Source organism: Amblyomma maculatum, chromosome 1 (genome assembly GCF_055883805.1).
Source record: "Amblyomma maculatum isolate TAMU_Amacu chromosome 1, ASM5588380v1, whole genome shotgun sequence".
NCBI classification, from domain to species: Eukaryota; Metazoa; Arthropoda; class Arachnida; order Ixodida; family Ixodidae; genus Amblyomma; species Amblyomma maculatum.
In genome coordinates, this window is record NC_139344.1 from 391,037,652 (window position 1) to 391,174,005 (window position 136,354).

General features: G+C 44.9%; 4 protein-coding genes across 5 annotated transcripts; 2 read left to right on the top strand and 2 right to left on the bottom strand.

Annotated features, from left to right (window-relative positions):
* Window positions 1-12,309: 12,309 nt before the first annotated feature.
* On the bottom strand, window positions 12,310-36,068 carry LOC146208534 (uncharacterized). 2 transcript variants are annotated; one of them, XM_084594512.1, is made up of 9 exons: window positions 35,752-36,068; window positions 35,376-35,508; window positions 34,596-34,665; window positions 34,343-34,413; window positions 33,029-33,492; window positions 32,331-32,444; window positions 31,514-31,602; window positions 28,926-29,127; window positions 12,310-17,546 (listed from the first exon to the last, which is right to left on the bottom strand). In XM_084594512.1, the coding sequence occupies exons 2-9, from the start codon at window positions 35,483-35,485 to the stop codon at window positions 15,922-15,924; spliced, it is 2,745 nt and encodes a 914-aa protein (XP_084450638.1). In that variant the 5' UTR covers window positions 35,486-35,508; window positions 35,752-36,068; the 3' UTR covers window positions 12,310-15,921. The 2 variants fall into 2 exon arrangements, with proteins under 2 accessions (XP_084450638.1, XP_084450628.1); XM_084594502.1 differs by having other exon boundaries at window positions 33,029-33,495; window positions 35,752-36,067.
* Window positions 36,069-36,277: 209 nt separating this feature from the next.
* On the top strand, window positions 36,278-37,493 carry LOC146208535 (Golgi SNAP receptor complex member 2-like). Its single transcript, XM_084594535.1, has one exon. It carries the CDS (start codon window positions 36,588-36,590, stop codon window positions 37,227-37,229), a length of 642 nt encoding a protein of 213 aa, XP_084450661.1. The 5' UTR covers window positions 36,278-36,587; the 3' UTR covers window positions 37,230-37,493.
* LOC146208536 (isocitrate dehydrogenase [NADP], mitochondrial-like) lies at window positions 37,298-75,984 on the bottom strand. The gene is made up of 10 exons (XM_084594522.1): window positions 75,803-75,984; window positions 50,216-50,310; window positions 48,342-48,507; window positions 46,947-47,107; window positions 45,012-45,295; window positions 42,736-42,887; window positions 41,975-42,087; window positions 39,873-39,970; window positions 38,038-38,130; window positions 37,298-37,466 (listed from the first exon to the last, which is right to left on the bottom strand). The coding sequence occupies exons 1-10, from the start codon at window positions 75,894-75,896 to the stop codon at window positions 37,385-37,387; spliced, it is 1,338 nt and encodes a 445-aa protein (XP_084450648.1). The 5' UTR covers window positions 75,897-75,984; the 3' UTR covers window positions 37,298-37,384.
* Window positions 75,985-76,261: 277 nt separating this feature from the next.
* LOC146208537 (NAD(P) transhydrogenase, mitochondrial-like) lies at window positions 76,262-109,616 on the top strand. Its single transcript, XM_084594543.1, has 16 exons — window positions 76,262-76,421; window positions 78,479-78,771; window positions 79,893-80,229; window positions 81,528-81,715; window positions 84,446-84,601; window positions 86,464-86,668; window positions 90,034-90,267; window positions 91,568-91,657; window positions 95,185-95,454; window positions 96,925-97,170; window positions 98,374-98,619; window positions 98,764-98,952; window positions 100,799-100,950; window positions 104,986-105,250; window positions 107,327-107,538; window positions 109,056-109,616. The coding sequence occupies exons 2-16, from the start codon at window positions 78,484-78,486 to the stop codon at window positions 109,203-109,205; spliced, it is 3,228 nt and encodes a 1,075-aa protein (XP_084450669.1). The 5' UTR covers window positions 76,262-76,421; window positions 78,479-78,483; the 3' UTR covers window positions 109,206-109,616.
* Window positions 109,617-136,354: the final 26,738 nt, after the last annotated feature.

Sequence of the window (136,354 nt, forward strand, 5' to 3'; positions counted from 1 at the left end):
GCACTTATATCTATAGGAAAAATATGACCGCATATGACAGAGTTGCGACGCCGCCAGGTTTATAAGCATGTTCCAGGTAACATGTTTAGTTTAAATGTGCTAACAATATATGTACGGAACTATTTGGTGTTTAAGGATTTGGTGAGTGCACAAAGATTGCAACCAAGTGTGGATCTACGGTTCTCATTATAATGCTGCTCTGTCGTTTTCTTTTCCAGTTTGAGACTCTCGGGGCGCTTGCTGGCTACAGCAGGCGTATGATCCGGAGGGAGTACGTCATTTGAAATATAATTTGATGTTTAGGAAATTTATTTGTCATCAGTCTGATTTCCTCATTCTCAAATTCGCTTCTGCATCGCCACTGAATAGATGAGTTCGCTTATAGCATTGTTAGCAAATCCTTCGTCAGTCTAGTCAACGCTCTGTCACATCGCATCACTGTTTTCTTCCTCACTTAGCAGTGCGTATGCTGTTTGTCGTGTGCTGGTCTATCGTGTCCACATCATACCATACATACTCATAACCATAAAGTCATAAGATACCACATTATGTGTATTGAGCAAATATATGACAGCGCAAAGAGACGGACAAGACGAGACGACAAAGACCTTGTCCTTGTCTCTTTGCGCTGCCATGTATACATTCAAGGCATGTACCAACACGCCCAATTTAATACGTTAATCACCTGACATTAATTTTATTTATAGATATATATCAATTTATTTATTTATAAATAAATAAAAAATAAAACATCATCGCTTTAACCCGGCCGTACGAATGCATTTGCGTGGCCATGAGTGTCCCAGGTGGCACAAACCCTCGGCACAATAATTGGTACTGCTGACAACGCACTGGTCCTTTATTGGGTCGCTCATTGCCATCACAATACCCACCTTCATTTGCACGGCTCAAAAACATTTTGCACTGCTTCAGGAGCAAAATAAACGCGTGCAATTGGTCTTCTTCGATCGATTATTCCATTCCACCACGCGAAAGCTTGGCGGAATTGAGAAAAACAATGCAAACTGCCGCCACACGAGACCGAGTCCTCTGCACCACACCACCAGAAGCGGAATGATTTGCCCACCAATCAGGCCAAACCACACGCACGGCAGCCACACCCTTCACCCCTTTTGCGCTACGTCATGTAAAGTAGGCCAGGAGAGGCATATAGCGCTCCTGAGATTTTGGAGTACCTATTTCCGGATTCTAGCCCTGTCCAGGAGCAACTGTGTCCCCTGAGAACGCCAAGTGCTTGTGGCGATGGTGCTCTAGAGCCCGACAGGGCCACCAGTTGGCGACAGGCTCTGCGATATTCGCTCCTGCCCGCGGGACGCTGTAGTTGCATGCCGCCTCTTTCCATTTCTTATGTAATCATATTCCCTCCACCGAGCATCGCCCGGCGCAGTGACATAAACGGACACGGTCCGAATCAGTCAACCAACAGATCAATTAAAGTGTGAAATATTTTTAGCTTCTCTTGTGGCGACCTTGAGATGACGTCGAGACAAACGAAAAGCCAACGTCCGGGCACCGATTTCCAGTCATCTGGGCACCTAAACAGGAACACCTGGGCCCGATAAGAAATTTAACGAGTTCTCCGCGCTCTCTAAGCCTTCGTGCAGGACTGGCATACAAACATTATAGGTGCTGCCCAAACGAGTAAAGGCCATTTTTAGCCTATACTAGCTTCACCAGTATAGCAAACCTCATATGGTGTTTTGCTGCACTAGTGCAGCTGGTGTAAGTGAAAAAGCGGCCCTAGTAAATGCATTCTGGCACGGTCGCTCAATAGCGACTCCATTGAGCGGACGTGGGTCCCAATGTATTATTACATTCAAGAAAATTACTACAGATTATAAGGACAGCCACCGCCGCTATTATGAACCCTGTAAAGGTCTCCGGAGAGTGGACGAAAGGCTCCTTCTCAAAAATTTTTACAAACTTAGCGCTGTGCCCGGCAGTCTTGAAGCACTTCAATACAGACTTTGATGGGGGCTGCAGCCTGTGTGGAGCGACCTTCTCAGACGTTTTCCACGTGATCTGGGCCTGTCCATCCAATCCCCACCGTTCCCAATTCTTCGTTACCTACCCTTCTAGGGAGGCCTGGGAGACGGCGCTGCTTAGCTGCCATGACCTAGCCTAGGGGCCAGGGCGCAAGGGCGTTAGACGCCATTGAAGCTCCGGAATAGGAGCTCCACCTAGATTTGTGAGGGCCTGGGCCAATAGGACTTCGGTCCAAACACCTCATTGTGCAAAGAGTAAATAAATGTTTGTCACCACACCCGTGGTTCTGATTTCGAGGCGAAACCTGAAAGGCGCAAACTCTCCTCTCTATAAAAAATGGAAAATGCAAACTACTCTTCGATAACAAGGAACTAAACATAAGTTAAAGACAGTGGCGTCGCGAGGAGGGTGCGATCCGCGCTGGGTGCAGCGCTCAGTGGCGTGCAGCTGGGCAGTGAGAGGGAGGAAGGGGCGGGGCTGCAAAATGAATTATTGTGCGAGAACGCGAAAAGGCACGCATGGGGGCCACTGGCTGGCAAGTGTGATTTCGTACGTAGAACGAATTATACTGTTGTGAAAAGTGCTTGAAACACATGCATTAACTTATGCAAGAAACTCCATGCCATTTTAACGTTGGACCGGGCCTGTGTACGTGCGTGTACCCTGGATACACCAGCATTAACCCGATGCCCATCGGGAACCCGTGCGCCGGACCCACGAAGAAAGATGCTCCGTGGCCGGACCTAGACGACACCCGTCGGCGGCTTCGCCGCCGCATCGCCTCTTTTTGTGTATGTGCAGTTCAATCTCCTTTCCCTAGCACGGACCGCTGGCAGTATCTCGCCGGCAGTCTTTTGCCTTGTTCATTTATCTTCTGTGTCTTTCTGGCTCCTTGGACCATGCACTCACACATCCCCTCACACTTTCAAAACGCCGAAAGGCACGCAATGCCTGTTCCCCTGTGGAATGGCAAGTCTGATCACTACGCGTTAACTAGAAAAAAATCAATAATGGAAGGAGGGCACATTTAGCAAGCTCCAAAAGGCCGCTTCGCGCTTAATATCTTCTCTTGGTACGGCATCAATGCGCGTTGGTAACTTTGCAGTCTGGATGCGGAAGTCGACTTGTATGTTTTGGAGGAAAGCAGAGGAGAAAAGTTAAATGTAGAGAATGCTTAGTAAAAGGCTTTCACCTATACATGTGACACGTGAAAGGCTCTGCTTGCGATCTAACTACAACGCGTGACATTGAAAGTTTTGAGGAATGGGTTCGGTTAGAGAGTGAGCTGGAAGTGTTTCTCTGCATGTGAACTCCAATTATGCGACCTCGCTGACAACCACCGCCCTCTTGGTACTAACCTATGCAGCCGAACACCCCAAGACAGCTGCAGCACCCCGCCGGGGTGGCGCAGTGGTTACGGCGCTCGACTACTGTTCCCAAGGACGCGGGATCGAATCCCGGCCTCGGCGGCTGCTTCTCGATGGAGGCGAAAAGCAAGGCGCCCGTGTGCTGTGCGATGTCAGTGCACGTTAAAGAACGTGGTTACGGCGCTCGACTACTGTTCCCAAGGACGCGGGATCGAATCCCGGCCTCGGCGGCTGCTTTTCGATGGAGGCGAAAAGCAAGGCGCCCGTGTGCTGTGCGATGTCAGTGCACGTTAAAGAACCTCGGGTGGTCTAAATTTCCGGAGTCCTCCACTACGGCGTCTCTCATAGCCTGAGTTGCTTTGGGACGTTAAACCCCACGAACCACAAACCACCACAGCTGCAGCATGACGAAGACTTCCGCTTGCAACATTTCAGAAACGCCTTCATTTTTGGAACGTGCCTGAAACAGCTGCAGCGCTGATCAAAGGATTGTTGTTCTTTTTCAAAAGCTGTGACTGAGCACACGTGATGGTTATTACAGGCTTTGTAGAAAATGATAGAGAGCCCCTGCGGACGACGACGAGTACGCACGGTGCTAGCGAGTATGTGATACCCAGCCGCGAAGCATGGGAAAACAACGCTGGCCGCCCGCCTTCAGTTCGTGGTGCGTCTGGGCTAGTTTTCGGACCGAGTTCCGCATCGTCGCCAGTTATTCAATAATTCGAGCCGTGCTGCTTTTTTCTTTCTCCTGCCTGCTGGTTCAGCTTTGCCTGCTGGTTCAGCTTCGTCCCGCCGTCTTAGCAAAGTCTAGACCTGTTGTCCGTGACAATACATTGTTGAAGCAGAACAGCTCGATCGTATGCTTTTCGCACTCGGTCGCCGGCGCACCGCAGACACGCATGCATTCGCCAAGCTCGGTACGCGATAGCAGCGGTTAGCAACGATACCGCGGTGAACGCTGCCCGTGCCTTTAATGCGAAATGAAAGCAGCGCAACATCGAATATAAATATGCACTGTCGAGAGGAAATACACGACATGAAATGGGTTGTCGCACTTTACGTTAAATCAATGCGGCGATGACTGGGAGGCATCTAGTAGTATTTGTATATTCCGCTTTCGGTAGCTGCCTGCACGATTCGCTGTGTGTGTGCACAGTTACCATTGCGATTATAAAATATATTTGAAAATACATCTACCATGAAAGATACAACAGATACATCCTCACAGTTAACTCTGACGAGTTCGGCCTGCGGAATCGGAGCGCAGTCCTTCACAGTTGCCCTGGCTGCTGCTGTTTCCAACAGCTGCCGTCATGCTTCAAACGGATGGTATACGGTTTGCTGGCGCGCTCAAACAAATCACAAAATAGCACCAAGGTGTCGGATAGCTTTTACAAGCACCGCGAAACAGCACTTTTACGCTGCCGCATCGCAGCATCAACACGCACAGCACAGCCCAAGATGGCGTCGAGGGGAGCCGGAGCGGACTTTCCCAGTTCAGTTCAGTCCACGACCGGCTTTATTGGTTCAGTCGTTCAGTCGTGTCCGACTCTTCGTGACCCTATGGACCATGTCACGCCACGCTTTCCAATCTCTCACTATCTTCCTAACATCACATAACTTCATTTGCAGTGCCTTGAGGATGCCATCTAACCATCGCGTTCGCTGCCTCCGGCGACCCTCAACCTTTCCCAACATAAAATCTTTCTCCAGCGACTCATCTCTTCTCATCAGATGACCAAATTAGCTGAGCTTTAACTTTGACCCTCCAATGAGCAGTCAGGGTTTATGGTCGACAATATCGACTGATTTGATCTTCTGGCAGTCCAAGGAACTCTCAAGAGTCTTCGCCAGCACCACAATTCAAACGCGTCAATTCTTCGGCGGTCAGCCTTTTCACAGTCCAACTCTCGCATCCATACATCACAACTGCAAAGACCATAGCACGAGTTATACGGATCTTGGTTGGCAGACTAAAGTCTCTGCTCTTTACTAGGCGGTCAAGACTAACCATATCTCTCTTTCCCAGAAGCAGGTGTCTCCTAATTTGATGGCTGCAGTCTCCTTCCGAGGTAATCTTGGAGCCCAAGAACAGAAAATCTGTCACAGCTTCCACTTCTTGTCCATTGATGCTCCAGGACTTGATAGGGCAAGACGCCATGATCTTTGTCTTTTTAATGTTCAGTTTAAGCCCAAACTTCTCACTCTCTTCTTGTACGCGCATCAGAAGTCTCTTGAGTTCAACTTCACTTTCTGCCATTAAAGTGGTATCATCCGCATATCTAAGGTTGTTGATACGTTTTCCAGCAATCTTCACTCCAGCTGAAGACTCGCCCAGACCGGCCTTCCTCATGATGCACTCTGCATATAGGTTAAATAGGCAGGGCGACAGTATGCAGCCTTGCCTCACTCCTTTCTTGATCGGAAACCAATCAGTAAGACCATGCCCAGTTCTGACTGTGGCCTCTTGCCATTCATACAGGTTCCTGAGGAGACAGATGAGGTGAGTTGGAACTCCCATCCCTTGGAGAGCTTGCCACAATCTGCTGTGATCTACGCAGTCAAACGCTTTCGCATAATCAATAAAGCAGAAGTAGATGGGTTTCTGGAACTCTCTTGCTTTTTCAAAAAGATCCAGCGAAGGTTGGCAATTTGGTCTCTAGTTCCTCTGCCCTTGCGAAACCCAGCTTGCACGTCCGGAAGCTCCCGGTCCACATACTGCTGCAGCCTACCTTGGAGGATTTTCAACATCACCTTGCTAGCATGCGAAATAAGCGCGATCGTGCGGTAGTTGGAACAATCTTTGGCACTGCCTTTCTTTGGAATGGGGATGTAAACTGACCTCCTTCAATCCTGTGGCCACTGCAGGGTTGTCCAAATCTTCTGACATAATGTATGCAGAATGTTAACAGCGTCATGGTTGAGGTTTTGAAGCAACTCAGCTGGAATGCCATCAATTCCGCCAGCTTTGTTCTTAGCAAGGCTGGCTAAGGCCCATTCAACTTCACTCTTCAGGATGCCCGGCTCGAGATCAGTAATCACATCCGTCTTATGTTGGGTTTGCACATTCGGGTCCTTCTTGTACAGTTCTTCTGTGTATTTCTGCCACCTCTTCTTTATCTCTGAGGCTTCAGTGAGGTCCTTGCCTCGTTTGTCCTTTATCACGCCCAGCTTAGCACAGAAGCTTCCTTTGATATCTTTGTCTTATACAGAGCTCTTGTGTTCCTTAATTGGCTGTTGTCCTCAACTGCTTGGCACTGTATGTTCAGGAAGGCATTCTTATCTCTCCTTGCTATTTTCTGAAAATCCGCATTGAGAACCTTGTATCTTTCTCTTTCCCCCATAACTTTTGCCATCCTCCTTTCCTCAGCTATTTGCAAAGCCTCTTCGGATAACCAGTTTGCTTTCTTGCATTTCTTTTGCTTTGGAACTACCTTAGTAGCAACTTCTTGTATTATATCACGAACATCAGTCCACATCTCTTCAGGCTCTCTTGTCTTCTAGATCTAATTCTTGAAATCAATTCCTCACTTCCACAGCATATTCTAATGGACTTTCCCAGCTTGGCTCATATGGGGCGTCACCATCAAACTAAGATGGCTGCGCCCAGGCATCAAAACTAAAATGGTCTTATGGAAGAGTTAAATATAGACATTATGACGACCTGATTAGAGAAATATATTGAAAAAATACAGACTATGGCGGCATCTGCAATCGCCTCGTTGTAAAGGGGACTCGTACGCCCGCCCGCCAGTCCGTCCAATTGTACACAGAAATACGCAATGCCTAAGTAGTTTGTCTGGAGCGTCATGCATCAGCCTATCGCGATGCCCGACATGGCGCGCTACGAATTTGATCCGATCCCACACAATTTAGCTAATTAACGTTAGCGCAGACGTTTTGTTTGTTTATTGTGCTTTAGACAAAAACCCCATTCTCTTTAAAGAAAAAAATGTGTGGTTTATTTCTGGTTAACCCTAGTTGAATTGCAAAAGCGACGGCGGAAGCTTCTTTTGCCTCCTACAACTTGTCTGCGTGTCATAGGGGTAACGGAATGCAAACGGTTCTGGCAGGCTGATTCTGATATCACCCTCCTGTATAAAAGAAGCGACCCGAATTGGCAGCTGCTGCCCGGGCATATGGGTAACGTGAATTCAGACGTCATGAGGGACCACGGGCATGGCCACGGCACACAACGACGAGCGGTTATACCTGGCGTAGTATTGCTTTCGCAATAAAAGAATAGATCGAAAGGGTCACAAAAACAAATTCCTCATTGGTCTACCGGGTCCTGATGATATGAACCTGAAACTGATTGCAGCTAAAAATAAATTGATTATAAGGTCGTAATGAACGTCATCTTAGAAATGTAAATTGCCTGGAAACAAAATAGGCTAAGATGGGAAAAAAAGTATGGACACTTGGGTAGGAAGTTAAACATTCCCTATGCCATCCAGGCACGTACGTTTGCTAGACTTAGTAAATGGAGGCGGTTAAAAAAGTGCCAGTGTCAGCGATGGGATATGCAGAGGGCCCCGAGCTCCTGAAAGGATTGTGTAATACCCGTTAGGCGGAACTTGTATCCCTCGAATTTCTTGTACATGCTCCTACTTAAGCGGCGCCTTTGGCGTAAACCAACAGATACAATACCGATTGGCCTGAATAAATATGTCACACATCATGCCATGAAAATGGAGGCGCTGATCTGTAGGACTGTGACGCTATGCATGGCAGTCTGCTACGCCGATTGGCCAGGAACAATCGATGGTTCCAACATTCTGACTTCACTTACGAAAGCCTAAGAGCATAAACGCAGCAGGCATCCTACAACCGCCCTGTAGTAATGTGCGCCATTTTAACATGGATCCTACACCCGTGCCCAGAAGTAACTCTTATCAGCATAGTCACCCCGCTGCGGTGGTGTAGTGGGTATGAAGCCCGCCTACAGTGTCGGTGTTCCTGGGTTCGATTCCGACCGCCGGTGGCTGCATTCCGATAGAGAGGCTAAACGGGGAGGCGTCAGTGTGTTGTGCGATGTAGTGCATGTTAAAGACCCCCAGGTGATGGAAATTACTTCGAAGTCTCCACTACAGCTCCTTTTTCTCTTTTCACTTTCACTCCCACCTTCCTCCTTTCCCTTACGGCGCGGTTCAGGTGACCACTGAACAAGTGTGACAAATACTGCACCTTCACTTCCTGTGAACCAATTAATATTATTAGCATAGTCATATTGCACCTCCTCACTGCATTTGGTTTGATTCGGTTATAGGGTTTGATGCAAAGCGACCCAGACCATGAGGGACACCGTAGTGGAGGGCCCCAAAAATTGTGGTCGCCTTGGGTTCTGTAGGGCGTGCCGACAACCCACAGTACACGGGAGCTATTAAAAAGCAGCTAAGGTCGAAACTGCACCCTTGGGATCAGTAACCGAACGCCCTAACGGAGCCACCGAGGCAGGATCAGCACAAAGCAAACGTCCTGTAATGTTTTAGTGTGCCGAGTCACAAGGCCAGATGGAATGAGCTGCCAGCCTGGGCACCCCCTTCCATTAGGAAAGGTAAGATGAGCACACACCATCGAACATTGTGTGCTGTTGGTCTAATTGTCTAAGCTGTTTCGTGACCTCACAGCCAGGTGACCTTGCATGAGAAATCCAAAACAAGGCTAGTATAGCTTAGCCTATCACTGACCACGACCTGACCTTTGATTTAACCTTGACCTAAACCATAAGCCAAATTAGTACTCCACAGCAAACTGCCATTGGCATAATCAGGCTGTCTCATATTTTGACACTGCAAGTAAGAAACTGTAATCCACAGAGAACAAGGCAAAGAGCCGTGATGCCAGTCTGTAGATCAGAAAAATATGCATTTCTTTATTGTAGCTCTCAGGAAGCAGGTCTCACAATGCTTTGTACATGTGTCAGATGAGAAACTCAAAGCGAGAAAAAGTCAAGGGCGATATGGCTACGTCTTTCATTTCCCGTACTCTTACCATACACTGCAAATTGCACCAATACTGACAACACAGACATACGCACAGCAGCACACACTGTGAATTATTTGTTCGATTCATAATCCAAACACTTCCTCCCCATAGCCGCCAGCACAGGCATGCTCACTGATGTCATCTGGCACACAGGAATGTGCTGCACGCTCAGACTGTGCTCCTGACACCATGTATACTCGGAGTGCCAACTAGTATAAGCTCAATTTGTGCACCAAGCAGCCAATATATCTCAAATTTTCTTCTAGCAGGCTTAATAAGGCTCTCTGCAGAGACCTGCACACGTGCAGAAGGTTCAATCATCAGCAAGGCGCTTCTTTTCTACGCTAAAACTGCATGAAAATTGTATTATATCAGGGTAAGCGAAAAAGACAAGAGGCAACATTACCAATCATTTTTGCACCCCTAACCAAAACAGTTCAAAATATTTAAACCCGCATTGCACCCAAGAGGACAAGTGAGGAACACATTTTTTGCTGGTGCACTTAATAAGCCAAGAGCAGCACACTCCACCACACATGTTCGCACTATTCCTGCAACCACAACCACTTTGACTGCTTCTCATTGTATATTAACATAAAAATAGTATTTATCATGACAGACAAAAAAAAAAGTAATCAAGAAAGGATGGCAGTGTCCCAAGTGTAACACTTACAGAGGGCTAGGGAAATAAAAGACAAGTAATGACTGCCCCATCACGCACACAAGATGGAACTTGTTCAGGAGTGCTCAGACAGTACAGGGTCTGCTTTGAGCAGCAAGGACTAGAGTGCACAGTGGTGCATGCACAAGTGGACAACACAAACACCTCAAACCTGTTCGATAGCTTCAGAAAAGTGAAGAAATCATCTGCTAAAAATAGCACACCAAAAAATTACTTATGGAATCTGATGTGCATAAAAGACTCGACACAAAGTATAAAGTGGCTTACAATGCCTTGAATTCCAACAAAACAAGCACAATAATTCAAGCTCTCCATGGGATGAAAAAAAAATAGCACACCTTGTCTGCCATTTATCGTGCATCCTGATAGCAGACACAAAACAAAACTGTTCCCTGCAAAGACGCCAGCAATACAAAATTCTTCACAATTTTGCCAACATGTTACCGCTGCATAGCAATGCCCCCCACATATACATGTATAACTAAATAAAAGTTGTAAACAAGTTTTGGCTCACATAAGGGACATACTAGGAGAACAAGCATGATCAACTACAATCTTCCTGTATGCATGTGCCGAGTCATTCACAATCGTTGCTCAGCTCACACACTAAATAATGTAATATTGTGCACCTTGCAAGACGACTTCAGTAATCATAAGCAACATATGTTATCTTATTACAGATAATATGAGAGTGTAACAAGAAAGAATAATCGTTCGGAAGGCCTTAGAGTCTGCCACTTAACTGCCATTTCTTAAAGCACCTTGGCAGGCAGTTTATGCTACTTCTCTCCTCTCCTAAAGCACCTGGCAGAATGTAGAACAGAATTCATTTACCATCGTTGACTTGGCTAGGTTTGTACTTCAACTTTTGAGATTGCAAACAGGCAGACGATCACCACAGCACAAGCAATTGGGTTGATTCTTGGCCCTAGTTATGATGCACTCATTCTTTCTACGACTATGTAAAATTTGTGGCAGGAACATTTTCAATAAAGTTAAGCTACAAGGATGTTATTTGGCTATAAAATGAAGGAAAAACGGTATTTGATACAGAAATGCTTTCAAAAACACATTTTTCAGCAGATGCTCCTACATTGATGTCAGCAGCTGGGGAAATATGTGATGCAGCTGCAAGTTTGACATCCAGTTATGACTACTGATATATGGGGAAGACTATGATGAGGATGCTGGCTATATGATGGTACAAGCATATATGCAGCTCAAAGGCCGCTCTTGGATGAAATTTGCATCTAGGGGGCATTAACCGAACAAGACGCCGACTATAATATACAGTAGCTGTGTGATAGCACAGTGTCTCGCAAACACCTCCGAGCATGAAAATTAAAATCTCTATGTACACAACAATCTGGTTGCACAGTTCCATAGCTGACCAAAGAAAGAAGGGGAATTCATGTGATTAAGAGCTATCACGAGCATGCATGATGGCTCGCACTGGAATAACTCCCGCGATAGAGCCACTATTCTACAGTGCCTGACAATCACGGTATGGTTTACCCTGAATCTAAGATATGACTTCGCACAAAGCACCTGCCGTTCCCTTGTTCGATGAAATCCAAAGAGACGCATTCAAACTGCCATTTTTGCTCCAGGAGACATTCAGGTGGGACCTCACAGTAATACATCCAAGCACTTGGCGTGGTTGGAAAGCATTGCCCAGTACATTCCTTGCATAAAGTAATGCTCCGGTGCATCAGAAATCAGGCATTGCAGCCTTTATCATTATGTTGACGAAACTTATCTCGACAGTGACTGACCATAATCCGCAAGGAGAGGGTGTTGAAATTCCAAATCACACAATTAATGCTGTTAGGCATAATGCTGAATGTGTTCAAGCCTGTACTGTAACTTTTGCAAGCATAGGAGCACAACTTAAAGAGTTCTGATACTCATTTCTACACAAAGGCTTGACAACAAAATGTGCGAAGTCCAGACAGCAGGAAATGTAAGATAGGCTTGCGAAAAATAAACTAGCACAAGAATCAAGTTCTTCTTAACAAAGGCTTGGAATGTTGACAAAAAGAGATGGAGGAAGCAGCTGCTACATTTACCATAAGGTATATGCACACCTTAGATTCTATGTTTCCAATAACTAAACTAGTCTGTAAAGTTGACAAAAAAATGATAGCACACTTGGAAGCAAACACACCAGAGATGGCAGTAGTATATGCGCACATAAGCACATACCGCACACATACATAATCACTGTTGATAAATGTGCATCACCTGAAGTATGAACAACTGATCTAGTATTATTTGCAACCGAGCAGCACTCACAAACTCATACACATTATCGTGTCCAAAAGTGTCCAACTTTTTTTTTAGCCTAGCAGAAGCTCTAAACATGCGCAGGACAGGAATTTAAAATCTCCAATTGTTTTTTCCATGTACAATATTGTATTATACTCCTTTCCCTTTTAACCTAAACTGTCCTTCTCCCTGTCGCTCACCTCTTTGGTTTCTCCTACCTGTCTCCTTACTATCCCATTATTTCCGTCGCCCCAGTTCCAAGTGCTTCAGCTCATTTCGATAGCAGATACCGGGGCAGGCAAAAATCTTTTCCTTCCTTTATTATTTTTATTTTATTCTATCATAATAAAGAACTACTTACTACTACTACTACTACTACTTGTTTTTTTTAGCCCTGCACTTCTAATACAAGAATGCCTCTAAATTTACAGAATACATGCGACCATGTTTGGCTGTACACAGGCCAAAGGTAGAAGAATCATATACAGTATATAATTACGTCAATTAGATTTCGCTATGCTTTATAGAATGCAACTTTGTTACTGCAGCAGCGCATCAATTTACAACAAAGAGTGCCAGTATTACTTTAAGGAAGTGTCATTACATTTTTTCGTTTCTTTTTTTTTTTTTTTGGATTGTCTTAACGGAGGCGAACTAGCTGCGTGTTTACAAAGCCTCCCAAACTACTAATAAAGCTGCACAGCTTATGGAAACATTTTTTTTAGCATTACGATTCTGCAATTTGACACATGCAACATTACCATGGCTTAGAGGAACTGTATAAAAGAAGTAACATTACTGGAAGACCAGTGTTGCTGTCTTTGGCGCACTGCTAGCATGTGCAGCAAATGTTAGCGCCAGCCAAATACTCAGAAAACAAAAAAACCTGCAAGCTGATTAAGCACAAAGACAGCGAATGGAGTACATTATCACCATACATGAATTAAACAGGTTGTTTCGGAAAAACATGACAGTGAAGAACAAGGGGTTGATAGGATGACAGGTGTCTCGCACTCTTTTAAAGACTGACAGACCAAGATGCAAGAAATGATGGTTGTCAGCCTGTGATCAAATTAAAAATGTGCTCCGCTTAACATAATTTTCTAATGCATCCTTAAAACACATCCAGAAACAGTGCTTGGCTTGCAGGTGTTGAAAACCTTGCCTGGATGCGACTTATGGAGATATCTTGCTGAATTACAGTGCCAGCAATAAAAGCATATCATTTCCTTCGGAACCGCTCATAATTTCCTTCTTTTAATTCCAAGTTTTCACTTGTGCTTTCAGTTTAGATCAGTAGTTTAACAATCCACATTATGCAAAGCGCAATAGGAAATGAAAAGCTCCTCGGCAAATATGAAAAATAAACAAATAAAATAGCAGAATAAAGATGCTGCAATGCAGAGCTAACGCCAATACACTGAAAACTTGGTCAGGACAACACAAATGGGATAGATGCCTCAAGTGTGCCAGAGCTGCTCTTCAATCCGCACATGTTTTGGACCATCCCTTAACATAGTCTGTTACTGCGATCACTAAGTCGACAATGAGGACAATGCAAAGACCCCCCGATTAGCTTTGCAACTTTTGGATGCTCTAAAGGAAAAGTAATGCTCATAACCTGACAAGCTAACAGTACACGAAACTACAAACTAATAGTATACGAAACAACAAACCGGTATGAGCAAACAAAGGAATTCTCACAATTTTGTCTTTCTCTTGTGCTCATACTGCCTCCATAACCACAAAGTATCAGGCGCAGAATATAAGGAGAAGATCGAAAATAAGGAAACTAACAGCAAATCACGATCAAATTAAATCCACCTGATAGCAGTCGCAGGGTAGCAGAGGGCAGCTACTGTTTAGCTTGAATAGCACTCACCTATACCAATATTTACAAGCTGCTTGCAGCACTTTGAAAGGTAAGGGTGACCTAAGTCAGTCAGGATGGTGTGCACTACATAACTGTGTTCCTATCACATTGTTACACTGTAGTCAACAGATGCATAGGAACACAATCGTGTAGAGCGTGCCCTACTAATTTGTCCCAGGTCACCAAAATGTTTAGTTTAATAGCGCAAACAGCTTCTAATACTCAATATAGGGCAGTGCTTTGGAGCATATTCATTTCCTTTGTTTCCTTTATTAAAATTTGTCACTACGGAGTGCTCTTCTAAACATTTAAAATAAGGTTGCTACAATACAATCAAGGCACTAAAATCCAAGAGGCTGTAAGTCATTCCAAAATATTAGTAGAAATATTGCCAATGGCTAAAATAAACAAATACGATCATTTAGCTAAAACGTGTTAGCCAATGAACTGTTGAAATAAAAAAAAAAATTAAAAGGGCACCTATTTTAGTTGTAAAATGCAAACCAAATGTCCTCAATCATTTCTCCCTTGAATGCTTAGAAATAGGTCACTCACCAGTGATAAAAAAAGTCATAAAAAATAAGGCAGACACACCAATTCCAAGCAAACTAGGAAAAGCTAAGAAGCATTAAATTAGAGTGAGAAAGCCAGCCACACATTTACAATCAGGCTCGCTACGGACATATAATGAATGAAACTATATGGCAGTAATGATGCAGCAGTTATTGCACAAGTATCAAAGCATGGCTTAGTCTCTTGTGCCATGCAGAACCGGATTTGCATCCTGACTGAATCGCTTTTGAACTCGTTCCTTCCACTGCAATGCTACTGGGTGAGCCAGCATAACTGATTGACTGTAAATTTGCCATCTAGCGCAATTCCAGTGTTTGCATAGTTAATTAACATCCCCATGTGCCTAGTGCGATAGGTCTTTGGAGGTCTGTTTTGATACATTCGGACAGCAATATTCCTGCAAATAAGCATTCGTACCTTGGTGATCCTATTAGAAAGATTTATTTAGGTCTTCTTGTCTATATTCACACCTTTTATATGCCACAGATATGTTCCAGTTGTGCGTCTGTGGTCAAATGCATACTCTAAAAATGCTGAGCGCGTTGCTCGCAGTTTAATGTGGCAGAAAAATAACTGCTCAAGGTTACATCTAGACAACGGTGTTGCGTCATGATGGTCAAGGTACCACCGAAATAAACTGCAGCAACTGTATGAGAAAGAAACTGATATAATATGACAATGAGGGCAAATGGAATGATATAATGAACCCTGTTTTGATTTTAATGAAAAAATAAACTTAAGGAGCACGTGGTGACAAACGTAGGCACAGTAACTAAGAGGTTTTAATGGGAACTGTGTGACGTTTGTATAAAAATAATAACAATAATAAACAAGCATCTCAAAGTATACATAAGGTCACCCTGTTTACTGCAGAACATATCAAAACATTCTTCTGAAACGTTTCCGCAAGCAGAAGAATCTAAGTGATCTCGTAACTTATTTGCAATTACCTTCGCACAGCTGCTACACAACACAAGCTGATGTGATCATGATGTAAGAGGTTTCCAGAAGAAAGCTGTAAAAACATTGATGCACCAACTAACAAAATTCTCACCGGCAATGACATTTGATGCTAACATGCGCTCTGCACCAAAGCGAGCACCCAACCACGCAGATTTCATTGCACTGAAGGAGTGGAGGTTCCCTTACATTTGGCAAGCCACTTAGAAGATGTACTCCCTTTCCTTGTGCTCCGACGAACGGCCTGTTGACTGGCGCGCCCACGTGATGGGCACAGGTTCGTTGTCTGTCACACGCTCAAGGGCAGCTGCAAGGTCAGTGGATGAACCTCGGACGACTTCGTAGTGTACAGTTTCACCACTCATGCTGTTCACGGGCTCACTAATACCATCGTCGAGGTTTGCGTTGAGGCTGTATGTGCTCGTAGCGCGCTCAGCAGTTTCGACGCCAGAGGTCAGGTTGCTGTCACTGCACCTCCAAATTCTAGCCTGCACGCCGAGGCACCTGCCAGTGGAAGATGATGGCCTTCCGATGGACGTGTCATCAGTGTCGTCGTCTCTGTGCCGCACTCTCTCGTACCCAGGCTCCTCTGAACTGCTGTCTTCAGCGCCCCGCTCTGATGCGGAGCTGCTGTCCGACACCTGCTTCCAAACAGGGCTGGGTGCCGGAGATTCCGTGCTGCTTCCCGTGCCTTTCATGAGGCTGTAACCAAGTTTCCTCACCATGTCATCCTGTACACTCTCGTATGTTTCGTCGCTTGACCCGTTATTGTCTTGCTTGGCAGCGCTGACAGCGGCTGTGGCTAGACGCACCCCTGTCATTTTCCGGTAGCCAAAGTCTCCGCTGCTCTTGCCCCGACTATGCCATGCTCGGCCCGTGGCACTACTCCGGTCTCTGATTCTCTCGTACCCCGGGTCACTATCGGCCTGGCTGCATGCATCACTGTGGGTCCTGTGGATTCGCTCGTAGCCAGGGTCACTTGTGTCGTCCTCTCCTCGTCGGCAAATCTGCTCGTAACCAGGATCACTCCCTTCGTCATCAGGCTGACCCCGCCGGCCCTTGATCCTCTCATACCCATAGTCGGCTGTTGAGCCGCTGTCCTGCTGAGTCAATCCACAGGCTGCTCCAGCAGCCATATCCTCATCTTCATGGGCGGCTGATGCCTTGTCACTCTTCCGGATTTGTTCGTAGTGCGGGTCCGAGCCTCTCTCGGAATACTCAGTGGCAGCATCCTTGCGAAGTGTTTCATAATCTGGTTCCCTGCCAAACCTCTTCGCAACCTTCTCATAGCCAGGGTCTGAGACTCCGTCGCTTCCATGTCCGTTGGCAACTCTCTCGTAGCATGGATCCGTGTCACTCGAGTCCTGGTGGTAGACCCTCTCATACGCAGGATCTGCATATTCCTCTGGTGGCGGAGGAAGTGCCTCGACTAGCTCTTTTTTCTCTTCATACTCTCGCACCAGTGTGACGTTGGTGCAAGAAACAACAGACTCGATATTCGGAGGCATCGACCGTGGTCGGTCATGCACCAGAAAGGCCTCGTGCAGAGATGCTGCCGGAGGAGGAGGGGGAGGCTTCTTAGCATCAGCGCCTTCTTCCTGTGCTGTGGTTGCTGCTGCTGCCACTGCCGCGACTGGCTGACGGTGGGGTTTGTGAACTTTGGCATACAGCTCGTCGAGGTTGGTTGGAGCATCAGTGGCAGATGCCAGGCCTTCCGATATGTGGATGGTTTGCCTCTGCTTGCTGCACTTGTCGACAGCCGTGTACAAGTTTCCAATGTCAACATCGGGGCTAGGCGCGCCCAATGATGACGCAGATGTGACAGATGCTGGACAAAATAAACAAAAAGCAGAGACTGTAGCCAAGCCTCATAGGAAAGCCAAACAGCCGACACATTGCCAAAAGCAGGTTTACTTTTCAACACTTACTCCGTTAAAGGACTATAGACACCTCATTTTTGGGTTCGTGTTTTATCATTTGTAATGATGCCTAGGACATTACTGTACACGGATCACCACGTCACATTCGCCTACGATTTTTGAATAATTTATAACCGAATTTCGTTTCTCACCTGTTTCGGTTTCAACAGCTGAGCGATGGCTGTGACGTCACAGTCAAGTCTAGGTAACGCGAGGGATGAAAATACAGTGATATAATCATTGCTGTGTCATTTGAATTCACAACAATGATAAAGCCAGACTGCCTCAAGAACAGGAATCATTACAAGTTAAGAATGACCGATTATATTGCTGTTGTTTCATGCCGCGCATCAAGACACGATTCTGACGTCACAGCCATATCTCGGATAACGAAACCGAAACTGGCGAGAAAAGAAAATTCAGTTATAAATTACTTCGCGGTCGTAAGCGAAAACTGCGTGCGGATTGATATACAGTAATGAATTATGCATCATTAACAAAAAAAAAAAAAAAAAAAAAACATGCCACCAAAATTTGGTGTCTATAGTCCTTTAACCAAAACAAGTAGGCATCAATAGAATGTGGTTGCAACATGTGGTAATGAACACGTGGCATCTAAGACAGGAGGCAGCTTCTATATGGTTTACCTAATCAAATGGCATGTTAATTAAAAGGAAATATCGCTAGATCATGAATAGAACAAAAAGATACATATATTCACGGGCTGTCGCTAAACCTAGCATAACCTGCAAAAGCACATTATACTATGTTTATCATGGTACGGTAGATGTACTTGATGTTGCCACCGCCTTTTTGCCATCACCTGCCACAGGCACACTAATGAGGACGACCGCGATGTATAGATATAAAAGCCCCATAAATCGTACAAATATATCTGTGTGGCCTAGGGGCAACTTGTCTAACTTGGGACCCAAGGGCCCTGGAAGCCTGGATTTTGGTCTCACCCTCCGACTTGTACATGCAGGTGCCTGCAGTGTCTTGATTTGAGACTGACTTGTGCTTGGCTTGATTAGAAGTTGACACTACACTGATATTCGGTGATACTCTGAAGTGTACTTCTTGCAGAAAGTATCTTACAGCAATGACAGTTAATCTACATGTACGTTCAGACCAAAGCTTTTGGATCATACCAGTTGCAAAACTCAGTTTCAAAAAGTGACTGGTTTTAATATGCACTTTTCGGGTGCTTATGAATTGTCACATCATCTAGAAGCAGTCAACAGAAGCTTTTTGTTATTGCCGTCATTGCCTTTTGACAATCATTTTTTTCTTTCTTTTCCATCTTAATTAACTCTACAACTGTTATCCTTCAGAATGTTTGTTACTGCAAGTCTTCAACAAATTTATTTTCCATAGTGGCCGTGTATTTTTCAACAACCTGAAAGTTTACAACTTAGACGTGGTTTCCTTTTGTGGCCGCAGGCGCCACCCCTATTCGTATAAACACGAATTTTGACCAATCAAAACCGCCGTTTTTTAATACATGGGCTCTATGGGAAGTTTTGCAACTGGTAGTAGTCAAGAGCACTGTGTTTAGACAAGGTGGTTACACACCCGTAAACTTGAACCTGAACTCCTGTGTGAACGGTTAACCAGATAACCTTGAAAAGTTTGAAACTGGGTTTGGCCTCAAAAAGGTGCTGCAGGGTTCACAATGCCTCTTCCATGCACACACCACTGAGAAAGCTGGGCTGGGGAATGCTTGTACCCACCTTTCTCTAAATGTGTTTCGAACCAATCACCCCCCTCCCATTCCTCTTTTCCCTATTCCCGAAATGCGGACAGGGGGATTTCATTCTCCCTACTCTGCCAGGTGGTACCTGAAAGATGGTGCTGCAGGCACCAACGAGGAACTCGGAAATGAACTAATGAGAAAGAACACTCTAAAGAGTTGTAGGAGCAACATCGCTGAAGTAAAACTTCAGCTTCGGAGACAGCTGGTGAAATTATGTGCGTGAAAGATAAAGCACTGAAAGTTGCACTGGCATTCTTCACATTAATAAGGCATTTCGTACCAAAACTAAACAGTGTTAGCCCTGCAATGGCTTTGATCTTCAACTGCACACAGCCCGACATTGACAACTCCTGCATTCTGCTGGATTAGTGCAAAGGGCTTTATGGCAGCCTTCTCTTCGTTGCATGCCTTCGCATTTCTTAAGAATACGCTGGCATTTTCACCGAGCACATATTGTTTTACTTCCAAGTGTTCATCTCAACGGTGTCTCGCCTGTAATTACAGAAATATGAAATCCAGGCAAAAGAATAAACATCTGGCCCTGCAGTATACAAAGCATTTAACAGCAAACCCACGACAGGCATTACAGTAAAGAAGAGGAAAAAGAAAATTGAAGTGATTTACTGACAAAAGAGGAGAAGGCATGGCATGTCGAGTCTGTACCTGGAAACCAACTAAAATGGAACACAGACCTCAACTTCTAACTCCAATTACAGTTGAACCTCGATGCAACGAACCTCAATATAACAAAGTTCGCAATGCAACAAACTTTTTTCGTTTCAGTTTCTAGCTTCCACTGAAATGCATGTATTTCTCTCTCAATTTAATGAACATGTTTTGCGTCACAGTTTGGTATGCAATGAAGCTTTTGAAAACACAGAAAGCAAATTTTGGCGAACTCTATAACCTAGAAACACCCAAAATTTTTGCTTATCACAAAAATGTGAAGCGTATTTGTAATGCAACACACATTTAAAAAAAAAAGAAAAGGAAGGATTTTTCCCCTTCCAAACCTCCTGGTACATGGATATTCAATAGCACATGTGACGCTTCGACGTTCAAAGTGGCGTTCTGAACTCTAGAACAACACTGTTTAGAGCACCTGTTTTATTACCTGGCATGCACAGTCACATTTGGACAGTCAGTTCATTATCTTATAACCTTGGTTATCATACTTATGTGCTTCAGATAACAGCCCGCCGGGGTGGCGCAGTGGTTCCGGAGCTCGAATACTGTTCCCAAGGATGCGGGATCGAATCCCGGCCTCGGCGGCCGCTTTTCGATGGAGGCGAAAAGCAAGGCGCCTGTGTACTGTACGATGTCAGTGCACGATAAAGGACCGCAGGTGGACGAAATTTCCCGAGTCCTCCACTACGCCATCTCTCATAGCCTGAGTCGCTTTGGGACGTTAAACCTCACAAACCAACTAACAAACCTGCTTCAGATAACTCAAGCTCATCCGTAAAGAAGTGAAAGTTAGTACACTGACTTGCAATAGCATAATAGTCAGACATAGTTTCACGGTGATATCTTCAGTACTTTTTGTTTTATCATTGTTTACATGTTCACATGTTGCCTACTTGTGGAAAGCTTAGCATGACAACAGACTGGGCTACAGGACAACGGAATGAGCTAATGGTTTTAATACTACTTACTAAGAAGTATAGTCTAAATCAAGATGTTCTTAATTTCTTTCAATTTCTTTGCTCTTTTCATAAACTACATAGTATGTACCTTATTCAAATGTTTCGAATGCTATTATGACCTAATTACTGCATAATATAAAAGAAATGAGAACTAGGCGGTAAATTTGAGACTGTCTCGATAAAAGGCATATGTCAGCGAAAACAACGAAGCAAACATAATTGAAATCCGTGCATTCATCGCTGTGCTATGCTTTCCACTAGCAAGGTGATAAGCTCAAAATGAATTTTTGAAAAAACAAGCCTGAAATTTCTAAGATAGCATACATTGCTTATCTACATTATGCGTCTATATATTTATTTACAACACTTAGAACTTTTTTTGTGTGTGAAATAGTTTAGTACAACACAAAATGAGTGTTGTAGATACTGAAAATCCATATTTTCTAAAATCAACTCATTTAAGGACTGATCCCCAGTTCCCCCTTAAAATACATAAGCAAACTAAACCACCATGACCATCTGATTGCGGCGCGATCGGTCCCGTGAAGTGAGACAGTCGACGACAGTTAAAAACCGTTCAGTGCACGTGCTTGTGGTCAACATTTCTAAAAACGTTGCCCATGATGTAAAAAGCAAACCAAACTATTTTGCGGCAGCTTGCTGATAGCGTATCTCGTTCCCATCAACCCGCAAGAACTGGTAGATGGGTGGCAGGGCTGCTTGATGCCATTAATGGACTTCCGCAGTGGCGCTTGGTTTCGTAATCAACAAAACCGCTCGTGCCATGGCAGTCGCAGCAGCGTGCGAAGCTCATGATAATTTTCGGTGACAGCGCTGTACCTCTAGCCACCAATCAAGATTTCGAGATCTCATCAATTTGACCAGAAAATACTTCTAGGATTATATAAAATGCACAGTGCCAGAGGGGAGCTGCCTGGCTCTGAAAAGAACCTGGACTGTAGGCAAAATAACGTCGAAAAGCTAGACTTCAGGGATGTGTGATATCATTTGTGCCATTGAAAGACAAAAAAGCCTGATGCAACACGTTCGCGGTATAAAGAAGCTTTTTCCGGAAAGCACGACTTCATTACGTCAAGGTTTAACTGAGAACTGAGGGTTGAACATGAATAGACTGGTCATTTTGGCATTGTGTTTCTTCATGTGTTCGTGACACCATCCACAATGTGTAGTTTTGTGCTCCTGACCTTCAAAATGAGGATGGGCGCAACAAAGCTTGCACAGATGTGGTGAGCCGCATTCCCCACACACTTTCTCGGGCGACGCCGGTCATTTCGGCGCCTTGGATCACGAATTATAACATCCCCTTCCAGGCGCTGTGTCCCTGCATGGGGATGCGAATTTTGTGCGGCCTGCTGCACAAAAAGGTAATGAAAAACGCTGTTTTTTAATGTTTCAAAACATGTGCTCTGAGCCAGTTTATTGGAACTGGCACCATCTTAAGCGAAGCAAAAAAAATCCTGCCTGAAAAGCAGAGCAAAAAAGGACACGGCTACATTCTACAGAGCTAACAAGAATTGCTTCATGCTTTTGTCATTTTGGACTGTTAAGAATCTGCGCTGACCAAAATATTAGCATTTATTTATTGCAGGAAGGGCCCATGACTGTGAAATAATGGCTGTCATCCTTGTTACGAGTGTATTCAACCTTGCATGCACTTCTGAATGTTAGCGTCCCTGTTTGGGAACAGAGAACCTCAAAACCGCCTCTGCTGGCACACTTGAGTGTTTGGCATCACTTTCTTACTTTGTGTGCCCTACTGTGCAAAAAGGCAATAAAAGCACCATTTTGAATGTTTTAAAATAGGACAAACTCAACTTCCTTAAGTCACTGTACCCTCTTAGGTCAAGAACCAGAAAGTGGCCAGTGAGGGTAATTTCTCACTTTCTATCTTTTGCACTATGCAACAGCTAGATAGAGTACCTGTGAGACGCAAGTGCTAAGAAGCTTGCACAGAAAAGTATTTTGGGCATGACGGCCTTCCAAAGTGACGTTGCAAACAGTGTAATCGCGTGCAGCGAAACGCCTCAAAAATAGTGCAGTCGGCCAAGTAGTGGGTACCCAGAGCCTTTTGCGATGAAGGCTAGACTGCATTTGCAACTAACAGCTACCATTGGGTACGACAGCTACAACCACTGGCCGGAACATGTCAACACACCAAACTCACAGTGCTGCCGCCGTGAAGGATGCACAGCGAAGTGTCGGATTCGCTGCCAAAAGTGCCACATCTTTTTGTGTATGTCTGCTCAGAAACAATAGCGTTTACCTTTTTTACAATAAGTATACTCTGAAGTGATTGAATTAAGAAATCAAGCAATAACCGGTTAACCATCTTTTGTGCCCGATATCTTTTTAAGAACACTATTGTACTTTCTGCTAGTAGCATGCATTACTTTTTCTGTATTGAGGCGCCCTGTTCCCACATGGGGACATTGCAAAAGACAATAAAAAAATAAATATTTTCTTTCAGTTTCTACAGGACACGTGATTTGAAACGTGGAGAACTGAAAATAGCCCTCAGATATTTTTTGTACTGCAAAGATTTTTTTTGCGCCTGAAGGGGATATAGTCACTGCCACTGACAAAGCAGTCAACATGTTTTCCCTGCACAAAATTTGGCGCATAGTGAGAATTATGTGACTGCACATTAACCGGATTCTATCGGGGTCGCATATGTTCATGAGAAATAAGAAATGTCTTATGATAGTGCATAGTTTGTTCTCACGCATTTACTCAAATACCAAACAATTTTTGCAATTAACTTCGATTTTTAGACCGTGCATTTTTATTGCATGCACTAAGTATGCATGGAATGATACTGTGTGTGTTGCATGAACTCCGGATGAGCGGAATGATGTATTTAGGCTTGTGCGAATAGCGGTTTCTTGGTTCAAAGCAAATTCAAAGTGAATGGTAATTCCTCTCGAACAATTTCAAAGCAAATACTTTGAATAGTAGCAAGTAAAGCAAAAAACTGACGGAAGCCTACAGTCTGGAATTTATTCAAGAAAACTTGATTACTTATGAAAATCTACAAATTTTCCTGCAAACACACTAGCTGTTCCACATGCTAGGGTTTCAGGTGTTCCCTTCTGCAGTCGAAAAAAAGCCTTTCACTTCTTGTCTGGGCGGCTGGTATCGAAAGATACCTATGGGCAGCTGCAACCAAGGTTGGGTAAGGTGGCTGCCCTTGCTTTTCCACCACACAAGGGAGTCTTCGAACCGGGAAAGAAGAGGGGCCTTCAAGTACCCAGCAACCACATCAGAGATTGTACGGCTTGGCTTATGATGTGCATGCAAACTGAAGTGTGTAAAAGCGCTTCACAGAGAGTCCTCAGATGGGTCTGCAGAGCAGGTGCTGTTCCCACTTGTTGCTGTACCATATTGATCAACTGGCACAGTGTCTTCTGCTGCCGTTGTGAGCAGACTCAACTGCTTTGCGGGTCAATCAGCATATCAGACTTCTATGTATCTACGATCAACCAACATTGCCAATGCAGGAAGGCGCGACATCTTAATATCGGAGAACCTCGTCTTGATGCTACACAAAAGGCTTGAGGCAAGCAATGCTGCTTCATCACCTTAGGAAACATGTTCAGCTGGAACCACCTTGATACACTGCAACAGGGGAATGACTTGCGACAGCATGGAATAGCTGTCCCCAGACAGTTCAGTTGTGGCATGGTCAAGTGGCTTCAAGACTTGCACTGCTGCATTCATAAGCTTCCACTCACTTGCGTTCAAGTTTAGGACTGCTTCAGATTCTGAAAGTTCTACAGTGATGACCGCACGGAGCTTCACGAGCCTGGCCATCATGGCATGCTTACTCTTCCATCGCATCGGGACGTCTTGTATGACCTCGAGAGGGTCCAGCTGCATGTTTTTCTGAATTTCCTGAAACCGTCCTCATGCCTTGACAATTCATTTGTATCTAGCCACAATCACTCTGGCCTTAACGCAGAGCAGCGAAAACCCTAACAATTCTTTTTTGGCATCACTGATACACAATTGAAGGGTGTGTCCGAAACAATGCACACCACTCCAGCACCGCTGCGCAACTGCTGAAGTTCCTTCCATTACCTGTAACGACGAAGATCAGCACAGTACCATGGGCTGTTCAGGTTTTCTGCAGTGTGAGAGTTTGTCATCTTTGTGCAAGCCAATGAATGCATGTGTCGCACGAAGTCCCTGTCCATGGCATGGCAAGTTACACAAACGAAGCTGTCATTTGCCTGCGACGTCCAACCATCAGTTGGTGATTGAGAGACTCCACTCCACTTGCAAAAATGTCCTCGAGCTTCTTTTTCACTTTCTCTTTGCTTGATGCGCAGAGGTCTGGAACAATGGCACTCGAGAATGTTATCCGAGACGGCACAACATAATCCGGCATAGCGAACTTCATCATGTTGAGGAAACCCGGTTTTTCAACAATGCTGCAGGGGGTCAACAATGCTGCAGGGGGTGCACACCACGAGATACGAAGCGAGCTACCATTTTCGTCATCTGTTGGGCTTTTGGGGCCTTTGCCTTCATTTTCGGCTTGAAACTGTCAGCTATGAATGGCATCCAGTCTCTCTTGGTAGTCCTCGTGCAAGTCAGGATGTCTCTTTAAATGCATTGCTAGGGTTGTTGTCATACCTGTCGGAGTCTTCAAGACTTCCTTGCATTTAAGGCATCAAGCTTCAGTTCCCGGTGGAATCTAAAAAATGTTCTAAGTTGGATTGCTGGCTGCAGGCACGTCCCCCATGGTTCTCTGGAATGGTCTAAAGCGGCTGGAAATGGTCAAATGCCACTGCGGCCGAGACAGAGTCGCCAACTATACGCAATCAACCGGCGACGAGATGTGTTTGTTTTGAGCTTTCCTGGCTTGGTTTGGACTGGACTGGGAAAAGTATGCACTGGACTGGGAAAAGTATGACTGAATTCAAAAACCAAAACGTCCGAGAATGCCTTCTCCCTGTTGCACAAGGCTATTCGTTCGAGCCGGATACAGACGTCGACCGATATTTCGAATGCCCAATTTTTCGGCGGGCCTGCCTGAAAACCCAGACCTTGCCATGGCACCGCCATGTACTCTATAGAGTCAATGTATAACACCGACCAAAATTTTGGACGCTTGAAATCCTTCTCATCCGATTTTTCTTTTGATTCGCGACTCAAGAGCTACCGAAAACGCAAACAACGCCAGTGCCATCTTGCTTTTCTGACTGCTGCCAGTTTGATTTTCTGCAACCTCGAACCCACGTGTCATATCGTCCGCTGATCATGCCATCGGAACCTCGCATACCCGATATAGTCTCGATAGCAGGCACCGCTTGCTGCACCGTCCCACTGCCAGCTCTGCCGTGCTGGCATCGTGCAGTCGTCAGTCGCCGCGGTCGCCATTCACGTGTTGTGTGTTGTGCTGTTTACATCACTGCGTCAACTACCGGACACTTAAGCACTTCTATCGGTCACGGGCGCTTAGTCGCATTTATGCGTGGACAGCGGCAAAACCTACAGTGAGGACTTGTTACCTGCACTAGGCATGCTTTCCGATGCATGGAAGGCGGTGATTAAGGAGACCCTGAGGAAGTGCTTCCACCACGCTGGTTTCGCGATCAGGGATGAAGTGCCGTTGTCATCCGATGATAGCGCCAGTGAATCCCATCAGCCGACTTCATCTGCTGACCTCATCGAGCACTTGAGCGCTGAAGGAGCCGTTCCTATGGAAGTGACACTGGAGCACTTTGCTAACGCTGACAGCAAGATCGAGCTCTGCACTGAACTCACTGACAGCGAAATTGTTCACAAGGTGCTTGAAAGTGACGACTCGGGCTCCGACAGTGAGGAGTCAGAGGCTGTACTGCCAATTAGCAGTGAACTAACCTGAGCTCTGATGGTGCTTTCGGCTGTGTACAGCGAGAACGTCACCCTTGCCGACGTGCAAGCAGACTTACTTGTATGGCAACGTAGCACCCCGCAGAGGCATATTGGCTAGTTTTTCAAGCCGCTCTCTAAATAAAGTGACTTTTTCTGCGTGAAATCATTTTTTAGAACTGCCTGATTTTCCAAACGCTATCTCGGCCCCTTGAGGGTTTGAAAATCGGTCAGCGACTGTACTTCAAAATTTCCAAACAAAATTCGAATTTAAGCGAATATTGAATAGCTCCTTATTCGTTCAACTATTGGAAAATATCAAATATTCGCACAAGCCTAGACATATTAAAAATGTAGGCTGCACCATATAAGCTAGGTTTAACAACTCTGATACATCAACACAATATTAAATTTGCATTGCACATAGGTAATGCTCTAACATATGCACGCAGTAATTTTACTAAACAATACCTCTGTTTTGGATGAAAGAATCTTTGACACGGACGGCAAGGATGTCAATAAAAATGTGCAAAATATGTTTTCCGTTTTTCCTACCTTGGCTCAGTGCTGCGTTTGACTAGCAGTGTATGACCAATATAAATATGTCTCAACGGCAAAGAAAAGTCGAGAAAACCTAAGTAAAATGTGGTGAGAAGCTGTGCATAAAGCAGGCTGAAAACGGTCCATCTGGCCACCAACCCTAATGAGCCCGTTTTTTGCGCTACTCCGCCATGATACAGACACCCGATGCACCTCAATATTTTGGCAAGGATATCTGTGAGGAATTCAACTATGAGGAACTCAACTCTGGGCTCGTAGCAGGTTTAAAGGAAAAAATACAGGGGTTTTGCAGGACTTCACGCAATGTTGTGTTTAGTGCCTTAGACAGAAAATAAAGCCTTCAACACACCTTCAAAAACAGAACTACTCAAGTTTACTGAAAAGGAAAAAATATAAAAGCCATACACTGCTTTTCCAAACACATCGGTATTTCACACATTAAATACTTCAGCTTCTTTGGTACTTTTTCCCAGCCCTGCTCAGTATCCCAATATGAGCAATTATGTTTGGTTTGTGCTAGTACTAAACCGCAGACTCAACTACTGGCTGCCAAAGAAGCACATTAGGAAGGCTTTTGAAGTTTTTCTGCTACTGTACACTGAATTGCTTAAAGCTCCAGTTGCAGCAATTGCTTCCCTAGTATGGACGAAACGTGGTTCAGGGATTGCCCTCCAGCCTTGCTGGCCGCCAAATTTTGCTAGAAAGAAACGCTAAAGCAAAAATCCAAGACATTAAAAGCAAAGCCCTTGTAATTAGGTGATGGAATCACCCAAGGTATTTGTGGCGTCTTTTATGACAGGATAACTGTATTTCTGCATTTCGTTGGTGTGCAGCTCCATAGATAATGCATCGATGGGCAATCTCAATTCCCAAGTCCATTAATTTAAGCACCTTCCATTGCCAAAGTTTGCTTTCAAGTTTTCAGTGCCCCCCCAAGAAAGCTTCGGTGGTTAAACCAAAACCAGTTCAAGACACTGCAGATTAGAAATGTTGCTAAGCCTTCCTTGTGCTCACTTCGTAACTGACAAAAAAATAAGACGAATAAAAGGGTAACAGGAAGAACGGTAACTTGTACCGTTCCCACCACTACTCCCGAGTCGTTCCCCTAGAAGCAATCCTAATTTTGAATGGCGCTAAATTAAAATGAGCAGTCTCTACTAATGGCATCACACATTTCAACCCATCCCATCCCATCAGAACACCAAATCAAGGTGACCTTGAAATCAAGGTGACCTTGAAACTTAGAACATACACACATGCACGCACATGCAAACCAACAGAGCGCTACAACACTTATTCTCAACTAACAGCTTTGAAAATCACACATACAAAGCGATCAGTTGAAAGTTAATGCCATGCCTCCTTACCATTTCATGTTTCTTTTCCCCCAAATTTTAACATGAACCTGAGCCAATTAGCTTTGCACTGCATGGTGGTAATAAACTAACCTTGTCTGGAATGAGCTTGGGCCACAGACTTGAGGCTTTCCACAGTGGGTGGAGCTGGCGGATGGGACTCTGCTGTTCTTGGCTCAATGCGGGCATAAGTGACAGACGAGCCAGCTGAGTTGTGGCCGGATTCAATCTCTGCATACATTTGTTCTTCTTCCGGGACCTCCGTGTAGTACGCCTCTTGGGTCACAGTCGAAGCCTGTTAGTTACGGTAAGAACAGTGCGATATTACGGCGGACAGCGGCAGCACTGTTGCCCAAATTTCCACTGCAACACAATTTAAAATCCAAAGACCGCAAAGTGAAGTTAAGGTTCAGTTTGTAACACTGCACGATATCCAGCCAATGGTCCTAATAGTCAGCAGTCTTAATACAGGTTCTCAGAACTACATGTTGAGGCTGAACTACAAGTTTCCACGCATCAGTGACATGTTCTTAAGTGACTGACCTTTAAGTCAAAATGTGACTTACAAAGAATGACTGCCATGCACTAACACACAAGATCGAGTTCATAAAAATTTGACAGCAATATGAAGAGATAAAAAAAAAAGGTAAAGCAAGTGAAATGGCAAAGCCTGATACTATTTAGCAACAAATCAAAATGAACAATGAACTGTAAGATTTTAGCACTGACTAGAATTCGTAAAAATACATGCAAAAGCCAGCTACACACAGCCTCCCCTTGAGGAGGAGATGCCCCCCTTCCCAAGAGTAGCGTGGCCGCTCAGCCGCTTCTTTCATGTATGTAGCTTTGTTAAGCTTTCTACCATGACAAACTTTGAACTAGTGATGCATTTCGTCTGATGCTTAAGCTCCAATCATCTAGGAGAAGCCTTCAACATATATCAAATCATGACGGCAGGTGGCCTTTCCCCCCATAATCTGCAGTCATATGCCGTTTGGACGCTGGGACCACACCCTTCATCCATCATAACATTCTTTTTATGCCCCGAGGCAATAAACTTCACATACACACAAAAAAAAAGAAATCATGACTGCTGCCAGCCATTGTCAATTTTGTAAAACCTTTTCCGGCATTTAGAATTTGGATAAGATAACATTTGCAAATAACACTTAATAAGCTCCACTAAATGTCTGTCAGAATAGTCCTATGATTCCAATACAAGGGTTCTACTTCAGCAAGAAGATGTGCTGTTCATAGTCAAATTTCATTACTATGAACCCCACATTAACCAAATTTTTCAAACTAACTAACTTTCTAACTTTTTGAAAATTCCCAACTGATTTGCAATGTTTTCAAGGCAAAATATTTCAGAACTACCAATTTCAATATAGCGCTCATTTCAGAACAACATATATTATATATTTTTTCTTCTATAATCAAGGAACATCAGTATTACAAATTCGCCTAAAATTAATGGTGCCGCAACTCTCATGTGAAACAAAAACCACCATTTCTGTGTTTATGCCGCGGGCTATAGCTATCATCGTCATCATCACCATATCTCGTGCCAACATCCAGCACCACCATAAAGCTATGGTTTTATATGCAGTAGCCAGCAGGCCTAGCCACCTGCATTTTTTTCTCTGTGTTGTGTGTTGTTCGCTGGTCGGTCGTTCATGCCATTCACGCATGTGGGTAAAATTTTTGTTGTGAATAATTTTATCGCGAAGTTCATGCGAGATCCGACGAATGCAGCCAGCGATGGCGCCAAGAAGCTAAAGCATTTTTGCTGTAGGAAAGAGTAGCCATATTGCAAGAAATCGACACAGAGAAAAAGCAAATCGACCTCTGCAGAGAGCTTGGCATTGCCCCATCGACCGCCGCGATCATTTTGAAAGACCGCGACAGGATTGTCAAACTTCACTGAACGCTAAAAAAGAGGTCATATTGAACTCTGTGTTTTATTGTGGATGAATGAAATCCACACTTTTATCACTCGGTGCACTGGTGTACATGATGAGGGGTTGCGCAAAGTGAAAGGTGTGGAGAGTCTTTAATCGGTGCTGTGCGCTGCACACGTCAGCAGAAAATTATTTCTTCAAATAAAGCAGATTTGAAGTTAGTGCAACATTTTCATTTGCACTTTTGCTTGTCTGCATGTGTCTATCACAAGATATGTCATTTCATACCTAATATTGACTACTGCCTTATAACTGGAAGTTTTTCATTACAACGACATTTCAAAATAACCAACGCTTTTAAGCGGTCCCCTGCGATTTGTTATATTGAGATTTGACTGCATTTCCTACCAATGAACTGCTGGTGTAAGCTATAAAATTTGAATAAATAATGCCTGAAATCATATTAGTTAGGCAAACTTTAACATTAAAGACAGAATTTTTCTTGAGAATCAGCTAGGAATGTAGAAAATCTAGGAAGTGGCTACTACAGAAAAAAATATATGATTAAAGGAAACAGTTACGATATGCACATGTAATTCATAAGCCCAAGTATGTGCTTTGCTAAAAGAAATATGCATGGTATGCTGAAATAATTTCAGAAAGTTCTACATTCTCATGAAGTCCTGCCCTACTGTTCACTCTATTCTGACAGTCATGGGACTACTGGTTAAACAGTGTTTGCCAGTAAACTGCAATTGACAGAATAACACTGATACAGACCTGCGGAGGCTTTTGCCTCATGGTCTCTTCGCGAACTTTTGCCAGTGGTTCACGGACAGATATCACCGTGTATGAAAGGTCCGACTTCCCTGCAGACGAAGCATAGAAAATCAGTGTTTTAGTTCTGGAATGGACGTGTAAGGATAATAAGACTAGGAGAGCAGTAAACGTTTGTTTACCTAAAATCACTAGTATGGTCAAGCGGTGTGACCTTTGGGTGATCTCTGGACATTTTACATCTAAACTTCGTCTTGAAGCATGAAATGCGAACATTCCACAGTCTTTTTTTAAAATGACTTACGAAGTTGAAACAAGCTTTCTTCTATATCCGGAACAAACTTCTCTCTAAACCCAAGGGCTTATGTTTATCCTAACAGATCGTCAGCAGGAATGAATGCCAGTATTCAAGCTAATTGCCTGCCAAGTAAAAATGCAATAGTTTAGATGGCTTAGTCCCATAGATGCATATCAGACAGAGCATTACCTAATTTCAAGACAAACCTTAAATAAGATTCTAGGTAATAAAAGTAGCTCAAAAACACTAACTGGGGAAAACGACCGAGATGAATGGGGACCTACATAGTTGAAGGTAGCCAAAGACAAGAATTTTTTCACAAAACAAGCCATTTTTCATCCTTTTACAGCTAAAACACTGCTCACGCACATATTTCTCGTATCTTGCGTTCGCAGTTAAACAAATAGAAAAAATTAAATTCTTGTTGTAGCTGGACTTACGACTGTGGTAATCAGTAACCTGTTCCCCCCCCCTCCCCCCCCCCCCCTTTCCCTCCTCTAAGCCACAGCTATGAGTGCTTACCCGTAGCCTGCGTAGAACTTCCGGGCAACTCCGCCATGGCTGGCACAGGAAAGGAAATCTCAGCCGCATGAGAAGACGCCCCAGGTCCCGGAGGAACCAAAGAGTTCGCTTGCCCTAGAAATGGCAGTTCACAGGTACAAAATGCATGGTTCAACAGAACAGTCAAATCCAACACACCTTGGACCACAACTTAAATATTGCCATTGCAGAAAATGCACTCTAAGAAATGAAATGCCTTCTCGCTGCACTCCCAAATACACTGCATAGGTGCGCGTCTCCCACCAGTGAGCTTCACAGCAGTCGGTTATATTTCGTGCCAAGGCACCTAAGTAATCGAGGCTGTCATGGACCAAATTTAGGCTTAAAAGGTATGTGTTTCTAGTTAGAACATGCTCGAACGGGAACCTTCCCGCAATGGGCAGCGGTGGTTTCACTGTCCCCGAGCCCACCTGGCCGCTTGTGCTTAGGATTCCCACCCGCCATCTGCCAACCACTGGATTAGGTCATAAAATAGGGTGCCTACAACACGTGGGATTGTCTCAGCTATCGGACTCTCTCCCATGATGGTCGAAAAACTGCTAGACGACTGCCACCAAGCCAGCTATGGCATGCACAGATTTGAGTGTTTAGGGAGTCTAAAATGCCCTTCAAGAAACCCAACTCGAGAACCCCCTAGTTTGAAGAATTTAACAACTTACGAAATGAAGCGGGCCCCTCTTCCAGCATGGGTGGCTGTGCACTCTCATCCACTGCATCAACAACGTCAAACCTCTTTTCAGGCACTGGTGGTGGAGCGCCATCATCCAAAGCACTGGGCGCACGCACGTTCGCCACTGAGTAGAGCGGATCTGACTCTGAACTCTCGCTCGGGGTGTCGCCTCCAGCTGCCCCTGTTTCCTTGCCAACAGATACTGTGGCGGCGACATGAGGGGTCGCAGAGGTCGACGGTGTGGTCGTCGGTGGCGGCGGAGCGTGAGCCTTGTTCCTTCGGTGTGGACGCACGAGGGTTGCAGTAGTCGTGTGCCCATCTGGTGCAGCTGTGACGGTGCCATTGTTGTTGTTGCTGCCGTTGCTGTCCCAGGTCACTGCCGGGTTCGGAAGGGCAATGGGTAGGGACTGGGGCCTGCCAGGGGGCGTCGGCAGCGCTCGCTCAGTCACCGGCCTGCTGTGTGAAAAGCAATCAATGTGGGAAAAAACCACAACATGAGGCACTGCACAGGTTTCACATAGCAAAGTTTTCATGCAGATTATGTCCTTTCCATTTTATGCATCAAGTGGAAAATTCAGTATGGGCTACAAAGATACAGAAACAAGAAAATGGCCCTGAATTACTGCCCCAAATGCGTACATTTAGGAGGGGCTCCATAGATGTGTGACACATGCAGACTCAAACAAAGGCGGCTGGCCTGCAGACTATTCCACAAGAGAATATTGTGCCACGAGGTGGAGGTGTGTCAGGAATCCATTGAGGGTAAACAGCGCAAAAAAGACGAGGACGAACGAAGTACACAAACGAGCGCTGAGGCAAGTTGGTAATCCATTGAGGGTAAACAGCGCAAAAAAGATGAGGACGAACGATGTACACAAACGAGTGCTGTTTGTTTTTTCACAAGGTTTTTCAGCGCTCGTTTGTGTACTTCGTTCGTCCTCGTCTTTTTTGCACTGTTTACCCTCAATGGATTACCAACTTGCCAAAGCGTCTGTTTTAGGTGTGTCAAGAACTGCGACTGGATTGGAAGTAGCGTGGTACCATCAATAGGCTCCTCTAAAATGTGACCCTTGCACCTTGCAGTGCCGAGGTACCAAAGCCTCGCAAGTAACAAGGTACATCTTTACATGATTAAGAGAGCCCAAAGATATGACCATCATGCAACTAATTTTAGAAGCACCACTACAGCGGCACTGAAAACAGTAGTTACTATCAATATCCTACTGTCACCAAAACAGATTTATGTGGTTTGATGAAAACTTGAAAAACAAAGTTCTGAAGATGTGTAAGTGCACTGAATTACCTGGGATGAAGAGAGACCTTTTCAAGCGGTGAGTCTGTACGCAAGTCACCATTCTGGTGGTCCTCAGTGCTCTGCAAATTATATTACTGTGAATTGACCTTTCAGCACTGCAGTGCACTTCAAGACAATTTCTTAACATGCTGCACTGTGAACTAAGAAAGAGTTGACCAACAGGAGAGAAAAAGGTTCGAAATGCTCACTGATAACAGATTTGGTAACAGGTATAGTAAAGCAGGAAAGAAACGAACGGTACCTGAACTTTATAAGCGACGGGAGAGTTCTTGCTCAATACTGGATTGTTTTCTCCCAAGAAATTGAGTGACCTGCAGACATTAGAAGATGAAATTACAAAGAAGCTGCAAAGCAAAAATGTCACTGAAAGTTTCAGGAAAGCACTGCATTGCTCATAAACCTTATTACTTTGCAAAAAACTCCATTATTAGCAAAACATCTCAGCATAAGCGAATTGTTGCTGCAAGAGAGAGTCAGAAACAGTGGAGGGTGCTAACCAACACGCATAAACAAGCAAATCATCAAACACATTACAGCCTCAGGGAAACTGTCCCTACGCCCTGCACTTACTGTTTGGGGGACATATAAAAAGTGAAAAGAAAAAAATCCTCAATTCTTCCGATATAATGTTGGCCGTGTTGCAAGACACACTCGGGCAAAAAACGAGACACACGCCGAATACTTCGTTAACCCACTTAGCACCTATCGCCACAAACCAACGCTTGCTGAGTGCACAACCGGAGCACACTCGTTTTTCAAGCGCTATCGCGCGACATACGAGATTGCGCCAGCTAGAGCGGAAATCCAAATCAAAACACTCATTCCCACTCTGCGTTCAGTTCCCCGGATCTCCCCTACGCAGACGTGCGATCGCCCGCCCACATTATTCGTGCCTCTGTACACAATCACTATATTTAGCGAGATGACGCACCGTACAGTCTTCGCAGTAGAAAGAGCACACCGCGCAGGTAAGGTGGCAATCAAAGCAGAACAGTGACAAGTGCACGGAAGTTTCACTTACTTGTCCACCCCTTGCTTGCAAAGACACAGAGCGAGAGCAACGATCAAAACCACTGACGTCGGGATGGCGACAAGTGCCCATGCCACCGGAGCTAGTTCGGCCGTGAGCATTCTTCACACCAGGCCTTTAAAACCTACAGGGGCCGATGAAAGCATATATAAAATGCAATCGCTTCCCGAGTAAAGTCAAAAGTACTCGATGAGAAGATTAAAAGGCGGGATGGCTAGAGAGAAAACGAATTAAGTCACATAATTGGTTTGGTGCACTTTCAGGGCTTCGAAAGGGAAAAAAGAAAGAAAGGGAAGATAAGAAACTACCAGCGATTGTATTTAAATAATGCACGCTGTTCGCTAGTTTGTTGAGAGAATATACTCACTCATAGTGAATGAATGCAAAACTTCCAGAGAAGTAAACATAAGTGACATAGGTGACTGCTTTCGCAAAGGCTCATCGGCAGCGAAAATGTGGGGCAAAGGGGACGACAGCAACGATGGCAGTGGCCCCATGCGACGAATTTCTGCGCTCCTGGCTAGAGCGATGCAGCCATCCTTGAATAGTTTCTCTTTCATTGCTATTCATTAAACCACATTAAATGCCCGAAAACGTGCACAAGTTAACCCCAGCTTTAACATTCATAGCCCGTTTTAAGATTAGTCATTGGACTAAAACAAGCAACGAATAGTACGAGTGGCTTCGGTACGACTTATTGCTTATTTATCCATGTCGTCCATGTCAGCCAAATTTATTTACAAATGTCTCATTAAACATTATATTTTTATTTTCAATAAATGTTTAATAATATATTTGATTTTATTTGCTTTGAAACTGTACGAAGTTCTGGGTTAAAAAAAAAAAAAAAAAGCAATACTAGCTCAATGCATTTCAAAGGCGGCAAGCTAATGAGTGAATATTTATTTCTTAAATGTAGAAATCTGTGCGGATGGTCGCTTATGGCTAGGCGCGGTCAGTGTGATAGTAGAAATAGTAGCAGCACAAGTACAACCAACAACCCAACCTTACCACCCTTACTATTAAGTGCGGGGCCAACGTTGTGCGGGACTGCAAAAACAGGCACCGTGTTTGTCTTTTGCAGTGTTTGTCGATGTGGCATGTGGCAGAAGGTGTCTTCGTAGTTGCGCCTCTGGCGCGGTGAAAGCTGACTGGTGATAGGCCCATTTCCCGTTCCTCACCTGCTTCTTTGAGTGCCGCAATATGGAACGACTGTACCACGCCTCGAACAGCATCGTGGAAGACATCCACCAGTGCTTCAAGAAATATGAGGTCTCTGTCGGCGAGGAAGCGCAACGCATCGAAGGTGTAATTCAGGAAAAAATCAACGAGCTTTCATCAAACTGCGAGCGGCTCTCCATCTTGGCCAACAAGGAGCCAGTGCCGCGTCGACAGAACGCAAAGATGAGAGTGGACGAACTCAGGTATGAGCAAAAGCACCTTCAGGCTGCTCTGGCCAATCTACAGCGCCGCCGCTTCGAACGTGAAGAAGCTCTGCAAAACCGAGAGGAGCTTCTTTCGAAGAAATTCGCCACGAATGACAGCCGCGACACGGCGATCTACATCGATGAGTCGTTACAGTTCCATTCCAGGGCGCAGTCCGCCCATCGCAATGTGGACGATTTGATTGGCAGCGGAAGCAACATACTCACCAATCTGCGGGAGCAAAGGACTACGCTCAAGGGCGCGCACCGAAAGATTCTGGATGTGGCCAACACACTTGGCATGTCCAACACCGTAATGAGGATGATCGAGAGGCGAACTTACCAGGATAAGTTTATCCTCTTTGGTGGAATGTTTGTGACCTGTGTTGTGATGTACCTTGTGGTGAAATATCTAACGTGAGATCATATGTGACTTAGACGGTGGTGCTACCAAGGTTGACCAAATTAACAAACTACAAATAAATAAAGTCCTTGTTTCGTACCAAATCTTTATTGCAAAATGACTGTGCCAAAGTACTCTGCAACTCCTTAACTGAAATTATGCATATAGCTGCATCACTTGGTCAGCTTCTTTTTGAGGTTCTCAGTGACTGCTTCAAGGAAGTCCATGGTGTTCAGGTAGTCTCCCTCTTTTACACTGGAAAAAAAAACAAAAAAAACGAAACATCAAGGTTTGATTAGGGTGCTGATTGCATCATGCTGTTTGGTTAATGCCTGCTGTATTTAAGAAGTATTGTTTAAGTTTGACTTTATTTAGTGCATTGATTGCATTTTTGCATAACTTAGCGCAAAGATTGCTGTACTATCTTTGAGAAGCAAATGAAGCAGAGCCTATATTCTGAGTCTGCGTCATTTTCTCCCTCGGAAATGCCGGAACAGGGATTGGCGGCAATCAAACTGACATCCAGTTCCGGTGCTTCAATCAATCAGGGGACTCGACTCTAGGGCAAAAGTGATACACAATCTGAATACGGACTCAGTTCAGTTACTTTTGGCAGACCTATAATGAAGCACTGATACCAACCATGAAGCCCTAAAATACCTCTAAATGTAGGGGCCTTGCCTGTCAGGAAATTTTGATCCTGAACCTCAAGGAGACCAGCATGCGAATGAAGCAAACCATAACCTCGCTACTTTTGGCAAAGGGGGTTAAGATTTCTTGTATGTACTGAGTAAATATGTGCACTTGGTCAGGCTTGAGTTCTCACTTTTTTAGTCCGTGGATGCATCCAGCAAGGTCTTTGGTCATCTTGCCTGACTCTACTGTCTCAACGCAAGCTTTTTCCAGGGCTTCGCAGAACCTGAAATTAAAGAAAAGTTGAGAACCAATTCAATGCAACCATGTAAGTTATAATCATATGAGACCAAGAACGCCTGCAGAAGGCTTCATTGCCACCTGCAGCGATGGCATTGTCAACGAAGACTAAGATAGAAGATGATGTTGAACAAGATGAGAATGACTCATAATGCATAATTAACAATGGTGCGAGTGCTTTGTGGTTGCCTCTAAGGGAAATCTTGCGCCCATTGAAAAACCGGTGGGACCCGGCGACACTAGACATTGAACCTGGCACCTTTCGCATGCGAGGCGGATGCTCTACCACAAGGCCACCACTTCAGTTCTTGCGTGTAGCAGAGAAAATGCAAAAAAAAAAAATTACTGCATTGCGAATCCTGACCACACGGTGTGAAACCAATGTTACATTTGTATCCACATTTACAATATTCAAAGGGAAACTTGAGAGCTTTTTTTCTTCAGCTTTGTTAGCTGACACTGCAATTCCACTTTCCATGGGCAAAGTCCTTTGCTTATTACAACAAACCCTTTATTCACAACACTGAGGAAAAGAATTTTAAACAAAAACGCTGCTACATGGCCAGAAGTAATGATTCATGGCACACAGTGAAAACTCCTTGGGTTAGTGAAAGGATTCATACACTGCTAGATGGTTCAAAAGCTGGCTTTTGATGAGCCATCATGAAATGGCTGAAGTTATCAAATACTAAACGTTTGTTTGAAAAGAAATAAATTTGAAAGTTTCCTTGGCAAGCAGGAAGAAGGTATCAACTTGTGAGTGACATGCAATGCCACAAACAGTGTTGCCCATAGAAATCGCCTAAACTGAGATCACAAAAATGTCAAACATTGAAACTTATTTGCATGCAGCATATATGAAATTCTTAACAGGCACCAAAGATAGTGAAATGATGAGCCCCACTGCGGTGGCACAGTGGTTAGTGTGCTCGACTATCGAGCTGGAAGATGCGGGTTCAATCCCGACCATGGCGGCTGTATTTTGATAGAGGTGAAACACAAGGCGCCTGGGCGCCTGTACACTGTGCAACTCTGCCACTGCATGTTAAAGAGCCCCAGGTGATCAAAACAATCTGGAGCACCAATGGAAAATCTCTTCCTTGCACCCGTCAGAAGCGGTGGACCTCCTTGCTGGCCCTCTCTATCTGCCTCTGCTGCCCTTCCTCTCCTAGCCAACCTTGGGGCAATGATAAGGAACACAGAAGTGCCCGGCGGCTACTATAATGTTATGAGAACAGCCCTCCTTTCCCCTCCCTAGTCTTCGTGGGTGGCATTATCGGTGTCGCAGTAGCAGAGAGAGTCGGCAGGGCGATGGTGATACATGTGGACGGGACAGGAGCTGTCGAGGTGATGGCATTACATTTGCGTTACTCATCTGCCTACTGCCCGAGCTATTGAGAAGGCCACCATTTTGAGGAGATCCTCAATAAGCAGTTTCCCACTCGCTATTCCTCAATTAGTTGTTCTCTGCGGCCACAAATGTGGTCAAAGCTAGTGGTGCAGTCTTGGCACTGAATGCACTAGAACCCCAACATCCTTCACTATGGCGCTTCTCAAAGCCTTAGTCACCTTTTGACTTTATAGTCCCATAACGAATATGATCATGAGACAGGACAAATCTGCAGTAAAAGCTTTAGTAGGATAATAAAAATAAACAAAAAACACCAGAGTTCAATCACTGGGTCGAAATAGTCTCAATCCGAAAGCTTTGGCATAAGTTGTACTTACTTGTGTAGATCAGGGTTTTGATCCAGCTTGGCTCTGTGATCCAAACCACGGGTCCATGCGAAGATACTTGCAATGGGATTTGTGCTAGTCTTTTTGCCCTGCAAGTGAAATAAGAAAAGTACAACATTGTGCAGCTGCATGAGATTATAACTCAGAATTTTGTAAGATCATCACTCCTTAACAGGGAAAAATTAAATTCTAGCTGAAAAACGTGCACTGTCAATTGAAGGTTGGTTGCAACAGAAACAAGTATTGAGATGCGGACAAAGCTGCTTTGCCAAATGAATTCTTTATTGAAAGAATTCAGTAGACAGTTTCTTTCTGTGTCTTCGTTCTACCATTTCTGCTACAATTGCCCTGCCACGGTGGTTCAGTGTTTGGGTGTTCAACTGCTCACCCAAGGATGCAGCATCGAATTCCAGCCACGGCGGCCGCTTTTCAATAGATGTGAAAAGCAAGGAACAAGTTAAAAACTCGAGATAGTCAAAATTTCCAAAGCCCTCCATTACAGTGTCTCTCACAGCCATTATCGCTTTGGGATGTTAAATCCAACAAACCAAACAAAACCATTTTTGCTACAACCAACCTTGAAGTGTTAACTGACACAGTTAACCACACTTTTGACATACATTACTAAAGCATGCTCAAACATGTCAAGTGAGCAAGCTCACTCAGGGAGTTATTCAGTAGGTCATGGACAGCTAGGGTAAATGTGCGCTGTGGAACATGCGAACTTAATACCCAATTAATCCCATGGTGCCAGCCATGAACAACAACAATATGGAATGCACAGCAAAAAAAACTATGTTGAGCAGTCCCGACTCCCTAGTGTTGTTATTTAGGCTTGAAGCTGTAGAATTGGCTGTGCCCAACCAATTTGCCTATACCAATACACTATGTATCAAACTTGACCTCTTATCAGCAAAACTAGACGAAAGTAAGAAAAAAAGTCTGCTGATTTAGCGCACCAGTCTTCACTTCGGTTTTGCCATGCAGCCATAATTACGGCATCATGTGATAGACCACCCAACATCTATATATTATACTAAAACCCTTCATTAACTAATCCATATGAACGTGCCTATGTGGTCCAAGAGTAGCGCGTCTGACTCGTGGTCAAAGGATCCTAGTAGGCTCAATTCCCAATCCAAAATGATTGCCAAAGTTGGCAAGCTTCAAGAAAACATAGGCAAAAGTAGGTTAATGGGAGCTGTAGAGCTAGTGCAATAATAATCCAAGCGTTTATGCCTAGCTATGTAATGTGCTAAACCTGACGAAAGCTGTTGCTGTGCAGCTGACTATTGGTTGCTAATGCCCAAGAACTTTATCAAAGTGTAAGACCTGCAGACTATATGACAACTGCGCTACCACAATGGCACGTGTCAAGTGATGTCACAGGACCATCACACGATAGTGCATCAGCGACCATTTGACGATGGTCACATGGCTAGAAGTTGACTATGTGACTGGACACGAGTGGATTCTGCTGGTCTGTGCCTCAGAATCCGTTGGAGGGGTTCTATACAACAAAGTTTGCTGTAAACGTTCACAGAATGAAAGTGATGATTCCTTGCTTTATCTAAGACTTAATATAGTGATGAAAGTTGAGTTAAATATTGATACTGTGTTCATCAAAGTGTGCGTAAAAGCAGAAATGCCACTGCCAACGCTACTATGCATGCTCATGCAAATTCAAGTTTAAAGCTGCAATCAGATATGAACATTAAAAGCAGTCAAAATGGTGCATAGCTACAGGACAGAAACTAGGTGACACGTTTATTTTGCAACAGCAGAGGAAAAAAAAAAAGCTGGAAAGGGCTATACTTACATGGAAAAGGCCATGAAACAAAAGAAAGAAAGATGGCAGTGCGATTATCTGACCACATTTAATACACCCTGCTGGCAACTGCAGCTTACGTCAGTGTCGGGCAAAGGCTTGCCACCAGTTCTGGTCTCCTGAAGCTGCAAGTTATTTCGGTATGTGAAACCAACGTGTACACCGACTACGCAAAGTAATGCAAGACCAGATACTGCGTGTTAAGAACCATGTACATATCCTTTTCACGAAGCTTTGGCATAAATATTACAGAAGTTATACGAACCTTTTGATGCTCTCTGTAATGCCTAGTGACAGTTCCATGTGCTGCTTCAGCCTCGACAGTCTTCCCATCAGGACATACCAAGACGCTTGTCATCAGACCAAGAGAACCGTAGCCTGTCAAAAACAAAAGCAAAACAAAATGTATATCAGCCAATGTGAAAATGGGGAGCATCTATGAATGTACTACTACACAAAGAGCCATGCACTTAGAGCTAGAAGCAAGAACTCCAGAAGAATATTTAAAAAAAAATCAGTATATTAAAAATTAAAAATAAAATCAGTACCTGGCTGATACAGAGCAGGAGTGCATACAGACCGCCTTAGGAAATAAAAACAAGGCTATACAAAATTTTCTGAGTGCTGTGGTGCTCAAAGAATAACGGTAACCTAAGGATCAAACATTTATACTTTATAAGCCTTCATCATACTTTCACAGCTTCATTGCCACATGTAAAACTATGAAAATATTGTACACACATACTTCTTCTAACACAGAAATTTGTAGACCGTTATGCTCCTGTTGCACTTTGCAGCAGAATCTGACAATTTACAGTCACCCATGACAAAGTTTGGAGCTACTGCCACAAGCTTTACAAAGCTAAGTGTAGGTACAGAAATAAATTGCTACGACTTTCGCATACTCCTGGTGAAGAAATGTGAAGGGCCATTTTTGTTCTACAGTTTTTAACTTGGTTATAGATCTGCGCCATAGCAGTCCTCCTGAAATTTCAGAGCCTTCTACAAAAAGAAACTGAAAATGACCTTGAGCAATAATATCAGACTGCACATCGCCATCATAGTTCTTGCAGGCCCAGACGAAACCACCAGAGGACTTGAGCACTTGAGCGACCATGTCGTCGATGAGCCGGTGCTCATACCACATTTTCCTTGCTTCAAACTTGTCCTTGTAGTCCCTGCAAAACAGAACAGGAAATTGCTCATGAAATAACAGCTACCTGCTTTGTTAGCTTATTGAAAGTATCTGCAAGTTATAATAGCAGGAAGAATGCATAGAGGACCATGAATGGCGAAACGATTGGAGTGGGGAAGAAGCTGTCAACGTTGAACAAATCCAAAACCACGAAAAGAGTCCCCAGTTTACACGACTAACAAAGCAGACAATGTCAGCACAGTACATAAAACTCATATTTAAATTGCAGACAATTATGCTCAACTTTTTTATTTTTGTTTTATTTTTTATTTTTTGCGTGTTGACTTACTGCGCCTTTGCCCAGCAGAGCATCTTGCCAGCCAACTCTGCTTCATCGTGGTGCAACTGTTGTCATATATAATCAACTGCACTTGTATTAACAGATAGCCCCAGTATGTTAACCAGTTTGATTACAACGAAATTTTAGTGACATGTTCTAGCTGATCTCAATTTCAGGATGGCTTCATCTAAGAAGTTAAAAAGTCCTGATGTACAATTAGTGACTTTCCGCCTTCAACTGCTTAACTGCAATTGAAAACAACCTATCTGCTCTCGTAATAGATACACCTTTTACTCTGGTTTTAAAGAGTACATTTTTTTTCCCTTCGTGAGAGAAAAAAGAAAAGCACTTTCATGGCAATTTTGATTTGGTGCCAAGGGGAGAATGAGATTGTTCCACTAGAGGCGACTGGACCCCTACATGGTTCACCACGTGTAATAGATCGCCTGTTTCTTTTGACGTGAAGTCTGCTAACAATAGTCACTGCTTGCAGGTACACTTTTCAAGACACCTACAAAGCCCCATCTCTTGAACTGCACACATAACTTACGAAATCAACATCCAATAGGAATGGTCCAACAGGGAACCAACAACCAATAGAAAAAAAGAAAATAAACCCTCATCACAAAGGATTCCTCTGTTCCATCTGCCGTATTAAAGACTACAGGAACCTGAGATCTCACCTCGTGCTAAAAGCTACAAGTTGCACTAGGGGAAGTACACATTGGCTCTACTTGGACTGAATTATAGGGCGCTACACTGAGTTATGCGGACGCGACAAGGACAAGCTGTTCACCATGTTCACGAGTACAAAAACATGATGAGGTGCCACAATTGCACATAAATAATGCGACCATGAGAAAAAAAAAAGTTAAGATTAAAGCAAGATCCCAGGTTGTTCAAGCACACTACCACTAAGTAGCTAAGGGCTCGAAAAGAAAAAAAAAAGTGACATCATCGGTCATAGTAAAGCGGTTTTCATCATTCATCGGCACGCCACAGCTGCTTTCCATTCTTTCCATTCCCTACTGCACCAAACTATTTCAGCGCCTACTCTCTTTCTCTCTCTGGCATGTGCTGGCTCCTTTAGATGCTCATAGCCCCTTTCTGCTTTAATCGTGCGGACCCAATGTCATGTAAAAGTTGGCTGCTTCTCACAGCTCGAGAGCCTGTTGGTAATCTTGAGCAAAAAGAAAACAAGTTTGCGCTGAATTTCTAATCTAGATTAAAAAACAAACAAACACATGAGATGTACTTTGAAACCGATGAAGTGAGGAAAAAAACATGCGTAAGAATCGTGTAAATATGATACATACTCTTCCAGCCTACATTTTGTCCCATCTGTGTTGAAGCTAATTTTTCTTAATATTTTACCCTCCACCTTGTAGTGAACATACCCCCAACATTTTTTAGCTAAAAATGAGTACATTATGCAGTAAAAAATGGAATTCAGATTCGTAAGCAAATCATTTCATGAATGTATATTTTGAGGAAGCTTGTGTGAAAGCAATGTGGACCTTGTTACGTTACTTATGCATCTGCAACTATACTAACAACATAGGTGTCCCATTTCGGTTTGTTTGCAGGCTGCCCAGTCTCAAGCAATACTAAACTCTTTACATTTAGAACATCAGTTCTGTGAGTATTACAGAGATGGCACCACCTGTTCCACCAGCTAGTGCACATTTCATTTCCCGGATAGGTAGGCCTAAGACAAGGAACCATGCAGACTGCACCACATGACTTCTGCCTCTTGGAAGATGTCATCACACTAACTATTTAATAAATCATGTATCAGCTTATAAAAACAAAGTGACCAGTAAGTACCTCTCGTAGATGCTCTGGAAGATGTCCTTGAAACGGCCATCATACTGCTTGAGGATGGTGTTCTTTGTGCTTAGGTAGAGTGGCCACTCTTTCATGAGGGCATACTGGAAGCAGGAGTGAGCGAAGCCCTCAATCGACTCGTCTGTGTTGTACATAGCCATGGTTACACCACCCGATTTTTTGAAGTCGAACACCACATGCCGTTGCTTCTCGCCGCCGTCGGCGGGCGTAAACACCAGCTCCACCTTACCCATGTTGGACACAACCCTGTCCATGGCCTTGTACTGAAATGAGAGAGATGGATGCACAGAATTAGGTGACAGACGTACAGCTGGTGTATGTGCAATTGAGTTTGCAGGCACAATCTGCTAAAGGCAGGAAAGGTTGTTTTTTGTTTCTGGCATAGAATGCTTGCAAGGGGTTCAGCTGCGAGATATAAATGCACAGGCAAAAAAAAAAAAGAATAATGAGCCGATGTCTCAATGATAGCTGTTAGCTTGAAGGTGAACAAATCTACATGCAATATATGATGACATTACAACTTCACCACTGCCGTGTTTACAGCATTAGAAACAACCCTAAAGACAAAGGAAAGCACTCTGAGACAGGTGTACATACAGTAATACCTCATTAATTTGACCTTCATTAATTATGAAAATCGGATAAATTAAATCAGGGGTGCAGTCCCGACTGATGGCCATGTAAGTCTGTGGAGCAGGATGCTTGTTAAGTCAAACAACGAGCGGTCTGCTCTGATTAGTTCCGACAGAAGATTGTGTCAAGGTACGACCTGAGCAGCCAGCTATTACCGAAATAGACATCCCCAAGCCTCAGTTGGACAGAAAAATGGTGTCCGCGCACTTTGTGGGCACCATGGCAGGCATGACAATGCTCAGAAGTTCCCCATTACCGAAACAAAGCTACATTTTAACTTCATGCCATCCTGCACTATGATCACGTGCACGCTTCAACCAATCACGCCGTTTCAGATGTCACTTAGCGTATCAATGTTCTTTTATTCTGAAATGGCATAACGCTGTCATAACGCCGACACACATGTCCCTCGCGTGCATCTTCATGCTGCTTTCAGTACGCTGAAATCACTGAAACTGGGCGTTGGACATGCGCAGTTTTATTGCACTGCACATTTAGCCACGATGCTTCACTGCATTGACAGGCAGCACTACGATTGCATCGTACTAGAAAAATGGTAGCAGAAGCCTTGAAGATTTTGGAGCACTTCTTCAACTTTCCTTACAGTGTGCACAAAGTAAAGCACTTGAAGAAACTCAGAGCGCCCTCACTCGGGTTTCATCTCAAATGCAGGCAAAACATCCCACAGGTGTTCACTAGACAAAATTACCGAAATGCAAACAGTTTTCGGCAGTTATTTTTTCAGGCCCATTGGACAATTTGAACTTTCGGTTAATTCGAAAAATTTTTCTGGTCTCATGAAGGCCAAATATTAACAAGTTTACTGTATTCCACTTCTTGAGACAGTTCCTACTCTCGTTACCTCAAGGATATAATTTTTATAAGTTCGGTTCATTGAGTCTGACACAGTAGTTACTAGCGGTAAATAAGTTCGCCTCCCGCATTGCTGCTTTCCTATGCACTGTCAGGCTCTTAGAGATGATTTGGTTCGTGGGGTTTAACGTCCAAAAGCAACTCAGGCTATGAGAGACGTCGCATTGGAGAGCTCCAGAAATTTCGACCACCTGGCCATCTTTAACGTGCACTGACATCGCACAGCACACAGGCGCCTTGCTTTTCACCTCTATCGAAAAGTGCCTGCCGTGGCCCGGATTCGATCCCACATCCTTGGGCACAGTAGTTGAGAGCCGTAAGCACTGCGCCACCCTGGCGGGGTTCATGGAGAAGGATTCCCCTTGATGGTGTTTATGAGAGCGTTTGAAATAATGCTACACATCGCACCTGATCACCGAAAGCATGCCTTCCGATGACAATGGGCTGGGTCCATCCGGGCACGAGGCGGGGGATGTTCTTGCACAAGATGGGCTCCCGGAACACGGTGCCTCCAAGAATATTACGGATGGTGCCGTTGGGACTCGGGTACATCTTCTTGAGGTTGAACTCTGAAGCATGGAGAACACATGGATCATCAAGGAAAGAAAGCAGCTTGCATCTTGACAGAGCAAACTGTTTCAAATTTTCGTATCAGAAAAAAAACAAAAAAAAAAAAAAAAACAAAAAACAATAGAGGCATTGTTCCAGCTGCTAGAATAAGCACTAACCCTATGGTGACATCTAGTCATTGGCTGCACGTAGGCAAAAGCTACAAAGTTCCAAAGTAGCACAAGGTTCAGCAATAAACAGGTAGCATTACCAGCATTATGTAAAAATGGAGAGTGAACTAATACAAGGACGTACAATTTTGTCAAAATAATACAGCAAGTGCAAATGACTGCAGAATAATACAAAAAATAAAAGATATCCTACCAACTCACATGGAAAAACAAATCAGTAAAAACTTCTAGACCAACAAACGTTTCCTTGGAAGAAATTTATATGCGGAATTTCCCATCAAACCTAGAAGGAGCAAGTCATAAACAGTGCAACTAGCTCGGCTAACTTGTGCTTTCACAGCATCCATCTGATGCAAAATAAACCTGCTTGTCATTAGCTGTGTGGACAAACTGATTTGTTTGGTTGGTTAATGGGGTTTAACGTCCCAAAGCGACTCAGGCTATGAGAGACGCCCTAGTGGAGGGCCCCGGAAATTCAGATCACCTGGGGCTCTTTAACATGCACTGACATCGCACAGCACACGGGCGCCTAACTTTTTGCCCCCATCGAAAAGCGGCCACTGCGGCCAGGAGATGAATGATCCCACGTCCTTAAGCACAGTGGTCGAGCGCAATAACCAAGACACCATCATGACAAGGTCAAACTGAAGTGTGTGTGTGTCTACTGATTGCTACATTCGAATAAAGAAAAGACTACTGTCACTGAAAAATAGAGCCGTTAAAAGCTAGAAAAGTAAAAAAGTATATATATACAAAGGTGTTGCCACCAAGGCCACTTCACATGCAGACTGCAAAGATGCCAAGTATTTTTTGCTTTTGGGTCTTTGAGGCTTGGCACCATCCATTCCGGCCATTAATCACAGAGTCTAGATTTCTGATGTCACTGTCAATGCAGAGAGTAAATAAAAATATTCCGACTATAACCCGAAATTTCTTAGCAAAAGTATGTTCTCTGCAGCCCAGGTAACATCAACAGAGCAGCTAAATGCCAAGTTATTGATTTTTGACTAAGAACACAGACTGGATCGGGTGTCAATGTGAACGGTCGTTTCCGTGCACTAACCTTCAACCCGGGCCTCGTCAGGTGTAATGGTGGCACACTTGATTCCCACATTGTACTTCCTGATGGCGTGCGCTGCGTCATATGTCACCTGGTCGTCTGTCTTGTCACGACTTGGCAGACCAAGGTCATAGTATTTACAATCCAGCTTTAGGAACGGGAAGATCAACTGCGGAACAATACACGAAAGAGAGATAGAAAGACAGAGAAATAAAATTAACATCTAAGAAAAAAGAAAAAGATGCCAGCTTAGTTGACATTCTATCAATACTTGTGACATGCAACATACGTTAAGCCAAGAAACACAAGGGTTCGTACGCCGCTTCAATCCTAGGTTTACCACCAAGAAACTTGTGAGCGGCAACTGCTGTAACACGTGCCATTAAAAAAAAAATTACAAGGGTTCAACGCTGTTGAACCAAATATTGAGCGAAAGTATTAGCTACGGGTGACCGAGCTTTCTTTTTCTTCTTCTTCCTCAGCCCACATATAAAGCCCCGCTTTAACCAACCCATATGAATGTGCTTTAGTGGCCTATAGGGGTAATGTGAATGCCAGGGTCCTAGCAGGCTGATTCTAACGTAACCGTCCCATGTGAAATGAGAGACCCAAGTTGGCGGCTCCTGCCAGCCCATGTGTCACGTGGGGTGTGACGTCACAGCGTCACCTAGGTAAGACGTAAATGCGGCCGGGTCACGCGAAGGCTTGAAATTGCAAGTAGTATTGCTTTTGCAATAAAAAAAAAAAAGAAAGAATGGAGTTAACTCACAGTGCTTCCAAAGACATGGGGCACAGCATGAACACTAAGTGCAGTGCTCAGATTTCAACGGTGGAGGTATGTGCAAGCAAACACATGCAATGACATGTGGGAGCACACTGTTTGACATCACAAAACAGACAGCGTGCACATGGCACTGCTTTGAAGATTAACACATCACACATCAAAAACCTATCTCATTGTCAAGAGGAGATTCAAACACAAAATCCCCACAGAGGCAATTGGTTCTCTGTAACCGGATGCAACTGAAAAAAAAAAAAAAAAAAAAAAGTGCAATCTGGCCCTCCGAGGAGCCCCTTGTAGCCAATGACGTCGACTGACTACAATGACATCGTAGATAATCCCCTTAAACCTGATAGCACGACAATGCAATGCATGACAGATGAAAGGGGGTTCATTACAACATAATCAGATTAACTGCATCGTCACGAAAAATTGTCTGATGCCATTGGCTGAAGGATATCTTTTAAAGGGAATTTGCCACTTTTTTATTCAGTTGCATTTAATTATATTACCAAGCAAGTGAGCTGTGTTGTATCTGAGGCTGTTCCTACTTTTATTACGACTTCTGCACCATGCTTTCCCTCACAGACATTGTCTGATGTGTTCAGTAAGTACTCTGCAGGTTGAAGATTGTGGAAACCGTATATCATGCAACAATTAATATGCACTGGCGTTTTTGAATTTACGTATAATAGAACTTTCACAAACTACTGAGCCATTTTCATTATACTATACTTCATGCATATGGAACAGCAGAACAGCAGACCTAATTAAGGCAAAAGAAAAACACATATGGAAACTGTGCATTTCATAATGCAGAAAATGCCGACATTATTCTTGGATGCACTTAATTATAAAGCATAACCAAGCACATTCAGCACCTGCCTTCATTATTTGGCTTGCAGCTTGCCATAGCAATTACTAACTTAGCAGGCACATAATGATCTAAATGTTTAGAGACGCCACCAGTGGGCAATGACAGGTCTGAACACCTGGCTGCTTTCTACTAGTGGTTAATTTTATCTACAGAGGAGAATGAATTACACAAGTGAGCACTACAACCAGATCACAGCAGAGCACGTGGCACAAAACATACCTCTTCTTTAATCTTCTCCCATATGATCCGTGTCATCTCATCACCATCAAGCTCCACCACTGGGTTCTGCACCTCGATCCTTTTGTCTGTTCCATCTGCAGATAACAAAATAGAAGAAGATGGAGAATTAATTTTGGAAAACAATAACAGCAATTATGGAAGAATGAATTACTGGAAAAACGTGCTAGGCTATCTTGTAAAATAAAATTAAGAGGGACTTTACAACTAAAGTAGTGAAAGGCAAAAGCCTGATGGTATTAATTAACTATTAATGAATGCGATTAGCTAATCACTAATTAACTGATTAATATATAATTCATTCGAGTAGTTTAATGACTAATTAATTAGTCAATAAACTGATCTCATTAACCATTAGCTACTAATTAATTAAATATTTGGTTATTAATTAGCATATGGCCATATAAGTCACGCATTCGCGCATACTGTGGTGGTGCTTTGTGATTGGTCGAGACCTCTCCGACGTCATCCCGTCTCGACCGATCAGAGGCGCCGCAAAAGCGGGACACATTTTGTCCACCACAGCCTTTTGCCTTAATACAGTACAAAAAATCTCGTTTATTTCACCACTGTTAATTTGGAAATTGGAATAATTCGAACTCTGAGAGCTGTCCCGACCAACGCCCATGTAAGCCTAAGCGTCAGGTGTCCGTTAATTCGGACAGGGTGTCAGGTTGAGGTACCACTCGCGAAGCCAGCTATTTCGGTCAAATAGACCTCCATGAACCTGAATTGCTTGGAACAGTGGCGTCAACGCACCTCAGACAGGCGCGACGTAGTCATCTGCTGCTAAAACGTAGCCCAGCAGCATAGTTTCAGTTTCGATCCTCTTAAATTTTCGCCATTCCATAACTGCCATTGGCCCAACGCATCGGCCACCCCCGCCATGTCGGCCTGATTTGCGCGTCAATGGTCTTTTAGTTTCATTATGGGGCACGCCTTACGACTACGAATATTTCTCTCTTTCGCATCCAGGTCCTCCGTGCTTCGAGTACTTTGACCCGTCACGTTCCGAGGATGCTTCACCGCACGAGTATCAGCGCGCAACCCGTGAGGTGAAGCATCCTCAAAACACGGCGGGGTCATTTGAGAAGCACCATGCCACTGCGTCGCACTGAGAAAAGGGCTGCGGGGGCATTGACGACTGTGCAGAAATTCTTCGACACTCCCGATAGCGTGCACAAAGAAAAGCACTGGGCGAAATCGCGAAATGGCGTAGCTGTCACTAATATCAAACGTATAGACATTCACATTCAAGGTACTCTTAAAATAAAATTCCTGTGATGCAAACGGTTTTCTGCAGTTCTTTTTAGGGACATTCAATAATTACAAGTTTTCCTGGTCCAAATGGGGACCAAACTAACGAGATTTTGCTGTATATCAATACTGGGGTGGTTCGGAATTTTACCTAATCCAAAGCAAGCAATAGGGCCAGAACATAAGCACGTGCAGTCACGGCAAATGGATATGAAAGCAAAGAAATGGAAAGGTGCGTGCAGTCTGAGAATGTTTCTCATTCTCAGTTCAGTGACAATTAAAACAGAAGATAGTGTATGAGCTGCAAACATGTCAATTTCCCTTTTGCTTTCGTTTTCCTTGTCTTTTCTTGTTTGTGCGTGAAGTAGAAATAGGTTGGTTTGGTTTTGGTTTATGGGGTTTAACGTCCCAAAGCAACTCAGGCTATGAGAGACGCCGTAGTGGAGGACTCCGGAAATTTCGACCACCTGGGGTTCTTTAACGTGCACTGACATCGCACAGCACACGAACGCCTTGCTTTTCGCCTCCACCGAAAAGCTGCCGCCGAGGCCGGGATTCGATCCCGCGTCCTTGGGAACAGTAGTCGAGCGTCGTAACCACTGCGCCACCCCGGCGGGGTGAAGTAGAAATAGGCTTTGCCTCATAGACTGAAACTATTGATTCGGTGATGAGGTGAACAAATGCTGTGCATATTATCCGCTATAAAAGATATTGCAGTATTTGTGAGAGATGAAGGAACATTCATTTTTGGATATGTGCATACCATCCTCGATCCCGACCACTACGTTTCGATTGGGAGATAACAGAGAGGCGTCCGTGTGCTGTGCGACGTCAGTGCACGTTAAGATCCCTAGATGCTCGAAATGATTCCGGAGCCCTCCACTATGGCACCTCTTTCTCTCTTTCCACTTTCACTCCCACCTTTCCTTCCAGCCCTGTTCAGGTGTCCACAGAACAAGTGTGACATACGTACCGCGACACTTTCCTTTTCTCTGAACCAATAATAATAATAATAATAATAATAATAATAATAATAATAATAATAATAATAATAATAATAATAATATTATTATTATTATTATTATTATTACTACTACCACTACTACCTCCTCGTATGAATGGCGGACACATTTTCTCTTTCTGCCACGGCCGCACTGTGCTCGCGAAGGCCGTCCAAACAATGTCCAGGTACTATTTAGTGCAATTCGTTTCTACGCATGCTACAGTGCCACTGCACCGTCTGAGCTAGCGAGCCCATCAAGCTTCTCGCATATCATTAATCTCTCAAACCTTTTTCCGTCTTCCGCAAAAGCGACTGACGCAAAAGACAAAAAAAAAGCCAGGGCCGCCCATTACTGCTGCACTGGTGGCCGTAACAAGTTCAGCGCGCGCGGAAAAATGCGCGCGCGCGGAAACTTATGGACAGTGGCGCCCGTTCCTGGGTTTCGCGGCGGCGTCGGCGTTGTCCCTCGTAACCAGCTCCACTTTCACTCCCACCTTCCTTCCTTCCCCTTACGGCGCGGTTGCTGTGTCCACAGAAAACGAGTGAGACAGATACTGCGCCTTTCCATTCATGTGAACCAATTATGAAAGGCACGCTTCACAGCTCAAGTGGACTTTCACTCTCACCTTCCTTCCTCCCCTTCCGGCGCGATTCAGGTGTCCACAGAAACAAGTGACCAACACTTCGCCTTTACATTCGTGTGAAGCAATTATGAAAGGCACGCTTCACAGCTCAAGTGGAAGACGCGACCACAAATGGTGCACACTGCAAAGATAATTCATGAATAATGCGAGCGCCCACACCGAACTGCAGGGTAACATGTGCAGTAACCGAGAATTCACACACTCACAGAGAAAAGCATCATATTTTGATGTAGCTTGCTTAAATACACCTAGTTCACCACGGTAAAAAAAAAAAAAAAAAAAAAAAAAAACGCTTTTCAAAATATGTCTCGAATGGCATCGTTCCAGCATTAAGCTCTTTGGCGCCTGTTCCTGGGTTTCGCGTCGTCGTCGTCGCCGTCGCCATTGTCCCTCGTAACCAGTTGTCTGTAATTGTACATATATGTCTTGCTCGAATTAGTTGCCTAAATCTATAGAAAAGCTGAAACAGCTGACGAGCTGCGCTCAAATTTCGCATTAGAAAGTACCGTAATCGTCGTCATTTTTTTTAGAGCGCAGCTCTTTGGCGTCCGTTCCTGGGTTTCGCGTTGGCGTCGTCGTCAGCCTCGTAACCAGCTCCGCCCCCCTTTCATCCCCCCAGCGCTAGCAGCGACCGACTGATACCGCTGGATGCCGCTGACGCCGCTAGAAAGTCAAGATAACGTGACTGCATAGAACACCGTCGCCGCCATGCAGAAAGAGGAGGGGAGGGTTCCCCCCCCCCCCCCCCCTTTTCTTGTGTGGCGGATAGGGTGCTCTTCAGTTGCCGACGCGCCGGTTATTTCACGTAGGCCCCGGCACGTCGACGAATACGTGACCACCTTCCCACGGCTAGGCCTGGTTCTTGGCGCTGCGGAAGAGAGGGTATCATATCGTTTGCGTCGGCATCGGCGGCGTTGTCCCTGAAACCAACTCCGCAGCTGGGGTTGACTCACTATGGCGTCAGCAGCATCAGTCAGTCGCTGCTATCTCTTCCCTCCTCCCTTTATCGCGTTGTCCGCTTGCTGCGCGCGCTTCTGCCCCCATCGTTTGCCGCTGGGTGTACACGCCGCCCCCCTCCCCCCTCTTCCTGCGAGTCTCCAGTTGTCAAAGCGAAGGCTCGAACTTAATTCCTTTCTTCGCTCCTCCACCAATGCAACCCCTGTGCGGTGGCAATCAGAGAGCCAGATCGGTGGCGGCGGATCTGTATATGTGCACCGCCCGAGCCGAAATTGCCGCTGCCGTTCGCCACTGCGAAATTATCTGCCAGTTCTTTCTGAGCCATGAGCGAGACGAATGTTGACATAAAGACAAACAGGAATTTCTTCACACTATTGCGGGAGAACATCCCGTTCCTCTCGCTCGTAACGCGTCCCACGGCTGCGACAACCTCGCGAGGCACTTGTATAGATCTCGTCTTTGAGAATCAAGCATTGGTGTACCAAGTCGAACATATATCAGTCTATTTCTCCGACCACAAAGCTTCCTTCATGACTGTCAAGAACTGTTAGTGGAGTCTTTGTTAAAGGAATACGTGTGAAAAAAAAAAAAAAAATTCTGTGATAGCGCATACATGTGTTGCTCGATTTCTTTGCCTCAATCTATCGAAAAGGTGAAACAGCTTATTTGCTGCGCTCAAATTTCGCATTAGGAAGTAACGTAATCGCCGGTAATTTTTTTTTTGTTTTTTTTTTTTTAAAGAACGGTTGAAAAAAAAAAATAAGCAATTAAAAAAAAAGCAAATTGCGGTTCTTAAAATTCTCTGACATTCCTCAAGAAATCGATTCAGTCAATTCGCACTTCAAGTTCCCTAAAAATTGGAAGATTTCTCCCAAAATTTGTCAAGGTCTCTCCTGATTAAACCTAGTTATCCAAGTATGAGCTCTATCCTGCGACGAAGCGCTGACGCACTCGGACCGGCAAGCATATCTATCCATGGCGAGACAGCAACCAAGCGCCGGCATACGCCGGCGAAGCATTTGTTAAACTCCCCCGCCTAGTCACGAAGTGGTAGAAAATTCTTTTCACCGGCCGTAACATTAAACAAAGCGGGCGTTTCGACATGCAAGATGGGGAGCACGCAACCCACTTCCCCGGGCCCTGATGTAAAAAAAAAATAAAAAAAAAAAAAATAAAATAAAATGACTAGAAAGCGAGTCAGTCTTAGATTTTGTGTTATCAACAAAGTTTCCTTTCTCACTCTCTCAAATAACCTTTTTAAGTCTGTTTTAAGCAAGGCCGGCAGCGGTCCCAAGTGCCGCCTAGTGTGCGCGCGCGCGAGCCAAGCCGGCAGTGCGAAATGCCAGTGCACAGCAGCTGCCCGTAGCGGCGGCGGCCTCTCCACTCCTTCTCCGTACATGTGCTCGCGAAAACACAAAGCCCGTCTTCAGCTCAGCGTGCGGTTCTCTGCTAGTGTTTGTTGTCTCACGGACTTTCTCGGCGGGGGTTCCGTAACTCAATTACCCGCACGCCCAGCCGCCTCGCATGCTTGCGCGCATGCCAGCTTTCCTAGGTTAAAGTCCCTCCCCTCACCGAAGGCGTTCGTGAAGCACGGCACGCAACGAAGGTCGATCGGAACATGTGCTCCCGTCGGTGTGTTTGTTCCCGCAGTTCACTCCGTTTTACACTCTGGCGACGCTGAAGAGCTATGGCAAACGGGGGAACGCATTCCGACATGTAGTTCGCGCATTACGACGTGGCGCACTCCGGGGAGTGGTTTAAAATTGGTTGAAAATGAAAGCAAATGATGATGATGTGGCTATCCCTTTGCATCGGGTGGGTGCACGATGTGCGCCCTAGCAATTTACATGCCATAAGTCATAGGCAGAAACTTTACTAGTGTCGCCATCTATCGTGCGTGCCTGTCGCTAATGTGAAATGGAAAGCGTAGTGATGCTGCCAAACGCTATTTGGAGCAATTTAAGGAGCGCAAAAATCTCCCATTTGGTGAGAGAAAGAGAGAAAACTTTATATAAATATTATATAAACTAATTACGCGCGTGGTTCAACCAGGTCCGGGAAAGCATTGTCGAATACGGCCTTTCAGGCCTGTAACCTGTAAGTCTTGCGTTGTTTCGGGCAGTTCCAAACCATGTGGAGGATGTCGGAAATCGCTCCGCCGTCCGGACATGTATTTGTGAGGTATTTGAAGCATAGGAATGCCGATTTTGGAGCAATTAAATTTCCAAACCGAAACACTTTGTAGCTTAAGGCTACAGCATTCCGCATTTAGCAGCATTCCGAAGAACGAATTTTTACTGTCCAAGTCTCTAAGTTGGCGAACAGTGCTGCAAAAGTTAGTGTGTAGTTAAACGAGGGTCACACCTTTAGGTCTTAATTATTACCACACCGGAATGAGACGACCAAAGAAGATTTTGGATTTTTTGGAATAGGAAAACGTGCGTTCTGGAGCAGCTTTGGAGCAGGAATATATGAGCATCTAGGAGACATTTCCCGTGGAAACGTTCCAACCTTGATTAACCGGTCCATTTTCACGCCACGCAATAAACAACAATATGTGGACCGCTTATCCCTGTCGTGACGAAGTTCGGATGCAAGAAATTCTGGCCAGTGAAAATTCGAAAAACACGCTATCAGCCAGCGGTGAAGAAATGAAGCAGGTTCGGCTAGTTGGATGCAGTTCATTTTGAAAGCTAAACTTCACTGTACGCGAAAGAGAGGGGGGGGGGGGGGGGCAGGAACTGTGTACTAAGCCAAATTCCTCGCGCGTCCCGCCGTCGCTGCTGTGAGCAACAGCGCACCAACGATTTGGTGTACTGACTCAACGCTATAAGGCGCCTCGGAAGAAAACGCGGAGATGTACGTCCCTTGCCAAAATGCGAGCGGGACCTCTTTTACAGGCTCCTCATTACTTCCACGGAATGCTGTCTCGAATATTGATCTCTATGGGACTTAAACAGATTACCATTTAACTCAGTAGCAGTTTCCCCGCACTACAAATCGCATGACTAAGCCGCGTGATGCACAACGCGGGTGACGCTGCACGTGCTAGACGCAGTTCATCGGACTGGCTCCAGGGCTTTTAAGGCGAAAGCTTTAATGGCTCATGCTGTCGTGGACAAAATGTGTCCTGCTTTTGCGGCGTTCTGATTGGCCGAGGCGGAATGACGTCATAGAGATCTCGACCAATCACAGAGCACCACCACAGTATGCGCGAATGCGTGCCTTATATGGCCATATGTAAACCAGTGAGCAGTTACTAATTAACAAATTAATTAATTCCCAATTGATGACTAATTAAGTGATTCGATTGATTAATTCATTCGTTAATCAATTACTTAAATAGTGTCAGTTGCTTAGCAGAAGGCGGCACTTAGGCTTTCGCCTTTCACTACTATAGTCGCTAAAGTCCCTCGTAATTTTGTTCCCGTCACCAGTTTCTTTTCGCGGAATGCTTCCTCTCGTACGGCAGTGACCGGAGGCTTGTGCGAGAGCGCGGAGTCCTCATCAGCTAATCAAGTATATCGTGCATGATTACTCACATTATTGATCATATTAATCAAACGCCCCAAAAATCCCCTGTGCTTCCCTTTGTGTCAGTGGCTGGTGGCTCCCTGTTTATGCAACGCAGTACCGGTGCTCCAAGCCTCCTGAAGGTAAGATTTTTTTTTTTTTGTCCTACCTTACAAAGGCCTCTTCCATATACCTATTAACCCGGTCCTGTGCTAGCTGTATTTACTTGATCCCCGCAACTTCCTAATCTCGTCTTCCCTACTAACCTTCTACTGCCCCCCTGCTGCGCTTGCCTTCCCTTGGAATACAGCAACCCTTTTCTACAGCTTCCCACCTTTTTGAGCCACAGTTGAGTACTGGTAAGATACATTTATCTGAAGGGACATTGGAAACGTAAGTATGCCCATAAGCAATGCTTACGAAACACCTGTCGAGACCAAACATGGAAGCGGTGTGGCCAGTACTATACAATTATTATTCGTGTCTTGTTGAGCATCGCTCATTCGGCATTTTGCGCGTTCAGCGCTTCATGTTACAAGGTAAGAAATAAAGTTTGTGACGAAATGTGTTTACCTAGCTCATCTAAACAGATTTGCATTAGTTCAATCGTCCGGGTGAGCGCCACATCGGTATCATTGAACCGGCGTTTCGTAAGAAGTTATCCACACTAAATATGCGAGCCCGTAATCCGCTCCCCTAAATTCCAGCTTTGCCAATCACGCGAGATAATGATGACAAGCAGTTTGACTACATTTTACACATACACAAAACACCGACTGCAAGAACGGAGACATGGACAGTGAAGGCAAACGGATGGCGTGGGCATTCGAAACGGGGACTCCCGTGGAAAGGGCCGTGGGAAGGGCTTCACAAGCGGCGGTTTACTATAGTAGCCCGGTCGATGTTGCTATTTCGGCGCCACAGTCGACTTACGCGGGCTCTAAGTCAGGGCCAAACGATCAAGGCGCACGCTTTTCGTGCACTCTGCCATTTAAGTAAATAAAAGCAGACTTCAAACCCTTCCTCTGCTCCTGTATCTGATGGCCGCGTTTGCGGGATTTCGCGAGTCAGTTTCAGCGATACGCTTAGAAATCTTACTTCTGAAACGAAAGATGTTATATACTGGTCCTGAAAGGACGTAGCGGCGGTGCAACTAAGTGATATACGGTATGTGGGTTCATTACCTTCTCAAGGTGGCACACGGGCTATGAAAGATGCCGTATAGTGGAGGGCTCCGGATCGATTTCGATCATCTGCAGGCTTTCTTTACGTGGGCTATTAGATTGCAGCATCAGGTCGTTTTGTTTTTTGTTTTTTGAGTTTCGCAAAAGACGAAATGCGGCCGCTGCAGAAGGGATTCGATCAAACGACCTTGGGATCAGAAGCCGAAAGCCATTGACATTGAGCCCCCACCGCAGCCAGTGCGAAGTGTGGTAGGTTGCGTTAATGTCCTACGGCCATTTCCACGTGCTTTGCGAGAAATTTCAACCAACTTTTTGTGTGTATGTACGTGCCAAGTAAATAGCTGGGAGTCCCTAACCTTGGGAGGAGCAAAACAAGAAAAAGAGCAAGGAGGAGGAGGAAGAAAAATTGTGCTAGAAATGTTTTTTTTTTTTTCTTTTCTCAGAGACGTACAAAAAGCGGAAAGAACATCGTGTTTACTTCCCGGTTTTCTGGCCTGGCCTGTAAACCGATATTTTGGGAAGGAGTATTTACGCGCACGAAGACAAACTGGCAATGGCGTGCGTCAGAGGGCCTATGTATACACTTCCAGCAGTATATACTTGGCAGGCGCACAGCACAAGTAAGCAAGTAGCCGTACCTATTCGACGGCCCCTTGCTCGCATGCCCACGACATATGTCGGGAACATACGTTGGAATATCTATTTCTCCTCTCTCTCTCTCTCTCTCAACACACACACACACACACACACACACACACACACACACACACACACACACACACACACACACACACACACACACACACACACACACACACACACACACACACACACACACACACACACACACACACACACACACACACACACACACACACACTGCTAAACATCGATGATGTCCTCCACTACGGCGTCCCGAGTAGCCCTGGAACGTTAAACGGCATAAACTAAACCAAACCAATTTAGACATCTTAGGGGTTGGGGGAACCGGAGGTACACGTCTTCAATACGCGAAGTGAAGCCGAGGTCACCGTGTGCTTCCGGTGACCTTCGAACAGCTTCGGAGTCGAGTTGTAATTTAAGCTACAACCCCTTTGGATAGCTATGTTCCCACCAAACGTCAAGGTTAACGACATGGAAAGTAGTTTAACGCGTGAGCAGCTGCGTGGCGAGACACGTGATCGCTGACGTCAATCTCGACCATATTGTTGCGTGTCGAGTGCCCTGTATTGGCTGTGGCTCGGGTCCTCTGGGGGACTGACCCGCAGAAACGAAGAGACATGGGCTCAGGAACAGGAAATATTAAGAGAACTGTATTCTCATTATTAACACAGAGTAGCATAGAAGTAGACGTCACATGGCAACGACAGAGACCACAAAGGGGAAAGAGAAGAGCAATGGGGTCGGGCGCTCTTATATAGAGTTCAGTCCTTCAGATCATGCCCCTTTTCCACCAATCAGCGGAGCTCTCTCTTCTGCGTTGACGCTGCGAAGTCTAAGAGGCGGATAGGTCCAAGCCCGTTGCCGGGAGCTCCTTAGATTTTGTTGTTCTCACACGAACACACGCGCAGCCGTCATGTGCCTCAAGCATTTCACACAGGGAGGCAATCGCAGCTCGGGGCAAGTATCAGAGTTTCGTAGGTCCAAGACGAAGGGAGAGGGGGATGTGTTCTACCGCTTCCGCCGCGACGGTACACTGCCATGAAGAATGGTGTCTTCGCTGCAGCCACAAATGCCGGCTGCTGGCGCCACGTCGTCGCCTCGAGGCAGCGGAATCGACGGTACGGCTCGCTGGGAACGCTCGGGTTTCAGGGTGGAATTCGTCCGGCAAACAGCGGGGTCCACGAACTCAACAATATATAGAGGCGCCAGCGCTCCTCGGCCGGAGCTATCGCTTCACACTAGGTTTAACCAAAGCTTAACCACAGCCAACTTTTAAAGATATACTGCAAGGCATGCTCTTCCACTGACCTCAACATAATATAGTTCAAAAGGAGGCCGCGAAATTTCGAAGACAATTTATTATATTGCATGAAGTGGTGCATAAAGGCCTATACAGTGGTGGAACTGGCTTCTTGTAGCAGCTTTTGTAGCAGAAGAAATTGCAGTTTGTAGCAGAAATTTCAAGTTTTGTAGCAGGAAAAATGGCATTTTGTAGCAAATATTTGAGCTTTTGTAGCATAAAAAAAAATGTTTTGTAGCAAAATTTCAAATCTCGAGACGCTTAAATAAAGATTCGGCTTATTTCTGGAGCCCAATTGCTTAGACGTTTATAACTACCACAGCCATGCAAAAAAAAAAAAAAAAAAGCCCTTAAGAAGCCCTTAAAAAGCCCGAAATTAAGCAAACAGGAGGTTTTTTTATTCAGAGGGAAGGCATTACGAGATATGCAACACTGTAAACACTGTACCCTTGGAAAGAAGGTAGCTAGCTGTCTTCATATAAAAACTCCCTGTAGACATTCATAACTGCCGCTTCTTAAAACTGCAACTTTGAGGCACTATTTCTTCTCTTGCCTCGATGACTCCACGCTTGGACAGAGCCGCTGCGAGTCTTTCCTGTCCAATTCTTCAGAAGGGCTTGTCCGCTCTCAACGTCTGCAAAAGTTTGAACTTGGCGCCTTTTGAGAAAAGCAGCTCAGCATTGGTGCTCATATTCCAGGCCAGCCTGATCTCTTCCTGTACCTTTTCCTGATTCTGACCTTTTTTTTTTTTTCTGGGTGTCCTCGTCCTGTACATCAGGGTAACGTCGAATAGCCTTTATACTTCAAGAGCCGTGCTGATTAGAAGGAAAGTGGGAAGAATACTTTTGCAGGTCCTGGGTGGAGATTTTTTTCCCCTCGAGAGAGGCGGGCTACTGGCGCTGCTCTGTCAAAAGTCGCGATGCGCGGGGATGTAGAGTGAGCGCCGATTCTGTGCGTTCGCTTTCGTTCTTTTTCTTCCAGTGGTTTGGCGGGGTGGCTGCAGGGTAATCAAAGCGACGCAGGGACACGGAGTCTGCTTCTTCGCAGCTTTTAAAGCGGACAGTTGGGCTAGTTGATGGTCTTTACATTCAATGCACATGGTAACCAGCTGTCTTTAGCGCTAGTTATCATGTGCATTGATTCTTCGCAGCGCACTGCAGGGCCGGATTGTGCGTATGCTTTCCTCATTGTAATGGAAACGTCCAAGGGTACCATATGCAGGGCTGCGCGTGAGTTATTTGCACACGCGGGCGCCCACACACATGCAGTTTTGTAGCGGCGGAAAAGAAATGACTGTCAAGACTGAGATAATACTCTAAAAGGAGTGTAAACGTTGACGTATGGAATTAAGCTGTGTAGTTATGCAAGATTTTCTTTATATTGAACTTAAATTAAAGTCAAAGTTTATTTCCCATCTAAAACTACAGATGGAGGAATCGTAGAAAAAAGCTGCCCTTGGGCAGCTTGACGAGTCTACAATCCTAATTATTATTGGCAGGGAGGCAACACAAGAGTTTATACAGTTTTAAAAACAAGCTCATCAAGAAACACCAGAAAATACACGAAACAGCAATATGTATACATAATGAAACTTAAAAATTAAGGTGCAAAAGTGGACAACAGGGTCCAGTGCTGATCCTCAGGCCGTCGCAGCCCATACCTTACTGGTACAAAAAAAAAAAAAAAAAAAAAAAAAAAAAAAAAAAAAAAAAAGCAAGCGTGCATACTGCTCCAGCTGTGTTGCCGCGGGCAGTGCCACACCGTCACTCGTTTGAAACTGCGCCGTCTGCCTTGGCTAGCCTCCGCACGCGCTCACACACACACACACACACACACACACACACACACACACACACACACACACACACACACACACACACACGCGCGCGCGCGCGCGCGCGGCGCTCGACTACTGTTTCCAAGGTTGCGGGATCGAATCCCGGCCTCGGCGGCAGCTTTTCGATGGAGGCGAAAAGCAAGGCGCCCGTGTGCTGTGCTATGTCAGTGCACGTTAAAGAACCCCAGGTGGTCGAAATTCCCAGTGCCCTCCACTACAGCGTCTCTCATAGCCTGAGTTGCTTCGGAACGTTGAACCCTACAAACAAACAAACAAACAAACAAACAAACAAACAAACAAACAAACAAACGCACGCGCTCACGCGCCGCCCAAGGCAGCTTGAAGCCGTCACTAGTTTGAACGTGCTTCGACCCTTCGACGGCCAGCCCGCTAACCCCACCTTTCACCCTTCCCGCCCGCGCATTGTACTCAAGAGATATCTTGCAACCCACTCTCCCTCCCTCCCAGTAATCAAAAAAAAAAAAAAAAAAACACCAGCAGGAGACGCAGAAGTGACCTAGCCACGTAGCCAAACGTCAATTTTGTGTCACGTGATTGTCCGCGCCGCACCTGCAAATATATTCTCCCACCTTGCACAGTGTTGCCAGCAGATGTCAGTTTTGGTTTCGCGACAGTCAGGGTTATTATTCAGCGACTTTTGGCGCAGGCGTGGCGCAGGAGTAGGAGTAAGGGAAGGGAGGAAGGTGGGAGTGAAAGTGGAAAGAGAGAAAGGGGAGCCGTAGTGGAGGGCTACGGAGTAATTTCGACCACCTGGGGATCTTTAGAGAGATTCGACATGACTGTCGAATTAGAATGATCCGTTGCGAGGGTCGATGGCGCTTGCACGAACCAACTTAGTTATAACATTGATAACACAATTACATAACTTCGCTCGCCGCGAACTTCAAACTTTGTAGCAGCGTGTAGCAGGATTTCTGATTTGCCGCAGTTTGGCACAGTTTGCCAGTTCCACCACTGCCTATACAAAGTTTCTCAGTGACGCTAGTGCCTGAGGAATGGAAAACAAAACGCTCAAATCCTAGCGCTGCTGCGAGTGGTTGGTTGGTTGGTTAGTTCACAGGAAGGAAAAGCCGCAGTATCTGTCACACTTGCTCTGTGGACACCTGAACCGCGCCGTAAGGGAAGGGAGGAAGGTGGGAGTGAAAGTGGAAAGAGAGAAAGGGGAGCCGTAGTGGAGGGCTACGGAGTAATTTCGACCACCTGGGAATCTTTAGAGAGATTCGACATGACTGCCGAATTAGAATGATCCGTTGCGAGGGTCGATGGCGCTTGCACGAACCAACTTAGTTATAACATTGATCGTTAGGGTGAGCATTACCAGTAAAGTTGCAAGGAACAATACATGTACTGGCAACGTAATTTAACAACTCGCACTCGCGGAATTTGAACGCACGCTACGTGACCTGGGAGCGTGAAATGAGCCAAACGTTTGACCTTGGCGTGTCCTCGCCTCACGAAGCACTGCCACATACCTCCTGCTCCCTTTCTCTTTCCGAAGCACGCTACCGCCGCGCCCGTTCGTCCGCTTTCGCTTCATGTTCATAGTTCGGAACGCTTCCGCTCACGTGCTGCCTTACCTTCCATTTCACCCTGACTGCGGTACGCGGGCATCCATGACATGCAGCTGCTGTCTCCAAACCCGTGCGTGTAAATAAATCACTGCACTAACTTCAGCTGCTGTCGCAATGCTTCCCCCTAATGCGCGCGCCTACTTACGACCTCTGTCAGCTTGCTACACTGTACACATTTTTCAGTGCGACAGCCTTCCGCGTTTCATACTGCTTTTTTTTTTTTTTTTTTTCCCATCAGCCTATATATATCTGCACGGGGTTTTAGCGATAGAGCGAGGGACCCGTGTCACAAAAAAGCCGACGAGGTCGGAGTTGGACGTAACCGAAAAATTCTCACTGGTCGACAGGGTCATGACGTCACAATTACATAACTTCGCTCGCCGCGAACTTCAAACACTACACAGCGATCACATTAAGATGACGTCAGGCGTGAAACGAAAGTGATTAAAACATGACACGCGATGTCATGTTTTAACATAACCAAGCGAGGTTTAGCGCGGTCTTTCATGTAAAATGGTGTCTTACGACTATATGTATGCTAAAAATGGGCATGGGTGTAATTAGAAAGGACCACATGCAGATATAGCGTACCGATAGGCGGAGCTTGAGTGCGCCCCCCCCCCCTCTTTTTTCATTTTAAACCGCATTTTATACCCCCATTCGCTAAATATATGTAGCATTTCTCCACGCCTATAACTCAGTCGTCCGCAGCACGTGCGTCATATCTGCTAGTAGACGAAAAGAACAATGGCGGATGAATTTCGGCCGTCTATTCGCGGTCTTATCCACGCGTAACGCAATTATAGCCGTCCGCATCTGCGGGAAAAATCCCTGCAGGTATAGCCCACAGCAGCGTGCTTTCCACGGCTCAAAATGTTTACTTTGTCTTATGTAGAGCGAGTTTCCCTATAGGAGCAGCTTACAAGCACCACCTATTGCATTCCCGCACACTTCCGGACGATCGTCCATGCGAAAGGAGCTGACGTCACGCGAAGCTGCCTTGCCAGTAACAGGTATAAAGTGGATGCTGTTGCTACAAGGCACCGAAGATATGCGACCCTTAATTCGATGCGGTATACAATAAGGATCGCATCTACTCGATTATTTCAGGCAGCTCTTCCAGCTAGACGAGACAACGGAGCCCGCTTCCTGTTAGACTGCTTTTAATCACACCAATTGCGAAAGGACGCTTCATTATCCGGCCGCCCTTCACAAGCTTGCGAGCGCACACGCATGCCATATGAGCAACAGAAATCCAGGCACGTATGCCACTCCGTGAACGGGCTGCCAACGTGACACTTCGTGTCCAGGTTAGAACAGAGGCTTCCGTACGTCGATGCGCATCATTCCATGACTACAGAAGACGCGCGCGGACGAGCGCTGACTTGAGACTGGAACTGTACCTCTGAAGGCAGGAACAGATATCACTGGTTTCAATCATTCATATACGATCAGCTATTCCAAAAGGGATACGCCTGCAGTAAAAAGTGCCTCAACCGGCACCTCTGACGTATGACCCGCTAAATTCAACGATAAGTAACAGCACCTAACGAACTACATACCCGATCTGGGGGAAAAAAAAAAAAAAAAAAAAAAAAAGTAGGTTCATGGGTGATTTTCTGTAGAGAGTTGTCCTTTTCTCGTCGTTCGGAACTGCCCGTATCTGTCACCGCCTTGCAAACAAAAATTCAGATGTAAACCATTCCAAAAGGGATACGCCTGCAGTAAAAAGTGCCTCAACCGGCACCTCTGACGTATGACCCGCTAAATTCAACGATAAGTAACAGCACCTAACGAACTACATACCCGATCTGGGGAAAAAAAAAAAAAAAAAGTAGGTTCATGGGTGATTTTCTGTAGAGAGGTGTCCTTTTCTCGTCGTTCGGAACTGCCCGTATCTGTCACCGCCTTGCAAACAATAAAAATTCAGATGTAAACCACCTGTCATTCGCGTGCTTTTTCATTGTGTCCCGGGACATCGCAATATATCGAGGGCGGCAGGGGGTTAAGCTTCTCGAGTTTGTTTTGTTGCATTTGGTTTGGTTTATGTGGTCTAACGCTCCAAAGCGACTCTGGTTATGAGAGACGCCGTAGTGGAGGGCTCCAGAAATTTCGACCACCTGAATTTCGCCAAAGGGCAGTAACATCGCATAGCACACAGGCGCCTTGCTCTTAGTCCCCATCGAAAAGCGACCGCCGTGGCCGGGATTGGATCCCGCATCCTTCGAATCAGTCGAGCGCCCGAACCACTGAGCCACAGCGGCAGGGGTTTTGTTGCGTTTGATTCCGTGTAATTAAGAGCTAAATTTCGTTTTTACTTTTTCTTCTATTCTGAAATATTCAGACATATGAAGCTTAAAATATAACGGACAACTTTGTAAGGGTACACACACGACTAACAGTACATATAAGCTAAGCAAACGAAAAGTTTTTAGCCTAGCTTTGAAGCCAACTAACACATCCAAAATGCGCTTTACATTAAAAACGTCCCATGATTGAGGCGTTTGTCATAAATTTGATGCGTGCGCAAATAGTTCGGGGATGAGGAGGGAGAGGAGCACAGCTCCCTAAAGGGGAAATAAGACTGCTTTCCTATCCCTTCCTCCTCCCCGAAATTTCCCTAGTTCCCGATGTGTTTCAGTCCATATTTTATTTGTACGTCATTATGACCCCAGGCCTCAAAATAACGTCCAAGTTGGGGTCCGATCTCCGGGTTGCCCCACAAAACACGGAACCAATAAGAAGCTATGCAAATTGTGTGATCAGACGATCAATTCATTACATTTTTCATAAACCTGTATTCATGAAGATGACCTGAGGCCTAGAGGGGAAGGGGGTGGGTTAGGTGAGGTTGAGGGCGCCAGACTCAATATCCAGAGCATCGCAGATACCGAAGCGGCCCAACAGGTGGCGCCACGGGAACAATCGGCACCGTGTCTCTTCTCCTTCCCAGACTTGATCCGATTGCACCACCGTACTAACGTTGGCTTGCACAGCTTGAACTTCCTCTTTGGACGTTTGCTACGGCCAGCGCCAGACTTCCGGAACTTACGCTCCAGCTATACCCGGATCGAACCGGTATTCACGAGCTAAAGAGCATCAAGAGGAAAAAAAAAAAAATTGCAAAGATTAAAAGGAAAACCACGTAAAGCAAAGGACGGGAAGGAAGTGGACGGAACAGGCCCTAAAAATGGGCGCAGCGAGGGTGAAAGTAGTCCCCCAGGCCAGTCAGGGCGGTCGTGCACGAGCTCGAACCGGCCACTTGATCTCGGCACACACGCGCAACGCCGCGGAAATGATACAACGTGGCCGGTCCGGCCTGGCAGGTAGTCCACGCACGCAGGCAACAACGAGCGTCAGCAGCAAAACCACGCTCCCTCCCTGACTTCGACAGAGGCAGGCAGTGAGAAGAGCGAGTTGGGAAAAAAAAGATCCTTGCGAGCGAAAAAGTGTAAAAAGGAAGAGAGACACTTTGAGGGGCGTCGTCGTCGCTGACGAGGCAGCAGGGAGCAGGCGTAAAAAAGAGCGGAGACGTTCATTTTTTCCGCGGACGCGATAAAAGGAGAGCTTCGCTCCGACGTTCGCCCTCGCCGCTGCTGGTTGCCCCACTTAGCCGCGCGCACTCCGGCGTTTATTTTTGCCGCCCTCAGCCGCGCCGAACGAGACTGACTGGCAGCGACACGTAGGTAGTTGAGCGTGGAAATGCAGTCTTTTTTTTTTTTTTTTTTTTTTTTCTTCTTTTTTTTTTTTCCGCTCGATACAAGGTGGAAGAGCACGAAAACGAGCTTTTCCGGCGGCGCGGAAGCGGCCCTTGCGCCACGTGAAAGCGTCCCGCCTGTAATACTCGTTTACTGGCGTCAGCTGCGAAATCCGTCTTGTCAAAACGAACGACCACATATGACGCCGCGCTACCACGGAAAAGTTACTCGCGAGGTTCAATCCAGCGGCGCTGGCACGCTAATTAATAATCTCTATAATCAACGAGAACAATTACACCCTTCTAACCACACAAATGTCCGACTTCCACAGGGCCAGTTTGTGAGTGGCATCAAACATTACTGGCACGTGAAGACGAAGTGTTTGTTTCCTTCCTTTTATAACGTGCTACGAGTATTCTGCCAGCATACTCTCCTGTAATGCCAGTCAGACGCAAAAGATCAATAATGAAAGGACAGAGTACTAAACGTAGTTTCAAAATAAGTACCAGCACTAAGAAGTCATTGTGGATGAGAATGAAAATTCGATTTAGAGCAAATTACAGCTGCAGTAATCGTCTCGGTGCGTAGCTCAACCTCGCCGTAAGGGAACGGGCGGGGCACAGAAAGCAACAAGTGTCACGGTGAGGAATCGGGAAGTTTCGCCTTTTCCCTCCCTACAACATCTTCCCCACTTTCCCTGTCGTCAAGAGGAATGAGACTATGATGGCAAACATTAATCGCGACCAGTATCCCCACCGAAGCCAGGTATTGCGGACCAGCAGCCCAACGACACCGAGACGGATGAAGACACTAATTAGCAGAGATAGTCTGGTCACGTCAACGGCAGTGTGCTGAGAAGTACTGGTCTGGCTCAAGTTTAGCTTTGTTTTTGCTGTTGTTTATGAGCAACTCAAAAGACATGGTTGTTGTGTGCCTAATACTGCAATATCAGACACTATAATTACTGCAATATCACACTTTCAAATTAAGAGAAGTCTAACCTATACCAGCTCGAGTTTGAACTACCCGCGCTAGGACGCGTTGCTGTGACGTCACGAATTGCTTAGCCAATCAGGGCGACGGCACACACCATTGCGATGCTCGGTTTGGGCGATCCTAAAACAGCGACAGTATTAAGCGCCTCAAAAAGGCGAGGGTGGTTGCCCAGGATTACATAAAAAATATCAGGACTGTGAGAATGAGACATTGCTCACGATTCAACACGCCAGCCTAACTCTGCGGTTGCTGGTATGTCTAATCCGGCTCGTCTGCCATGCACGACGTAACTTGTTTGCTCCGTTGCCGCAGCGACGCGCAATCGCCACTCGAGCCTGCACAGCACGTGGCTGCCGATCGCGCCGTAGTGTAACGTTCCGTCCCAGTTCCCAGAAGTGGCGCTCCACCGGCGCAAACAAAAGAAGCGAACATATGCGCATCTACATAACAGCAGACGGGGTTAACTGTCACGCTGGCGTCGAAAGTGGAGCAAACGACGATAAGAACCGGTATTATAATAAGAAAGGATACCGTGCTCGCGACTGCTAAAAGCGGCCAGGCGCCGCCCGCGCTTTCTTATTCAAGCGCGCAGAAAACAGGTGACGTTTTTCCTGTTCTTTCTCTGCGCTGTAGCCTTATTTCCCGCATACCGTGCATCTCTCTTTCGCATTTAAGCGAATGAGCACCGCTACCGCTCAACCTGCTCCCCGTTTTCAAATAAATAGGGGAAAAAAAAAAACAGCGGAAAAAGTGAGCTTTAAAAAAGAAAGCTGCTGCTGCGTTCAGAGAGAAGTGCACGGGCCAAACTTCTGACTCCAAGTCAGGCCCGGGGCTCCAAGCCCGGCCTGAATCCAGCAGCGCTGAAGCTTCCCTCACAGCTCTAACTTTGTGGCTGTGATGATGCGTTCTTTTCAAGAAAAGAAAGTTTCTTGTGCACAGCGTTCCTACTTTTCTAAAAGCACGCCGGCACTAACTATGTTCAAGGGGTTAATTTTGTGGCCGAGTACTCGATGAGCTCATCTTGCTCATAATATGCCTTTCACGGTGCCGGCAAGGAGTGCTGCGACTGCATTGTCTAGGCTGAGCAATCACAGCGGATGCGTTTACGGGAGTTATGTCCCGCTCGTCTACGGATGTTTATTAAAGTGAACTAGAATTGGCATATCGACGCTAGAAGCAAGCGACAACAGAGATGCGAGAGGCGACAGCATGGCGCGAATCTCGAAACGGACCAAACATGAAACGTCTGCTGGTGAACAGGTAGACGCGTTCAAACACGCGTTAAAACTTCGGTCGATAACTCGATCAGACGCTATCGCGTTGGGTGGGTGCAGGAAAGCGCTTGTGTGCAAGCAAAACGCAGCGCGCCATGGCTATATTCGCTCGTTCGCAAAAGTTACGTGTACTTGGAATCGGTGTGTCCGAGTCGGCCCGGCCCACTCCACACAAATATACCCTGGCCCGGGGGCTTCCGTGCGGCCTGAACACGTGCGCACCTCTAGCTGCGTTCATCTCTCTAACACTCGGTTCGATTAGCGCACTGAAACCGAAGCTTCTACGAGTTTGCAGGTGAAACTGTCCGCAAATGAAAGTCGAAAAAGCGACAATAAAAATTAGCTCACCAACACCGCCTTTCTCGACAAACAGCTTTTCTGTTTTCCTTTCAAGCAACATTTCCCGAAGGCGTGGTCACTGAAACATTAGGCTGTGACCTAGACACAGCGCTAAAAAGCTGGCACGAGTTCAAATAATACCGTCACGTTGGGTTCTCAGATCCCTTACAAGAGTGACCAAATTGGACATATGAAGCAGGTAATAATCGCATCTCCCCGAGAAGCGAATGAAACAATCGTAAATGCGTGGACGAACACCAGCAACTGTTGAGCCGTAACGTACGTGCTGCACTGTTTTCGTCATACCACCATGCGCCTTATTCTAATAGTGCTGCACAAAACAATCCCATGTCTAGCATCATGTGATACAAAAGCACGAGAAAGAGCAGGGGTCTCATGACTGCCGAGGCGAAAAAAAAAAAAAAAAAGTCCGGAATGAGACACCGTCTCACATGAAAGCAGGACGACAACAAGAAATTGAAAGAAGAATCGATGCAAAGAAAGAAAACAGCCGGAGGGAGGGTGGCTTCGCCTTCAAACATCACGTGCTCTGCGAGAGTGCGCGCTGGCTCCGGCCGTCGACTCTGGAGGGTGACGAACAATTCCCAGCGCCCCCTTGTCCAACCCTTCCCTCCTCCCACTTTCAACTACAACGGGCAGTGAATTCAAAACCCCACCCCTCTTCTTGAAAGCGCGCAAGGAAGAAGTCAATACCCCACGTGCGGTGTCCGCCCGGGCTGCCCTCATGATCCGGTTCCAAACGCGCAGGCGTCGCCCTCCCCTTGAGGCGAGAGGAGAGCTGAGCGCGGGAAATTCGCGAACCTTGACACCTTGACAGCGGCCGCGGGAGAACGTCACGTTCCGACGCGCAGTTCTCAAAATGCTGCTTCTGGAGGGCGCGCGCACGTGCGAGTCGCGTGTGGAGGAATTTTGCCTTCAGTACAGAGTTTCTCCAGCTCGAAAAGTACGCGCGCATCGCAAAAGCGCTGGAGATACGTATGCATAAGCGTTCTCAATGCAACGGACGGAGGCAGTGTCGTCTGGTACGTGCAGACATCTCCGTGAAGAAAGAATGTCTTACTTTTCCCCACTCGCTGGATTTTAATTTTGTAGGCACGGGGAAGTGGCAAAGCAGGTTTTGCGGGCTGTAGACGATGCGCAAAACGAAATTATGCTCTGTAAGAAGAAAACGTTTGAGAGGTAAGCGAGATAGCAAATTCAAATTTTTTTTTTATTTTTTTCAAGCTCTGAGGACACACCTAGTGCGATCACTTGACTGCAGACTATTTTCCAGCAAATGTAGAAAGTCGAAAAAAAAAAAAAGATTTCCTTCGAACGCACCAATTCGGCTGCTATGCAGCAGAAAAACCCCGTCCATTTCACAATACACTAGGAGCTAGCCATACTGCAGACAAAGCCGTGAAAGAGAGAGATAAAAAAAAAAAAGTAACGCTGCTTGGACAAGTACTGTGACAGTGCGACAATTACAAAAGCGACGGCCGACTGACAAGGTCAGTCACGTAGCACACATGCACACTCACTGATACAGCAAAAAGCCAAACTTTCTTCTCCCATTTTCTCCCTCTTATTTTATCTTTTGCTTGCTCTTAAACAGTTAAGGGGTGCAAGGCCGCCGACTCAGCAACCATTCCTCCTTATCGAGCTCTCTTTATTGCGGGGCATCAGCCGAGGCACTTGCCCGATAACCAGTTTGGCTACCATCCCAGACCGCTTGACCCCCCGCTCATTTCTCTGGAATGGGTGTATCCAATGTGCTTAAACTGCAGGCGAAACTGGGACACTGAGCAGTGACCGAGATTAATGCTCTTGCACTCCTGTCCAGACGGCTTTTTAAGATAAATAAATGCAGTCTCTGCAATAGGTATACATTTTTAATTTACCAAAAAGCGCTTATCATGGCCGCCAGGCAAGCAGTTACGTCACCATAACCGTTACGTCACCCCCCCCCCCCCCCCGACAGAATTTTCGAAGGAAATAAATACATAGTAAAGGAAGTTTTGCCTTTTTCAATCTTGAAAACCTGCGCTTTATCTCTATCTTTGGAAAAAGTACACTCGAGTCGCATCGAGTCGTGCTCATGCAACACCCATAACCTCACTGCGCGTGGAACAACGCCCACGGGAACTGCAGCCCGTGATTGACATCATACCTTTGTCGACCACTTACGCACACAGCCGTCAGTGAGACCGCAGCCCGGGGTACGCGCTCACACAATGCCACGATAGAGTACGAGCTGTCGTCTGCTGACACGACACAAACAAGTTTACTTTCAGTGGACAGAGGGCGTGTGTAAGCTTGCAAGAGGTGCCCTCTCTCTTGACCTGCTGCAAGGTCAACATCCAGTAGGGTTGAAAGGGTAAAAACAAAACAAACAAAAAAATTCGTTGAAGTCTCCCGCTCACTACAAAAGAAAATCGTCAAATTGAAGAAAAAAAATTATGCACAATGAACATCAAGTGTGCTAACGTTTACATACACTAATATAAATGCACTCGCAAAATGAATGTCGAACTCAAATATGTTGATATGCTAGCTGGCCTTTTAGAACGCATCAGTGCACGAACACTGCCCCAGCTAGTTACGTAAGCGAAGGCGTATTTGTGCCGGGACATTTGCTATGCATTGCACGCCACCCGTCAATTAGGACGATCGACGAATGATAGGCGAGCCAGTCGCCAATGTAGTTTTTGTCATTCGCCAAAATAAAATAAATAAGACGTGCAATCGCGCGGTGTCCCAGGTTTCAAGAGCTTTACGGGGAAGAAAATTAAGAAACAAATTTAAACAGACATAGCTGTAGCGGCGTGCGAAGATTGTTAAAGGGGTATAGACACCAAATTTGGGGAGCAAGTTTTTTTCTTTTATTAATGATACATTTTAGACACTATTTTCCATGGATCACTACGTGTCATTTTCCTCAGACCGCTTATCACTCATACTTTAAGATTTTCTCTCGCCTGATTCGATTTCAACTGCCGATGAATGAATGATGGCAAAGTTCCGTATAGCACTTCATTAGAATGAACTTCATTTTGTGCATGTTAATTCATCTTGAATTTAGGGTGACGTGAGGGCTGACTTTAGCTTGCAGTGGATCAAAATGACGAAGGAGCGATCATACTATAGTTTTTTGACGTCATAACCATCGCTCTGTGAAGTAGGGGGCTCCGTTTCCGGTGGACAATTAAAGTTATCCATCCATCTGCTGTTTAAACCTTATCGTCTGCTCTCGCTCATGCCAGCTCCGTTTTCGGCGAGAATGGTGCCATTAAAATGCGGAAATCTATCTTCATATATAAACTTTTTTTTTTTTTTTCCGCAACGTCGTGTAGAGGGGTAAAGAGATACCTAATTTTTCGCAGTGCATTTCTGGTTTGAAATTATGCGTAATACATTAGGAAGCATGGATCACGGCGTTAAACTCGCCTACGCTCGGTAAATAATCCATCACTGAATTTGCCGATCGATGGACGTCACGAGTGATATATGAGATCGCGTGAGAGTTGCCATAGCTTTTCGTCCAGCGCCGCTGTCATTGCGAACTCAGGAAAATCACAGTGTAAGAATCTGTGTGAAATGAAACTACAAAGCTGCGAATATATCGCAGCTTTTGAATGAGTCACGTGATCTCACACTGACGAAACTTTGATTTGGCAACGTGAAACCAAGACTGAAACTGCAGAAAAAAAAAGTTGCATATCAATTACGTGGTGATCGATGGTTGATCTTTTTGATTTTTTTGTTTTTGCCTTTAAGATCGGATGCATTAGGAAAAAAAAAAAAAGCCAGCACGTGCTTTAGGCGGCTAAAGATCGATCTCGCAAAGTTTCTTCGAGTTCGCGCCCCGCCGTTGTGACTAGTTCCACTTACTGAGCCGGGAGGACCGGGCTCGAACTCGGCGGCCGCGTTTCGATGAAAGCTAATTTTGTCCGGATATACGTCAAGTTTTTCCTTGAGCACAGCTAATGTATACGCTGCCCTTTGAGTACAGATGCGGATAAAAGTAAACAGATCGCGCCATTGCCATGAAACATGTTTCACGCTTTGTCTGTGGTATGTGCAGGCTGGTAGGCGCCGTTAGTCCGCTTTCTATAGGACATATGAAGTTTCGTTATTTTCGATAGGGAACAGCATTTCTAGCGTTAAAACTCCACAAGGAATAGCGTAAAATAAGGGACGGAAACATTTTCGACAGCCTCCGTAAAGACAGCTGCTATGAAACTAACCTACGTTCACTGACAGATTAACGCAGTCACGCAGCCAATGTCATTTAGTAAACACAGTTTGCATCACAATGGATACCTATCCCTATCGCATTCGGTAACTCTCGTCCTACATACATATGCATTGAGAACATTGCGCGGACATTCAACCCAATGAGTGACAACACTTGAGGGGCACGCGCTCCACAGAGCCTGTAAACCAAACACGCCTGGCTGCGCGCACGATAAGAACCGGATAAGATGTGCTGAGACAGAAGACAGGCCCTATTTCTTATCAGCGAAGCAAATGCAAGTCATCCTCACGCAGGCCCTCGATAAAATTCCCGGGCAAAACAAACATGTGTAGAAGTCAGCAAATGAGCATTGTAGAATCGGCACTGTCGATATTTGATAGCTGGTATACAACGTACATAATTAATGAATCACTGCAAGTCATTCACAACTAAAGCAGGCAGTTCAGCACTATATCATTTATAAAGCCTGCGAACGTTTGTGTGTATTCATTCATTCGCCGTTTCCTTATGGCTCTAGTTCTAAACAAGCACGACCAACATAAAAGTTATGGATATGCTTCTCGTAAGTGGAAGGTCAACGACCGAACTTTGCGAGACACTAGGAAGCAGCCGGAAAGCATACCATTGTAACCATGCGGTGTGCACACGGCACGGCGAGGAGAAAGAAAAAAATGCGGCGGCAAAAAAACGCGCGCTTTACAATTGTCAAGTGACAATGATGATGCCGCACACGCATGTTTACAAGTTTCGCCATTTTACATTTCTGTCTTCATGACGATCAAAAAAGGAGCGGATAATCGCCAAGGCAATGATGGAGATAAGCTACGCAGTTAGTGCCAAATACGCTGAAAGACACGCAGTATCACCAACCACGTGGCAACACTACTTTGAAGAAACGGATCACGTCACACGCCCCCGATTCGGAGCATCCTGCGCGGATGTGGGCAATGGCCAGCAATGCACTCATACCGAGCGGAAATCGGGCAGAGCTTGGCAGGGCGCGACGCACGACGCACGACTGTCAAACGGCAGCTTGCGATGGGTGGTTACTTACAAGACCTGTTCTGAAGGGCATGGACGGCGACGGGAGATGACAGACCACTTTCCCTCGTCAGTAGGCGCGAAAATTTGAACACCGCACGAGCCATTGTCTCTGCGTACCAGCGGCGACAAAACCTCCACTGCGTCCACGTTTTCCCCGGCCGACACAAATGCAGACCAAGTCCGCCGAGAAAAAAAAAGGGCGCTCCTCCGCCAGAGCAACCAATGGGACGCGATTTTCACCGTGCGATAGCCGCGCCGCCGCGGATTTGTGGGGTATAGTTCGCCAACCGAGTTACATTTTATTTGCCTGCGTTTTTTCATTGGCAGGGGGCGCAAAACACGTTGTCGACTCAGTCAACCGTTTACAATAGCTAAAAGCATGCTTTCCGATGCTAGCGCCCTCTATTAAGGAGACAGAAAGTAATATATTTAGGCTGTCCTTCTATCTCTTTTAAGACATCGAGCGTTTCGCCGGCTGTGGCGAATGAGCCGGGCTTTGCGAGTAGAGTGATTTCTGCTCCAAGGGAAGTCGGTACCGTCAGCGCGTCAAAGACGGTGCGGTGCCGACGAGCGCTTTTACCTGGTCACAGTTAGCGCCCTGTAAAAACAGCTCAAGTTGCAGTGCCATGGTAAGAGCAGCGGTGTGCAGGCTTGTGCGCACTTGTCAAATTTCATTGGACCGCATGCTGCAGTTGCCCCAGGAAGCTAGCGTAGGCCAATTCATTGTGCACGGTAACATGAACGAGCTTCTCATCGAAATCTGGGGGTGGTGTTCCGCAAGTAGAGTCCATGGAGAATCGCTACATTTCGCTGTTTCGTGCCTTGTGTTATGCTTCCAATGCATGTGACGCGCGGCCGCATTTCGGGTTGTGCGGGCTATATTTAGATTAAGCAGTAGTGCGCTGCAGGCTGGCCCAACCACTGCTCTGACAATAAACAGGAAGAGACCAATTAGTAGACGTACTTACTAGGATCAGTTCTCCGTATGTTTGTTTTCATCTACTGGTATCGATATGTTGTTTTGTCTCTGAAATATAAGCGGCAGTGCAACTCGACAAGATTTTTCTTACTTTGACGTTTGTTTCTATGTAACTCTAGAGAAAATGGATGCAGTGCTTACATTTCGTGTACGCATTTAATATATTGGCTATATCTTGTGATCGAAAGTTTGAATTTGCCGCTGGCTTCAAATTGCGTTTGGTTGTCGTCTACGTAAACTTCCTAGTTGCAATCTACATTTGTCACGTGGGCCGTGCCGGCTGCGGTGGATCGAGAGCGCAATGAACTCGCAGCCTTGAAACTTCTTGGCCAGCTTTTGAAAGGGAGTGTGCCAGCGCGTAGCGAAAGATTGCCAACAGGTCGTGCGCCCTCGAGGTTAGCCGCGCACCGCCACGCATACACGCGGTCAGCGTGCCGTGTGGGAAGGGAGGTCGCCAAATACATTCCCTGTGTTGCAGACGCCTTCCACGAAACTTTAAACACGCGAAAGTTTTGAACACTCAATGACTTAGTTGCCACAGAACGTCGTGCCGTTCGCGACCTGTTTTTGTTTTCGTGTCTGTTTTGCCTTTCTCTCTCTCTCTCTCTCTCTCTCTCTTATTTTTCTTTTCTTTGTCGCTGTCATTGTTCCAGCTGCCTGCATTATCGTAATCGCATCACGTCCCATTGCTCACGCATAAGATCAGTGTGGCAAGATGTTGGAGTTGATGAGCAATAACAAGGATGTACCGCAAGCTTTGAATGCATATGATCTGTTTTCCATGCCATCTGTTTTTTGAGGCAATTCCACTAAGCACTTTCTGCTTTGTTTGTATATGCAATAAAATGGCATTAGCGTTAAAGGTTCAATTTATAGTTTTTTTTTTTTTTTCTAATCTATTAAGAGGGGTAACCAGTGCAAAAAAAACTTGCTGCATTTTTACCCCTTGCTGGCATTATTGAGTGACCAAATTTACACTCGACAGATTACATTCTTATTAGGGGCAAGTTTTAAAACTTTAATGCTTGTATAGGTAAACCACTCAATAATTTATTCTAGTTTATTGACAAACAGGAGGGAAAAACATATCGCTTGTTTGAAGTTAGTGTGTGTAATTTAAAGAGGTATCACTGTTATTTCCTAGTGAAGATGCCATACAATTATCACTTGGTCAGTATCCTTTGGTCTGTGAGGGAAAGGCCTGTGCAGCAATGTTAAATGCTCTTTCATATTTTCATAGATAATGTACTACGACAGAATTTGTATTAGTTTTTGGCAGTATGGGAGGTAAAGAAGCTTCTTTCATGTTTTCAATGCGGTCATTGGATTTGTGTTGTCAAAACAAATGCGGTGGACTATGGAGAGCTTTAAATTCATTTCAACCCCATAGAGCTCTTCAAAAACATACTTCTATGGGCTCCAGCATGCAGGGGATTTTTCATTTTTCTTTCATTGAAAATGCAACCACAGCTGGAAGCAAATTCATGATCTTGTATTCAGCATTGCACTTACTGTCAAAAGCTTGCATACAGGCATTGTGGCATATTTGTAGCGATGTTTTCATAGTGTACTTGAACAGTCACTTTCATGCAGGCCTACATTCGTGTTTTCTCCTGGTATTTAATTTATCCTTTCTTATTTAATTTAATTTAATCGTATTTAATTTATCCTTAATAACATTTATCCTTTCTCTCACTTTTATTGCAGCCAAGATGCTTCTAGCACTTCAGTATTCCAAGCTCTCCTTGGAGCAGACTTGTCTTTCCAAATCAGCAAAATGGTTTCAGCTTCAACGAACATTTAGCAGAAGTAGCATTCGTCGGACTGATGGCTCAGGTGCAGCCGAAGCACCTAAAGGAATCCCATACTCGAAACTTTCTGTTGGTGTCCCCAAAGAAATCTTCCAGAATGAAAACCGGGTTGCACTTAGTCCCGTCGCTGCTGCCGCATTGGTCAAAAAGGGCTTCACAGTCAATGTTGAAGAGCAGGCTGGCGTTGCGGTGAGTACTTGTTTGATAATCTGCTGGGCCCAGCTAACCAATGTGTATTAGCAACTGAATAAAATGGAGATGAACTTTCTCAAAGCAAAGCTCAAGGGCCTTTCGTTCCTGTAACACTGTGTAGAGTCCTTGCTGATGTTTTTGAACCAGCCAATCGTAATGATAGCAGCTTGCCATAGAATTGAAATGAGGTAGCTGGGATACAAGGCTAAAGATGATCCCAGTGTCATTGAGCATTTGCTTTTTTTTAGTGTACCAGATCTTGTCTAGCTACAATTACTACACAAATGTTTCGATTTTGCACTAGAGACCTGTGAAAAGTGACCTGAAAAGAGCTGTGAAAAAATGCAGCACACAAATAGTTCTTGCAGTTATTCACAATAACCATCTTATTTGCTTTCTGACCTATATGTGAGTGGCAGAGAACATCTCACAAGGCATGATGGTGCATTGATTGCTGTCTTAGACAAAAGATTGGATAAAATTGGTAAAATGTGATCATACCATGCATTTCAGGAGGTTGCATATATTTTGCCGTAAATTTAAATTGAAAATTGCAGAGATGGCAGCACATAGCAAATGTATGGCGAGTGACCTCAACCTGCTCACCTCCTCCGTATACTTAGCAAACAGACACTCAGTGGCATGGCCGTCATTTTGCAAGCATATACAGGAGAAAACTTTCTTGAGCAATAAAGAAAAAGCACACAAATGAGCAATCTAGTTGCAAGAATGTCTGTACAATATCTCTGCTATATAACTGTAATAGGCTGGTTTGTCACGAAACAAGGTATGTTTTCGTGGTGCAAAACGACTTGTACATATTTGGTTCTAGTTTGCAGGTACTTGCTCTTCAAGGTATTTATTTGGTTTTATTTAGCAAAGTCTGTGTGCATTAATTAATTCAATTGGCAACTTAACTGATTTTGGTTGGTGTTCTGTCAGAGGTATGCAGGTTTTGTACAGAAAGGACGATAACGTGTGCAGGAATGAGATTATTATGCTGTGAAATGGTTTCATATTGAATAGTTTGCCATGTTTCACTGTTTTCTGGTTGTAAAGCCACACCCACCTTGACTTCGTTTTCTTTTGTTTTTCCTGTTTGTAATGGTGAAACACAGGCAAAGTTCAAGAATGAAGCCTATGAAGCCAGTGGGGCCCACATCACTGATTGCAAGACCACCTTCCAGTCGGACATTGTGCTCAAAGTTCGTCCTCCGATAGAGCTGGACAAAGGCCACCTTCGAAATGGTGGCACACTCATTAGCTTTCTGTACCCTGCTCAGAACAAGCCGCTTGTGGACGAGCTCGCCAAGAAGCAGATGACCGTCTTTGCAATGGACGCTATTCCCCGCATAAGCAGGGCTCAGGTGTTCGATGCCCTTTCGTCCATGGCCAACATTGCTGGCTACAAGGCAGTGATTGAGGCAGCCAACCACTTTGGCCGTTTCTTCACCGGTCAGTATGTGCATGTCTTCACATTTCTGGATTGCATTCAACTTAGCTATGATTCATAGCAGAAACATGGGTGCAGAGACATATGCATTGCTCTGAATGCAGTGAAACAGCATTTTGGTACTTTTCGCTTTGCGAACTGTTATACCATTTGTGCGTTCTCAAAATTCTATAACCTTGAAAGCAGGTGTACATTTTAGCTTGAAGCAAAAGGGAGGGATTGTTTCACCTACGTGACTTATTGTCTGGGAAATGAACCAACTCCTGTGCATTTCGCTGTAGTACTCAAATGGTGGGATTACTTAATTGTTTCACTGATTTTTTAGCACAGAAGACTGCTTCCTTGTTAGCCGAGAATTTATTACCGAATGAACAAGTTTGCATTTTGTGCCCTGATAGTCGAACCTTTGCCACTAAGGATGATGCCGTAAAACCAGCCATGACTGTTGTCGTGGTACTATATGCCTATGCATGTCGGTTTTAGTAGCAGTTCAGAAACGAAGTGGAAACTATATTGTATGCAGCCGAGTAACATGTATGGTGCCTACACTTCTTAACCATTTTCATTTTCTCCTTTATATTGCCAGAAACATATAATTGTCTCTTTTTGTTCTTTCCAGCTCACTGTGTGTAAGTATTGGTGGTCTTCCTTTGTGGGAAACTGTTATTTTTTCTGGAGGGGAGTTGGGGGGGGCGGCAGTAAGTCCTTTGTGGGCTCAAGGTTTTCATTTCTTTAACATGTCTTTAATATCTATGCTGTAGCTATCTTCACGCACACAACCTTTCATTAATGCATGCATGGGTAATTGTTACACTGTTCAGTACAAGAACTGACTTACTGCATCTCAGTGTGTACTGTTTCAGTAAAGTTTCACTCATCATCATTCACTAATTTCTCAAGCCCACTCAAGAATAGGTGGTGTTATGAATAGATCAGATAAAAGCAAGAAAAGCTTTTTTCGAGTCAAAATGGCATTGCTTTTGCCTTAACCATAATTGTTGTCACTTTATGGTCACATCATTATTATGCATGGTCCGGATGATTGCAAGCTATCTTGCTTAAACCAGTCATCTGCTTCAAGTTTCCATTCGTCGTTCAGTGCATCACATAGGCACTGGTAAACTTTCAAATAAGATCAAGTGTGGCAATAACATATGCTGCCATAAAAAAAAAAAAAAAAAAAAAATTACATATAGTTGAGCCTGGATGTGTTTGCTATTACTTTATGGAAGAATGTCGCTTAATAACACTCAAAGTTGCACAGTAACATGCTAAGAGCGAAAAAACTATTGCATTGCAGGTCAAATCACTGCAGCGGGCAAAGTTCCTCCCGCCAAAGTTCTCGTCATTGGTGGTGGTGTGGCAGGCTTGGCCGCTGTTGGCTGCTGCAAAAACATGGGAGCCATTGTGCGGGCCTTTGACACCCGTGAGGCTGTCCGGGAACAAGTGGAGTCCTTTGGGGCTGAGTTCCTCACCATCAATATGAAGGCAAGGCGCTGCTATAGTAGGCATTGTGTCATTTGTTTGTGCAGTTTGGAGGTTTTTTCATGAAGCTTGTACAAGACAGGCATGCCATTGCTGTGAGTGGTAGAACAGTGCTGCACTTGAGGAATATGCTCGTTGAATTTTTTGGTTTTTGTATTCATAGTTTATGTGCTTTACTCTGTCGCTCTGCTTGCGGCCACAGTGTACATGCGCTGGTGACAAACTGGTGTTCGTTTTTTAACTTTTTTTTCTTTCACCTTTCCCCTGTGTTTCAGTGGCTTTGGCACTAGCCTTTCGATTCTAAATCTCGCTGCATTTTAGCTTGAGTGAAATACTAAAACTTATTTTTCACAATATTGATGCGTGTCAATGAATGCCAGCGACTTGAAATTGGGGTCTTAGCAGAACCGTGCAGCTGGTATGACCAATATGGTGATGCTGTGCTGTTCCTACCATTTCTGTGCTTCTCTGGTCACAGATGCCTAACAGCTGCAGTTTGTGTAGTTAGTGTATTCACCGTATGGAATCTTGTAAATTATCTGTTAATCCAGAGCCCTACATTACAACATTGCCATTGCTTTATTTTCAAAGTCTCGAGGTGTAAACCTAAAACCACCGCCACGCTGCATCTTTGCTGTTCTTCAGTAGGGCACCGCTTTTGCACAGTTTTGCCGGGGTCTACAAACTGCGTGGGCTGAAATCTGCAGAGCCGTCCTGCTAGTGCATGCATGGACACAAACCTAGTTCATATTTGGAAAGTTATTACCGCCTTTGCCTTTCCGTTCTCCCAGTTAGCACTACCGAACTCAACTGCTAGGGGAGGGGCGCAGTGCTGTCATTTCATGGCAAAACTTTAGCTTGGTTTCCCTATTTGCACAGCTGTAGTGATCACTGTACTGAGGAGAATGTCCTGTGGTAATGAAGAGTACAAACTACATTTTCTTTTTTTTTTTCTTTTTTTTGCAGATTTTGGAAAAACAGGTTTGACGCATTTTCTAGTCGTACTTCTGCGTGGGCTATGTACAGTATAACCTCAGTATGCTCCCAGTCCATACACCACCTAAAATTACGGGCAGTAAAATTCTTCCTGAGAGTTGCAGTATTTTCCTTCCAGTTAATATGTTCCTGAATGGTATGATTTCTAGGCTAATGTATTCTAAATTTCGACAAACTGTGGCCATGTAATACGCTTAGCGACCAACTGCGCCTTTGATAACATACAAGCAGGCCAAATGTAGCCATGCGTGATGTGAAGAGTGCAGTATCGCTGACCCTACATGGGGGCTTTTCTGCATTACGTTGATGCAAAGGGGTGAAGCATTTAAGAAAGACCACGAGCCAGTATATGAGATGGCCATTATCCCAGAGATATGCCACAAGAAGAGCGCAATTGCTTCTTCGTGGTGCCTTGGGGGCAGGAAAGTAAAGCATTTGAGTACTACTACAACAAAACTTCACTTGAACGAACTTCAAGGGACCTCAGGAAAAAGTTTGTTAAAATAAAAGTTCGCTGAATTGAAATGAGTGCATGTCTTACTTACTTAGGCCTGCAGTGCTCTTGAACTCAATCATTGTGTGCTATCTCCGGTGAAGTTTATCTGGCAAAACGATCTGCTGGGCAGCAAAGGCCTTCATTTTCTCCAAGCAGATGAATGCTTCAGCAGATCATGGTTAACCAGCATGCATGTGTACACCTTTCTTAAAGTTAAAAGCCTATATAGTAGGGCTGATGCTTTCACTATGGCTGACATCGACTGTGGAGCCAATTAAGCGTGCAAAGTCAGCTATGGATTCGGCTGGCTACAAGCCAATTCAGTTTAAAGTTAAATGACGGCCACTTTTCTTCGCGTGGTAATAAAACATGGTTCTCATCGTAAAAATATGCCACAAAAAGTGAGAGTTGCGCTTGTTGAAGTGATCAATATGACGCGGGGGACCTAGAATGACGTCGCGTAAAATGTTCATAGAACTGAAATGAGCAATAACTGATTTTCGTTAAAATGAAGGGTGTTTGCATACCGTTTAATGGGGCTTCGGTGGGGGGATTTAATAAAGTTCGTACAACTGAATACTTCGTTTAAGTGACGTTCGTTCAAGTGGTATTCTACTGTACTTGCATAAGAGTGGGTTGGCTCTGAAGAACCCAATGGGAGGAACAAGGATGTGGCCATGGGCAACTGTCACGATGGCTTTTTCAGAGTGCAATAGATTAAGAGGGGGAAGAATCTGAAAATAAGAAAGCGGTCCCGGCTCATCAATACCACCAACATGCTAGATGTGTTGCAAAATCTTTCCTGCGCTAAGGACAGTGCAAATGTTGGTTGAATTCTATGAGAACTTAAAAAATAGTAGCTGTTCATACTTATGCCAAGGAATGCTAGTCTACATTTTTATGATGTCGAAGAGTCAATAAATGTGTTTGTACCTCCTTCAGTAAGTACATTCTTTTCTTTTTAAATCAGACAGTTTGGATTATGTTTTCCTGGGTCATAGGTGTTTATGACTTTTTGTTTTCTTTTAACATATAGCGAGGTTTTACTGTACATGAAGAAGAATCGCTGCTGACAGTTCAAAGTTTCCAAGCAGTGGGAACATTTCCTAGACAGTTTTGATGCCAGGTTTGAAGAAATTTTAATTACAAGTCAAACCTTGCCGTCATATCTTGAGCTTGTTTGCAGAGAGGGGCAAGGGTGCTGTGAAATACTTTTGTTTTTTTGTTTACTTTTCACGCAGGAGTCTGGTGAAGGTGTTGGAGGTTATGCGAAGGAGATGTCCAAGGAATTCATTGAAGCCGAGATGGCATTGTTTGCTGAACAGTGCAAAGATGTCGACATCATAATCACCACAGCACTTATCCCGGGGAAAAAAGCACCCGTGCTGATCACTAAGGTAGGTGCAAGGTTTCATCTTTGGAGAAACATTGCAGGAAGCTGCAGTTAGTGTTTCCAACAGTTGCTGTGGATTTACCAACACCACTGGCTGTCTGTATGGCCTTGCACGCGGATCTTCGCAAGTTGTGCTGTGTTGCTTGGTATATTTACTAGCCCATCAGCACTGTCAAAACCATCTTTGCTGCGCCCTGTAGCAGAAAACACCTATTTCATGGCGCAAGTGAGATCCCCATCGCTTACTTAAGTAATCTCTGCATAAATGAGAGCACTGTCCTCAAGGTGTGAGCACGCGATGGAGGCAGCGTTCAGAGCTGCTTTTTCAAGAAGGAAGATGTAGGTGCTGTAGAAGTATAAAAAACTTTTTTGCTCCAAAGGATATGCTTTGTTAAAACTGCTGTTTTTTCTGCACAATAAATATTTGTTCATGAAACAATTTTGAAAAATTAGGGGAAAGCATTTTCTTAAATTTTTTCTCTTGCACAGCAGAAGAAAAACTAGTGCCGAAATTTCCAGTTGTAGTTTTCGCAACACTGTTACCTCATTGAAAATTCCTCCTCTATGTACAGTCAGAAATTGGTTTTGCTGCCCGCTTCCATTGTACTAGTTAGAGATGGACATGAAAAGTCAGCAACAATATTGCAGCATGCATCAAGCCCTCATCGCAAAAATCAGTGGGGTTCATATATCCTTGTCGAAAGAGCTTTCTACCGCAAAGAAGATGTGAAGCAATACGAAGTGAATCCACTATCTACCCTGCCTGGAAAATAACACGCGATGCGCGAAGTCAGACAATATCCATGTGCGGCTACATAGGCACTGGCTGTATTGAAGTTCATAGCTCAGACAGAGCATCTATGCATTCGGGAAGGAAGTACTTTGCCGTGGGAAGAAGATGGCAGATGGTTAAATCTCCATGTGACAGCAACAAGCGTGATGCTATCCAATTCGAGGTCGCATCGACCATCATATAGCTAAGGAACAGCTGCAATGCATGGTTCTTCCATGTAGCAGCAGTAACTCACTAAAGGGACGTTAAAAATAGCGGCGGGACAGAGCTAAAAACTAGGGGTGCGCAAATATTGAAATTTTTGAATACGAACTGAATGCGAATATTGAAAAAGAAAAAGAAAAGAGGCTTTCGAATATTGAATCGAATATGTGATCAGTGGAAAAAATGGAAAATTAAAAAAATAGCAAACACCTGGTGGAGCTGCCATTTCGCTGCTGAATACAGCATTCTTGTTAATGTCTGAATTAACCGAAAGATCGAATTACCGGATGTGCCTGAAAGATCTACCAAAGACTGTTTGATCACAGTAGTTTTATCTGATGAACACCTATATGACAGTTGTCTGCATTTGAGAGAAAACTGAAGTGAGAACTTTTTTTCTCCCGGTTTCGTCGAATGTTTCGCTTTGCGCATACTGTTGGGAATGCCCTCTTATAAAATGGCCACGTCGCGTTTTGGGGATGCTTCACTGCACAGGGTACGCGGCCGAGCATTGCGGTGAAGCGCGCAGTGTAGGGGAAACAGTGGTGAATTCGGTAATTTTTGAATACTATTCGGAAATTTCCAGTATCATTTTTTCCAATACGAATCAAATATTGAACATACCTATTTTAAATTTCAAAGATGCGCACACCCCTACCTAAACCTTATGCTGGAATCGCTTACTTGAATAGAAACGTGCAATTCCGTTCAATCTTTCTTCCAGTCAGTAAATTTAAGGGAGTTTCAAGACCTTTCAAATATCCTCAGGAATTTCTTCACAATGCCCTAAGGGTCTATGAGCTCTTGTTTGATAGTGGCTGCCGTATGTGGTGTTTCTTCCCGATAACTAAGGTAAACGCATCCTCTAGGAAATGGTGGAAACCATGAAACCTGGATCAGTCATTGTGGATCTGGCGGCAGAAAGTGGCGGCAATGTCGAAACCACCAAGCCCGGGGAACTGCACGTGCACAAAGGGGTCGTGCACATTGGCTACACAGACCTTCCAAGTCGTATGCCGACGCAGTCCTCTACTCTGTATGCCAACAACATATCCAAGTTTCTTCTGTCCATTGGTGAGCTCTCTTTCCTAGCTTTGCTTTGTAATCAAAGTATGTAGTCAATGAGTATGCGTTGACCTTTCAAATCAAGCCATGTTGCAAAACGTGGTTGGTGCAGTGATACTACACATGAAAGGCAATGCTGATGTCTGAAGGCAAAGCAAAAGGCAGTTTATTTTATATATATGTCTGATTATAACATGTTACTAGTCACTGTGAATTGAATGAAAAAGTATTTATACAGCTACACTTTTTGCATTTCGTATTACAACCCATAACATTTGAGCTTACTATTCGGTGCGGTACACTTCTGGGTCTCCTGGAGCAGTATAGGAGGCACTACAGCAAGGTGTCGATTATCTTGACAAAGTAGGGCACCTGAAAAATCTGAATGGCTGCTGATTGCAAAAACTCGCTATCAACGCTAACATAACCATCTTATCAGTTTCACAATGGCAGGTCACCCCTTCTCTCGCGCATTGTCCTGCGGATCCTTGGACTTCATATTCATGTTTCTGCAACCGTTAAGGTTTGCAATCAGCTTACGCATTCGCCACATTGTCAACAAGCACGCCAGGCTATACGAGGGTCAAGTCAGGCAGCTTGTCCACGTGTTAGCACTCAGCTAAATTCTCTATACAGTTCCATACCTTACTCGAACCTGTCACTAAGGACAGGCTGAGGTTATGCTTCGTACATTGTACAAGGCTGCCCTTAACGTCTCTGTACTTGCGTATACAGTAGGACACCACTTGAACGACCGTCACTTAAACGAAGTATTCAGTTGTACAAGCTTTATTAAATTTCCTCGCCGAAGCTCCATTGAACGCTATGCAGACGCCCTTCATTTCAATGAATTCTAGTATTCCTCAGTTCAGTTCTACGAACATTATCCGCAGCATCATCCTGCGTCCCCCACGTCATACTGAGCACTTCAGCAAGCACAACCCACACTTTTTGTTGAATATTGGTAGAATGAGAACCACTTTTTATTACCGCGTGATGCATACTGGCCGTTATTTAGCTTTAAACTGAACTAATTATCTAAACAAGCTTGTAGCCAGCGGTATCCATAGCTAGCTTTGCACGTGTAATTGGCTCCACAGTCATAGCCAGCCATAGCCAGAGCTTCAGCCATACTAAGCCTCTTAGCACCAAAAATGGCGCACGTATGCATGTTGGTTAACCGTGATCTGCGTAAGTAATGATCTGCTTAGAAGAAATGAAGGCCTTTGCTGCTCACCAGAAATTTGTGCGAACAAGGGTCAGGGAAACATGTACACAGTGACTGAGTTTAAGACCTGTGCAGTCCTAATTTCAAAAGTACTGTAAAAGGTGATTGCATTCATCAGTTGCAAATGAGCGCAGGGACAAATTGAAATTGGGTTGAGATATGATTTGAACACCGAATGTTTCTTGGAGCTAATGTAAACAAGTTTCCACGCACTTAATTCAGTTCAGCAAACTTTCACTTTAACAAACTTTTTCCTAAGGTCCCTTAAAGTTCGTTCAAGTGAGGTTTCACTGTACTGAGCACTTATACTCTACGGGGCTGTTCTCACCCTTGGGAGACCTCATACAGCAGCATCGAGATTGGCAAATGGCACGTTTTTCTAGCACCAACCAAGGACATTGAATACCTCAGCAACTTGCACTCAAACCTATCGACCTCCCTATCATTATCCCTCCTTCCTTGCTCACAGATAACCTCAGAGTAAGAATAAGAATAATGAATGGTTCACAGGAAGGGAAAGGGCAGTATCTGTCACACTTGTTCTGTGGTCACCTGAACGGCTCATAAGGGAAGGGAGGAAAGTGGGAGGCAAAGTGGAAAGAGGTGCTGTAGTGGAGGGCTCGGGAGTAATTTCGACCACCTAGGTGTCTTTAACGTGCACTGACATGACACAGCACACGAACATTACTTTGTTTCGCCGGCAGCTGCATTTCGATGGCCTCAGAGTAAGCCCACTCCAAAAATTGTTGCATCCAATACTACCCCAAGCAGATGATCCACTCGCGTTTCCAGTCATGTTCATTCTACTGATTCCACAATCATCTACACAGATGCATTGCGAACGAACGTCGAGACGGCTGCTTACTCAATTGAGAGCTGCAGCGAGGTAGTGACGCATACCCTCTGTCTTTGCATAGATCCTCCTCCTACAGTGACTCTCAAGACCCTGCTAATAGTCGCCAGTATTCAAGATCTCGCACAAGCACCCCCTAACCCTTCAGGATATACCATATATGTACACTGATTCAATACAGGATATACGCCATTCATACGGGTCGCATTGCTGAAGAACTGCAGGATGATCTGCACAGAGCTCTCACCAAACTATGTCCCAACATTCACACTGAGGTGGCTTCCTGGTCACGCTGGATCCCAGGCGATGAGGTAGTGCATCGCCTCGCCCAAAAACTTCAACACCGGGCACCTGGGATTCCCTGCCCACGTGGGACGCTACTCTTCACTACAAAAAAAAAAAAAAAAGAGATCATTCTTCACTGTAACATTAGGGAAGCTCTTTGTACACTTCCTATTCCTGATATATTCCTCACTACCACGCAAATATGTACGCATACTTAGACGCATACATTTAAATACACTCCTTACTCCTGCGCGATCCTTTCTATACTGAATCAGACATTCCCTCACATGCCTGAATTGTTCTTAACACTATGCAAATTTAAAACACTGCATGTTTTCCTGCCCTGTTGCAATTCAGTCACCTCACTTTCCAGACCTTCCTCCCCATCGTAGCAGGCTTGGTTAGCCTGTAACCAGCTGAAAGACTAGTTGGCCTTGGTGACCCTGGCCCAGGACATTATCGATGCTTAATAGGGCGTTAAATAAACTTCTTTCCTCTTCCTCCTCCTTCAGCTTCACCCTTGAATGTGAGCAAACAGGGCACCTGAAAGTCAAATCGATTAGGGGAACCATCCTGATACTTTGATAATATAATGCGAGATATGCTTGTACTTAAATGTAGGGCATTATAGTGTTATCTTGTAGCAGTTGCCTGTTGTGCAGAATCTTGAGAAGGCTGGTGCAAGGGCTTGAGATTAAGTTGAGGACAGTTCGGCAAGGTAAGGAAAGGAAAATGATACTACAGAGACAGAGAGAGTGGAGTTGATTGGGGTGCAGTATGCAATGTGAAGGCAAGGTATAGATCATGCTCTTTTAGGGCTATGGAATGGATTTCAGGGGAATGCGAATACAGCAGCAGGTTAGTCACGTGGGCAGGTGTCATTAGGAAGATTGTGAATAGGCTATCCACAGCTAAAGGAAAGTAACAATTCAGCAAATTATGGTGATGATATACTTGGGCCACTAGTTTTTATGCACTTCTTCACTCTTTTGTTGTTGCAACACGCAGGCACGAAAGACCACTTCTACATCGACCTCAACGACGAAGTGGTGAGGGGTTCCATAGTGCTCCAAGAGGGAAAACTTCTGTGGCCGCCGCCTCCACCAAAGGTTTCAGCTGCACCCCCACCTCCTCTGAAGCCAGTCGCGACTGAAGCCAAACCATCTGTTGCCGCAAAACAAGAAGCCCAGGTCCCAGACTATTTCAAGGAGACACTCAAGAAGTCACTCGTCTACACTGCAGGTTAGCTTTATATCTAAAGCTGTTCTTTCTTGTTTCATCTGAGTATTTTGTTCTGCAGCTGACTGAGAGTAGATGTTCAGTGTGCTTATAGTTTTCTGCGATTGCACAGAAAAATCGGGACATCAGTACTTTTAACGCGATAGTGTTAGTACCTCGTGCTGAAAATAAAAGTTTCTCGCTGCCGACAGTGTCATTGACCGTTTGAAGCCTTGCAGCCTCGAAAAATCGGGAGCATGCCTCTGACAGGTGGTAGCTGGCAGGTGCTGAACAATGATTGGTCGAAGGTCTCCTAAAAGGAAATTGCCACAGCACAATAAATGATCCTGAAACAAGCAATAACATTTCTTTACATTGACAGTAAAATATTGATGCAGCATGCTGAAGAAAATGTGACGCTCACAAGTATATGCCTCATGAATACCATTATCTGTAACGTTTTTTCACGAAATTGTATGTTAGCAGTCACATTCTCCTTTTTGTTGTGGACAATAATAAGATCAAAAGAACAGTGGGAATGTGATTTATTTGCCATATTTTCACGAGTGTAATGAGAGAAAGGAACCTCCATTAGAGAAAACCGAATAAAATATGAGGTGTGTTTTTAAAGTGACAGTGTGATGAAATGAACTCTCGTTCTATACGTGCAAATACAGTATCTGTATCGGAAATGAAGTTCTGCTTCATGCATACTCAATCTGCCTAAGTGACCTACCTTGTCAACCATCGTGGCTTTGGTGATATGTCCACTCCCTTGTCAGGGAAGAGTCAGGCTGTAGTGGAATGGAATTTTGTTGATTCTCGTAGGAACTGAAAATGAAAATGTATTATCCGAAAATTGTATTAATGAAGCATACTTGGCTCGGAACGTTTGTTAGTGAGTTTTTTAAACTAATGCACGCTGTGCATTAGTTTGAAACTTGTGCACGCTGTCAGGAACATCGAAGAAGTGGTTCAGAATATTTACTGCTTTCATGGTCCTTTTCACAGTGCGATGCTGGTGCCTTATCACAGGCAGCCCCGCCGCATTTTGAGGATGCTTCATCGCACGGACCAGAAGGACTATGCGATAAAGCACCCTCAAAACAAGGTGGTTCAGCGGATCCGCAGTAGCAGGTTCGGTTTCGCACCTGGATTTCGTCTAAACCAGCATGTTCGCCCGCGACGTGCCGATGACAATATCGCCATTGTCTGCTGTACAGTGTGCGTGGTTCTTCAGTTCAAAATGTAAAACAAAACTGTGTATGGGAACAGTGTTAACGAAGCAGGTTAATTAATCGGGTGATTTCTCTGCTGCTGACAGGCCTTGGAACCATCGTTGGCCTTGGAGTTGTCTCGCCAAATCCTGCCTTCACTACTATGACCACCATATTTGGCTTGTCAGGAATTGTCGGTAAGTCACTCACTAGAGACATGCATACATTTCTCATTTTGTTTTATGTTGGGTCTGTTAACTTTGGCCCAAAATAGGCTACAAGTGTAGTAGGTAGTGCTCCAAAAGTCCAGAAAAACAGGTGAAAATTATGTAAGAAGAGTATTACAGTTATAGCATCAATGAAACTAAGTAGGAGAGCAATGGCACTTAGTAAATGTCAATGAGCTGAGGGAGCACCAACAAAGATAAAAATCAGCCTTCACGGCCTCCGCTAGCGTCCCAATAAAGATAGAGGTCAACTTTTATGTTTCCGTTACGATCGCATAGAGAAAACGAAACCACAAGGGCTAGTTGCAAACCACGCGTAGCACCAAAATTTATAAACGTTTTTTTGTTGTTTTTCTGCAAGATAGTAGCATAAAAAAACTTTCAAAATTCTTGCAAGTCCTAGAAGGTCTTCACGGGCCTCTGCTAGCGTCCCAGAAAAGAGAGGTGAAATTTTGCGCATCTGTTGCGATCGCGCGGAGAAACTGAAAGAGCAACAGTTTATCGCCACAAACAAAGCACAGCATGACGGCCGCGGTCAGATTTTTCTCCCTCCGCAAGATGGTAGCAAAGACAATATTTAATACCTCCTCTACGTTCTAGAAGATTGCAGCCCAAAAAGGGCACAAAATTTCAAATGCGCCCTTGGCAGTACGCGTGCAGCAAAAACCCTGCGGGATGGAATTCGGCCACAATACCCGTACGGCAAAAGCACTCTGAAACATACAGTTGTATAGCAGAGATCATCTTGTTTTCTTGCCACTACTGCATTATGAGGTATAATTTGAAAAGGTACACAGGTATGTTTATAATTTCCTGAAGTAGGCCTTGTTCAAATGTACCCTGTTGGTTTTTTCCTTACGCATTGTTAGCGATAGGCTTCATAGCCCCTGCATAAGCTCAACTCCTCCCTTTTCGTAATGCTGCCTCACTATCCTGATGCCTTCCCTGTTGAAAACTTTTTGTAATAAATACAGTCAAACCCGGATATATCGAACCCGGATATATAGAATTTTGGTTATATCGAACTCACGGAATATCTCCTTGAAAATCCCATGTAAAAGTATAGGAAAGCCGCGTCATATATCGAACTCAATTTCGCCGGTCGTTCGATAGTTCGATATATCGAACTCCGCACTACGCACTGGAAAGTGTGCCTTCTCCAAAGACGATTGCATCACTCTTGGCCGTTTGCCGCGGGATGTTTTCAAGCCACGCGCGGAAGGAATGAGAGGGGACAGTTCTGGACAGCGGCACGCCCATTCCCCAAAGGCGCGCGCATCTGCAGTTATCGTTTTCCGCGCACCAACACATGACGTTTGCAAGCCATGTGCGTGAGTGTGCCCATTCTTTTGCCGAGCTATCTCCTTCAGCACGCGCTACCCATGCGCCAAGCCAGCTCAGCCTGTTTTCAGACAGACGTGGGAAGCTTTCTCCAGCGTGTGTTGCGAACCCTCTGCGCGCGGCGGCTGACGTGGTTATGGCGCCTGCGGACGTTAAGAAGCGGTAGCTCTCTGTTTTTAAGATATGGCGGCTGTGGACGTTAAGAAGCGGTAGGCTTTCTTTTTTTTTTTTTTTTAATTTTTGGCTGGAGCCGTTTATCTTTGCATGTATGAATCAACGGAAGCACGCCGTCAGCTGCTGCGATCATGACGCCCGCCCCAAGCGCGCGCCGTGATAAATCGAACCAGGCTTGTACAATCAATCCATCACGGGCACTCTGCCAAGTTCGCTCCCCGCCACCCGAGGAGCTATAAAAAGATAAACGCGCCCTGACGTTATCGCTGCGCAACATCTTGGCACGCTGCCAGGAAATGAGCTGTGGATGAGATGACCGAAACGGAGTGACGCGCGCCATCCGCATGCAAGCGAAAACGCTCGCGATTTTCTGCCGCAGCAACACAGAAACCTTGTTTTGAGCTGCCGCGGTGGCTCCAGCGGCCAGCGGGACGCAGTTCCAACAAGTTGGAAATTTTTCGCTCTGTCACTGCCGCTCGTCGCTGAGATCGCTCAATCGCTTGCATGTGAGCGAGCTGGCCTTAAAGCATTTTTTTTTTTCAAATTCTCGGGCGCAAAAGTGGAGAGAGGGTTAATTATGCGAGTGGGCTGATTACGCGGCAAATACGGTATCGTTTTTTCGCATCGTAAGTGCCGTCACAAGCCAATTTCTGTATATCGAATTATCGATATATCGAACTTTTTCGCGATCCCCTTCGAATTCGATATATCCGGGTTCGACTGTATTTTAACTAAAGGGAGCCTTTTCAACGACGGAGTTGATATTCATCGTGTGTGGTCACAATGCACATGTGTGGTGGTGAGCTCTAACATTCTCTGGCATCATCCGCAAACTTGAATATTAATAACAGTTTATGAAAATCATCTGCGGCAATTGAGTCCACTTGACCTGAATTCGTTCACAGGCAGCAGCAAAATATATGGGAAACGTATGGCTTCACAAAACATGAAAGGCGGTGCTTTGCAATGCAAGTAGCTCATTTGTGCATAAAAGTTTACCACAACACTGTCAAAACTAGTGTCCTGGTTGACGAGTAAAAATACCTTTTATTGTATGCAAGCCATCAGACTGTGTATACAATAACATGTCACCCATTACAAGACAGGTGTTCGGCTCTAGTCTCTGAGCTTAATTACAAAGGGCAGCGCCGACAGAGCGCTTGCTTTAGGCATTTGTCATTGCCTTCTAATTTGTATCTACATCTTTTTGTTTTCATTTTGGGCTGTAGGCACAGCGCAGTTTCTGCCACTGCAAGTTTGCTTTTACATCCAGACATTGTCCCAACTCTCATCCCTCCGCGATGTGCCAACATTAGTACAGGTGTTGAATTCTGAACTCATTAGGTGCCGGCACATGGCACTTGGTGAGATTTAGTCGCAGCTTTAGTGTCCATAAAACTGCTAATGTCTTCCTCCACCATACTGGCAATTAGTTTTGTTGCCAGACACCAATGGTGCCAGTTCTGCCTCGTGCATTTTGTTCTCCTTTCCTAGTACCACTTGCCATGTTTTTGTAGTTCCTAGAGTTGTAGGAAGTGACATTTTGTTTTAGCTAACTTCAAAGAAAAACTGCTTGCAGATGTGAACCTCGCTGTCATTTTCACTGATGGCAAATTCAAGGAGAATTGTGACAGTAAGAGCCAATGCTAATCAGTGTGCACATGCAGCTCTGATTCCAGTATTAGAATGATGAGACATATTGGCTTTGCTTGTTACCATACTCTTTCTTTCTCTCTTTTTTCTCTCTCTCTCTCACTGTCTCTCTTTTTTCTCTCTTATTTCTTTTCTTTTTCTTTCTTTCTTTTTGTACTGAAGCCTGAGCACATTGTTCTACTGCTCTGACTTGAGACAATGTACTATTGATTTATGTAATGGTCCTGCTCGTAACAGTTTTTCTCACCTGCCTTGCCTTCACTAAATTGGATGAATTGGAGCATAAAACAGCAGTCTCTTGCCTTAGATTGTGCTTTCACTCCATGCAGGTTACCACACTGTGTGGGGCGTAACGCCCGCTCTCCACTCGCCACTGATGTCAGTCACGAACGCTGTCTCCGGAATCACGGCAGTAGGTGGTCTACTGCTCATGGGTGGCGGCGTTATGCCAGGCACCGTGCCGCAGGCGTTGGCTGCCGGTGCGGCATTTATCTCGACCATCAACATATTTGGCGGTTTCCTTGTCACGCAACGCATGCTGGACATGTTCCGTCGACCCACTGACCCCAAGGAGCACAACTATTTGTATGGCATACCTGGTAAGCATCTCTGCGCAAAGGGCTTCTGGTGCGGCTTTTAAACCCTACTTCTTGAAAATTCATAGTGGCACTGCTGTGTGGTGCAGTGACCGCTCTTCTATGTCAGTGCGGCGGTGGCTTGCAGATATCTCGGCACAGTCTGCTGAAATACATCTCTGAAAACACCACCTTATGAAGGAAAATTGGAGAGGATGTGAGAAAAAGCAGTAGAGGAGGGCTTGATGTACTGAAACTGGTAAAGAAAGCTGGAACTGCAATCAAGGAAAAATAGCATCTACTGAACTTAAGGTGTAGGACAATAGATATAAATTTGAACTTCTTGCTGTGCATGATACAAACGCACGGACCGTCATTGCTAGCTCTGATGTGCGCACAGGGAGGAGCAGATAGCTATGGCGTGCAACACACTTCACAGACACTGCGATTGCTAGTTGCGCTGCACGCACGGGGAGCACTGAGTGTTAGCACATAAGCTGCACATCTTCGACACTGCAACTGCCAGTCGGGTCATACACACCGCGAGTAGCGAGCTGTAGCACCATGCGGCCAAAATATCAGTTACAAGCCCACAACCGGTCTGCATGAATGCAGTTCCCATGTGTAGGCTTAGAGATTTTAGTTGTTTTTGATGACACAAAATTTCCTATGGTACGAATTTTCTTGCGACACGATGAGGTTCGCATTTGAGATTCTACTGCACACATGTTTTTGCCCCAGAAGACTGTTACGTGAAAAAGTGTAAATTGAGGCTTAGTATACTCATTGAAGCTGTGCCGACTCTTGCAAAAATGGCCATTGGCAAAGGGGCTCTCAACCTTCATGCTTAGTCAACCTGTTGTGGTGTTTGGGACCTGCTTACTATGTTACCTCCGGCTGTTGGTCTTAATTGGGACTGCGTCGTTGTGTGATTGTTGCTTTTAAGCAATGACTTCAACTAAGGGTGTCATATTATGCGTCTGGGTTCACCTGCTTGTCCAGCAGCACACAATGTCAAGCTTTTAAAAAGGGAAGGGGGAAAATGGGGCACCCATATTCATGTGCCTTGGGCTTGCACCATCATGCTTGATTAATGTGTTTCACAAGGCAGTCTAGCATCGCCAAAATCAACGGAGCCCCATGCCTTCCGATTGGTGTATGCTACTGTGCCAGTCCTATTGCATGTGGGTAGTGTGGGCACCAACACATGACGGTTACAGATCTGGGCTTCAAGTCTCCATGAAGTTGGAGCTTTAACTAAACATGTTCAGTGATGACATCCCACGGGAGGTATATTGAAATAAAATTGTGCAAAGAAGGCATTCCTGAAACATTTACTTGCTACTAATACTTTTGGATGCGATTGGGTTATCAACTATACTTTGTTATTCGACCAAATATCTGAAATGATTGAATTTTCATGCAGGCTCAGTTACTAACTAAAAGGTTGCCGATTCACTGCATTGCATATCTTTGCATATTGCCTCTTTCCAGCACTGGCATTCCTGGGTGCGTATGGCACGGCTCTCTCCCAGGGCTACTCTGACCTGGAGCAAATGATGTACCTGGGCTCGTCACTGTGCTGTGTGGGTGCCCTGGCCGGCCTGTCCTCACAGACTACCAGCCGGCTGGGCAATGCCTTGGGTATGGTAGGGGTGTCCGGAGGCATTGCGGCAACCCTGGGTGCCATGGACCTGACACCTGAACTGGCCACCCAGGTGGCCGCATGTATGGGCGCAGGTGAATATTCCAGTACCAAAACACTTTAGACCCCTGACTTTAGCACTTACAGTTACATGAGCCATTTTCCCCCTCGCATTATATGCAAATATTAATCAAGTTCTGGCATAAATTTCCACTTCTAGTCTCATTGTTACTCGGTGCTATCAGCATCAGGCTTCCAGCGAGAGGAGGCGCCATCTAGCTGTGGTGTCGATTCGCTGTTTAGACTGTTTCAGCTTCAATGCCATTTCGTCACACTGACTTCATGATGCACGTGCAATAAGATGAAGGGTGGGCGCACCTTGCACAATGTCGGAACTGCGAAAGCAGCACGTGGCATTTTTATATGAAAGACAAATAATCGTAGCTCTCGAAAGCTCTGGCACTGCTTAAAGCACCGCAGGACAGCTGGAACAGGACTCTTCAGGCATGCTGGCCATGCTTTACAGTCGCATCGCAGATGCTTGACAAGGTTGCCAGTCGCACTTTCAAGCCATGCAAAATAGCGAAAGCATTTAGGGGTGCCAAAAACAGGTTACTATGAAAACATTTATCTGGCAAGGGACTCATGGCAAATGATAGGACGGATGGCGATGATCGATAAAGTACCAAATCTGATAATACTCCTTGGACACACCTCCACATCCACTTTCTTTATTAAGTGTTCCCCAATTTAAATGACATGAACAGCAGTAGACGAGAAGACAGCATCATCATGTACATCAGCCATCTGTTAAGATAAACTAAACCAAACTAGTGCTTCCGCACGTTATATGTACTATGTTTAGCCAAGTCAAACCCCTCTGCATATTGTGTGTGTGTGTGTGTGTGTGTGTGTGTGTGTGTGTGTGTGTGTGTGTGTGTGTGTGTGTGTGTGTGTGTGTGTGTGGTAGACGCTTGCGAGACACCTCTTGATGTTAATTTTTAATTTCAATTTGTTGCAGCAAGCACCTTTCACAGAACAGTTTTCTCATGGAAGGTTGTTCAGCAATTGTTTGGACCTCTTAGTGTTTGCAGATAACACTAGTAAAAATGTGAGAGTCTGCTTGCCCATATGTCCAGATGCTCTGGCTCCTTGAAGAAGTCGTGCCTAATTTCAGGGAATTATGTAGTGGGTGTATCATCTCTTACTCGAGCATTATGTCTGTTTGAGCAAGTCTCTCAGGTTAGCAGGCACTAACCCCACCTTATCATTTTCCTTTCCCCGTCCATCAACAACAGGTGCAGGCATTGGTCTGCTTGTGGCCAAGAAGATTGAGATCACTGACCTCCCGCAGCTGGTGGCCGCATTCCACAGCCTGGTTGGGCTGGCTGCCGTGCTGACATGCCTGGCAACATACATGGTGGATTACCCTACCTTTGCCACGGACGAGGCAGCAAATGTCATCAAGACTGCTCTCTTCCTTGGCACCTATATTGGCGGTGTCACCTTCAGTGGGTCACTGGTCGCATATGGAAAACTTCAGGGTATGTAGAATTAAAAGTAGGTTGCTGGTTGCCTATGGCAACCTCTAGTTTACTTTCAAAAGGTCCCTCTTATTTGATAATTCTGTCAGTTAGGTGCTGTTTCCTATGAACATGCATAGACTAATGAGTGATTTCCACATGCAGGGCTGCTGAACTCTGCGCCACTTCTGCTGCCTGGTCGTCATGCTCTCAACAGTGCTCTTCTGGCAACCAACATTGGGGCTATGGCCTACTACTTCATGGATGATAGCCTCACTGCTGGCCTGGGCTGCCTCGGAACCACGGCTGCCCTCTCGACGCTTATGGGATTCACACTCACGTCAGCTATCGGAGGTACAGAACTCTCCTTGTACAGTGGAATCTTGTTGATATGATTTTTGCGGCATCAAATAACTAAAGCGTGTTGTCCAAAAATCATGTTATTCAAAACGGGCTCCAAAATGTTGTGAAGAAAACACACTAGATACAGGACTTACCTATATTGCAGCACTTAGAAATAATTCGTCACCTTGCACTCGACCTTTTCTTCCTCAGTATCCAGAAGCAAGCCCTTCTGAAACTTGTAGGGGCCGGGCATACCACTCATAACAAACCCACAAAGGACAACTTCACTGAATGTAACAAAGATTTTGTAAAAATATAGACATGTCAAAATGTTCTGGGCACACAGCATATCGGCATGTTGCTAAGGTCAGCACTGTGAACTGCAACACAAGTGGTGTGAAACTGAGGGACAGTGTACTAAAATAAAACAAAGTATATTAATTCTCACCTCAAAAATGAGGGGATGGTCCTGGGTATGAAAAGAAGAGTGGTGAAAAACTCATTAAGCGGGATTCTGTAACGGAGATTTCACTGTTCTTGAAACACCTACTATGTGCAGCCACTATTTAGCAACAAGTTACTGCCCATGGCATCTTTGCAGTTGTTGTGAAAGCTGGGTGATTGCAAAGTGTCTATTCACTGACCAACTTTTGGACTCCGCGGGATTCCGCAAAATGGCTTGAAGAATCATCTTGTGAAACTTAAATCATCTGTGAACGTAAAACCAAAACATTTTCTACGAAAAATCACCTTATAAAAGTGCGAACCTTGCGGTATTCCATTCGTGAGAAGTAATACTATTAGATTGTACTAGAGAGAAAGACATGCTTCCATGTTCGCACCACCTCATGTCACCTGCTGTGCGACTTGTAAGAGGGCATGCTGAAAAGGCAAAAAAACCAAGAACAGAATCTGTTTCACTGGCAATGATGGCCATAACGACTACAAGCGAGCACCCACGGCAACAAGCGAATGCTTCCGACTGCACCCCCACCCCTAAGCCCATGTCCCTTCATTGTGCCTGCACTAGTGGTGGCAAAACCTAAACCGCAGTGAATATGATCATGTGGCTTGGCTCATGCACTCTTCTTCATAGGCTGCCCCAGTGGCAATTGAAAAGCTTACCATTAACCTGTGTGGTGACAGTGAGGGGAAAATATTCAAACTAGTCTAGAATAGTCAGATTAACTCTGTTATAGCCCTGCCAAGGTGGCTCGGTGGTTGGGGCACTAGACTGCTGATCTCGAGGACACGGGCTCAATCCTGGCCGCGGCAGCAGCGTTTCGAAGCAGCAAAAAGTGCACATTTCGTGTACTGTGATTTGCTATGTCAGTGCACAGTGAAGAATCCTCATTGGTCGAAAATTCCGGAGGCTTCCACTGTGGCCTCTCTCATAGCCAAAGTCGCTTTGGGATGTTAAACCTCATAAACCAAACCAGACTCTGTTTAAATCTCAAATGGTGCCTTTTATGATAGAGAGGCAGTTGGTTGTGACAGTGATGCGAAGTTTGCTTACACAGTAGTCGCTGCAGCAGTTACGATAAAGCTTCCAAGCAGAGCATCATGTTCTAAACGCTGCATGTGTATACGGGTTGAAACTGAAAATGAATTAACAAAGCGCTCTAGTAAATTATTTAAATTACATTAGTGCATATCTTCTCATGTTCTAAAAAGAATTCCTTGTCCCCGTGCAGTTTTTAGTTGGGAAAAAAAAAATGACATAGAAATCTTGGTGTTCCCACTATTTTAGCCTGAATACTGAGGCTCGTGCTGCATCCCTTGGCATGACAGTGTAGTACTTTTTTTCTTTCAAAGAGATTTGATAACATTGTGCTGTGTACATGTTGTCTTCCAGGTGCGGACATGCCCGTGGTGATCACCGTGCTGAACAGCTACTCTGGCTGGGCCCTGTGTGCAGAGGGTTTTATGCTTAACAACAACCTCATGACGATCGTTGGCGCTCTTATTGGCTCATCTGGTGCCATCCTCTCTTACATCATGTGCAAGGTTGGCTCATTAGCATACCACTCTCTCTTGCCCACAAGAAATTTGCAACATACTGCTTTGCTTGTAGTATATACGTGGCTGCAGTCCAGATTTGCATGTAAATTGTGTTTTGCTGTCAATACCACTGTGCTGGATGGGAGAAACTGATGATATGGCAGAGAATGTGTATGCAGCTTATGGAATTTATGCATAACGAATCACTTACCTTTAACTCGACTTGTTGAGTGAATTACGTAGTGTGTTTTCAGTTGTTTAAGGGGAGACGCGGGTCTTAAAACGGTCGAAAATGGTCAAAAAGTCGATTTTGGGAAAAACTCATTTTCGGAAGGTTTGTCCTTTCGAGCATCTACAGTAAAATTAATAACGCTGAATTCGGTCGGGAAATTCGATAAAATCGGCTTTCAAAACACCACGGCAGCGACGAAATGGCCCCGAAAAGAGAGACTTTGTTCGAACTTCCCGCGCGCGCCGCCGGCGTTGCAGCCGGCCGATCGCCGCCATCTTGGGCTTGTTTTGAAGCTGGTTTCTTTGTGCGCAATTTGAGCTATCTCAAAATGGCGTCGCTCAAGCCGAGCGGCGGTTCGGGCCGGTTTCCCGAAGGCCGTTTTCGGGTCGCTGATTGGCTCGCACGCGGCGCGCTTCCCGCGCGCGCCGTTCTGCGCCTCCCATTGGCTGGTGTGACCGTCTACGTCATTTTTTTTTTCTTTCTGTTGCGTTCGCCGCTGTGGCTGTCGCTTCGTGCGCGTCTGTTTCTGCGCTCGTGTTTCTCTACACGCCGTGTTTCCGCCTTGTGCCGGGAGTTTCTCTTTGCGATCGAGATGCCGGGAGACAGTCGATTGAAACCGAGCACGCAACGAGCTTTTGGAAGCCGGAAGAAACGTCCGTGGAACAAAAAACAGCAGGCAGCGGCCACCAGTGCGTCGCCGGGGCCTGCAGTGCCGGACTCGTTGGATCCGCCGGGTACATCAAGCACGCTGCCCGATGACGACACCGCGGGACCAAGTTGCAGCACGAATCGTATCTCGGATCGTGGTACACTTCGTGTTGATGCTGTGTACTATTCGTCGACCGAGCAGGCGCAGCGTGTTGAGCGATCGGCGCAAGCAAAGTCCGTTCTGTCGGAAAAGTCTGCAAACCAGCGCAAGTTTGACCTTCTTGGCGTCAGTGCGGATTACCAGACAGCTGATGCCGGTACCCAGTTCGTGATTGTGGACTTGAAGGTTTTGAACAATTTTTTCGCGCAAGCGAAGTGCGGAACCTGCGGCGCAGGAAGTCTGCGTTTGAGCAGGGCAACAGATAAGGAGTACGGCCTTGCTGTAAAGCTTCTGCTTGTCTGCGAAAACTGCGATTTCGAACAGAAGCAGTTCTCTTCCCCAAGAATAAGCGAAGCAGTTCTCTTCCCCAACTGTTTGCCTGGTGGAGCTCTCGTCTCCTTGGCCCCGGTCCTCACTTTCACCTCAAAAAAAAAAAAATAATAAAAAAATAAAAAAGTCAACCCCTAATTTCTCGAAAGTAACCTCTATAATTTCATCACACTTACACATTCGACATTTTTTTTTTAAATGTTTCCTTGGATGGAATAAGACACTTTTTGTTTTGTTTTATAGGGAAACTGATAGGGAACATCTGAGTAACATCCGTTGTCGAAGATTCTTCCCAATATTTTCTGCACTCAGTGTCAAAACTTCAAATGAGTTTTTCTCAGCTTCATGTTTTTTGGTGACATGACTAGCCTTACGGAACTTTTCATTGGGTTTTTGTGGTGCAATTTTAATAAATCTTATACCGTTGAATTCAGAAAGGTTTGAACTGTGGAGCTATGCTATTTTTATATTGCTAAGTTGAACATATCAAATTTATTGAACAATAATGTCAGCTAATTATATTTTCGAATTGTGGGGCATCTACATAATTGAATATTTTTATACTGTGATGTACATCAATGATAATATAAATAGCATAGCTCCACATGGCAGGTCTTTGGCTACAACTACATTTTAATTGGAACGAGAAATATTGAGGGAAACTGTCCTAACGACCCGTAAGAAATTACCAAATTAGGCTTTGGTTATTTCCCAATAACATTAGAACTAATTGAGATAGAGTAAAACTAATTACATTTCTGAAAACAGGAGGAAGAAATACATATACACACCCAATTTCGTTATTATATCTCTAAAAATAAAAATTTTCATTTTAAGACCAGTGTCTCCCCTTAAAGCTGTTTGTACAGGTTATTGAATAATTGCCATGAAGAAGTGCTGTTGTTTTCTTTCACGAATGTTTTAAGAACGGGACCCACTCCATCGCCGTGCCTGCAAGCTTTCACTCTTCACTCTCGGTCTGTGCAAGAAAGAAGATGCAGTGCCACACTATAGTCCATTCACATCCGTATTAAGCCTCCTATTTTTGTGGAGGAAAGTTTTCAGTTCCACGGAGTGAGCAAAGGGTGTGCAGTATTCTGCAGAAAAGCATCAACACATGTGGCCGTTTGCACACCTGTTCGCCCCTCCAAAGTGATATCATCAGAAAGCACATTTACTGAAAACCCTAGGGTCGCAACAAAATTCCCAGATTGGTCATCAGCACAGTGGTGATGCCATTCAATCAACCTTGCAAGACGCCTTCCGAGAAAGAAAAACACCCTTGTAGAAAAGAGAAAAGAATGGTCGAGCAGGAATCTGACCACTGCCTTTTTGGTTGCAAGCTGGGTGTGCTACGTTTACACAACTGAAGAGTGTTCATTTAGTGCAGTTACAACTAAAAAACGCCAGCCCTATCTCAGGGGTGTACCACAGCGCGGACTTTACACAAGCATATATGGTAGCTTGTGTTAAAATTGTAGTAGAGGAGAAAAAGGCAGTTTGTTTAGAGCTCAAAAGCATAGGCACAAAGAATTTGTTTGGGAAATTCAGCCAGGCAACTGAAAAATATAATTTAAAAAAGAATAAAAATTAGTTCAAACTTGCTCTTGGCAAAGTTCAATCAGCAAGCAAAACTGCACTAAGCACAACAGATTTCAAGCCCTTACCATATGATTGTTTATGTGCTGTTGATTTTGAATGCAAAAGTTGTTGATAGATATTTTTTTACACTGGAACTTTTGTAACCATTCACACATTCCAGAATTGCAAGGTACCGATTCACACATACCAGAGTCGATGCATGATCGTGACTGAAATTTCGGACATGTCGAAACTTGTACAACCATCTCCATCTTTATTTGCGCATTCTATGGTCACATGGCCGCACTGTGGACGCATGATCATATCTTCATACCACTGCCAGAGGAGGCTGTGGCCTGATTTTTTCATCGTGTGAAGGTCGAAGATTGCCAGCAAACCTCCCAGTGTGGTTTCGGTGTGAAAAACGCTTGTCCTCGCAAACCCACTGCAAACAGTGCATGCATCGCCTCTACGTCTGTAAATGGCGCGATGCTTCAAGAAGCTACCGCTGGTGCACTGTCTTCTTGCTTTTGGTTCACAAATAAGCAGATATGTTGGCATATTTTTCAGTTTCATGTATCCAGGATCAACTTCCTGTTTGTTGCGTACTGCTACTGGAGTTGGCTGTTGTACCTTTTGACACCTGTAACTCCATAAGTTGTAATGTGTGCTATAGCGCCAGCACTAGCTCTTTGCGGTTTTTTTTCTTGCACACCAGAAGTAAAGCAAATATTCATATAAATGTTTGATTGAGTTTTTTTTTTTTTTTTTACTTGAGTTTGTATTCAGCTGCACCGTTTCTATTTGATTCGGTAGCATAGCTGCACTATTTGTATTTGATTCTCTATTGAAAACGTGCTGTTAGCTCACCCCTTAATATTTGGTGCTCTTTGTAGTTTTGTTTTGCTTGCAGTGAAGGCATGTGGAAACCCTGTCTGATAATTGGATACAATCTGCACTATATATTTTTGTTGGAGCAGCACTGTAACTTTTTTCATACATCTGTAAGGTAAACTAACAAGTCAAATTAACTTGCCATTTTGCAAGGCATCATCAGCATCTGCTTGGCCTTTCCTATCTTACTGCGCAGGCCATGAACCGATCGCTTCCGAACGTGATTCTCGGTGGCTACGGCACCTCAAGCACCGGTGGGGGCAAGCCAATGGCTATCACAGGCACCCACACAGAGTGCAACGTTGATGAGGCTGTGTCCATGATCCGCGATGCCAAGGATATCATCATAACCCCTGGCTACGGCCTCTGCGTAGCCAAGGCACAATACCCACTGGCCGAGATGGTCAAGACACTGCAAGCAGCTGGCAAGAATGTGCGCTTCGGCATTCATCCCGTCGCCGGTGAGGCCCAAGAGGATTTCCTCCTGAAATACTAGGCCTAAATCATTTTCAAAGGGTCTCTGAGAAGGAAGTGAAATTGGCCTGTTTTTATAGGATGCTGCACTCTAATTGCAAAGAGACCACTCTCATTGATAATGAAGCTTTCATAATCTAGAAGCAGATTTGTCTCTATCACTGGCCTATTTCGTAGGTACACCGTGTGCGGTGACACGAGTCTTTGAGTTCATATTTCAATGGCTATGCTACACTGCTGTTTGCTCCAAGATATGATGGCAAGTGTTTTTTTTTTTTTTTTTCCAATGTAAACATCATGGCTTTAATTCAAATAAATGGTAGGAAAAATTTTAAACTCAATTCTACCAGCCATACATGCTTTTTGGCTCCTGACACCAGAAAGAGCCAAAGGATTCTTGCTTTTAAAACATAGCGGCTGGCTAGTTTGTCTTGCATACTGCAGATTGCAGCGCAGTAGTAACGCGGACGAGTTTCCGTCCTTGTTGCATCCATGTTACTACTGCGCTGCAATCTTTAGTAAAGAATTCCTCTTTATTTAGAACAATAATTTTATTCAGTTTTCTTTAGTGTCCATTTAATATGTCTACGCTTGCACATAAATTTGACATAGATATTGCTGAAACTTGCTTGAATCCCCTGAACTTGTGGTAATGCAAAGTAGCACTTGGTTGCAGTGACACTTCAAAGGGCAAACCATCATACTGTTCTGGTAAATCTCTTTCTAAAGAACAATCCATGAACGCTTAACGCCGAACCTCCTTGCTTAAGTTGGGTGCATCATCACTGAAATAGTAGTGAATATGAGGCAAAAATATATGTTCCTGACAGAACTTTTTGCCAACTGTTGCGGCTTTAACAGTGGTAGGAAGCAGTAGCAGGAAGCTAAAGCTACACATTCGACACGTGATGTACTCCTTGTCCTTTAGAATGTATTCCAATTCCCATCGGGATTGGCTAGCTGGAAAGAAATACAGGCTGGAACCATTTTATTCCTGGCCTATTTATCTGTGACAGAATAGTGCAGAAACTACCCCGCCGACATGGCGCAGTAGTTAGGGCACTCAGCTACTGTGCCCAAGGATGCGGGATCGAATCCCGGCCTCGGCGGCCACTTTTTGATGAAGGCGAAAAGCGAGGTGCCCGTGTACACTGCGATATCCGTGCATGTTAAAGAACCTCAGGTGGTTGAAATTTTTGGAGCCCTCCACTAAGGCAGCTCTCAGCCTGAGTTGCTTTGGGACTACAACCCCACAAACCAAACCAGAATAGTGCATAAACAATACTGTTCTGTCACAAATGTAACACCAACATGCCAAACCTACTGTCCTGGCTATTTATGTGGCCAGCCACAGTGATTCGATACCTTTAGCATTTAGTTGTTGATACAAGGTCACGAGAATGCATCCAGGCAACAACGGCCATTTGGTGGATGTGCACTGCGATGTCAGCACATATTGCAAAACGCTATGTGGTCTAAATTAATCCAAAGTCCTCAGCTACAGCCTTGCTTATAGCCTATGCATCACATTTATACATTAAACCTCGTATATTGCATATCATATAATGCCATGCACAAAATATCACACGAGTTCAACATAAATAGGATCCGTAAAATCGATCATCCACTGCAGTCGTGTTTTATTCCTGGGAAAGAATATCATCTTATTTTGTACTGTGTTCTTCTCGCTCTATATAGCTGAGTCACTTCAAACACTCTTCATACTTGCTGCAGACTACGAAATGCTTTACTTGCCAAAGTGACCTGCATTTAGAACTCTGGGGTCTCATCCATTGCCTCAGCGATTGTCTCTATGACATTAAGGATGCAAAGTAATTACCAAACTAGCCTTCGTATGATAAGGATGAAGAGTAACTGTGTGTCACAAAATTTAGAGAGAGGAAGAGAGAAGTTTGTATATTTAAACGTGTGTGCTTTGCAAACTTCATGCACTGTCGGCACTGCATACAAAATATGTATATGTTGAGAAAACAAACCAAAAACATCTCTACTCTATTTGCATGCTAACATTGTTTAATTCTGTATGGGCTTCGTTATTGCAGGCCGTATGCCGGGCCAGCTCAACGTTCTGCTCGCTGAAGCTGGCATTCCCTATGACATTGTCTTAGAAATGGACGAGATCAATGACGATTTCTCCAAAACTGACCTTGTCTTGGTCATTGGCGCCAATGACACTGTCAACTCTGCAGCAGAGGAGGACCCAAACTCCATAATTGCTGGCATGCCTGTCCTGAAGGTCTGGAACTCTAAGAAGGTAAGGTGCACAGAGTACACCCTGCCGCAAGCCTTTATGCATGCGCTATAGCATATGTAGCAGAATATGCAGTCTATCAGTACAGTCGAACCTTGCTATGACGAACATGGACATAATGAATTATCGGATAAAACGAACTGATATCAAAGTTTGGTTGGTTTATGGTTTATTTTCATAGGAGTTCTTTCTGTATAACGAAACAAAAATTTCAAAATTTGACTCTATATCGGTTATAATGAAGCAGTTCTTTTACTAAAACGGCGAAAAATGCATAAAGGAGCTGGAAAAAACATCAAGAAAAAAAAAATTTAATCAATAAAATTGGCTGCCGCAGAAATGTTTAAATCACCTGCGCGTTTGCGTGCCGCATTATTTAATGGCAGCGATAAAAACTAGCACCAACAACGGCCTATGGCCTCCTAGATCACACCTCTGAGCACGATGATGTCGGAGGTCATGGCCGGCCATGGCCGAACTCTAGCGTCGCTGCCGCCGCTGCTCGAGTCTGACCGTGCAATGGCCGACAGGCATGTGGTTGGCATGTCATCACCATTGCCTTGTCATGGCGTGAGCAGGGCGCATTAGCTCCGTCGTGCAAAGTGTGCGCGGAGGCAAGAACCCTTCTTAGTATTCGTTTTTGCCCTCCAACACAGAACGAAAGGAGAGATTTCATGTTTACACGAAGCTTTTAATGAAAAATTGCGCATTTTTGCAACTTTGTATTGTCCATAATAGTGCATATTTCGCTTAGCTTTATTAGCAAACTTATTTACAGGAATTTGGCCGCGCACTTTTATAACAAATATCGGATATTAAAAATTTCGCGCCCCATATTACTTTGTTATAATGAGGTTCAACTGTAGTAATAGTACAATAAACCCTTGTGAATGTGAGGATATAAATAAAGAAAAGTTTTCAGGGAAGCATAGTTTTAAGGACAAAGTAGCAGTTTTCAGTGTGCTTATTATACATAGCTTTCTTTTCTTCTTTTTTTTTCATTGTAAACTCTGTCACTTATACTGAGCTCATAATTGTAATCAAAAAATGTGCTTTGGATTTCATGGTAACGTAAGGAATGTATACCCTGCAAGAGAGAGCACACTCATTGTGTTAGCAGTGCGTAAGGGAAGCTGACCCTATCATCACCTTTGGCCTCCAAGCCTTGTGGGCAACTTTTTGCAGTCCTTACATAACAGTCCGTTAATGTAAAAACATGTCAAAGGTGAATGTTCATTGCAGTAGTGTGCATGTGTGTCATCATCTGCAAACACTGGTTTTATGATGCAAAAAAAAAAAAAATTGACGGAAATCAACTAGCCCAGCAACGTGCCCCGCCGTTAGTGCAACAGTCTCGTAGTGTCTTGTGGCATTGTATGGTGGGCATGCAATAATTGGTTTGCTATATATGGTCAGTGAAAGCTTGTTTACTATGCCTGAAAATGATAGCGTCAGTCAGTTCGCTTATAACGAAAATTTCTTCAAAACTTCTCGTGTTATCTTTTTCTGTTTTCTTTTAGGTCATTGTTATGAAGAGAAGTTTGGGTGTAGGCTATGCTGCTGTCGATAACCCAGTCTTCTACAAGAAAAATACAAACATGCTTCTTGGTGATGCAAAGAAGACGTGTGATGCTCTCCTGCAGAAAGTTCAAGCATCGTTCCAGTCCTGATGGGGACTTAGGCTTATGTCAGTGCCTTTAAAAGGCAGAATTTCATCTTTATTTTTTTATTTTCTTCCCCTGAGGTGCCATCAGCATGCTGTTGAAAATTCAATCGTGCCATTGCAATATGCATGCGACATACCGAAGAAACAAAATTGGGACGTGACCACTGCATTTGTTGAGCTATTTTTGATGTCATCTTTTTTTTCTTCCATGGATACTTTATACACTATATAGAGTTTTTATAAGAAACTTCCATTTGCTCAGGGAAGTATCAGTCAGAAACGAGCTTGGAGTTGTGATGTCGATTGACTTCATATGACTGGTCATTGTTATGATTTAATCTGCTCACTATATAAGCAGCGAGTTATGGTGGATTTGCGATATTGAATGCGGCGATGGAATAAAGAATGAAATATCTGTGCACTCCCTTGTCGTTATCATTGGGCTAGCATATTTTTCGGGATCATACCAAAGCTGTACAAATGTATGGGGGAATGACTTTAACTGATTTTATTGCGAAAGCAATACTACAACAGCCAAAGCGAGACATCGGGTGGTCGCAGCTACGCCGTGAAGAGGCGTAGCTACTGTCTCCTCATAAAAAAATCCTGCCATGCCATTTGAATTGACATTACTACCCTTATACCACGGGCAGGAGCTGCCAGCTCTGGTCGCTCCTTTCATATGGAGGGTGATATCAGAATCAGCCTGCCAGAACCGTTTGCATTCTCTTTACCCCTACGACACGCAGGCACGTCCTTACGGCTTGGTTGAAGCGCGACTTTATATGTGGGCTGGTAGCTTACGCTCTTGCGGCATACCCTTAAAGGATGAGCTTAAGTGTCCCCAATAATGTAGCACCTTACACTGATAGGGCATGGTAGGGGAATAATGTAGCTGGCAAAAGAAGCTTCCACCGTTGCTTTCACAATTCAACTAGGGTTATCCAGAGCTAAACCACAATTTTTTCTGCTTTCAAGCACGTCCACAAACTTCAACTTCAGCCAAGGAAATAATGCCGATGGCACATCACATGTAGCACAATAACCTGAACCAACTCTACAATTGCATATATTATACAATACTAACGCATATACACATGCTTCCGAAGAAAGCCTGAAAAGCGAATATGGCATCACAGAAAACTTAAGTGCATTCTTGATATTTGCTTTGTAAACGGCAATACTACTTCCGATATTTGATAGCCCACACTTAATTCTCCAGCACCTGATGTTTTTATGTTCCTGTTTCACCTGGTGCTGATAGCGGGTATGTCTAATTCAAATTCATTTATTTCTGTTTTGTAAAGTTACAGACAGCAGAGACGCAGAAAAAACTATCAGATACAGCTTGACACACCCGCAGCCCCCTTTCATTTGGCAGCGGCTTGCAGCAAGCTTATAAAATAATGGTGATTGCACGGCTTAATAAACAGGTATACAATTGTGCACTGGAGCAAAAAGAAATAGGAGATAGAAAATTCTACATATTAACGTACATAGCACGCAAGGACTTGTTTGGTGAACTGAACAAATCAGAATTATTATATTCATAGTTATTAAAAGGTAAGGAAGAGTGAATTTCAGGCGTTTTCTACCTGAATTTATTCAAGGGGTCGGCACCACCCAAGTCTTTACATGCCTTGTTGTGTCTCCTTTATATCGGGCATGCAATTCTGCAAGGTTGCCTATATAATTTACATTTCTACCTGCTTCTAGTTAACGGGCACTCAAGCGATATTTGTATAGGTTTTGGACCTTTAGCGCACCACTTTGTAGTGAAAGACCTGCACATGGTGAATGCCAGCGGACATTGTGAATGCGACGAAGGAATTTTTTTTGAAGGATGTAGATAAGCTGAAGGCAGTTAACGGCAGCTGTGCTCCACAACACATGGCTATAGTTGAAATAGGAGTGGAAGAGGGAATTGTAAAGAAACAACTTCATTGGTCTTGGAATAATGTATCCTAATCTACTCATGAATCCACTTATTTGAACAGTTTTGTTGAAATATGGTCCACATGTTGGACCATATTTAAGGAGGAAACAATGCTTAAGCAGGTAAATTGTTCAAGCAATTCTATACGTTTTAAATTTAATCTCAATGGAGAAAGGGAGCACTTAGTTCTTGGGATGAAATAGTATAACAGCCTGTGTCTTGTCATTTATACGCATACATTTAAATTCTGACCATTTTTGTCACTCACTCATGATGTCATTGCATTCCGTAACAAGGAGATTAAGATTATTTCCAGTAAATAAGATGCTGGTGTCATTGCCATAGATAATAAATCCTACATTGGGAGTTAATGTTTGAAATATCATTGAGATGCATTTAAAGAGTAATGGCCCTAGTATACTGTCCTGTGGTGCACCAGAAGTAATAAGCTTTAGTTCTGATTCTGTATTGTCAATGTAAACGGCCAGTTTTCTGTGTGATAGATATGATTTCAGAAGCATTTGAGCCTGTCCACAAATACCATAACATTCTAAGTTCTTTAAAAGTACATTGTGTTTCACTAAATCAAATGCATTTGAGAAGTCCACAAAGAGACCTATAACAAAAGCTTTCTTTTCAAACTGTGTTAATATGCTCCTTTTGTTCGAGTAGAGATAACTCTGCAGATTTATCTTTACGAAACCCAAATTGATTTGAATAAATGAAGTCTGACAACTTTGTATCTAGAATTTTTTCAAAAGGTTTCGAGAAGACTGGGAGTATATATAGTCTGTAATTTCCTACATTATTGTGGTCTCGTCTATACAGAACAAATACTTGGGCTATTTGCATTTTATCAGGAAATGTACCGGTTGTAAAGCATAAATTAAATATATCTGCAAGAACGGGCAATAACTCGTACAACATGCTTCAAAGGTCTTGTATGCTATCCGTGTCACGTGAAGGCCGTTACTGGGGTTCTGAATGATTGATATAACTCCTATCCAAACTGGTTTTAGAAATAGTTTCATTATAAGAATTAATGTAGCAATAGGTATGTAATTATAATATAGAATTGATATAAGAATTAATATGGACAGTATCCCCTTTATGGCTGTGACAAAAGAATGATCTCATCAAATCAATGGCCATTTTAGAAAAGTCCTAGTTATATTGTTACGGACGACAAGGAAGAAGAAGCGGGCAGTGGCGCGGGCAGGAGCGCTGGCGCTAGGCCCGCCGCGAACATTCATTAAAACGTCATCTACCATCGTCATCAGTCATGTTCTATCTCCTGTCTTCATCGGCTTGCCGCTTCGTAACATTTGGTGGAGGTGCGGCGTACGACATCCCCATCCTCGCCTTGGAGCATCGAGGCCATCATTAAGCCGGGACCATGACCAAGGGCCCAGGGACATCGCCGAGCAGCTTCGCCCCAGCCCTTCAAGCCCAGACCTGAACAACTACCACAGCCCAGCCCCCAGCCCGGACCTGAAGACAAGGAGAACAGACCAATCAGAACCGAGATGAAGGACCCGAAGGAACCGATGGACACGAACACGCAACCCCCGCCCAAGCTGCCCGACGTGACCTCGAGCCATCGGTCCCATGGACTCTGGTGACGGATGGTTGACAGCTCCAAGGGAGGCGGATCGTTGTTGTTGTTGTTGTTGTTGTCCAAATAACTTATGGCACATACCCACAGAGGGGGATCGGCCAAGAATTGGGTAGCAAAGAATTTTTTTTTTTTTTTAATATACTTGCATAAAAAAAAAAAATGATTTGAGGGTTAGAGCAAAGGAAACAAAACGGGGAATAAGTGAAATATAAAATGAAAAGTGGTAACACTCACGGGAGATTGACAGTACAATTTTAGAACAAGTGATGTTTAAATATTTAGCAAGGCAAACGATTTGAGTCCAGTAAAAAATTTTGCATGGCGGTAAACAGACCTGTGACTGTGCCCAAGGATTGTGGCGCCAAATGATAACAATGTCGGGCTGCTTAAACTAAGGCCAAGCTGTTGCAATGGCCTTTCCATCAACTGCTTTCTCAGCGTAGTAAAGCGGCGGCAAAACAATAAAAAGTGATCTAATGTTTCTTGTTCACCGCAAAATGTGCAGACGGGAGACAGTGCCAAACCAGACCTGTAAAGATAGAAATTTAAAGGTGGGATACGGCATCGCAGCCTTGTTAGTGAAATCTCAAGTTGCCGTGAATGACATAATTTTCTATTCCAAGAATAATTTAGATGCAGGTAGTCATCAGATCTTAAAAGATGTCCATTTTTCATATTTAATAGGACGTTTCTTCGAAACCTCGCTGCGGTGATGTACGCGGTCGCCGGAAGGATAGATAATACGGGGCCATTAAGGGACTCTTTTGCCAAATTGTCAGCATATTCATTTAAAGTCACATTGCTGTGGCCTGGAACCCATACCATATGTACAATTTTCAAATGTCTAGGGATCAGGGAGACAAAGGTTTTTACTATTGCAGAATCCACCGACGAAGAGAGAGATGAACACAAGGATAGAGAGTCGGAAATTACTGCCACTTTAGAAAAAGAGGAGTCTAATTTTCGTAAAGCGAGTACCACCGCCAGAAACTCTGCCTCAGAAATTGGGGTGAAGTCCGGAAGCCGGACAGAAAAAGACCAGTCTAAATGTGGACAATATATACCCACACCCGCCTTTTCATTACTTTGAGATGCGTCAGTAGCTACAACTAAACTAGCAGAAAGACTTCTTAAATGGTCTTCTAATAATCCGTTTAGAATAACGGATGATAAGTTTTTAGCATTATTCGGGAATATGTCGTCAAAGACAATTTTAATAGATGAACCGATGGTTTGTATGGGTAGAATACTAGGAAGGGAAACATTTAAAGGGTCCAGCAAATTTTTGACCATAATAACCTGCGGGGTGTGAAATTTAGACCAATGGACACCGAAAAAGGAAGTCGGTTGACAGCAAAAAATAGACATAGATCGGTGAAACTCTGATTCATATATCCTTAAGTACGTCTGAACGGTTAGAATTTGTAATCTATATATCAAGGGTGGAATCCGGGCTTCAAGGTAGAGCACATTGTTGGCAACAAATTTTGGAAGTCCCAGACACAACCTAAGTGCTTCTCGCTCCAACAGAACTAGCGGTCGAATTTTATAAGTTGCTGATCCAGAAAACAAGACTGAACCAAACTCTAAAATTGGACGCACATACATAATATAAATCATTAAAAGGACATCTCTCCGCATTCCAGACCTGGGACGACTAATTCGGCGCAACATGCCCACGGCCCGAGCCCCTGCCATGAAAGATTATCATCATAAATGACCCCTAAATACTTTAATGATTTAACCTGTGGTATTATTTGCTGCTGATACATTACAGACAGACTTACAGAATCTTTTATGTTAAATACGAGGACTGCGCTTTTGTTGACATTTAATGTGAGACGCAAGCCACACAACCAATTCTCAATAGAGTTTAGGTACGTTTGCAAGTGGAGATAAAGGGATTGAATATCCGATGCAGTTGCAAAAAACGCAATATCATCCGCATATACGTAAGTGCGAACGTCATAATTAACTGGTATTGAGCTGAGTAGTATGTTGAAAAGGACTGGTGAAAGGACTGCTCCTTGCGGCACTCCCCTGGCTTGCTTATATCTGCCAGAATGGACGTCATTTAGTGCACAGTAAAACTCTCGGTTTTGGAGGAATTCAGATATCCAGGCTACTAAATAATGTGGAAACTGAAGAGATTTCAATTTTTGCAATAGAATGCTATGCTCAACGCTATCATAGGCCTTGGCTATATCTAGCGTTATCAAGGCAGCGTACATTTTTTGGCGTCGCGCTAAAAGAATTCGACTTTCGAGATCAGCATGCGCATTCCAGATGGAACACTTTTGACGGAAACCAATTTGGCAAGGGCTGAGGATATTTTCTTTATTCATGAATTCCGAAACACGTATAAGTATGACTCTTTCAATTAATTTTACAATGTTTGATGTTAATGCAATTGGTCTAATATTATCAATGGACAAGGCACCGCCTTTATTCTTAAGTAAAGGAATTATTTTGGCAAGTTTCCATTCTGGGTGTATCCAAGCATGTTTGATGGAATAATTTACTAGCTCTAATAACGTCTGAGGTGACTCGTCAAAAAGAATTTTTAACATTTTTGAAGTTACTTTATCAAGACCGGGAGCAGCGGCTGGTAATCTCATAACTATAGGAGAAAGCTCAGAAACGGAAATTTGGGGATCATAATTAACTGGTTCCATTGGCATTACAGGTATCGAGCCCGAAGGAAGTGCAGACGAGAAACGCTTCTCCAGTCCTTTGGCAATTGTTTCAATTGTGTCTATTGCTTCATGTGGAGTCAAAATAAAGGAATGTAGATTTTGTGCTTGCGGAATCTTTTTCCGCGAGCGTAAAAAACCAAAAAGAGCAGTTCGATTGCCAGATTTAGAGAGGAAATCAAAATGCTTAGCATCATACTCGTCCTTCGCTTTTGCAACTGTACGTTTAAAAGTAGCTGCAATGAACTTGTAATCCTGCCAGTTTTTCGGGCACTGGTTGTGGAGAAGCTTTTTCCATGCCGCCTTTCTACGTCTGTAATCTCGGGAACAATCAGCATTCCACCAAACAGCTGAAGTTTTCCCCTTTGAGCTCCGTACCAAGATCTCAGACTTCTTACGGCAATCCTCAATCACCGAGCATAAGCGTTTTGATTTTTCTTCTTCATCCGTGTTAGTCAATGACTCAAGATTAGAGCGTAACGTTGACTGAAAGTTATTATAGTTGATAAATGACTTCAACTGAGAAGTCGCTGGAGTTACAGGGTGATTAACCTCAAACGCAATCGGTATGTGGTCACTAGAGGTGCCACAATCAAGTGTCGACCAATTATTAACGAAGAGACTGGGAGAGGTAAAAGTTAAATCTAACACAGATTGACCGTGTTTTCTTATAAATGTGGCCGAACCCGAATTTCTACAGGAAAAGTTATTATTTGTTATCCAATCCCAAAGACGCTTGCCACAACTATCTGTCTTGTAGCCCCATGACACATGATGCGAATTAAAATCACCAGCCAGAAGAACTGAGTTTCGACAATTAACTAATAGCAGATCTAGAGGTTTTGTATCTTGTACACCGCTAGGGAAATAAGCATTCACTAAGGAAAACGGACAGTGCCCTGGAATTTCAAAGTCTAGGGCCAATAACTCACAATCTATAGAAGATAACTGGAAAGAAATCTTAGCCCTGTGACAGAATTTTGTACAGACAAATATAATTAAACCTCCTCCTTTTGATTGGCGATCTTGTCGGAATGAATGATAATTTTGTAAATAGAAATGCTTTTCGGCTGTTAGCCAAGTTTCTTGCAAAATAATTATGTGTGGATTATATTGAGAAGAAATGTAAACTAAATCTGTTGAAGCTGTTAGAATTGAACGACAGTTCCACTGGATAACTCTTAGTGCCCCTATGATTGTGAAATCTTGGCAGCCGCAACTGCCTGCCCCAAAATATTATCCTTTGGCTTTAATGTATGCTGATGTTTCTTTGATTTTGGTTGGGACCGCGGAGAAGAATGATTGGACATGGGAGACCCACACCGTTTTAGAATTCTCACATCTGATTCTACCATCTCTGCGTCATCAATGTTTTCATCGTCATCTGGGAGAGCAGCCTTGTTAGGCGAAGCAACAGTAGTGCTTCCAAGCAGTTGAGAGCTTTCAGAGGGCATATTTGCTATGAAAGGGGCTGTTCCTGATTGCAGGGCTTGCGTTAGCTGAACTGCCAGAACGTTAGAAAAACACTCTGTGACAGTAGCAACTATTCGGTCGACCATTTTATTCATTGATGCTTCCACTGCAGTCATTATCGCCTTTGAGATTGATGCATCCAGAGGCACACCTGATCGGACTGACACACCTGCATAACCGTGTAATCGGTCCTTAACTTCTATTACAGCGTCACGACGTGAACAGCGTTTTCTATCTATTACCTCTAAAATTTGCAGCTCCTGTTTTCGAAATGGACACTCCAAGGAGTTTGCAGCGTGGGCTCCACCGCAAAGGCAGCATTTGTCGTGTTGTTGTGAACATGATGACGAATGATGACCATCGCCACATTTGGAACACCGCACGGAGGACTTACAACCACGAGCACTGTGACCATATCGCCAGCAATTAGTGCACTGCAGTGGCTTAGAATCAAGAGGATCCACACGGAAGATCAATGGCCATGCTTTTATCTCTGACGGGCATGAAGTTCCCGCAAATGTGGCAATCACCGACTCTGTTGGTACCCGCGTATTATTAACCTCCCGGCTGCAACGGTACACCGCTACCACACCAGCCGCCGAAAGAAGGTCGAGGGTCTCAGCTGGAGTTAAAGAAGAGTCTACTCCTCGGACTAATCCCTTTGTGCATGCAAGATGAGTAGGGATAAAGCTGCTCACCTGAAGTGATCCAAATGAATTGCATTTAAGCAGATCCTTCACGCAATTGAGGTCTGGAGATCGGCACAGTATCCCGCCACGCCCAAACTGCCTCACTTCTGTGATCGAGTCATACAGGGTAGAGGCTGCCTGGAGAGCAGCTCGAACAGTCCCATGGTTATTCATTTTAATAAATCCGCCATCCTTGGGCACCAGCGCCACAGGAATGTTTGGAACGCCAGATCGTTGGAACGTTTCCAGAGGTAGATCGTGAGGAGTAATGAAAGCCGACCAGGGGGAGTGCCCCTGGCCGGGAGACTGCGTAGACATCACTTTACAGTTTCAATCTCTCTGCGAGCGTTATCAACACAGTGAAAAGCGCAAATGCGCAGGGGAAAACAGAAAAAAGAGGACTAGCCGCCCAATACTTAGCCGATTCACGCCTTCTGCTCGTAGCGGTGCCCTAATACTAAGCCTCTTTGGTAAAGAGGAAGAACACGCGGAAAAGTATCTTCTAACGTTGATGAGGGCACCGATTTCACCGGCAAGCCGTTCTATTCTTCCTCTTCTTCTTCAAGCATCCAGACACGCTCATCATCACGCCATAAAATCATTAACATCTCTAAACTTCCTCGTCCACGATCGGGACGATCGCTCGGTGGCCCCGGGTCATGTTACGGACGACAAGGAAGAAGAAGCGGGCAGTGGCGCGGGCAGGAGCGCTCGCGCTAGGCCCGCCGCGAACTTAAAACGTCATCTACCATCGTCATCGGTCATGTTCTGTCTCCTGTCTTCATCGGCTTGCCGCTTTGTAACAATATGACATTCCACTTCTTATACCATGAATGTGGGGCTCTTCAGGTAGGCTTTTCAGAAAACATGGTCAGGAGCATTAGAGAGTTGTTCCATTCAGTATTCAAGCATGTTGTTTGCCATTAAAATAGCTTAATAAAAACTAGGTTCATATTTTTTTTTAATATTCATGCTCTTGCATGCGTTTTATGTCCAGTAATGAAAGTGATTCAATGCTTTTGAAGCCCAAGCTTCACTGCTAGGTAAATCCAAGGTTGCCGTGGCAGGGAGTTTGCCCTTCAAATGACCTTTACGGCACAGTTGAGGTGTTCACGAATAAAGTGTCCTGTTACTGCTCCTTTCCTTGAAATTATTCCGGTAGAGGTCATTTCAAGGTTAAACCTATGTTGCGGTTTACGTGTTCACGGAAAAAGTGTGACAGATTATGCGCCTTTCCTTCCTATAAATGCCCCGCCATGGTGGCGCAGTGGTTAAGATGCCAAACTACTATGCCTAAAATTGCTGCGTGTTTTACTTCACTATTTGCGGCGACCATGAGGACGACACGTGTTCTAGACTGGGGCAGCAATGTAAGATTGAAGGCGCTGCCCAGGGGCTGATTTAGGGGGTGGAAGGCACGTGGGAGCGGTCTACAACCAAGCGAGAAATTTTAAATAGGTAGATCGTGCTGTGCCCAAGTTTTTCTTGAAAGAAGTTTAAAAAAATTGGCTGTGGCTTAGCTTAATTAAGCCTGGTAATTGCGAAGCAATACGTGGATTCTGCTATTGTACCGCTTGTGGTGATGCTCTGGTTATGCTTATGCTAGTATGGCTATGGCATACTCTTGGCTGTGCTATGTTTCTGCTATGTTTGGCATGGGTAAAAAAAACTGATTTATTTATAGGAAGGGAAAGGCGAGGTAACTGTCTCACTTGTTTTCTGTGGACACCGCAACCGCGCCGTAAGGGAAGGAAGGTGGGAATGAAAGTGGAAAGAGAGAAAGAGGAACCGTAGTGGAGGGCTACGGAGCAATTTGGACCACCTGGGGATCTTAACGTGCGCTGACATCGCACAGCACACGGACGCCTCTTCGTTTCGCCTCCATCGAAACGCAGCCGCCGAGGTCGGGTTCGAACCCGGGTGCTCCGGCACAGTAGTCGGGCGTCTTACCACTGCACCACCCCGGTGGGGCTTTTGGCATGGGTAAACACGCACAGACAAGAATGACGACACATGTTACACCCAATCAAAACGCCGCAAAAGCGGGACACATTTTGTCCACACAGCATGAGCCATTAAAGGCTTTTGCCTTAAAACACAAAGAAGCTAAACGCCACAGCCCGCCGGGACGGCGAGTGAGCAGAGTCCTACTGTCTCGACCGAAGAACTCGCGCGCCGTGTGCACGTCGCTCCTGTTTGGCTGCGTTCCGAACTAGTAGTGCTGGAACGAGATGCACATTCCACACTGTCGGCCAAACTTATAGCTTCCTCACTTGCTTCTGCCATTGATTCTGCTGCCGAAGACGCTGAGCGTTTTTTTCGCCTGGCTGCATCTTGAGCTCGTCGCTTGGAAAGCCGTTCTCGTTGTTCTTGTCTCCGTAGCTCACTTATGCTTTCTCTTTGCAACCTGTCGAAGCGTATAGGCTGGAGGCGGCATCTCATGGGCTTGACGAGAAGAGCGGGAGTCAGGCCGCGGCAGTGGCTATACGCCGCGCAAGGCGACGGGGTGAGATGGGGCCCCGTTTTTACACAGATGGTATGACGTCACGTAGCGCGCAGCGCCCCTGGTGAGAGGAGCGGGAGTCAGGCCGCGGCCGTGGCTATGCGCCGCGCAAGGCGACGGCGTGAGATGGGGCCCCGTGTTTACACAGATGGTATATGACGTCACGCAGCGAGGTCACGCGAAAGGTCAAGCGTGGCTATGCGGCCGCGGCATGGCACGGGCTGAGGTGGTAGCTAAAGTAGTATTGCTTCGCAATAAAAAAAATGCGTGCTTCAAATGGGTAACCGCCCCCTCCAGGAGAGACCCATGGATCTGCTCCATGGTGCTTCGAACAGCTCGGGCCCTGTTCCCCAGAGCAAAATGTTCAGCATGGAAGCACTTGAGCACAAAATAAATAAAAGACTGCAGTCTGAACTCAAGAAAATAAGCCCCTTGCATCTATCTTGTGTGCACGAGAAACCGCCTACGTACGCGGCCCTGATGGTTGTCGGCCACCGTCGTTTAGACTGCTAACTGTTCAACTTCACGAACACGCAGCGACCCAGAAGGCGATTTGGAGTCAGAAACCGCATGATAAAACTTAAGTTTTGATTGCCACTCTAACCCTCATTAGCAAGTTCATACTTTTTACAGCAGCCTTGACTATGACATGCTGCACCACGTGGCCAGCTCGAGGACTGGATGCCTATATGGAGGACAGAACTTTTTTCCAGACAGTATCGCGGATATCACTTGCACTCCTATATTTTGAAAGCCATGAGTCAACTTTTTTTTGTTTGTTTGGTTCTCAAACCACGTGGTAAACCTTCGCTGCTGATGAAATAAACTGGACCGTGATTCAACTAGATGTGCAACGGAAAATGATGCGTGAGCGTGGTTTTGTCAAGTAATTTCGTTTTTCGCTCGCTAGCTCTTTGTGCTGGGACCGCGCCACGCGATACATCCTACTTTGCGTGTCGCGCCGATGGCAGCCCCTGGACGTCCATTAACAGAGCAGCTGGCGACAGGGACTCGGAAGCTAGGCGGTCGACGTTGCATCTGCTTTTATAGCGAAAGCAATACTGCTAGCACTTTTCTGCCGTCGGTGGAGGTCGTTCCTTCGCTACGGCTACCACGTGACAGCGTGACGTCACGACCAGATGAGAGCAGGGGCCTCAACTCTTCTCTTCGGCCGTAGTCGTTCCTTCGCTCGGCGGTGGTGGTGACAACATTTATTATAATACATATAGGTATATACGCTAGGTGGGATGCCTAGACAGGCACTCCATTGGCGTTTGCCGCAGCCCGGGCGCGCTGCGTGAAGACCTTTTGGGCCTCTAGGGTGCAGCAGCCGGACAGGGTCGCCTCCCAGTTCTCTCGGGTGGGGTTGGGGATAGGGGGCAAAGATGGGTTTTTCTGGCAGGCCCACACCATGTGGTAGGTCGCGGCGGCTACCACGTGACGGCCTCCTCGGCCCGTCGCGTGAGGGCGCTCGCTAGGAGAGGATAAACGGGGCGCCGCAGGCGCGCTCCGCTTAGTCATGTCTGAGGAGTTGTACGGATGGATGGAATATAGGAGCGTCCCCTTTGAAACGGGGTGGTACGTAGCAGTAGCTATCATGCTCATTTTTCTACCTATATCTTAATTATTGATTAAAATTGGTTAACTAAACCATCATTCTATTTATTAAATTTTTGTTTCTACATTACTAACATTATGTCACTTCCCTGCTTCTAAGCCACCAATCTTCCAGTCGTTTTTTGCTAGTTTCCACCGCCGGTTTATTCACCCGGCCACTGGTATTGCTGGTATCACTAAACCCCAGAGCTTCAGCAACAGTGACTGCGCCTGCATCAACTTCCGGATGGATACCATTACATTCGAGTATAATATGGTCAATTGTTTCACTGGAGTTACCACATGCAGCACATGCGTCATCTCCATTGTTAAATTTCTTTTTGTAGCTGCGTGTTCTAAGGCACCCTGATCTAGCTTCAAAAAGTAGGCACTGCCTCTTGAGCTATCAAAGAAATCTTCCTTCCTGATCTGCATTTTCCACTTTCGGTATAATTCCACACTCTGTTTCTTTTACACCGAATTTATCCAATTTTTGCCTTCTGTGTTTTTCACCTGATGCTTAACGCTCTTTATTTCTCCGTCCTTGTGACTAGCGTATATACTTACTAGTTAGTTTCCTAGTTCTTTTCCTCCATTGTGAGTCAACGCTTTTTAAGTACAGCAATTGAAATACTTTAGCTGCCCATCTGTACGTTACTGTCCAATTTCCTCAGGCGTTCCTCATATAATATTTTACTCTGAGCTTCCTGTACTTCGATAGATGCCTAGCCCATATCTCCCTGTACCGCCTCATTGTGGTTTTGCCGCGGGAACCTAGTGCTAATCGTCCAACGGATCTCTGATTTATTTCTAATGTCGATACCTCTGGTTTTAGGCACAAAACCGCATTTCTGAAAGTAAGTCCTGGCACCATAATTCCTTTTCAAATACCCCTCAATACCTCATACCTGTTGTATCCCCACAATGCCCTATGCTTCATTATTCCGGCATTCCTTCGCCCTTTGGCCTTAAGTGATTGCTCATGCTTTCCAATGTATGCCAATCCTTCGTTTACCCATACCCCCAGATATTTATATTCTGCTACTCTGGGTATTTCATGGTCTTGTATTTTAAGACCATGAACAGTTGAGCCGTTGAAAATCATCAGACCCGACTTAACTGCGCTAAAACTGAAGCCTAGAGCGTCCCCTTCGTCTGCGCAATACTTAACTAGAGTTTGCAATTCTTCCAGACTCTCAGCTAGCAGCACAATATCGTCTGCATACATCAAACCGGGGAGGCGCTGCTCTACCGCCTTTCCACCTAATCTATATGACAGGTTAAAACCTAGGTTACTGTCTTGTATCCTCCGCTCCAGGTTTATCATATAAAGCATGAACAGCAGCGGTGATAGAGGACAGCCTTGTCTTAATTCTTTGCATATTTTGAAATTCGTACTTCGTATCCCTTCCCACGTAATTTCTGCTTTGTTATCCCGGTATATTTCCTGTAGGAACTCTATTATATCATAACCGATACCTTCTTCTTTTAATATGTTCCACAGGAGTTCCCTGTTTACGTTGTCATACGCCCCATTTATGTCCATTAAGGCCAAATACAAAGGTCTATTTTCCACTCTAGATATTTCGATGCATTGGGTTAGCACGAACGGACTATCATTTAAGCGCCTACCATTTCTAAAGCCGTTCTGAAGTTCTCCGAGTATCTTGTTACTTTCTACCCATGCTTGCACCTTTAATTTCACCGCCTACATGGCCAACCTGTACATAACAGACGTTATGGTAATCGGCCTGAAGGATTTTATGTGCATCCTTTCTCCTTTCCTTTTATAAATCAAATTCATTTTACTCTGCCGCCAGCTGTCCGGAATTTGCTTATTCGTTATGACTGTTTCCAGAGCTTTTAACAATGTTTCCTTACTTTTTGGACCAAGTTCATTATTCAGCTTGATCGGAATTCCATCTATTCCTGTAGATGTGTTTTTAGGAATATTTTTTTCGGTCTTTTTCCAGTTTAGATTAGTCAGTTCTAATCTGCTTTGTATTCTGCTACCTTGTGTTGCTTCCTGATTTGCGGAGATTACCCTATCGTCGCTCTTAAATGACTCGGCTATAACCGATGTAATGTAGTTCACTGCGTTGTCTCCCTTTAAGCAATTTCCCTCGTTATCTTGAATCCGATCCTGCTTTTTTTTTTTTTTATTCTTCTTCCCTAGCCATCTTATATGGTTTCAGAATTTTCTTGCTCCGACTCTAGAGGCATCGTGTATGTCAGCCATCCAGCGCTCGGTGGACTGCCTTATTTTACTTTGGACGAGGGCCTGCACCTCAAGTTTCTTTTGTCGATATGATTCCCATTGGTCGATTTCCTCCTGAGATACCTGTGCTTTCTTTGCCTCTCGGTGTTCCCTTGAAGCAACCCGTCGTTGTTCAATAGCTTCCCTGATTTCCTTATTCCACCAGCTCCGTGGCTTCCTCTTTCCATTCCAGCGGTTTGCTATACTTTTAACCTCCTTAATTTTCCTCCTTATGAGTAGTTCTACCTGTTCATAATCCCAGTCTTCCATGGGGCTTTTCTCTATTGCTTCCTCTATGTCTGCTGCTATCTGCGCTATTTGATCGTCGTTTAATTTTGCGTTTACGTTTTGTCTAAGTTTCATTTCTCTTTTCATCAAGGGCCCCATCTGCAGACTTATACGTTTATGATCACTTCCCAGGCTACACTCCCCTTCTTCGTCTATTTCCATTTTTGTGACCTTGCTATAAATTTCCTGCGACATTAGACAGTAGTCAATGGTCGTCTGCCTGTTGCGGAATTCCCACGTGATTTGGCCTTCACATTTTTTTTTTTCTCTGTTTTCTATAACTAGATTGCGTCGCTCACAGAAGTCTAGCATTAGCTTCCCGTTACGCTCCGCCGGGGTGGTGCAGTGGTAAGACGCCCGACCACTGTCCAGAGTTCCCGGGCTCGAACCCGACCACGGCGGCTGCGTTTCGATGGAGGCGAAACGAAGTGGCGTCCGTGTGCTGTGCGATGTCAGCGCACGTTAAAGATCCCCAGGTGGTCGAAATTACTCCGTAGCCCTCCACTACGGCTCCTCCTTCTCTCCTTCCACTCTCACTCCCACCTTCATCCCTTCCCTTACGGCGCGGTTCAGGTGTCCACATAGCAAGTGTGACAGATACTGCGACTTTCCCTTCCTGTGAACCAATTATTATTATTTATTATTATTCCCGTTACAATCCGTGTATCTATCCAGATCGTCGATGTGGCCGTTCATGTCCCCCAGCAGAATGATATTGGCCCCGCTTCCAAACTGGCTTATATCGTCACTCAGACATTCAACAAGATCAGTTTTCTTGCCTGCATTGGTGTCCTGTTCCTAAATAAACTATCCCTAGCCATGTCCTTATGCCGGCAATTGTTTCTGATACCTAGATATGTTCTTTACAATATGATTTAATTCTTTGCCAATTTGTTCCCTGGTGTATCAACATACCTACCCCTCCACCCTTCTTTTCCGTTCTCGTTCTGTTGCACCCTTCCTAGACGCAGCCTTCTATAAACGGCGGATCTTCTAGATCCTAGAGATGAGTATCGCAAAGAGCGTACACACCTATTTTGTCATCCTTCAACTGCTGTTCTATCTCTAACCATTTCGCTCTTTTTCTACCTCCTTGCATGTTTATGTAGCTGATCCTAGTGTTAAATTTCTTTTTTGTACTTTTCTTTCTCGACCTCCTCCTTGCCATTTTTTGGGGCTAAGCCTCCGTTATTACACTTTCTTCTGCTTCACTTCTAACTACCTCGGTGCACGGAGTCCTCGCGGACCCCCTAAAAAAGCTACAGCCCTGCCTGCCAGGCGCTATCTCGTTGAAAAGCCCTACCAAAACCTGCTTTATGCACCTCCCTGTTTACCTCAACCACTTCGAAACACTTCTCCAGGCTTAACTTTCTTATGTCCTGATTAACTGTCACCACGTCCTTTTCCAGCTTTCCGTTCAATCCTAGCACCTCCGGTACTGTGCATACAACTATCTGCGCCTGCTGTGTTATCTCCCTGATATCGTCAACTCTCTTAGCTGAACTTCCCACCACTCCTGCAGCTTCACCATTTAGGGCATCGTATAGCCCCGCGGGTACTATCACCATACTGCACTCTGCGGAATTTTTCAACAGCCTATTTTTACTCTCTTTCAGCACTGCCCTCATTGTGCTCCCTGGGAAGGCTCCAACTAACACTCGCTTATCACCCTTTACATGTTCCAAAATATCTCGCTTGCACCTGCTCATGTTAGAATCTCCGGCGATAAGCACCTGGGCCTTCTCTCTCTCTCCCTCTCCCAACTGTTGGCTCCTGCTTTCAGTTATCTGTGTCCTCTCTGGGATTTTCATTCTTCCCTACTTCTTCCTTTTTTTCTGGCTTCTTAGTAGCTGCTTCTAAATAACTCTGTCGGTTCGGATCCGCCTGACCTACTTTGCTTATGCCTTCTATTCCAGTGCTGGTCCCAGCCACGTGGCCCGCACTGGAATGTTCGTCCTCGTTGGTTCCAAGGATAAAGTCGGCCACTTTTTTTTCCATTTGAGGAAGCTGTCCAAGAAGTTTCTGATTTTCTGCCCTTAACAAACGTACTTCATTTTCTAAATCATCCACACGAGACACTAAACCGCCCCTTTCTTGATCAAATCTATCTAGACGCTCACTCAGCACGCAACACCGACACAAAAAGTCGCTGCCTTCCGCTTCATCTACAGAGTCAAAACGCGTTTCCTTGAGATTAACCTGCGCATCACACTGAGTACACTTTACCTTCTTTTGATTGCACATCTTAAGCATGTATCGACTGAACTATATCTATTACGAATTCTCAAAATATACAAATTGCCAAAAGAAGACACAAGAAACGACTAGCAAACACGCGTTAAAATAAATTCTGCGAATGCCAATAGCCTAGAAAAAAAAAAATATGTATCTAAACAAAATAGTTAAAGAATGAACACCGAGAAAACCTATAGCTGCCGGCACGAAAAACCAGGCCGCTAGGACAAAGAGCTAAAATCTATTCTTTAGGCTGCACCTAACCTAACTAGTTGAAAACGAAATAAAGTTAATAAAAGAAAGAACTCATCTATTTGACGCCTCGGAAGCTCCCGCTGTCGCCAGTCCGTCCGTTTCCGGTAGCCACGTGCAATCGGAGGAGCGATGGAACATGCGTCCGCACCACACGGCTGTCAACTGACAACTACAAGGCGTCACAGGAGCGATCGACGTGCTGCGCGCAAACGCCGGCGCCGTGCCGAGGAGACAGATGAAAGGTCTCTTCGATTTGGCTTGCACTGGCTGCACTAGTTCTTAAAAGTGCTGCAGCGGTGCCAGGTGGTCACGTGAGCGTGCAGTGCCAGTTCCGACACTGGCGTGCGGCGGCAGCTGCCAAAACGAGTACGTAAGTGTAGGACTCTGCAACCTAGCAGACGCGTGCGCGCATCATGCATCGCGTGCTGTAACATCAGTAACATGATCACGTCGTTTCGAAGCCAGCTGCCCAGTGACACCAATTGACCAAATACGTGCGACTGCGCACGATCGTTATATAGGACGGTCTGCGAAGGTGCCATTCATGCGCCTGGGTACGAGAGAATTAACGTTGTAAGCAGCTGCCACGAGTACTAGTTTAAATAATTAAGACTGCCTAACAACACGCTTGATTGGTTTCCACGAACTTACTTTGTCCAAAAGCACTAGCTGACGCACGTATGTTTGTACTTCATTGCGCTCTCAGACATTCTATGTGCTCCGTGGGCGACAAGTTTGATGTCGCATAGTCGCTGCGCAAGCTGTCTTGTGGCACACACACTTGGCACGACAGAAACTCGATCGATCGCAACTGATTTCTGTTCGCATCCACCCGTCTTCCGAGATCACAACGCGATAAAAAAAAAAAGAAAAATACTACGTAGGACAACGCGCGCGAAGGTGCCGAATCGCGGCCACGTACCATTACATATGTGGCCACAACTACATATAATACCGCTCCTCCATCAACAAAATGCCAATCACCAGCAAGCAGCCCAACCACCTTGTATACGCAACCATTTGCGGATCCGTTAGCAGCGAACCATCCGGGTTCTGAAGGAGACGGACTTTACAAAAGCTACGCAGAACGATGCGCAGCGTCGTCTGCTCTTGGCCAAGCGGAGCGTAAGCCATGCTGCACTTTTTTCTGCACCTCTTCTGGAGCGAGTGCAGAGTGAGCGAGAACTCGTGCAGAACTAGCCTTGCACCTTGACAAAACGAGGAGAGAAGTGCAGACGGCGCGCGCGGCACTGGCAAAACGAGGACGGCGGTTCTGCACTACTTGAACTAGTGCAGCTGGTGCAGGCAAATCGAAGAGACCTGAAGAAAGGCAAGAGCGGTTGGCGTGTTGGGTTGGCTAAGCAACGCGCCTATGCCGCAGAATGGCGAGCCCGGCGGCTTTCTACAAGTTCAGTGAGCTAGCCAGTGTTCAGACCAAGAGTCACTACTTTACGGACCGCCAAAGCGTGTTCATTGGAACAAACAAACAGTAGAAACCATGTTGTGTTCAGAGTAAATCCTTTAGTTGCACAAAAGGCGAAGCCATGCCAAACCACAAGCAGAGCCAAGCGCAGCCGGGGAGGTATTGCTTTCGCAATGGGCTTAACCAAAGCTAAGCCACAGCTATCTTTTTTTTTTTTTTTTGTCGGTTCTGCAACAGTCCACGAAGCACGGAGGAGTTGACTTGTGAGAGAGCACTTGCATGACTGTTTTGTGTGCTATCTTATTTTAGCATCGCGCCCCGCTGAAAGCGAAGCCTGGCAAGAAGCCGCGCCATATAACACATTAATTTAAAACACGCTGACCATATATCTACTTTAGTCTTGTCATTCCTGGGGCCCTGCGTTGTTAGCCAAAAACAGAACCGGAGGAAGGAAGTAAGGTTTACTTCCATTGTACCTCGCAAAACAACCCTATGCAAAAATAAATTCCATATGTTGACATTATAATGAACTCGAAACAGGGGTGTGCTTAATGACGAAGTGATTTATTTCCACATGGGCATACTTTCTTTTCGAATATTTCAATCTTTTCAACAGCGTATGCGGTAGGAAACGAACGAGAACTTGAGGGGTTCATTCGGACATCAGGTGCAGCAGAGTCGCACTGAAAAGACAGAGACCATCACAACAGTGTACAGTGTCGCTCTATATTAGGGTGAACACGCGAGCGCGTGACAACTCTCTGAAGCGTTGATAAGCCCTAACCGGCCGCGCATTTAACCGACACCATCTCCAGGTCCCTGAGCATTCGTCATTTTGTTTCGATGCATGTGCAGCCTTGTCGGGCGCAGTCAGCGCTTTTAAGAGGACAATCACAATTGTTCGCGTGTTCACAAAGTATCGAAGTGCTACCAGTACTGCGTTCAATTATTTTCTACGTGAATAGGGGATAATCTAAATAAACGAACCTGAGGCATCAAGTTTGAAAAGATTCTTTATTCTCCGTGAACAACGCGCACGAACGCAAGGCATATGCGCATGCGTAAAGCGTATACGCTCTGATACGAAAGTACGAGCAATTTAACGGCCTCATCGTTGTGCAACACGCACGTTATACGTGGTCGCTGTGAAAGTTGTACTGGAGTCGGATACAACTTATAAAAACAGCAGTTGCTAAAGTGGCACGCGGTGTGTGCATTACTCCGTTGAACGGTAAATAGAATTAGCATTTAATATTTGAAAACAACAAATAAGCAAGAGGCATTAAAATTTTCGCACTTTCAATTTGCTCTGACGGTTGACCTTTTTTATTTGGGTAACCAGAGAAGCCCTAACATCGGACTACTTGCTGTCCCGTAAAAATTGTGTGTTGGTTACTGCAGTATTAAGTTGTACCCGACTTTAGCAACGCACTGGCAGTTTCCTACATTTTGTCACGCTGAAGGGCGCCATTAGAAATGGTATATACAGAAGGGAAATTAAAGCGTAGGCTCGGACGAGGCGGTGTTCTTACAATTACTTGCCAGTGTACAGGTGCACGTTTACTTAAAACCTTTTCGTTGTGACTATTACAATACACGTGCTACGTGCTTGTGATAGAACTGCCAAGGTATGTAGTTAGCATTTTTTGTTGCGCACTTTCTGAAGAGCCTTTTTAGTTGGCTGTGGCTAAAGGTACGTCCGACGGACCCGATCAGTGGTCTTAAAGGTACGTCCGACGGACCCGGTGCGTTTTTCTTCGGAATCCGTCGGACGGATCCGGGAAATATTTTTCAGAGGTACGGCGGACGGACCCGATCGGTAGGGTTCTTCCGACGGACCCAACGCATTTTTCTCCGATATGGGCCTTGGGATCCGTCGGGAAAGCCGGACGGATCCGAGTCCGAGATCCCCAGATGTGGTTGTAGCAACAACATGGTAGCCATATGTAGCCAAATCGAAGTTGGTATGAGGTGTACGCATGGTGTACATACGTACGAGGTGCAAGAAGTATGTATACATACTGCATGCGTGAAATGTGAAATCACAAAGAATAGTACAGTGGCAAGAATAGTGCCTAGAATGGGTGATATACTACGTGATGGCATGATGATAGGTTTACGTGAGTTGGACCGCGGCAGGGTGGCAAGCACGACCAGAGCGCAAGCGCATGTAATCGCGGTGTTGACGGCCAGCCCGCGGCCCGCACGCCCGCTCATTTGGTCCTCGTTATCATGTGGATTAACGTCTACGACGGTCGTTATGTAATTATGTAGTTTTGATTCTTCAAAGTTTCCTCACTTCCATATGTGATGAGATGCGTCACGTAACGCATCGCTTTCTGCTCGCACTGAGGTTTGGTGCTGCAAGGTTCTACGTAGTACAAGCGGCGCTGAAAAAGCTGGGCACCGCCGGCGTGTCTCTAGCCCAAGCATCGCGTCATTCGTGTTTGTTGTACAACTGGAGGTGTGGTTTGTGCTTACCGTGAGATGCTGTGATTGCGGATTACGTCCTACTAGAGTGCTGTGTGAAACTACGAAGAGTGCTGTGATGAGTGCGCCGATGCCCGGACGGACATCAGTGTGTCCGTTTATGATCGGCGATGTTGCACGTGCATGTCAGTGTTTATTAGGTGCAGTAGTAATTTATTTACACGCGCTGTGCAACAATCAGACGAAAATAAGTCATCGACAATTTGTTAGCCTGTACTACAGAGCTCAAAACTCGGAAAATGGGAATGCACATGATGCAGTTTTCGCATGTTGGAGTGGACCGAAAAATAAGTGCCCAGCCCACACCGCCGGGATGCGCATTCCTACAGGTGAAATGGTTCAGGTTTCTGTAAAATAGCTGCCTGGCACAGCACCTTTCGAAATTTTCAGGCTTTATACCATTGTTGAAGGCCACTTTATCATTAATAAAGGAACGAATATGCTTTATGTGTTAATGACTAGTGTTTTTTCAACATATTATGTTCATTTTTTTTCGCTTTTCCTTAATTTCCTTTGTTTTTCATGCTAGAAAAACACAAATAGTACACTTTTAAACTTGTCAGTCCAAAGCTGAACATGAATATCTGCCATGCATGTGACAGCTTTAATGCTAGAAAGGTTGACATGTATAGCATGTATGTACACGCTGCGACATCTTAGTGGCACGTTCGGCTACTTGCCCCAAGGTCGTGATGTTTAATACCAGTGATGGCAGTCGCACTTTGGTGCAGGTGAAATGCAAATGCTTCTGTTTTCTGCAAGATGTCAATGCAAAGTAGAAAGCCTGGGCAGTCAAATTACTCTGGAGCTCTCCACTACGGTATTCTTCATAGCTACATATGTCACTTTAGGATGTGAAACCCTACATGCCACAGGTAGGCTGCATTGTTTTTTAGATTTTGTAACCTCTCATCTATGTTTTGCAACATTTGGCTAATTTTAGTTCCCAAACAGTTGCTAAAGATAAAACCGAAGCAGTTCATGGCATGGTTTGCTGCTTAGATTAATTTTCTAATTGCAGTTCTTTGAAACTTGCATCAATGCTGGACAGTTCAAATAGCAAGCAGTTGAATTACAGAAATGATGTGGATCATGCATTTCAGTTCTGACAAGTGGAAAGTAATGGTCCCCTCCTTGCATGCATAGGTGCCTTTAGACAAATACATACTCGGGTGTGTGATTGTGACGCATATCAAGGGTCAACAGAAAGCCATGTGGAGCCAGTGTGATATTCTTCATGAAGGCTAAAGTAAAATTGTACAACAGCTGCTGTACCATGCAGAAAAAAATTGATCATTTAGTGTATGATTAACTGACCATGAATAGCATCTTACTCAGAGTATGATGTGTTATATATCTGGTTTAGCATCCCAAAATAACTACGGCTATGAGGAACACAATAGTTGAGGGCTCCGGTATAATTTCGACCACCTGGGGTTCTTTTACATGCACTGACACCGCACAGTGCATGACAGCCTATTGTTTCGCCTCTATTGAAATGCCTCTGCTGTGGCTGGAACCAAATCTGCATCTTTGGGTTCAGCAGCCAAGCACTCTAACTACTGAGCCAGCACAACGGGGCCAAGTATCAAAATGCATGCCATTACATTTCCTTCTAGCCTGTGGTTTTCTTCACAGAACTAATGTATACAAGAAAAAGTAAATAGCAATAAAACATTAGTTTTATTGCACATTATATTCACATTTCAGCAAACATTCTCTAGGAAAAAATTTCTCATAATGTTTGCATGGAAACCATGAACATTTACAAAGACAAAACAATGCACTTACTCAACTCCAATTATTAATGGGCAAGGTTGCATCTATGCTACTACACTGCACTTATTACAAAACCACAAGCTCCATCTGCTTTGGCCAATCACTTGATGAAACTAACGGAGACAGATGTCGCACACCACAGACTGGTCGTCTCGCAACATATCTCTGCATATGTTACATTTCAATTTCATGCCTTTCCACTTAGCTTCAACTGTTGCCAGCATTACTGGTTACCCATCTTTTCTGAAATTCCTTTTTTACGCTATTGGGATCAGCATCCTTGTTAACGATGGTCTCTGGAATTTTCGATGCTATCATTTTCACATCTTCCTCATCTGGAAGAACGAAGGAAATGACAAGCGTTGAGCAGAAAAAAAATTAGGGAGACTCCTTATCTCCACCTTTAAGGGTATGGTGTGCCAGCATTAATGGTTCTTGTCTGCAGATCCCACTGTGGATTCCCGTTAATTTACATGCCCTTTGCTACAAACATAATTACTAATTCCTTAATTCATGTCTCTGTTATCTCAGATATACTCATTAGCATACGGTCGTAGGCTGCCCTGTTAGGTGATAGACAACCTGGCATAGACCTCTGTAAGCCTCAACCTTTCTTAATTGGAGCTGAAACGTCGCAGAACATATTTCAAATATAACTTTGTAAGCTTGACTTAACAGCTCCTGCCATGTCGTGTGGCCTCGTGACATTTGGCTCATGGCACTTTTGGCTTGTGCACAGGGGTCATCTGTTAAATACTGGTTAACATGCATGACAAATACATTTTCACACAAACTGGTGGCAAATGGTCAAGTGGTGCACTGCAGATTCTGAAATGTATACCTAATATGCATGCAAGGATCGCACCATCACATAACATGATCAAGAGTTCTATCAGTACCTGTAGTTACATAGCATTTCAATGCCCATTAAAGGACCACCTCAGACAATGGTTGTTGTTACCACAAGACCTGTTCTAACAGCGTACTGACACCATTCCACTGAGCGATGGACATGTATATGCACACCTATCTACCTAGATAGCTCATGATTGTGGATCTCATTTATTTCTACGACTTCCAAGGAGTTCCTGTCGTCAGAAACCCTACACTTTATGAAATCGGGACAGTTGTCTTGAAAGGTGATGAAAAGAAATAACTAGGTTACCTTGACGAAATGCTAAATTACAGAGGGTGAATATGCTGCATGAAGATACCAAGAAGCTTGTACAAAGAAAAGTGAGAGTGAAATGGCAGGATTTTTGAAACAATGAAATAAACTACAAACTATACTTGTCAAACCTGTCATTAAGGAATGGAAATCATGCAGTAATCAAAAACACAACATGGAGGCCATTTTAGGTCATCTTCACAAAACACATATCCGCACCTCACACACAGCTTTATACTTATGAAAGAGGACAAACCAATATGCAAGGAGTGTGGAGATGAACTAACAATAAACCATATCTTACACGTGCACCAGAGTCGAGAAAATAAGAGGAAACATTTTGTACAATTTTGCAACAGATCCTTTTCCATACCAGCATGATTCTAGGAGAGACGTGCAAATTTCCTGCATTTTTGGTTTCCTAAAATGTTCCTAAACAAGCTACATCCTAAAGAACATTTTAGTCATTACACACAAAATAAATACATTACACCTTGTTCTTGGTGCATGGCAGAATTAGTTGCTTATGCACCATAAAAATCAATACAATGCTGTAAGGTATACCTTGGTTAGCTATGTTATATGAGACAAGCTTTCGGTCTGGTGTGGTCCTTATTCACGTGACAGCGCTGTCATGCGGGTCTATGTCCCAGCGATCGGAAAGTGACCTATTCCAATAATTCTACAAACTGAAGGCGATTCTACAGATTTCTAAAGACGAGTGCTCAACTGTTTTATCAACGTCCGCCTGCTTTGACAGCCTGGAGTGAAATTGTTGAAGAGAATACATTTTTTAACATTTAACGCGTTTCTGAAGGCGTTGCTTTAAATTACGGGGCCCACAAAAAGCAGCTGAATGTCAAACGCCGCCTAGGTAGGCTTTCTAGCTAGACAGCGGTGTAACGTGGAAAATCGCTCCGCCGGTCCATCGCTGGCGCCGCTGACTTGACAGGCGAACTGTTCCTTATAGCTACAGACCACACCTGAAACACTGAATTGCGCATGATCAAGGCAGAATTTCTCTAACACTGAGCACTGGTAGCTATCGATTTCGCGCCCAATATTGTGAAAATCTGTCCTCTCCTCGATCATTGATACGTCCACGGTTGAACATTTATGCGCCTCGGGGTAGGCCAGCCGTTGGAACATGGATGCGTGGTTGTAGCAACGATCACTTGCATGGCACACTCTGCAAAATTCCAAGAGTCAGCTTCTGCAACGAAATGTGCAGCGCACATTTTCTACCGTGTACCTAAGTCCGGCGATGCATGCATATCGATCCCGATCGTTTCAAAGCTGCGCGGCCGTTCAGTCGGGTCACGCTAACCTCGAGCATGCGGAGGTTTAAACTACATGTACGCAAAATTCAACGACAAGAAAAAGATGCAGGCTAAGCACAAAGAACATTGCTGTTCACATGGAAATCGGATCATTCGCGCTTCCGTCTTTCCGGTTGTGCACTCTTGCGGTGCGGTGCAGTAGGTCTTCGCCTCGACGAGTCGATGTGCAGCTCGCCGCAGTAGCAGCGCAGGCCTCTAGTAGATTCGGCATGTCTTCTGCCACGACTCTGAGGTAGAATTTAAACGAAGAATTTAGCTAGAAACATCCTGTTTCCTCGGTCTGCATGTGAGGAACAAGCATAATGCCATTTCACATACATACTTTGGACTGCTGAATGTTCTGCACGGCGAGGTGCGTGTGTGTTGTGCCAGCGCTAGATCTTCGGAGGTCGATGCACGACCTAAGACAGCGTAAATGCTAGGAATAGCTCGCTCGCATTACGGGCAGATCGAGGTGATAGTTTAGTGCGAAGCGAAAGCTGCTCGTGAATGTGCGTATCTCGATGCCAGCTGGTGGAGCTGGTGCAGTACGTAGCATCGCCTGCAGCTATGTGCGTGACAGCGATGCTTGCCGTACACAACCCTAAGTGAAGACCGTATTCTATGTTAGAACGGATGCACTCTTCGTAGCACCTCATCGAGAGTCCGGCTAGCTGATATCATAGAGGATAAAATCATTCACGCGTAGCAAGCGGAATGTAGCCGCGTTCGACGTGCATATAGCCATGAGCCTGTATATCGACGTCCGCCGTATCTTTACGAGAATCGAATGGATACGTCGGACGTACCTTTAGACACTTCGTTTTTAGTTTTGTACTCAGCTTCAGGGCAACCCATTGCCACGCAAAGCTACGGTGGAAACCGACGAGAAAGAGCAATTGCCCATTTTTGGATTACTATACACTCAACTGGGGCAGTAGAATATGAATGCTTAAGAAGTGGTGCACGTGTGCAATGTGCGGGAATTTGGGAGATTTCGAAGATATGGCAATTTTATCGGTGTGATCAGCGCTTGCAAATATTTTGGAATATGTGTAACTATAGTCCATTGACACACTCATTTTTTTCGTTGTAGGCTGGCTTTCCGGTGAAATACGCCAGCGCCAACAAAAACACGATTAACCCAGTGCGCATGCGCCTCTTCAGAAGCATGTATTTGGCAACGGCAAAACCGAAATGAAATTGAAGATTTATGAACGGACCGAGTGATGCTCTAACCTGCAACAATTTCTGGGTCCACAATCATTACAGATTGTGCACGCGATTTATTTTGCACATCAGCACGATCGAGTTATAAACCAATAAATATGGTAATGGTGGTCGTTTTACTTATGGTAGCCACCATACTTATGGTTCTGACGCAGTCTTCGTGCTTCGATGCGAACCTACGGCCTTTTCTTTTACTCAATC

Bases quoted from the DNA above. Each gene is read 5' to 3' on its own strand.
- LOC146208534 (XM_084594502.1), bottom strand. From the start codon at position 35,485: ATGCTCACGGCCGAACTAGCTCCGGTGGCATGGGCACTTGTCGCCATC. The intron at 34,666-35,375 runs GTAAGTGAAACT...TAATGTCTGCAG, and splicing joins TGCAAGCAAGGGGTGGACAA to GTCACTCAATTTCTTGGGAG. The intron at 29,128-31,513 runs GTCTGTATCAGT...CGTAACTAACAG, and splicing joins TGAGGCAAAAGCCTCCGCAG to GCTTCGACTGTGACCCAAGA.
- LOC146208535 (XM_084594535.1), top strand. From the start codon at position 36,588: ATGGAACGACTGTACCACGCCTCGAACAGCATCGTGGAAGACATCCAC.
- LOC146208536 (XM_084594522.1), bottom strand. From the start codon at position 75,896: ATGGCTCGTGCGGTGTTCAAATTTTCGCGCCTACTGACGAGGGAAAGT. The intron at 50,311-75,802 runs GTAAGTAACCAC...TGTTATCTGCAG, and splicing joins TGCCCTTCAGAACAGGTCTT to ATGGAACAGACAAAAGGATC. The intron at 37,467-38,037 runs GTGAGAACTCAA...TTTTTTTTCCAG, and splicing joins TGCATCCACGGACTAAAAAA to TGTAAAAGAGGGAGACTACC.
- LOC146208537 (XM_084594543.1), top strand. From the start codon at position 78,484: ATGCTTCTAGCACTTCAGTATTCCAAGCTCTCCTTGGAGCAGACTTGT. The intron at 84,602-86,463 runs GTAGGTGCAAGG...CGCATCCTCTAG, and splicing joins CACCCGTGCTGATCACTAAG to GAAATGGTGGAAACCATGAA. The intron at 105,251-107,326 runs GTGAGGCCCAAG...TCGTTATTGCAG, and splicing joins CGGCATTCATCCCGTCGCCG to GCCGTATGCCGGGCCAGCTC.